The sequence below is a fragment of the Metopolophium dirhodum genome, chromosome 3 (assembly GCF_019925205.1).
Source record: "Metopolophium dirhodum isolate CAU chromosome 3, ASM1992520v1, whole genome shotgun sequence".
NCBI classification, from domain to species: Eukaryota; Metazoa; Arthropoda; class Insecta; order Hemiptera; family Aphididae; genus Metopolophium; species Metopolophium dirhodum.
In genome coordinates this window covers 28,716,730-28,850,149 of record NC_083562.1, presented here as the reverse complement: position 1 = coordinate 28,850,149, position 133,420 = coordinate 28,716,730, and the positions used below count along the sequence as shown (strand labels likewise).

Sequence of the window (133,420 nt, the reverse complement as noted above, 5' to 3'; positions counted from 1 at the left end):
CTCGATCTAGAAAAAATCAAATTTCAGACATGTAGTTAATATATTAGTACAGGTAGCATAGTAGTGGACCATTTACTGTGTAAAAAAAATATATAATTGAACCGTAAATAGTTTTTGAAATAATGAGTGTAGTCTTGCCCGAATTACCCGGAACAAGACTGGACAAGTTAATGATTTTTTTTAACTTTGTTATGTTAAGTTAAAATGCACCAATAACAAAAAGTTTAAAGTTAATTTAATTATAGGTTAACTCAGTTAAGTTAGAACTTAATACACACATCGTTCATTTTTGATTAAGTTAAAAAAAATGAATTCGTTAATACAACGCTAGAGTACTTAATTTTTGCCAACCCAAAACTAAATTATAGACTATAGTGTTTATACTTTATACCAGGGCTTAAAACCGTTATCAATAAAGTCGGTAATCGGCTTTAAATGAAAATTTTTAAAAACCGGTAACCGGTTATCGTTTAATTTTGATATTTTGGTAACCGGTAACCGTTTCTTTAAAGATATTTCAAACACTATGATAACTGTTAATCGTTTAAAAACCGTTGATAAGGTTTTTTTGGTAATCAATTACTGGTTAAAACCGGTTTTTAAAAATAATTTTTTTCAATCATATTTTTGAAACAGTTTATTCAGGCCATTTGTGGGTTGATAACATAACTATTATTATTACAAAATCAAAAACTTAATATGCCTTAATTTGGTCAATTTCCCTCAATTTAAATATTTATTATTTATTTTTTCAAACTGCTTCAAAGTTTAAAACAAATGATCAAAATAATGGCGATCTTCATAAATCAAAAAATGTTATTTTTATAATTTTAGATTTTGAGCGAAGCGATGAATGTATTGATTTTACAATAATGTGTGTGTTTTTTTTTTTTTTTGTGTCTGTCATCACCTTTTAGGACAGTAAAAGTGCTTGGATTTTCTACAACAGTAACTTTTCTGATAGGAAAGTGAATCTAGTTGGTACTTTGGGGGGTCAAAAGTAAAAATTTCCCAGTAGTTTTCACAAGCGACGTGAAAAACAAAAGAAAAATTAAGGAAAAACGGGAATTTTTACGCATAATCTGTTTTTGAGAAAATCGATTTTGGTTTTTGGTGTAACTCTAAAACAAATAACCGTAGGGACATAAAATTTTGACTGAATGTTTATATTAGCATTTTTTATACACAATAAAATTTTGAAAATATTTTGACTCTTTTTGAGCTGTTTACATAGTCAGTTTTCAATTTTTTTAGTTTATTTTTCTATAAATATCAATAAAATTTTATCTGTTGTGTAAAAAAGCTTGAAAATTTAATAAAAGGCTCCTAGGCTATTGTTTCAAAGGCAGATGAAAAAAATTAAAAATCCTTAGTCACAGTTTTTATTTATACGCATTTAAAGTTTAGCAAATTATTTTGAGTTGAGAATTCATAAAAATTTTTCTTTTTAAATCTAAGATTTGAAAATGTAATATAAGATTACTCATAAGTTTGTCTACCTTTATCAAAAAAAAAATGTCTACAAGAAACTTAAATTAAATTTTTATGAGCGTCTGAAATTTATATTTTTACAACATTTGATATTTACTTGATTTCTCATGTAACAATTTTCTTATTTTATTGTAATTAAAAAACGAATGACTGTAGATACTTGAAAATTTCACTGAATGTTTATATTAGCATTTTCTATACACCATAATAATTTCCAAATAATTTGACTCTTTTTGAGCTGTTTACGGACATTGTCAGTTTTCAATTTTTTTAGTTTTTTTTTCTACAAATATCAATAAAAAATTTTTTGTTGGGTAAAAAAACGTGAAAGTTTAATATTTGGCTCCTGATATATCGTTCTAATAGCAGTTGAAAAATATTAAAAATACATAGGCACAATTTTTTTTTATAAGCATTTAAAATTCAAATTTTGACAAAATTTATCAAATTTATAATTTAATAATTATTTTGTTGTTAAAAATTTATAAAATGTTCATCTTTTATAACTAAGGATTGAAAATTTAAAACAAGGCTCCACGTAAATAGGTTATATATAAATTACTTTATTCACAATAATATCATCAAATATACTTAGTAACATCATAGGCTGACTGACCGTTTTCGCTCAGAATCGTTTTTCTTTTACAATGATATTATATCATTGAATTCAAATTTAACACCATCCATTACAGTGACCCACTTGTAACCTACTGTACAGCAGAGCGACATCCACTTATCCACTTTTTTTAATTTGAATATTTAAATAGTGAAATGCAATAAAATTAAAAACAAAATAAATGAACTTAACTTACTTCTTAAAATGAAAAATTATATTCGTTGATTTCACGTTAATTAAAAAAGAAATTTAGTAAGTTAATAGTTAAGTTAAATTAATAGTATAATAAAAGTTGAAATTAAATTAACTTTTTAACTTAACTTAAACTTTTTAACTCGTTAATGGCCAACCTTGCTCGGTTGGTACATCCATAAATTGTTAGTAGCTATATATAGATAGACAACTCTTTTTTTTAAATGTTGAAGTGTTCAACGTATATTTATTCCGTGTTCGTCGCAAGTATTTATTCGCATTGCTCTACGTTCGTAACAAAATAAAATACTTTTTGGATTTTTTTTTAAAAGAATATGGTCTTTTAATAAACTATAATATTTATTTGAGAACTGATCAAGCCCAATATTATGGATCATCACTTTAAAACTAAATCACATAGGTAAGTATCGGTATAATATTAAAAGCAGTTTATAAATAAATAAATAAATAACACGTTAGGTATAACATAAGGATAATCCTACAGTCATTCTCATAATATTATTGCAGTGACTGTGTTAGTCGGGATGACGTCTGTACAACAAGAATAGGAGTAATGATGGATCTTCGTTGTCTGTAATCTCATCATTCGCGTGAAGTAGGACTGTCATATAAATAATTCTCTGAACAAAATGGAACTAGAATGGGGAAAACACTTCGGGAATTAAAAACCGAGAAAATCACGTTTACGTCGATACGATTAGTTTGGAAAAACTCTGATATGGCTTGAACTCGTCCATCGGTCACCGTGACCAAGTTCAGATGACGAAGGTACTGCAGGATTGCAGTCGTGGCGGACAATCGATCAATCGATGGCCTGAATGATGCACACTTAAGAGGAATACGTCACACCCGCGTGTGTTGTCTCCGTCTTAGACACGCGTATACGATATAGACAAAACGCGTTTACGCACAAATCGCTCAATTTTGGTTCTAGAGTAAAAATATACCTAAAATTGAATCGTGACAATATTTCTGAGGGCAAGTCGTTGTGATTTTTTCGTTACCAATATAACGTTCATTATATCGTTTAAAAATATCAAAAATGTCAACATTTAAAAATGCAATTAACTTTTTCAAAATTGAAATTTTTTTAAAAAAAACTCGACGGCTCGCCCTTCAAAAAAATATCGTCATCTTTTAATTTTGTCATAGATGTTTTCGTTCTAACACCAAAATTGAGCACGAGTTCTGCTCGGACTGCGCAAACGCGTTTTGTCCATGTCGTAAAGACGGAGACAACACAATATGTGGGTGTGACGTCCGAAACTTACGTTGGACACGTGTCAGTTGGTAAGTGTAGCTCACGGGCAGTGTTGGGCACAAAAAATACAGCTCCATATTCAAGCACGGGACGCGCACAAATGAACAACACTGTACTTTTAGGGAACCAAAACGAGTGTTTTAAAACCACTCGTATTTCGCTTTACGAAACATTATAATGATTACCTCGTTCATTATACCGTTTAGAAATAGCAAAAATTTCAACATTTTTAAAATGCCTTTATAACTTTTTCAAAATTTAAATATTTTTAAAAAAACCCGACGCCTTGCCCTCCAAAAAATATTGTCATCTTTTAATTTTGTAATAGGTGTTTTTGTTTTAACACCAAAATTGAGCCTGAATTCTACTCGGGCTGCGTAAACGCGCTTTGTCCACGTCGTACTTGTGTAAGACTGATACAACACAATGCATGTGGATGTGACGTCCGAAACTTACATTGAACACGTTCCGGTTGGTAAGTGTAGCTTATGAGACGTAGGGCTCAAAAAATACAGCTCGAGCACGAAACGCGCACAAATGGACAACGAAGAACTTTTAGGACAGCTCGTCGGTTTCGAATCCACTCGTCTTCCGTTTTACGAAACATTGTAATGATTACCTCGTTCACATTATACCGTTTAGAAATAGCAAAAATTTCAACATTTTTGAAATGCCTTTATAACTTTTTCAAAATTTAAATTTTTTTAAAAAAACTCGACGTCTTGCCCGCCAAAAAATATCGACATATTTTTGTTTTATAATAGCTGTTTTTGTTCTAACACCAAAATTGAGAGCGAGTTCTACTCAGACTGCGTAAACGCATATAATATGCGGGTGTGACTTCCGAAACTTACGTTGGACACGTTCCAGTTGGTAGGTGTCGGTCATGCGAGTCGTATGGCAGTGTTGGGCTTAAAAAATACAGCTCGAGCACGGAACGCACACAAATGGACAACGAAGAACTTTTAGGACAGCTCGTCGGTTTCAAATCCACTCGGCTTCCGTTTTGCGAATTATATTATACCGATTACCTATATCACCGCAGTTCCGGTGCACCGCAACGCTTCCGCACACACACTCAAACGAACTAATAACTAAAAGTGCATTATATATTTAATAATAATAATATATGCCCGCACGATGCATTATGCATTATTGTACGACGCGTATTATATTCATCCACATCGACTCACACAAGCGATAGTGTATTTTACACAGACACGATATTGTGTGTGCGGGGTAAGGAAGACGACGTGCTTGACGCGGTCGAGCGCTTTTTTTCCCCCCAAGTACTCTCTGCTCTTGACCCGAGGACTAACTTGTAGAAACTTAACGTTTTAAATGGGGAAACAATGGGATGCAAAACAATATTGGCGTTACTATATATACACTCACGCGCACACACACGCGCGCACGGTGTAGCTATATCCTATACACATACAGGAGCAGCTCCTCTCGACTTCCGACGAAAATGGGTCAGCGTATACGTTTGTCGATATAATAATAATAATAATAATACTATAATATTGTTGTATAAAATATATATCTGTATAAACAGACTCGGTGGCGTCGTTATTGCGGGACGCCGCCGTGAAAGTGCAGTGCATTCGCGCCCAGTTTTGCAGTTTTAGATACGAATTATATGCACATATTGCACATACATGGTGCGATCCATTATTATTTACGAAATACACTCATCGCTTCGGAATATACACTAACGTTTTTAAAAAAATATTTATTTTACATATAATGTTAATAGTCATGACAAAACAACGAGTTTGCAAAAAAAATTATATTTTTAACTGTTTTTTTTTTTTTATCGGTATCGTTAGTCGAGTTTTGTATGGAAAATACAGTTATAAAGTTTACTATATTTTCAATGACTACATATATTTTAACTTCATATTCCGAAGCCGAATAATATTCAGAGTATTCTGATTTATAAAAGCCCGTTTCGGTAAAGTATAGGTACAGGTATAGTTTATTAGTCATAACTTATAAGTGTTTAAAGTTAGAGTAGTAGACCAACGTTTTGCGGGGCAACTCATCTGTACCACTCCACTCCGCTCCGGTAAACTTTAAATACTGTTGTAACTCATTAACTAATTGTTGAAAATTTGATTTGATGTATTGAAGTATTCCAAAAAACATTCCGTCTTGAGTTTTGGGATAAGTAATTCATAATACAAGTGGTCATTAAAAAAAGTAAAATATTTAAAATGATAACGATAATGTATATAGGTATGAGTACTTAATATTATGTTTTACCGATATAGGGTACCTACTGCAATTTGCTTCCAAGCTATAAAATGAGTTTTAATACTTGTGTAAAAACAAACAATTATAGGTTATGGTTTCGATATTGGTGAATAAATTAATTTCCCCCCCCCCCCCCCCTTCAAACCAGTTTTTTACCCAGTTATGCAACTTATGCCACTACATTTGTATTTGAAAACATTGTATTGTTATCTGTGTTTGATGATTTAAGTGCAGTGTTTTATCTCGTAGGAATACACACTGGATTGTTTGGAATTTTTCATGTCGTAGATAAAAAAAAACAATTTTGTTAGTTCAAAATATGTATTGGGTAAATATTATATAACATAATAATCAATGTCTATTAAATACACATATAGTTACGGTATAATAATTCTGTATAAAAATTTAAAATACAAAAAATATATATTATACATTATATTATGTACATTCAAAAAAGTAAAAAATACGATTTCAACAAACAATTATGAAAAAAAAAAAAAAAAACGTTGTTTTTAAGCGAGTACCTACTTTTAAAAATATATCGTCTTGGCCTATGTTAGGATAATACATCGTAGGTACAACGGAAATCAATATCTGTTGTTCATCGATTATTTTGGAATAATAAAAAAGTTCTTTTAGAAAAGTAATCTTAATTAATTTAAGTACCTACCCATACTTATTCCGATATTCTTGAGTATTAAAAATATTAGTAGGTATATTGCGGACAGAATTTATGTTTATTTTTAAAACTTCTAAAGAAACCGACCGTTTCATGTCTTAACCATCGATTATATTTTATTAGACATTTTAATACTTCCTCGTTGGCTATAGCTCCATCCATCGTCCGCACATGGCACATTAATCCAAAATTAGTGGGGATTACATTTTGAATAAACCCATATCTCCGCCTGTTTTCTAACGCAAAATTTGGATGACCCTAAGGTAGATAATATATAAATATATAATAAACATTATATATAACATTACACGATTATAATATAGTAGACGGATGGTAGTACGATGGAATTTAGAAGGAATAAAGACATCTTGTGTTGTACGTATTGCTTATATGCAGTCCATGTCGTATGTGTGCTCATATTGTTGTGAATTAATAAAAATGTTTTTTATCGGCGGTACAATTAATAAAAATATAAATTTAAAGGATATCATCGAAAATACTAAATTCCTAACATCAACAACAACAACGATAGTATAATATTTTATAATATTTAATATATAACCACCACTAATCGTATCTACACAAAATATTATAATAATGTATAAAATAGTTTAAAAAAAAAAAACGAAATCCCGAATTAAAAAATTATGTGATAGTATTATTGAATGTATACCAGATAATACCTACAATATAAATAATATGCATATTATTATTCTAATATAGTTGTTGACATGCCGCCGACTAGAGGACTTGGAGATTTTCACAGTTTTTCGTTTTCGTGTCCTCCTTGCCAAACACCCACGTGAACATCTGTCTGGCTTTGAGGCTGGCTTTTATGAAGTTTCGGTTTTTGTACCAATGGTCGTGTCCCTCACCACTGTCAGCCCGTTTGAGTCTGATCTGCGTGAGGATGCCCACCAGCAGCTCGTCGACGTTGTGATTGATGCCCACCGACACTTCAATGTACTTGGCTCTGCACGTGCACGCCAAGTATCTACCCTCTGTACGAAAAACGAAAAACACATTTATCTATTGTTATTATTGCCATAGTAAATATTATCGTTTCAAAACAATAAAAAAAAATAACGAACAATCGATATCCTAATAAAACATCCCGAAAACATATTATTATTATTATCGTAATTTCGATTCATTATAATATTATAGAGTTCCGCATTGAGCGAACCATCTTTTTTTTGAAAAGCAATAGACTTTTTTTAAATATTTTTATTTTGTTTTGAACCTATATACCTACTTTTAATTTCGGAATGTGTGGATTTTTTCTCGAACATTTTTTTTGGATAGGTTTATGAAAATCGTTATTTTTTTTGAACGCTTAGGGCGGGTTGATTTTTGTGATTGCTGACGGTTGTGAATTTTAAACTTTAAAGTTAATATCATAGTATTATAAATTATTTACTATTTATGACTGTAAGATTGCAGCAGCAGATATTGTTGTTAATAATAATAATAATATATAACTTTTCAAAGGTAATGAATATTTTTTTTTTACATATGGGTAAGGTTAGTTCTTTAGTTTACATAATACCTCTTTTTGAAATTTTCAAAACATCAGAAGAAAAATAGTTAAGTTATAACTCTCAATTAAGACAATCCCAACACTTTATACCTATTTGTAATCTGGACCTGTCAAAACCACTATCTAAGATTTTGTTCACATTTTATAGGTATGTGACTTTTGTAACATTTAATTGATTCCATAAGCCATACCGGGCAGTAGGCGCCAGTCTTTTAATGGACTCGAAGAGACGATATTTTGGAATTTTTAAGAATAATGAAATATGATCGAATTGCTAGTATAGTCACTTATGCCCGTAATTACTATTGACGTGACACATACTAACATGATTGAAAGAAAATGTTTAGTGCCAACCAAAATCATCACTCGGCAGTTTACCAAATTGAAATCGTAAATATAACTTTATCGGCGATGTTGCGTGTTTAAATTATTTCAATAATAATATAAAAACTTGACAAATTTTTATTGGTAATAACACAAAAAAACATTAAAACCGAAAAACGTTTACAACTTGATTGTTTAAAACGTGAGAACAAGTTGTCTAATTTATTATTATTATTAACGTGTAATTACCATTTTGAATGTTTAATCAAAAATATCATTATTAACATCGTAGTACACACATCGCCTATAGATATATAACTAACGCGAATTCGTTCGTTTCACTTGACATCAATTTTTATCGAATCTGGTACGCATAAATTGCAATGAAATATTAAAATATCATTAGGAATATGAATAAAATACTATAAACGCACAGTTGCATAGTCTAAGAATAAAAAGGGGGTGAGCATCATATCAAAGAGACGTATACTGATCGAAAGTAGATAGGATCGATTAGGGTTGGAGAGGTTAGCTGTTTATGTACTGAATGAGTAGTAGAACGTGCGATTTTCACGCATTCGAGACGTCGCCGTTAATTGCGCTTGAGATTATAATATATAGGTACCCAATAATAGTAATAACCTATACAATATAATATTATTATAATAATATATTATTATTGTATTATACCGTTGGGTGCGTATCGATTTCTTTTGTTTCGGGTCGCCGCCGTGCGTATAGGTTTTAATTGTTCCACAAATCTCCTCGCGTTGGCTATTATAATAATTAACGGTGCGCGAGATCTCCGCGTATAATATAATATTCTCTAATTATTACTGTTGTTATCGTTATTATTAAACGATCTATACAATATTATAATATACGATAATATTATATATTGTTGTTACCACTCGGCCGTTACGGTATCGTTGACGTTCCTATAGTAAATAAGGTAGGTAATAACCTAATGCGAATTCAGCTATACTCGGCCGTTCCTGTTGGGAACAGTAGCAGGTAAGAAACCCGACACAACAACAGTTTTAACAATAACACTCTGTACCACATAAGTCAAGTGACGCAAGTCACAAATAGCAAATTCTACAGGAGAGACAAAACAAAATGTTTGTCGAAATGGACTTACGATTGTATACTTCAAAATTATTATTTTCTATTACTTTTCTTATGTATCACGCTGGACATTATATTATGTTTCAATACTCCCGTCGAAGTTTAGTACTTCAGTTATTATAGTGCTTACTATCAGCCATGAATTTATGTTGTATTGGACTTACGTTTCAATACCTTTAAAATGAACACAAAAAGGATATTCTGATTATAGAATTAACTCAATATTTTAAAAAATGGACTTACGTTACTTTACTTCTGTGGTATAATATAAGCACTTGTATAGCTTAGCTTTTTGTTTATCAAAACTAAAAACATAACAATATTATAATTGACAAAATAAGTGTGGCTTGTAGAATGGATTACCGCTCCGAACGTGACGCATTGATCTTGTCTGAAACTCCTCAACGTCGTTATAAGCTCTCGATTTAACGAGAGGCCTTTTATAGATTCTGAGTGGAGCGATGAATGTACTAGTTTTATAATGATGTGTATATTGTGTATGATAATTTTTGTTGCTGTATTATGCTGCATTTTTTACAGCGGGTAAATGCTTCGATCTTCAACTTCAAAGGTTGGTTACAGGTAGCAAATTGATCTAGTTGGTACCTATTTATTATTTTTTTTTGAGAGGGAAAAGAAAGTTCTTTTAAAAATAATTGAGATAAAAAAAATAATCGCAGAACTTGTTCTGCTGTATAGTAGTAGTCGTTAAACGAGAGTACCTACTTCTGAAATTGAGTAGGTTTCTGTAATCAGTAATGGATGTGTTAAATTTGAATTCAATGATAATATAATTAATAATCATTGCATATGAAAAATATTCTTAACGGAGAATGTCTGTCAGACTTTATCTTATTATATATATTTTATATTACCATTAGTAATTTATTTTACCATTACCTAGTTAAGCACTTATGTAGTAGGTTGAAATAATTTTTGCTGAAAACATCGCATATATTATTAATTAATTATTTATTATAATAGGTACCTAATACATTTTTAAATCAAGTAAATATAATATAGGTTATGTACTGTTATTATAGTGCGGTATAATTAGGTTATTAACAGACTAAAATTAATCGAAATATTTTCACTGTGTAAAGTAAATTTAATAATATACGTGAAAATGTCAAGTCCACATAAATACAATACAAAATAACTAAAATCGATTTTTTTTGTATCTAATTTCGTAAAAATTTGAATACTTCAAATGCTAATTCTAAACTAACCTACGCTCATTGTCAAGGTTCCCCGATACACTTGATATCTACTATAATACAGCGGAGCGTATTCAATGGTTATTTTCGTCTAAAACCAACGGTATTCGGAGGAGATGTAGGTAGTTATCTCTTCCAAAATTACTTCTGATGATGTTTTGAACGCATATAATATTATTTATGTGGGCTATGAACATTAAAACGTTGGTGGATGCGGGATGTACACAATTATATGTATAGGCATTGCCTATTATCAATTGGCTATTATATGGCACGTTGGCCATTTGTTAGAACAACTAGGTTTGCTGTAACGAGGGGGGAAATAGACAGCGAAATAGTATATTGTGTGGCAAGGGCGGGAAGTGAGCTATTTCAGACGCGGGCGACGTGTGCGTGGCACAAGCCACGGGTGAGAGCCGCATTTCACCCAAAACTGAAATTGGACTGCCACACATACTATTTTTTTTTATCGCGTTTCTGCTCTCATCGATCACGCTAACACGGCAAAGGTAATTAAGGCTGGGATCTATGCAACTACTATAATTCTACGAAAACAATATTTCACGAGAGAAACGAATTGGTTTTATTTATTTTAAGCGTCATGCACGGAGGTTATAATATGAATATAAGATGTAACCAAAAGTCTATGTTTTTTAAGCACCGTGGTATAGATTTTAGTGTCTGGTTGTGCAGAGGATACGCGTGATACGTGCGCTCAACTTTTGGGGATTTCCATTTTACCGCCCGGCACTTTTTGGGATTTCCACTTTACCATCCGGCACTACGGGCATTCCCACTTTACCGCCCGCTAGACGGAAAAAGGTCGCTTTCCAACGCTTCAACTGTCATCGAAAACTAGACTTTCGTTGCAGGCATGACAAACAAAGCGTTTTCGATTCGATATTGCTTTAAAAAAATCTGAGTAAATATGATATTTAATGATAATAATAAACAAAAACACAATTTCTCGTCCGGATGTTTTCGTAGCGCCCTTGTTATACGATCTTGTAAGATTTGATGTATCCATCTTATGCGTTTCAAAGGATAAAGAATAATACGCGATAAAAAAAAAAACAATTTTTTTAATCGTGAAACTTTTGCTCCTTGTAAAGAATAATGTAAACAATTAGTTTTAGACTGTTTGAAAGTAAATTTGCGAATCACGTTTCAGCATCTAGAAATAAAACAAACGGACTGTAAAAACGTAAATGGCTTCCAAAGTGCTGTTTATTTTTTGGAAGTGGAGAGTATCTATGATTTTTAACTTCTTGTTATAGTAGTCGTATAAGAGTAAATATTTAATTTTTTACATCTATGTTTTATATTCAACCATCCCCGGACAAGCATCTAAAGTCTAAACCTTACAAACGATTCCATACAAATATAATATATACTTTGTTAAAATTTTTTGATTTTCAATCCAACATCTTTTCATCTAATAAATACTATGTGTCACCTTATACATATATTATAATATTATAAGGAACTAAGCATGCACATATTTTCCCTGTAGAGTAATAATATGATTGGATATTTTCTCGATCCATAATAATGTGTCACTTCATGTTATTGTAATGATTATACTTACTTTCATCAATATTATACCTATTATTATTGCCTACCTATCTCTATACTTATAATGCTAATTATTGTGGTAAGTTAAATTCATTTTTGATAAAAATATTGCATTTATTGTATTGTTAATTATTATAATTTTATATCATAGAATATTCATATTTGTATCATAGTATAATATTATTGTCATTAACTTTTGAATCATATCGACTTAACGTAAAACGGTACCTATATGAATAGGTGCGTGATATAAATAGGTAATAGCTTAAAATGTTTAAAAATGTCATTGTGTTTAGTAAAATATAAAAATATACATATGAACGAAACTTGTGTTGTGGTATTGTGAAACATTTTTGATGTGTCCCACGAATAGGAGAAAATACATTGGCGTTAGACGGTCACAAATTGTGTAATGAAAGAATCTACAACATTTCCTCGCTTGTTCCCTGTCACCATAATCCCTTTTATCAACTTGACATTTATGAAGTTTTTTTTTATAAAACTCTTCCATTAGTTGTAAAGACGACGGAATTATCACTATACCATAAACAATGGTATTTCCTAATATTTAAAATAATTTTAGACTTAGAATTATAGTTGATAATCGATGATTTTTAGATGAAAAAAAATATACCTCCCTATATTGATTTATCACAGAACGAGGATTTTATATCTGAACACTTTCGGTAAGAAACTACATTAATATAACTTTACTGTAATCCCTCTCTTTCTCGATGACTCGACAAACCTATACAATACGTGATTACTGAAATGCGCACTTGAATATTGTGTGTGCGTACAATTACTAAACAATAGTAAGCACCATAGTATTATATAGTGTATTGTTATTATTATTAAGAGGCGAGTCTTGGACACTGTCTCGATTGTTGTCCATTGAAATAATGTATATTCGCGAATCGCAAGTATTATTTTCATTTTTAATAATGTTGGTTTCAATAATGGTCTTTTGTACACTATACATATACGACTCTAAACAACGGCTCTAAACGACGGTATGAAATATATGGGGTGATACGTTTTAAGAGACTACACTACATTTTTATGGCAATATTTTGTTGTTATAAAAAAACTGTTTTTACACAATATTGTTATGTTTAATAGTTTTAAATACTTAAAATAATTTTCGCGAGCGTCTGTAGTCGCACATACAGATGTATTTTATCATGCAACCTCCACACGAGTTTTTTTTTGTCTATAAAAGTAAGTATATAACTCAAGGTGTGCTATATAAAACGGATGGATTTTAAGCAAAAAAAAAAATTAAACAATTGATCGAATTACATTTGTATTGTACTTACAAGATTCTGTAACAAATGCAGTTTGTATTGGATAAAATACTATCCATATCAACTGGATATACTTGGTAAGTCATTTTCTCAAGTTAAGGAAAACTAGTGCCCAAGTTCAAATATTTCTTGGGGGTGTCGTGGGAGGAGGCTGAGTGAACAAAAAATATTTTATCTCTACCATAGATTCTAAATCCGTGAATTAAGCGTTCATAAAATGTACATCATGCAAAGCGGGGGGGAGGGGGCACGGCCTCATTGGCCCCTCCCGCTACAGGTGGACTTGATCGTGCAGTTATCTCACGTGAAATGACACGATGACTGATTGTTAGTTTGAAAAAAAATGTCTCTAATGCAAACGCACGGTGTGTCTTGAACCAAAACTTGATGACGATTGTAACTGCATTGGTCTACCAACACAACTATCGCACTGGGCTATCCATTTATCCCCACCCATCAACGAGTAACACCTGATCCAAATCCATCCGTATATTATGGCGCACTTTGTATAATATTTAATATTAGGTGTGTAATATAATACGCGTACCTTGAGCCGTCACTTCTCTGCTCCTGGCCATGTCGACTTTGTTGCCGACCAATATGGCTGGTCTCGATCGTAACATTTCGTGTTCACGGAGGTTCTTCAGAATCGTCTCAGCAGTTTCGAAACTGTTTTTGTCCACCACCGAGAAGATCACCAGGTACGCATCTGCGGGTTTGCTCCCGGCCACTCGGTCTTCCTTTGTCTATATACACATAAATAATTGCATAATTGTATAATAATACACGTTATCATAAGCTTTTTGATTTTTGACGAGTCATGATTAATGTCGTATATCAACAAAATGTCAGTAAATAAAGTATGTATTTACTAATTAAAGAGTTACACATGTTTTGGACTCTGCGAAAACAAATGTCAAACGACCAACAATTTCACAATCTAATAGGTACACACAAATCCTTTGCAAATAAAACCACGTGTAACTATATATATTAACGGGAAACCAATAGTATTGTCTCCGAAAGTTATTAGTAGCTACTGCTAATTATAGATATGCTTATGATTAAATAATATGATATATTATATGGCATATTGTGCATGACGATTGACGGCTACATCGACTACAGAAAAACGCATTAAGTAGATTTATTAGGATTGGCGCAAATTCAAATTTCGTTCTGGGCAACTTATAAGAAATTCTCCCGCCCCTAAATGTCGCTCGTGGATGCAGTGATGTTTACCCGCAGATAATACGTGCATAGAAGTAACTTTGGATGTCATTATTAATTATTATAAACATCATTGCAGGTCGATCGTGTATAGTACGTGGACAGCTCTGACACGCATATTTATTTTATTTATTTATTTAAGAAGATAATGTACAAGTTCATGTGTGACCCATGAATTTAAAAAGTACAATCAATTACGTAATTGTATGTCAAACCTTAAAATTACAAGGAAAGTACACAAACAATAAACTATAGAATTAAGTATATAAAATATAGTTGGGTATGGTTATTATACCTAACATAACAAAAATTATAACATTAGAAAAACAAGTAAAAATATATTCTGTATAAACAACGGGATATTATTTATTATATATCTATTAATATATTATTATTTTTTTCAGTAGTCAAATTTAAATTTTGTTTTTAAAAATCTTGGGAGAATTACAATTTTTAACGTCGAAGTTTAGAATATTATATAATATTTTTTGAACCTTTTTATAAGAAATCGAATTGAGTTAATCTTATTTAATCTACGCATTATAGATACATTGCTCATCAATACTGTTCATAAATGTATTCAAATAATAAATAAAAATCGTCTTACCGAAACTTCTCCGTCATTGATAAACCTCAGTTCAGATTCTTCACCGTTCAACATAATGCACACCGACTGCACTGACGACTCGTAGTTGTCTGAAATAAGTTATAACACATACGATTTAAGGTTATTAATTAATTATTATGTATATAACATATAGCTGTATTCTCCGGCGTTTCATACCCGGGATAAATGAAACCGAGATGGGAAATTCACCTGCGTCGAATAGTAATAAGTAACTTTTTATTCTTACGTGAACCAATTGCGAACAAAAATAAACAATATGTGGTTATGATTTGAATAAAAGTGGTTAAGCCACTCCCCAAAAAACATGTTAAATCTATTATCCAAAGTTTAGATTTAATCATTTCGATTGTAAATCTTCCACGAATCGTCAAGTCGAGTATTTTTTGATTTTATAAGTCTCAGAAATACCTTCACCTCTAATATAATATACTATACCTATATAACTATATTATGCTATACTGGTATAATAGCTGTTACCTACTCATTTCTACATTTATAAATTATAGAAACGCTTTAATAGCCTAAATTATAATATTATACAATACAATACAGATAATTATATCCAATAATAATTACAATTTTATCATGTGTAACCAACGTCCACGCTATATATTATTATAAATAAATAAAAACATATTTTTCGTTAACCGAAACAACATTTATGTGTGAGCCAATAGAAATAGTAATTACACGATCTAAACAGATGCACGAATGAATTATATATAAGTATAGGTAAAAAGATATTATAATATATTAATATAGCTTTGGTGTGATATAATATAACAATGCCTGTGGATGGAGTAAAATGCATTATTGTAATTATTCGGCCTGACCAGTCAGAATATTTGTCTCGAGCAGCTTTAAAAAATTGTCGGATTTTTCAAAAAGTCCCAAATCACGGGCGTGCTATATAGTATAATAAAATATGATATATAACACAGCAATAATAATATATGGTCATGAACGTTGCATGCAAATATTATGATACAGTCGCGTCATTGGTCTGGTCGGAAATACAATGTCGAAACTCAAAACGAGGGTTGTCGCCGAAGAGCCTGGCAACTTATCGTTGTCCATAATTTATGATAGTAGTAGACAGTATACTTATCGTATTCGTAGTATTTGAAGTAGTGGTAGTAATAGAAGTATTAGTTGTACACTGGTAGTAGTTATAGTGACAGTGCTCTATCGCCAATGGATTTGTCGTAGCGACGCGGAAGGGTCGGGAAAATGTTGAAAATGCCGTTTATCGGAGAATAGGTCGTCTCGGCTCCGGCGGCATCACCGCCACCAAGGCAAATGATAATACAATTATGACAACAATAAAAGGCTATAATAATATTGTTACCATAAATACCTATATTATATTATATAGCTACGACTGTTATGACTGTTATAGTGTTATATTGTTATTTAATAACACTATGTGAAGGGTCCAGGGTTGGGAAAATAAGGAAATTGTCCTCAAAGAATGAAAGAAATATCCCGGGAACGATGTATTTTAGGAAATCATTATTGCATAATATTGATTTTTAACCTACCGCAAGACCGACTGCATAATCGAAATAATTATTGCTATATGTTTCCGGTAAAAACCAAATTTATCTTTAATTTTCCAAAAATAAAATGTTGAAAAAATTTAATGCAATTGATACAATATAGAATAATAATCCTATATCTTGCATCTTTGCATCGAATGCAGTTGCAATGGCTGTGCATTCCGTTTACTCGGTAATTTTGAGTTATTTTGGAGAGAAACAATTATTTCTAGAAGCGTTATAGGTACTTGCATGCAAATAAAATACTGAATTGTTATTATTCTCATTCTTTTCAATATTGAAGCAATGATTTCATTTTACATTAAGTTTTATAAACGGATAGTGAAGTGCGGCATAGCGAAGGATACTCTTCAAAGTAATACGTTCTATAGTTCAAGACTTCTCATTGTAATTTAATACAAAACTATTCGTTCAATATGCGACGTTTATATATCAACCTTTTCCATTGAAAGTATAAAATATATTTTATATTCTGTTTTAGAATTTAAAATTATGGGTCTCTATTTACAAAATTAAAAACCTGAAAATTATTTCTCTGAATAATAATAATAATAAAAAAACTAGATTTTATTTTGAAAAGACAAAGTGTTTAAAGTACTTAAAATTATTAAAAATAATAAAAAAACGATAGTGTCACTCTTTTAATGAATCACTCCGTATAACTCGTAAATGTACTATACATAATAGAGAGGCGAGTGCGTGACATCGTAAGAAGCCGATACAAATATGTATAAACTATATTATATTATTATACTACAACTAATAAATATAAATTAATATATTATAAAGGAAAACCAACCTCTTTGCCTCTCATAGGCGTTTATGTATTCTGAAGTCATAAACTGACTTATGAGAGTGGTCTTGCCCACTCCTCTTGATCCCATCAGTGACACCGTGTGCGAAGTTATGTCGTCCCCGCATTCGTTTTGCCGGTGTTGTTGCTCCTGCTGATGCTGAAACTGCTGTTGTTGTTGCACCTGCTGGCTATTATTGTCGTACAGGATCGGGGGCGTGCATTCCTTGGGGTCGTCTTCTCGGGCCAGGCTGTTGCTCCTCGACCGGCGTTTCCGAAACGAATCTCCTCTGTTCACAATACCTGTCGTTTTATAGTATTTTTAGAAAAAAATATTTGTATTTACATAAAAAAAATACAGGCATGTTGCCTTAACATAAAACAGTGCATTTTAACGTTTGAGAATTGTTGTTTGTTTCAAAACGTATGTTTATTATATACAACATTTTAATTTACGAACATTTTATGCAATTTCAATACATTTTCTTTTAAACTTTTGTCCTTATTATTTGTTCCACCCTTATGGGTTGTGGGTAAAACTGTAATCGGATCTTGATTTATTTTTTTAAATTCATAATATAAAGCAAAATAAGTTTTAAAAATTTATTTCGATTTTTCTTAAAAATTCTTTTAAAATACTCATTTAAACCACCCACTAATAATAAAAATATGAATAATTTTTTACTAATAGTTTTTGTTTTAGAAACTTTTACTTTCATTTTTATATAACTGACTTAATTTTAGATATACCAACTACGGGATATTACATGGTATCTTAAAAAAAAATTAATTCGATACAGTTTTTCTTTTAGCCACAATTGGTTCATTAACACTATAATAATTTCCCATATAGTTTTCTTGTTAATATGTAAACAGTGCAGTACACTTTTTCATATACTGCGTGGTGTGTTCAACTCACCTTTTGACGTAAAACTAAACGACCTAAGCCTGTACGAGTTTTCGGGATCTTCGGGTTCCGTGAGCTTTTTGTTTTCGCCCGGCGGCACGTCTAAGAACGCTCCGGATTTCCTGTGGTTCGAGTTGACTTTCCTGGAAGAAGGTTTCCGTTTGAACGCCATTCCGTCTGCAAAAGGGGAACTTTATTTATAAAACGATTTATATACTCACTGAAGAGAAATATAACGCACTCACGCACGCGCACTCGCATGTGTGTATATAAAAATATGAATGATAAATAATAAAACCCTAGTCTGCAACGGATCAATGGCGAGGCGCTTTGCCAAAGGGCCACTCCAGACACGCTTCTATATATAAATCCATGAACCGACGATCCTTTGTCAATGGGCGATGGGCTGCGAGTCGTGTACGCATATACCACGGCTCGAATTATCGCATATTATATATATATGTACACGATTCGGTCTTTCCGCGAGAGACGGCAGACGGAGCGAGACGGACACATTTTACACACATGCTATACGCGTCTTCACATATTATTTATTATAACAAATGTAAAATGTAGATGTTTGTGTGTGTACAGAGATTGCTGCGATTGAAGGGACGTCCGGAAATCCGTTTCAAAAGCGTTGTAAAAACGTGTCGTTGCCAAACCATACAGCATCTATTTTCATGTCTACACGCTCTATTATTATTATTTTTATTTTTATTCATCAAAACATCGAATTCATATTGAAATATTTGATACGGATCGGTATTTTGTTCGTCTTTGAAATTAATGTAATAATGTAATGACGATGGTGAAAATATTAGTGTGAACACGTGTGGAAACGTTAGAACAAAGCTAGAGGTCGATTATTCTGATGAAACTTGAACAAAATTGTAATTTGTAGTCAATACAATTCCAAAGATTTCCATCCTCAGAAAACATAATGTTATTATAATACTCAGACTTTACTTTCCACAGTTATTTCAATTTTTATTTACATTGTTTTGTTCTGAGTTACAAGTATATGTGATGACGTTCTGACCAAACATCTCGGAAAATTGAAGAGGAAAAAGGAAATAGTCATAATATTGTTGACACTTTCATAGTTTTTGTGTGACAAGGGCGAGAAGTGAGCTATTTCAGTCGCCCAACATTGAAATTGCCTTTCCGCACGAGCCACACATACTATTTTTTTGTCACACCTTTGCGTGCATCGATCACGTCAAAAGTATTGTATATGATCTATGGAATAACCAGACTATTCTACGGAGACAGTATTTCATGAAAGAAACGATTTGGTTTTATTTATTTCATGCGTACCGTAAAATCAAGGTTAATGGATTATAGTCTATAATCTAAAAACCTTGCCTAACCAAAAGTTTATGTTTTGTAAGGGCCGTGGTATAGATTTTAGTGCATGGTTGTGCAGGGATACGCGTGATATGTGCGCTTAGTACATTTGGGGATTTCCATTTTACCGCCCGGCACTTTTGAGGATTTCCACTTTACCACCCGGCAATTTTTGGGATTTCCACTTAATCACCAGTTAGACGGAAGAAGGTCACTTTCCAGCGCTTCAACCGTCATCAAAAACTAAACTTTCGATGCAGACGTGACAAAATAGTATATTGTGTGGCAAGGGCGGGAGTGAGCTATTTCAGTTGCGGTGCGGGCGAGGGCCGCATTTCGCCCAAGACTGAAATTTCTTTCCCGCACGAGCTACACATACTATTTTTTGTCACGCCTCTACGTTCATCGATCACGACAAAGGTGTCGTAGGGATCTATGCAATAATCCGCGCAGGCGTGACAAAAAATAAGTTATAATTCATATTTTAATCATCGACATTCAAAAAAAGACTTGGCCATCAGGAAACTGCCTGAAATAAATCCGAAAGATAATATAGTCTTATTAAAACCCGACAAAATGTTTAAGGGGGTGAGTGGGGGGGGGGAGTTGCAAAGTGTAATATATTTGGCGGGGCCTAGTTTACCCCCGTCTCCGCCCATGGAACCACCGCTTTTGGCTTCCGTTTCCGCCCTCTGATAAGTGTACGATCTATAATATCGCGTAGGTTCTGATGATATACACAACACGCAGCTGTCGTATATAGAGGTACATCAGTAGCGCGGTCGTTCGTATTTGGCTCGGCAGCGACGAAAAAACAACAATCGTTGTCGACGATTTTGGCACGTTCCCATTGTAAATCACCACTCCTACTGCGGGCGGCCGTGTTTCTGTTAATTGCTGCGCGCGTTGTATAATAATATTATGTACAACGTATATACAGGACGGACCATTCATTTGACTTCATTAATTTTCTAAAATAAATAGAAATTTAGTAATTATTTAAACCTATTTTTTTTTCATCCGTAATCGGATGCAGCCGATGATGGATATTTTTTTATACACACGTTGATGTATAAATATCAAATATTATATTAGTTTAATGAACAGTTTTTATTTGTCATATGATTAGGGTTTTTAAGTTTAGACCGACAGAGTAATAGATCACGTTGTTTGTGGGGATACCCCTAAAATAACTACCTATTTCATTCAAAAAAGTATTTAGCAGTTTTTTGCCACCTATGTAAATTAAAAAATATTTTTAAAACTTGAACAACAACTTCGATAAAAATTAAGTAAAAAATAAGATTTAGGTATTAAACACGGGCAACAGTTAAAACAAATACTTCAAAACATATACTAGAATAAGTAAAAAATAGTAAAAACACAAAACCTGATAAAAAAATACATGTCGATGTAATATTATTGTATATGTGTTGTCCCTCCACATCGGAGCCGCTTACTGGACGTGGGTCGAAATAGTTTGAAACATATACCAAATTACAACTAAATTGAACTTATTTTGAATGATTTTGGGTGTTCGACCTCAGCGATGCGTAGGTAGGTATACGTGTATGTGTGTAATAATGTTGCGTCTTGAGAAACGACTGCGACGCGAATGTTATATAATTTATGTAAGACAGTGTTCTTTGTATTTATAGACTATATACGTAAAAGACAGGACTCAAGTTTTATGGAAGCACAATGGCAGTGTACTGTCATAAACATCAACTACTATGCGTGTATATCACGACCCCATGCGCGATTTTCGAGGAATAAAGCTTATTTTTTTTTTTTTAAAGACCTCGTTTTATTTAGAGATTTTATATAAGCTCTTTTTAGGAATGCGTTCTGCAAAGCACTCGAATGATGTCTGATTTTTTGTCCAGAAAATATTATTATTATGATATTGTATTTAACAGTCTTGTAAAAGATACTTTTTAAAAGAATTCAACTACCCTTATTTTTAAGAGTATTTATAAAACGTATTTGATACCTACTCGGAAATAAAAGTAAGCTTTTAAATGTATTTATAGATACTTTAAAATAGTTTTACGTTTTTTATAAACATTTTCTTTTATCCTAACCTAACCTTATATATCAACCGGATTGATTTTTTTTTAGCATTTCCATGCTTTACGTAATTTTATAGAGCATTCTACAACATAATTTATTTTGGTGTAACTATAAATTGCTAATTTGTTTTCTTAGTCTATTTATTTGAATTTCCGTTGAGTATAATATATATTATATACCATTATAATATAATATTATTAATTATTATCACAAATATTATATTCTACACTCTTTATTTTTTTTTTTATTATACTTGATTAAGATTAAAATATGAAAGAAAAAAAAAATTAAAAATTAGTATTTGATTTTAAATATTGATACTTTGAGAAAGTATTTAAAATCCATATTTGAGTAGGTACTTAAAAAGTATTTGAATACATTTACAATAAATTCTTCAGTTTTTTCTCAAGCACCTACTTTACAAGACTGGTATTTAACAACTTTTCAGAATATTGTAGTAGAAATAATTATGAAGCGTGTTACTTTGTATGAGCTTATAATACCTAAGATAAAGAGACATATTATTGAGATTTTATAAATAAAAAAAAAACATCACTATTACGTTGGGATCGTATTTTAAAACTGTAGTTTAAGGACGTCGAAGTCAGTGCGTTTTTAATAAAAAAAACATGTCTTAGAGAAAAACTCTTACGTCCTGTAAAACAGTCAGAGTTTAAAATTTTTTTTTTTATTTAAAAAGATAAAACATTTTTCAGGTCGGATCAAAGCCCGATTTTCCAAATTATAATTATAGAAGTTTAAAATATATATTTGAATAATGCACCGTTTTTGTTATTTTTCAAACGCATTTTTCTACCTCCATTTAAAGTAAAATACAAATTCGGGCCTGAAAAATATTTTTATCTTTTAAATAAAAAAAAAATTATCATAATTCGATATATCATTACATCAATTGGGCGAGACGTGAAAGTTTTTCCCATGAAGTCATTTTTGTTGAAATAATATTCCGCATTAATCCCCCCTCCCCCTCTAAATATGTATCGAGCAGTTGATTAGTGGAAAAGTATATATAATTAAGGTAGCAACTAAAATATAAAATATTTCATAGAACATTTTATAGAATTGCTGAAAATTGGAAAACCCGGCACCGACGGCACTGCAGTTAACTGATTTCGAAAGTCTCTTTTGGAAAATTTAAGATACTCGCATAATATAATTTTAACATTTTATTTTTTCTCATCTTGGGTATTGTTAGTATTAAGCCACTGTTATCGTTTGATTTTTAAATAGCAACGTCTACAGAAGCATCATGTGCTTCAATAAACTGTGTGCAGCTCAGTGCCAGAAATTGGGGGGGAGGGGGTGCGATGCACCGGGCCCTCAAGTTAGGGACCTGGTTTTTCTAACTTTGTAAAGTGATAAAATATTAGGAATATTGAATAATGGTCAAGAAGAAAAGTAACTCGAGAAATTACCCACACCCGTCAATTTTAAACTGCTATTGACACAGTTGTATCCCTACCTGACATGACCCAAAGGTATCTAACTATTTGAAATGTTTTATTTTTTAAATCCATTTTCACTTGTATGAAATACTAAAAAAAAATATAATTAATGTAGGTATCAGATGACTTATAAATATCAATTTTTTAAGGGGTTTCCAGTATTAGTTGTTACACCCCGATCTTTCGAGACTTAGATCCGGCACTGGTATGCAGATTACAATCATATAACATTGTCAGAAATCGTTCGGATGAATTAGAAGTTGTAGATAATTCATACATCGTAGACCGAATTGTACTTTGCAAGACGAACGATAATTTGTTTTGGGTCATACGTGGTAATAATATCATTCATATACTGTTGTCTCTGAAACTTTTCGCAAAATGCCAAAACGTTGTGTTTGCACGTTTATATGCAACAATTTAAAATCGTCAAATTATAAAAAAAAAACCAAAAGTTTAAAAATAAAATAATTATTATACTAACATATTATATTCGCTTACATCGTAACTATAACTCTTACACGCATTACATTATAATGTATTATGCGTATTATATAGCAGTCTTCGTATTGGCGTCGCTACAAAGATAATAACGATTTTTATGAACCCGATGTTTACGTCTCGCATATAATATACACGTAGCTGCAGCCTGCAGTGTTATATTTAATAAATATATTATACTAGTTGTACGACTGACGTGGGGCTATAAAACGTCTTACCTACTATAATATTGTCGCTCGAGAAAAAATTAAAAACTCAGTCATTGCGGAGAAATAAAAACCGGGTTTTTGCGTGCCAAAAACCCGTCGAGCGTAATCGTCCGAATCTATGAGAGAAAATGAAAAAAAAAAAATAACGCATATCCGAAAACCGGAATTCGCATGTGTGGAGTGACTTTCCTTAACGTCTTTTTACGTGTTTTTGGACGAATGCATACGAAATTAAAACAACGACGACTGCTAGCACGGCGAGTAAATTATATGCGAACGTTTTTATCGTCTGTTGGACTGCAAAACAATCTTAAACGTCAACGAGGATAGGGTGTGTTGGTGGAGAATGGAGTAAAAAACTCCACTGGCGCTTATCGGATGGTTTCGATAAAGAACTGACTTTCCACCGAAGTCCGTGTAAATTTGAGTACTTAAACGTGCCGGAGCAACAGGCGTTTTCACAAACAAAACGGGGATTTGACAAACGCGTATTTTCTTTGACATATTATCATACTTTTCCTGCTGACGGTTTTCATGCTACCGACGGGGATAATGCGCATCAAACCAATGAAATATGCACGACTTCTTCTACTCATGTGCTGCTGATAGTTTTTCGCTACTGGTCGTATAACATTATATATATTATATTACACTCTTCTATGTGTGTTTAATAGTAGCGAGTTCGGCGGATTATTCTCGTGAGCGGAAGTATAATATTTTACGACCCGCACGGGGCATTATCATAATATAAGTATGAATAAAATCGCTTTTCCACCTACCGATTTCGCAGACTCTGCCAAAGTCTCTCGGCCGATATTCTATTTCTACGACGCATATTATTGTACACACGTGTATTATATTATATTATATTTTATAAACACGCGATGACGGCCCAACAGTAGGTAGTTATAATATAACCTCGCAGAGTTTTTACGACTATTGTATCATGCAGGCGTGTGTTATGTTAAAATACAGGGTGATTCATCATGCTTGTAAGCATACTAACCCCTTTTCCCTTTAATAATGCAGTTATTCAAAATCTGATTTTTAACATTTTTAAATATTATACTTAAAGAACATAATATTTTAAAATTCTTGTGTATACTACTTAAGGACCTTACTGTGCATATACGAATTTTTGTTTTAAATTATAACTATCCTTCAACCTTCCTACTATAAATTATTTATCCGATAATTTTTTTGAAAATGTTAACGTATGTAAATCTAAGTAGATTTTGAGTTATTTAATTTTGTGTACTGTAAGAAGTGAGGATAGTAAGTCCGTGGTAATGGGTTTGGATAATATGGGTGCTGTGATTAAAACGTTTTGGTTACTAATATTAATGTATCAACGTTTATGATTTGTAAATATGGTCGAAATATAATAATATAATTTGTAAATAATCGTAATAACAATATATGTAAATACATACAGTTTACCTACCTAAATACTTACCTATATTTGTTGTGATTTTTAAAGCATATTTTGCTCACCTAGTATAATTATTTCAATAACTGAGAAACTACTTACTTGACTTTTGAACTATAGGTAAATCAACAATTTCAAAAGAAATATCCACTAAATCATTTACAGAAAAAAAGGGTTGGTTCTCGTTTGAAAATTGGAAGTGTTGAACGTTCATTTATACATGTTATGATGGAAACACCATAGTAAAATGCGGTTACGTTGAACCCTTGATATAATTTTTTAATATATTTTTTTAATTTCAGAATGTTCACTAGTACAGTAGTAGGTAACTATATTGGTTCGATAGCCAAATATTGTAAATTGGCATTTTGAAAAGAACACTGAATGTTAGTTGTGGCCCAGGAACTCGTAGGAAATTATAGGCAGAGTGTAGTGCACCGTGTACGTCAATAAAAAGGTCGTTAAGTCTTTATAATAATATTACATCTTATCATTACCTTGGGGCGAAGACTCATGGAGCCTTGGGTCGCTGTAACCACTACGGACGCTCGACCTGCTGTCGCTGAGATGTTGACCGTGCTGGGCTCCCACGGCCGCGGCCACCAGTGCCTTTTTCCGGATCGACCGGCCACCGCTGGTCCGGGCGCTCTGCGACCGAACGGCCGGTCGACGTCGCTTGTTGTCCTCGGCGGCCGCTATGGCGGCCGCGCCGCCTACGTGCCTGTGAGGCGGAGGCGTGGACGCGGCCGCCTTGGCACAGGCCAACAGGTATTCGGTGCTGCCAGGTGGGAAACCGAACGCGCATATGGACGCCGACCGGGCCTTGTTGTACAGCAGGCCGTTTTCCTCGGCCGCCATCTTTGTCGTCAGCTGCAGCCCTCTCGTCGCCGTCTCAGCAGCCCTTCTCGTCGTCAACAGCCTTCGTCGTCGTCAGCAGTCCTCCTCGTCGTCAGAAGTCCTCCTAGTCATCAGCAAGCCTCCTAGTCATCAGAAAGCCTCCTCGTTTTTGCGCGTAAGATGGCAGTTTTCTGCGAAAGACAATATAATATTCAGGTTGAACTACATCGACATACCTACTGAATAATAATAATAATAATAATAATAATAATATGTATGCCGCCGCGCGCTAACGTGTTTGAGGAGCATATTTGCAGCTGTTTGATTTACATAATGATTTTAGTTTTATTCAATGATTTTCCCGGAGATAACTGAATCAGAGATGGGAAATCCACCAGAAAAGGACGGTGATAAGTAACGTAGTTTACTTACCTACAACCAATCGCAAAAAGATTGGTAAATTTTAATATTATTAATAGCGATCAATAGCCACCCTAAAATAGTTGTAAAATCTATTATCTAAACATTCCTTTTCTTCCTTCTACAGTCAAAATCGGTCGGGTATTTGTTGGTTACTTTTTAAGACTCAGCCATACAATTTGCCTTTTATATTATAATAGCTGTTACCGATGGCTTATATTCTAATACTATAGTATACCTTACTAATTGTCCGGGATCCCAAATGATATGTGGTCAAAAACTGTGGATTTTAAATATTTACCACACTATAAGAATATCTGAATTAGCCGACTATCTATTGACATTATTTTTATTGAAAATGGTCCAGTTGATTTTGAGTCTATGGAGGACAAATAAGGAAACGTTAATTTGTATATTTATTTATTTATTATTTTTTTATTGATAATAACTGCCCCGGTGACTTAGGCCATTGGCTACAATATATTTAACATTATTGTTACATTAGGTAGAACCTTATAACTAAAATAATAGAGAGGGATAAAAAAAAGAGACATATAAAATTAATAGAAATACATTATAGGTGTATGCATTCTAAATTTGTAATATTATATGAATACATTACTAAATTGTATTAAGAAGTTCTGTATCCCTAAGGAATTTGAGAACATTAATATATTATTATATTAATAATTTATAGATATTATAGTGTATTTTTTTTTTTTTTTTTTTAATAGAATTGTTGTAAAATCCTAATTCAATCGTTTGTAACTATTTACTTACAGTAACTACGGACAATAAATAATTAATGCTCTAAAATAAATTATTCCAACATATTATAGTTATAGTTTGTTAGGGTGTACTCTTTATTTATATAATACTAGCCGTATTACCCGACCTTGCCCGTGTTAAAAATAATCTATATATTTCTATCGTTTTCTGTTTTGCTTCAGTTGAAATATATGATACAAACTCGCATGAATATAACAGCTAGAACAATAACTACAACGCAAATGCAACAGCAAGACTAGTCCACTTTTCTTGAAAATCATTTTTTTATTGTTTCGAATGCGCCATAATATCTTAATGGTTAATGCTGTTCAAAAACAAGGTATGTCCAATTGCTGTTTACGGAGATAACGTGCAAATGGACTTACCTATTTTTTTGTAGTTTAATATTTTATGGTCCAAACAAGGTAGTTCCTGGTTTTTGCAGCTAATATAATATTGGTATTATATATTTTCTATATATTTTCTGATCAAAAAGTCATGGAAGTCCATGCCAAAATAATAAACATGAACAGTATTATTATACTCCATGTTGTTAAAACCAGTTCAAAGCATTATTCAATAATTCAATATTATTCGTGTTGTACATCACTTATGCTGGTTACTGGTTTTAAGTCATTATTATTTTTTTTCTTAATATTAAGTAAATACTTAAATATACATTTACATTTTATGAGCAAGACTCGTGTCTAGTCCACATCTTTCAAACTTCAAGACATAAAATATATACTAGAAAAGACATATATTGAGATATGATTATAATATGACAAAAATATGTGTGTACTACTCAATATCATTGTTTGTTATTAAATTACATTATTTTTTTTAATTTTCTATTGGCTAAATCCATTCTTACTTCTCCTGAACAATTGTCAAAAGTAGAGTTGCCTGGTTGCTGCAGACTTGCAGTGAGCCCTTCAATTATAATTCTTTATTAATGATTACTCTTATATGATTTGCCAATTCTTAATAATTCTTGATATATTTTTGATATAAGCACAAAAAACTTGATACCGATTCTTGTTGAGGGTTAATATAATATTTTTTAGATTAGTAGTCTGTGTTTATGTATTTACATAACCAATATAGGTATTGTCCAGAATTAAGAAGTTGCAAATCATAAAAATAATCATATTAATATTTATTGTGTTCATAATAGTTTATGATTTTAAGAGTTGACAATACCACTGTTTACAATTACTGTGTTTTATTAAATTATAATAAAACTATCATAGTATCAGTAAGTGTATTAGTAGTATTTGAACCAACATTAATTTTTAAATTTTCTAATAAAGTTTGACCCACATTCATAAATTGCGGCAAGTGAATATTTTCATAAATTATTGATTTTATGTTTATTGAAACATAGTATTTGTAAACAGTAATACACATTTAGGTATAATCAATACTTTTTGAAAATATTTACTTTTCACAATTTATGAATACCTACGAGCAATTTTACTAAATACCCACTATTTGTTTATTGTTCTATTCAATTTTAATCCAATATTTTTTTAATTTTTACTTTTTATTTCGTTTACTTTAACCAATGGCAAACATATAATATTTATACAAAAGCATATTCGATTTCAGTTCACCAAAACGGAATCCCTGTGTTAGCCCATACTTTTGGTACGAAGATACCATGAAATTTCCAAGTCTCTAATTATCATAGTCTTGGCTCTACGTTGACTGACGTAGTCAGGACATTTTCATTTATGTATACAGAAGATATAATAGGTAGTTAGATATTATCGTTATCACTTATAATAATAAGGGAAACTTTAAAATGTACGATATGTCATTATATGTTATGCAAATTTATTGAGCGATATTAATTTTAAAATAATAGTTAACACTTCATCACCACCACCACCACCACCACTACCACACACACACACACACATTCACATAATACGTATTCGCTCAGTTGTCGTAACTCGTAGATTTACATTTTTGGATCTCGATTCGATGCTCGCCACTATAAAACAATATATCCAAATATCTCAACACTATTATGTTATAGTATAATATTTATATATTATTATGCAATTTGATCAATTCGACATAGTTATTGAGTTTTTATTCCATATGCATGTCAGGCGTAAATATTTTTATTACGTTTATTTTTTTCATTACCGGGGCTCAAGTTTATAAAATATAAAAAAATGGTATTATCATAGGTAGATAATATAATCGTTGTTTATGGGCTAAATATTATGTAAGTAGGTGGTTTTGCGGAGAGTGAAATAGCCAATATGTTTGAAAATAGAAACGGTATCGTTGCCGGGGATATAAATAATTGATGTTTCGAATTCGTCTAACAGCCGTTTAAAGACGTCGTAAAATATATATATGGACCACTGAAAAATATTGTTACGTGACGTATTGCGATCAATTATCGTGCATAGTGTATATACGATGTTCGCTTTGACGGATAATAAATTCCAAAAAAAAAGCAATAAAACGTCAAGACTTAAAAACTAGATTTATAGAGAGAGAAAATGAGAGTGCATATTAACAAATAAGTATTAATGATATTATAGAAAGAAAAAAACATATATTTTATTATTATTATGTTAGACTGCTGCAGTGTGTTTACAATATTAAATTAAATTAGCGATCGAAGCTCGTGAAATAGGATTGATTTGAATAAACGATAATTCAAAAGAGAATCATGAATCATAAATATTGATTTCGGTTAAGTGATGAAAAACGTTAACAGTCTACCTATTATTATGTTTGCAAACGTTTGATCCCATATTGTCGTTTACTCGTTTCTTTAGTTATAACATATTATATTTTTTTTATGTTCAGCTGCGTTTTGTTAATTTTTTGGACCGCCATATTGTGATTACACAGTCAGATTTATTATGCGATTGACGAAAACTCTATTAATTATGATATGGGTAATATAATAAAACACTAATATATTATAATGATATAGGACGATATTATGTCATATGTAAACAAGTTCACTGCGAGCGTTTCTAAGTGTATTTTATAATACAACGAAATAATAAACTACAATAAAATTCCATACTCCATATTTAACAACCTTTATCTTTTCGTGTCTAATTTTTAATATTGGCTAGTATGGGTCTATTTTAATTACCTAGTCATATTTTAATATTTTTTATACTGGCTATTTTACATTTATTTTGAATAGAACCGTTATTAAACTATTTATTCGTTCAACTGTAGACTATAGTATTAAAATATTTAAATGAATAAGACTCTAGTGAAGTGTATTTCTAGTTTTTTGTGAATACTTATATTAAAATGGAAAAATTAATATCAATAATCGTAACTATTATGTACTGATAATTAACGGACCAACGGTTGGACACACAGCTGGGGTATGCGATGTTCTAAACATAATTAATAATTATGCTCAAAAACCTAAAAACGAATACTTAGGGGTATGATGTATAAAATAGTAAAATATTTAATTTGCAATTATTTGTGTTAAAATATTCAATAAAATATATAAACTACCAATAAATTCCATACTAACAGAAAGATAAACATCTTATACCTAACGTTAAAACAAATTTAAAAAAAGATTAAATTTACCTAAATATTTTTTTTGCTACTATTACTTTTAATTTAAATTACATCTACAGCATTTTTAAATATTTTACGTTAAAGAAAAAATCACTGGTTACATGAAATTGTAACTATAAGAACGTAATTTGACGTAGAATCAAGCATTTAACACTACTTTCATTGATATATATATAATATATATATGTTATATAACACATGAAACGTTCGTGTTTATATATTTTTAAATATGAAAAAATATAGAAAATAAAAAATAGATTACCTATGTGTATCAATATGAGGTGATTTTTAGTGATGATACTGATCACATTTTTAAAAGGACTTTTATGAATAAACACATACCAATAAAATAATATAAATATCAGCCCACCTACTAATATTGTTTTGCAGTTAGGTATATTATACTAGTTTTTCAAGCCAACATTTTGACCGTGTACCGTTTAATATTATCATTTAAGATGACGGACGGTACATGTACGTTTGTTTGGCATCTGTCGACCGACTTATATAAATTATTATGCGAAACATCAGCTATATATCTACTGTATGTATGGTCCGCGTACGTCAAACCTAAGTTTTACCAATTTAATGTATTTTATTTATTTTTGTCGATTTTTGAATGTAGTTGCAGCAATAATCATCTCGTTAAATCTCCTATGTTGGCCGTTCGTCACGAATAATACGCAATATATTTTTTATGTTGTTGCGTTTTTTGTAAGTCGTCATAAAAATGTTAAGTTTACGTCATAGTTTTGCATTTGAATTACTCTAGTAATTTTTTTCTAATTTTTTTTTTAATTGTTCGAACGTTTTTCTGTAATATTAATAACTCTGTTTACGCGTATTATTGGCGATCGGAGCACGTTTACGATGGTTTTCTGTCACAACCGCGCCATGACCACACGAATAATATTTTGTTTTCGTGTTTTTTTATTTTAACCAATGCAAAATTTAGTACAGTTTGTTATTAAATATAACCAATAATATCGATATGGTTGAAATTCGCTTAGTCGAACATTTAGCATATTTTATACTCAATACTTAATATTATTATCGACAGTGACGGCTACAACTGCGTGTAAATATTGTACTTTGTTCGACAACACTTGGTTATTTTTTTTCAATACAGAAAACGAAAAGAATTTTGAAAACTATTTTTATGTGTGAAGAAACTGTGTGGGATTGAAAATATTTGGTGCTCACTATGTGCGTTGTCAACAAAATATTATTTAGAAATCCCGACATTGAAGCACCAGCAGTTGACTTTTCTTTGTCGTATAATATAGTTTCATCATAAAACCTTTTATTAAAAATAAAACGAATCTCTAAGCGCGTTGGTATTATTTCATCACCCTATCATTAAATTTAAAGACGCTAATATTTTATAAAAACAGATTATATATATTAGGTATATGTATACAAACGTATATTATTCGTCTGAATTTATCATCGAGAAGTTAAACATATAGGTAATTTTATTGGCTGAGAAATTGAAAGAATAATACGCGTGGACATATCACGTGTGATAAAAAAATAATAATGATAAATTGCTTTTAATTAGATTTGTTCGTGATATAATTAGTATTATAATGCGTATATTATTATTATTCGTTTGACGTGTTATACTTGTTATCACGGTAGTTAGATCATTTTTAGTACTAGATACTCGTTTAGGAATATTATATATTACGTATATATATATATTTTTTTTATTGAACATAAAAACATCAGCTACTAGGCCATTAATTATTAATATATATTTGATTTACATATGGTTTAAATTTGAATTGAGGGCACGGAGTGGCCGAGCGGATTTAGGCGTCGGTTGCGACGTGCACCGACGCCGGTTCAAAACCTCGGCCGTGGGTGGCATTTTTCTTCGGGCAAGTCACGATGTCCGGAGAGAAGTGTCACCATCTCTCACCCGGGTATGGCAGATACCTACGGGTGCCCACTAAAAAATCTGTCAAACTGTGTAAACGTGTTTAAAACCTACAGTACCCTCCCACATGGTAAAAACCACCCAATGGTCTAAGTTGTCGTGGGTTAATTAAAAACAAAAAAATTTTAATTCAAGCATTAACTATATATGTTATACAATTTTATTTCCATTAGGAAGTTAACAATGTTTTTATTTGATTGGGGGATCGGGTTGTAAGGTTTATTTTATATTATTATATAGGTATTGAGTTAAGAGTAGTTTGTAGTACCTATATGTAAGGAATTTTAATTTTAAAATTATTTTCTGAAAATACAATACTCAGTGATTCGTAAAATTAGATGAGTAGATCAAATTATATAAGTGTAGTACATAGTTATTTGAGTAAACGAAAAAGCTAATGGAAGAGGCTTTAAAAATAATATATATACAATCACTATTCACTATACGTTCTAAATGCATTTAGAATTTAAAACTCTAACTAGTGCCAACTGACAATTACCATTTCGCCTAAAAACATTCATATGACTGGTGAGATTGGTTATACATTTAAAAATAAGCAACGCCAAAAAAAAACAAAATAATTTTCGATGTTTTAGCAGCATTAAATCATAGACGTTTGCATTTTATAATCTATGTGTATTTTGTATTATATATTTATTTATTAAATTTTGGTGTAAACAACGATTCAGGGGTGGTAAATTTGTTTATAGTTTTTAGGATTTAATTATAATATATACAATATACATATGTTAGTATTTTAACCAGATCTGCGAATTGAATGAATTCACGTATTTTCCTCTATACTTTGTAAAACGAATTTTAGTTTGATCGAGTTTTCCATTTACTTTATACAATAGTGCATACATTAAATTATATTTGGCTTATTTTTAAATATTTACTGACTGTCTATTATTGTTTATACCAGCATGATTGAATATACAATACAGTATTATGGTTTTTTTTCTTATACCCCGAGTTGTTCAGGTATCGCTGGGCAAACACTTTTATAAAATACTCGTCTTATGACTTTACTTAATACGACGTCAAATTGTTTTAAAGAAAACCACGCTACACACCCTCGCCGTGTAGGCCGTTGCAAGAGCATACTGTTATATAGGTGCTTATACGTAAATACAGATGGAATAAGTATGGAGCACTTAAAAATGAGACCACCGTCAGCATGGGGCGGGGGCAAGGACGGTTTTTAGTTTTTTTTTTATTTTTTGGCAAAAACATCGCGCAATAATATAATTTTTCCGACGCATAGACGAAAATTATTTGGCAAAACCGTTTTCAGGTTGAGGTCAAGTGTTTTTCATCAGAGAAATCACACGTTGGCCTTGCCGGGTTCACAACGCCGTGTAGGAAAAGAATATAGTATAAAGACACCGGCAAATTATAACGTGATTGCTCTCCGCGCGTGTATTATTGAATGAACGTCTCGTCAGCAAATCATACGTGCTATAAACCGTCGCAACATAGGCGCAATTTTTGGGGGGGTCTAGGGGGGCTTTGCCCCTCCTAGTTTTATTTAAGCCACCCTACGTTTTTAAATATATTCATTCTTAAATCCACCTAATAAAAAAATTATGTGGGTCTGTATTGATTTTATAAATTTAGCCCCCCCCCCCCCCCCCCCCCCAAATCAATTGTCCGAATTGCGCCTATGCGTCACATAGATACATAGGTCTTGTGTTGTCAGTTGAACAGTACAATAATAATTGTATTATTAGTATTTATGTGTTATAAGTATTATTATTTATTGTTATTAAGGCGTTATGACAAAAGTACCCATCAAGTTTATTTAAAGATAGGTAGGTACAATGAACACGTCTTGGAATATGATTTGCGACGGCCGCGGTGAAATACTGTACTGAGTAGTCAGTGAACTATATTCTGCAGCAGTATTCACAGGTTTCTGTGTAGAAAGCAAAATATTTTTCTATAAACTTTGATGTACCTACCTACATTAATGTTAAATAATATGTAAATTGTTTCATTGTATTAATAAGCATTTAAAGTTAAGATTTGTGGAACATTTTTAGAAAAATATTTTGCTCCCAAACGAAATAAAATAGGTACAAATTTGATTTATTTTTGTAAAACTAAGTTTTCTAAGTATTATGAATATATTATTTTTATTCAAAACCACAAAATAATATCAACTTGCAGAACTAAGGTAGATGCAGTCAACCGGATTACCATATTGTGCACACAATAAGTACTAATTTTATTATAACCAATAACGTACCAATCTATAGTACGTACAAATATACATACGTACGTTATACATAATATTTTTATAATACATTCTGCTTAATAAGCTATTAAATACGTGTGTGATAATAGGTACATAAAAAATATTAACAACTATGGAAACTGATAAATTACCCTCAGATCATGTACACGGGTTGCGAACGCGTTGGACTCGATTTATATCGTTGTTAAAAATATTAAAAAAAACACATGGACGATCAATCAAGCAAAAATCGGAAGCGTGAACCGTTTATCGAGCCGTACTTGTACCAGCAGTATATCGTGTACACTTTGTGCAATATATATTATATTATTATATATACGTATAAAAGGCCAAATCATAATTAATTGGAAAATTGTTGGTTATTATTTTCTCTCTCAAAAAAATACAAAAACAAGCGCGCAACAATTGCCGGAGCGTCGCGCGCGATCGAAACGTACTCACGCCCCCGCAAAATAGACTGATGGAGGGTACCTAAATCTATACCTGACTTAAAATTTCACGGTCGTGCGTTTTCAAACAAATATTATTTATTACTTATATAATGTATAGTTATATACAACTCGCGGGACTTAATGTTCTTGAAACGTATTTTTTTTTAATTAGTGTTGTTTTGAACCCTGATGTTGAGGTTGATTTGAATCCAAAACGAACCAAACTTTTTTTTTATCTCCCATTAAAGTACATTAAACACTAATATTATTATGAGTACATTATCATCGAACATTGTGATGACGAGAATACAAAATAATATGATGTTTGACATAAAAACAATCCCGTTTCATTTCTTGTTTTAGTTTGAATACCTATCTCTCTTCGATAAATCGAGTAGTTCGTATCAAGAGACATTGCTGATAAACATGATTTTTCTCGTATATTTAAGTGGAGATAGTTTATTAATTAATAAACAATGGAAAACAGCAAACGACTATATATTATATAAATAAATGGTTTCATGAAATGTCGGGGGGCTTTTCACCTGTAAAACCCCATATTGTGGACCCTTCACTCCACCATAATATTATGATTTGGAAACCTTAATCTTATTACAGCGGTCATTAGTCGTTAACTGCAGCGAACAAGTGTGCGCGAGTCAGCTTCTCGTCTGCGTTACTGCATCGATAGTGACGCGCAGCGTGCGATAATCGATGTAATATTTTACAATCGAAACGATATGTCGATTTTAAATTTAAAACAGCAAACGTACTTCATTTCATAATATTATATCAAAATTGTTTTTACTTTTGGGTGGGAAGGTGATCAGAAAGTATAACGGAAAACAGCTGCAAACGGATGAATCTAAATATTATAAAGGATTTCATGAAATCCAGTGGGTATTTAAATCGGAAAACCCCGTATTACACTGGACCCAACCGTATAATATTATTAGGAGACTTTAATCGTAAATCATTAGATCGGTGGCCGTTACCTGCGGGAAGCAGCTCTTCGTCCTCGTCACAGCAACGACATCCGCGGTGTATGTGAAATAATCGACATTAAAATATTTAAAATCAAAAACGATAATATGACGACGTCGTATCGACGGCGGCGGCGGCGAGATGGAGGATTAAGTCTTCGCCGAAGCGCTGTAATCGAATGCAGTAACCGCGGTTTCGCCACCGGTGATACCGCGCGTATAGATACTATACCGTGGTTATGAGTTTACGCGCGCACGCGGCGAATGCTATTTCGTAATCCGTTTTATCCGCAATAGTGCTCCAAACACGAAAGACAAACTGATGCGGTGCTGCAGCGGCTGTACGGACGTCGGCGGTCCGCTGCAAGTCGCCGCCGTGAATCCGTCGTCGGGCCTGCGCGCGTCGCGTTTTGTCGTTCTCTCCCGTCCGGCAGACAGGCGTTTATAAATAAACCACGCGTACGTGGCCGTCCGTCTTCTCGCGGCGCGTTTAATTTTAAATTTTAATCCATTTCGAGTTCGCCAACCCGATCGCGGGCGCCGAGTCGTTGCCGTCATCGTTGCCGTGTATTATATAATGAAAATAATAATAATAATAATTATAGTTATTACGAAGTATTAGAGGTACTATTATGAAATGTACGTGCGAGCCACAACGTACTGTGCGTTTTTCCACCGAAAACGTCTTATACAGCTTTTTCGCTCATTGGACATCGTCTATAACATGTTTACCACAAGTTTATCACAATAATAGAAAAAAAAAACAAAAAACCATAGCACGATACTCTATATCTTTCCTCTACAAGTAAAAACTGCGAATCATAAAATATATTATGCTTTGGTTAATAAGTAATCATGACAACGAAAACATCACGAGAAATCAGTCGGAAACATTTTATTTTATCTAGCCCAAAAAGATATTCATGTCGAAAAAAACCTAGTTTCAAATGTGAACAGTCCAGTCATGCAATCGATTACGCAGCCGCAAGTACTGAAAATTATAGTTGTTTAAGTCGATTGACATAAAAAAAACGTGTTTTAGGAAATGAAGAATGTATTTTATATTTTCAATCCGCATTTTGCATTTCAAAAGAGAATTTTAAATTTTTTTCTTGTTCAAGTAATAATTAAAATTTTGATATAATATAAAATCTTAGTTTTTTCTTTAATCGTTAACATTTTGTGTTAAACGTCCTGTGTAATAATGTATATCCTAATCGACCATTCAAATTGCAAGGCATTGTACTATAATAAATTCTCAATTTTTCACTTCTACCTGACATTTATATATTTTTACCCACTCATGGAACATTTTAAGTAGTTATAAATCGAATGCACCACTAAAGTATAGCACTGTACATCACAAGAACTTCATAAAGGAGAAAAAAATTGTTTGCTTCAATTTCGATAAATATACCATGACAATACATTAGCAAACCACTAACGTTTCGTTGTGTAATTAACGACGGAATGAGAAAGAGAGAGAGAGAGAGAGAGAGAGCGAGAGATATTTAAATTATAGGCTGTTACTTGTTACAGAAAATAAGTCTACGCAATGTTATCGTCTCAATTTATCCTTGTAAATTCCCATGTATTACAAATATTAAAACTTAAGTCATTTTTCCGGTATGTTAAAATATGGTTACCACCAGAAGTTAACGAATCAATAGACTATTTTGATTATACAAATTGGTTGGTTCAGAAAAATTTATTAAACTACAACTAATTAAGTACTCTATCCACTAGAGGTAGGAAAATGCATGATGCATTGAAGCAACATTAAACGGGAAACGTTGAACGAAACCATTGCATTTTTACCTACAATTTATGTCATCAGATATTTATATTATCATTTCTAGACAGTAGACATCTGACTTGATATAATGTTCAAAGTATTTCAACTGTAAGCTAATATTTTAAATATTTAACTTGAATTGACGTATGATTACATTTTTATTTGATAGTAAAATCTCTTGAAAATGTAATACAATAAGATTCCTCGTATGTTGTTCTTACACCAAATAAGAAATTTGGAAATACCTTTATTGTTAAATTTGTTTTATAAGGATTCTAAGTTAGGTTATACTTTTGCTATTAAGTGTTTACGAAATTCGTAAGATTACTAAAATTTACGAATAATTTTCCAGTTTCAAATTCATACATTTTTTTAATTTTATCACCTAATATTCTAATAGGTTTAAAGTTTAAACATAATATTATGATAAAATTCCTCATGTGTTTATTTGTTAGAAATTAAAAACATAGATTAACACAAAACCACAATTATATTGTATATGAGCGATTGAAGTTCAAATGTTGGTGACAATATTGTGTATTCAAACGATAATAACGATTTATCATCAACCTATCATAAAATATGTTATAATTATTTAAAAAATATTGATCGTGGAAACATGAAACATTTCTTTATTCCTTATAATTTTCTATACAAGTATACAATTACCAATTTTTAAGATTTTGATGTCTTAATAACACATTTTAGGATTATTCGAAACTTTTGAATATATAACATAAGGTTTTATCCAAAAACCTTAAAAGCTAAAAATCAGTTTACCCAAAACGTTACTAATAGAAGGTAAACTACTAATAAGAATATAAATATAACAATAAGAAAATATTTTTAGATATTTAAACTGACCAATGCTGACCAGCTAAGCTCAGAATCGATTTTCATTGTGTACAATGATTGATCATTAAATTCAAATTTAACACATCTATAAAAGTGACTAACTCATTGATGAGGTACACTCAATACCTAGATTCTATATAGAAAATTCCCTCATTTTTTTTTCGCCATTTATTCGGACTATTTCTTTGGACTTTTCCCCCGGACTTTTTTACCGTTTACCACATAACATATATATACCGAGAACGAATCGAATTTCACATGTGAATGATTATTTTTATCCATTTAGAGTTGAGTTTGCCAACTCGACACCGCGACTGCACCGATTCATCGTCGTCACGTTGTATAACGATGTGTGCGACAACGACGACGGCGTAATAATAATATTTATATCGTCGATGACGCGACCGTAAGTCCACAGCTGTATGCCACGATTACGCATCCGTTTTCACGGAATAGAATTTTTTAAGCAATTCTGTTTCTGGTAAATGTTCTAAGTTTATAATTTATATTAATACTATTTAGATAATATATCTGTTGGATGTAGAAATGAAATATTTCTTTCGATTTTTTTTTTTGCCAAAAATTGTTATCAAGTTAAAGCAACTTAAAGTTTCGATCACATTGAGCAAATTGACTTACTACTTGTAAGTGAATTAAGTCATGCGTAGAAACTAGTCGGATTACACGTATTGAGATATTCAACTAGAAATAGTTCGCTCATTCAAGAATCGTGATTACTATACAGCTAGCCACTAATGCAGTCGGTAAGGAACTTCTAGTCTTTAGTACACCAGATTTTAGTAGCCATTTTTTCTTACATTCATAATGAATGTAGGAAAAAAGCCACGGGTAAAAAAATTCACGGTGTGCAGAATCGGTACGTTCTTATTTGGAAAGAAGTATTGGTCATCAAATTAATTTACGGTCGACCTGCACGTTTTCAAAACTCTATGAGTAGGTGACTAGGCCTAACCGAGCGAGTATATTTGGTGGCATTGAGTAAATCTGACCAATTTAATCAAGTTGATGTATAATATACGTAAAAAATGTATAATAATATATTAATGTACCTACGTCATTTGCTTATTTTTTTGAAAGTAGTCTAAAAAATTCATTAAAAATTATTATAATTCAACAAGTATAAAATACATTCACAAAGGGATTTACAAGACGTTTTCAGAACCAGGACTGTGTTAGTTAAACACGTAAATATGCGAAATAATATTTAAAAAAAACTATTTATGTGCACTATATTTAAGTATTTTATTAACAATTCACATAATGTTATAATATAATATAAATATATTAGAATACCCAAATTTTACCGTAAATAGTTCATGATGTAATAGACGTATTATTTTCGATAAATTAAAAAGCCATGTTTAATTTCTAATGGTAATATATTGTACATTTTTGGACCGTTTTATAAGTACGTGAATTGTGTTAATTTTTTGTTCATTTTTGGTACTTTGATATTAGATATTTGTCTAGTATTATGTTCGTGTTTACTGTTCAGTTTTAAAAGTAAGTTTTTTAATTATATAAAGTACCCAAACTTTTTACTGGAAGTACATTAATTTGTTATTATGTAAGTATTTTGTGTGGTATATTGAGTGTTTTTTTTTAAATAATTTTAAGTATTTTATATTTATATTTAGTATTTTTTTGATTGGATCTATAGTTGTTTCATACGTACCTCCCCGGTTATAGAAACTATACTGAAGGATTTAATTTAGATTATCATTTGATTTAGTTTAGATATAGATAGGTGCTATATTAATATACAGGTACAAGTGCAAATAAGAAATTATATTTAGCTTTTTTTAAGTAAATTTTAGTATAGTTTATACCAGCAACATTGATAAATTAGGTGTGTTTGTATTACTTATAAATAATAAAAATAAGCTTTTGTTATTATTATTCAGTAATAATTTTTTAAATTGCATTACAAAAATTCATAATTCCTTTTAATAAACTTTAAATTGTATGTCCACATATTTTTTTATATCTAGACCCAGAGCACAGATTAATGTATATTTTGGCCATTTTCAGCGGAAAATAGATGTTTATCAAACCGTTTCTTAGTGCATTCAATTCAAAGCCCTGATTATTATTAGGTACTTATCTGCTACATATTGCAGTTTTTAATTAAAAATATCATTAGTACTAATATGTAAGATACATATTAATAGTTTATGCAGTTAATCTGGTGCCTATACGTCATCGACGATGTTATATTTTTATATTATATAATACCTACCACGATGTCGTCGCAGGGAGTAAAAAAAGTTGTAGCACTCGCGTAGGTACCTATTTTAGAATATTATAATCAAGATCTCGCTACATATTATATAAGTAAGTTTTATTATGAATTAAATTTAAAAATATAGAATCAAAATAAAATCCACTTGTCCGTCTCATGAATCATGATGAATGTAAATTCATTGCCCTTAAGTTTCTATGGTGGTTGAGATTATATTGTGACGTTTAGGCCAGTGATTTTTAACAGTTGTTTAAGATTTAAACGTCAACGACAATATAATACGTCGTATGTATTATATATATTATATATTTTAGGGCTCGGTTAGATCAGGACTGTGATAATATTTGGTATGAAATCTAGAAGAATAAATAGGCCAGACTATTGTATATTGTTGTCCACGAAAAATTCTGTCTATTAAAAAGTTATAAAATCAGTTTAATATGCGTTCCGCATTTCTACTCAATAACATTTATTCGCTATTGACGTTAATAATAAAAAAAGTTCTTTTATAATAGTTTTCTCAGTACTTTCTAAATAATCAGATATTGATATAAATATATTATAATAATATACAGATATACGAATTGTACTTTTTGTTATATTTGTATAGTTTTTATTGTTAAAACGATAAAGTATATTTACAGTCAAGAAAAAAGTTAGTGTACCTTATACACTATAAAGAAAAGCCAACGATTTAACTAAGGATTACAATAGGAAGGATCAGTATTTCTCGGTGATTCGTAACAATGAGCAAGCGTGTCGAATCCACTCAAGTATAATACATGCAGGGTAATTCATCAAGCATGCTCATCTCTATTTTACCTTTAATAATGAAATTATTTAAATTATGATTTTTGAAATTGTCTAAATACTGTACCCAAAAAACTTTTTTTTTCATATTCTTGATTTTTTTGTACTACATAAGGAGTGTCCTGTGGCTAGAATTAGAACCAACCCCCCCATCCACCTTCCACACGCATTCACACATTTTTACTGTGAATTGCATACTAGATAATTTTTCGGAAACTATTGTGTATAGATGCTTAATTCAAAATGTAAACAAGTTGTATCTCAGTTATTAAAATATTTACAATAATGATATTAATCATTACAAATGGTTTGACAAAAATATAAAATAGACGTAACATTGAATCTAATATTTATAATACATGGCACATTTTCACAAATTGTTAATGCTGATAGATTAAAAATATTAATTAGTAATTATTAAAACAAAAGTTTACACCTCAGCAGGACATAGTATTACGTCTTCTTAAATAGAAGACAAAAAATCTCAAGGATTTGAAAATAATATAATATTTTTTAAGTATATTATTTAAAAATTCCAAAAAACCGATTAATAATAACTGTGGTATTGGAGGTAATGGGTGTGAGCGTGATTATTGAATCATTCTATAACTTGGCGCGATTGACACAAGGTAGGTAAACCCAATTATATAATGTATTATCTCGTTTAGTATTACAAAACGACGAGTAACGAAAAAATAACACTAAATATGAGACGAGACAAGATGACATTATGATATAATATATATATATATATATATATTATGGCTGTACATCATTGCGGTAAAGGAGTGATTAATCTAGACGGCTGAAGACGCGTGAGCAATACGACGCCGGGAAATGACGCGTCTTTACAGCAAACGCGGTTTCTGCAGCGCTACTCGCCGAGGACGCGGTCAGTCTGAAAGAAATTTATGTGTCGTCTCGTGATTAATTTCCTAGTCAGATGCGCCAAATGAAAATAATTACTTGCAATTTTTTTTTGTTTTTTGTATTTTTTTTTTTTTTTTGTACTCGGGCGAAACGTAAAGACTCCCCCTAATGAGCTTTCAAAGTTTCGTAATTACAATAATGGATTTGATTGCTTAATACTATATATTAATATAATGTATACGCGCGTAATATTATTATCGAACGCGGGTGTATATTATTATAAATTAAACTTTTTTTTTAACTTTTAATCTGCAAAGCCCACGTGGAGAAAACAAATAACGACAATTTGTTTTAGCACCAACGATTGATCATGGTTTTGCACTGAAAAGGAACGTTTTTAAGGGGTGTGAAATCACGTTCGATAAGTATGTGTTATTTTTTCCTCGAGGTAGCTACGCGCACAATTTAGAAACTACAATAATGTTTTTGTATTATATCATTATTGGTTTGGACGTTGTTAAAATATTACATTCTTTTGTTTTTGATGCGATCAAAATAATGTGTGTTAATATTCTACCATATTTATACACAACTGCAGCCGTACTGCTATGGGTTGTCGACGTTACAGCTGGTTTCCCGGGTCTTGTTCGATTTAACTGCACGGGCTTATTACCACAATCGGACTATAGTGGGTGTGCGTGTGTATCTATAGATATATACAATAACGACAAGTATATATACTATTAACTACGATCGACTATCACCACCTACACACTACGCTGTACTTACACTCGGAACCGATAGACCCATCAAGTCCTTCTCGTTACAAATCGACATTAATTCGTCTGATCTCTCCCGCTCGGCGCTCCGCCATATACCATGCCACCACCGTGACCCTAATAAAATACAAGTTGCAACGTGCGTTTTCTCTGATAGGTGTGTATGTGTGTGTGTGTGTGTGTGTGTGTGTGTGTGTGTGTGTGTGTGAATATTCATGGAACGATGGATGATCGAGATTATCTACGATGATAATGTAACATTCATTATAATATTATTATATATACTATATTTTGTTTTTTTTTTCAAATCTATTTTAAATAATATATTTGAATGGAGATTTGTACGGATCTTATATTTTCACAAAATCTGTACCAACTAAGAATAATTTTCTAAAAATAATAAATATAATTTATAGTATGATTATTTTAAAAAAATGTAACACTACGATCTCGAGATACCTATTACACATTTTTTTCTCCAACTGTATGATAATAACTAACTTTTTTAATTCTAACTACTTATGTGTAGTTTCTACACCTGCCTCTGTAAAATTGGTTTTTGAAAAAAAAATGGAAATTAAGGTTTTTCATAACGCAGTAGGTAATAACGAGAAACAATATCGAATTTTTTTTATAGAGTATAATCATGTAACTTATTAGTAATTAGTTATTAGTTATTGGAGTAAGTAAATTCCAATTAATTTTCAATTTGATAAAAATTTAACTATAAAATGTTATTTTTTCAAAAAATATTGAAGTATAATAATTAGGTATCTACCTAATAATAAATTTAACATTATGCTGTATATATTGTACTGATATGTTGATAATATTAAGTTAACGTTGTATAATAATCTTGTAGAAAAAATTCACAAATTTTTACAACATGTTATATTTTAAAAAATCACATTATCCGTTTTGTTGTCGAGACGAATTTTCTTTCAGTGTATTATACCATAAAAACAAATTTTTAGTGTGTCATTAAACTATATGAGTAATATTTCAAAGACGAATAAAACATTACAGCGACAACAAAATAAAACGACGAGACAATAAACATCTTCGTATTCATGAATATTTATAACATAATATATTGGAAGCAATCCAAATTTGATCGAACCAAAGGATTTCAACTTAAGATTATCATGTTTTCGTGTATTAATAAATTATCAATTAAAAAAATTTTCTTGTATAGGTATATAATTAATGTATAAAATAATTTTTCTTTTAGCACACAATTTCCCCCCCCCAAAAAAATATTATTACACCTGAAAATAATTATAATTATATAATATTTATTTTTACTATTCTTATTTTGGCCACTAAAATATAATTTACTTTATCATGACGTGCATTATTGGTTTAATAGTTAGGTAATTTTAAAATTAATAAGCGAAAATCTAAAATATTATATTACTACATTCATATTTAGATTCTTACACTGCTTGAATGAGAAAGAATGTGAATGTAAAAAATGCTTGATGATAACACTTTTCCCAGGAAAGTTGAAAACCTGTATAATGTACAATAATAGAACTGGATGAATAAGAAAATTATTATATTTATTTTTTCTTTGTATATTTTATAATATTATATTATAATATTGGAGATGATTGACAAAATAAAAATTAAACATTATAATATGTATGTCGCAATGATTGGGAATTGGAAAATGTTGCATGGCCAAGATTCGGTAAGTAAGATCAGCTAATTCAGTCAATAATTATTGTTAATATTATTATAAAGGTAATTTTTCAGGGATATAAACAATAGTTGTAATTACTTGCTTTTTTAAAAACAAAACTTTATAATAGATAGGTAACTTCAATTTATGGTGCAATACCTCAATTTAAAATATTACTTATTTACGAGGCTATGAATTTTATGCATTCATATAAATTAATGGAACGAATATAAATTTAGTATAGACATTTGTTTTACATTAACTCTTGACCTTATTGCATAAACACAAAATATAAATTTTGCACAATTGAAGTTTTTAGAATAATTGTTATTTCATGTTTTTACTTAAACATTTTTTTGTATTAAAATAAAAAATAAAAATGTCCATTCTGATAATGTAGGTACTGATATATCAATATTCAGTTGTATCTTACGTTTTCTTTCTGAAAACAAATTATTTTTAGTTTATCATCGATACAAATAGTAAGTACTGCTGCCTTCAATATTTAGTTACTAAATACCTACAGAATATCTTCACATATTACATTTATATGAACAGAAATAGCAACAAAAGTAATCTCAACCAAGGTTTATACAAATGTTTTTTTACTATTAGAAATACAGTTTTTTAATTATATGTATGTTTGTATTTTTAGAATATAAAAGTGTACGTTTTTGCATATTTTGGGGTTTCAAGAGTATACTTTGCAAATATTTTTTATGCGCTTGTGTATGCTTATATTGAACATTTGTTTTAATACATTCACACAGTCCTTGCTTTTATCTAATTATAACAAAACATGCTTTCATCTGTACATATTCAAGTTTAACAAACGTAAACGTTAGTAAAATGTTGCAAATTTATTTTAATACAAAATAGGTACAATACAATCAGTTATCGACTATATAACCATTTTATCATAACTTGCGAACGTTTTTGAAATAGAAATGTTTTTGCCAATACCTAACTTTTCTTTCATCCCTAATCAGGTCATAAAAAATCAGTTTAATTTTCAAGCGAAAAAAATGACATAATCAAGTTAAAAAACTAAAAAATAAATGTATATTCCAGTGTCACGGTGTTTTTTTAAATAATAATAATATTGCAGTTTGTTATTTATGTAATGCATTTTGGTTTAATATTCACTATGACCGTATAATAATAAAAAATAATATATATGAAAGCGTTCACCACATACTGTTTTTTTTTTTTTTTGAAGAATAATAATGTTATTAAATATATTGCTTAATGACTTTAAAATTTGTAAGTCACGAGATTTATGTACTCTGTCTTTTTTTAGTCTTACGTGCGCTTGGCATGGTTATACGAGACTGCGACATAATATACCATCCGAAATGTGTTCCAAATCAGAAGAAATATTACCGGAGCTTACGCGAAAATTTCGTACAACGGTGTGACGTACTAGCAGCTATTTTAGTGTTTTCACGATAGCTGACAATAGTACAATAATTGTCATACGATAATATGATACTATGGATATGAACAATGCAGCGGCTCCAATACAAATAACAATACTTTTATTTTGCTTATACTGCAACAAATCATAATAATAATATATATATTATGAACGTTTCTGGGCTTTTAACATCGAAAGTTGAACGCTAACGTTTTTGTTTCCGCAAACACCGTTTTTTTCCACATTACTAGAAATGTTTTCATTTTTCAAAATTACTTTCTTAAACGCACACGATATTTGAGAACTATGATTTGGTATATAAACGCATTCTAAAAATGCAATTTATAAAATTAAATTGACTATAATATACCTATTATACCGCGGGTACCGCATCAGTGTCTGTCCACAATTTGTTCCATTCTTTACCGTTGGGTTATGCTTTTTCTTTATTTATGATGATACTGATGTAAAGATTAAATTAAATACACCGTGACATGCGTATGACGCGTGTAATAGTTAATTGGTCGGACGATTTTATCATTTTTTGTCTTTAGCGCCGAGCTCAGCGCACATAAGCTTTTGCGTGATGGTCGTACATGGCTTAAATTAATTTTAAATTAAAACCACTGTTATACATTGTATATTATTATTAAATAAAAATACTGTTACGGCTATCCAAACTAATTGTCTATGTCAGTTTACCCTCCCCTCTCCTCCACTAAAAAAATCTTTAAATTAAACATTTAATATAAGGCCGCTGGATATAATAAAAATATAGAAAAATACGTAAAATAGCATATAGTGTAAAAATATAAAAAAAATCACATAATTTTCATATTTTTAAGGCCTTTCACAATAAATCTCCTACGCGTTGACATCCCCTCTTTTAATCTTTTTACAAATGGAAAAAACGTGAAGAGTTTATTTTTTCAAGATTTCCCATAATTTACATGTCGATTTAATGTTTGAGACCTCATTCATTTTTCGGCCCTTTAGGGGATATACTTCATACTTATTTCATTGAGCGTCTAATATGTATCGTGGGTACATATATTTGAGATTATGAATGACATTGGAAATTTCATAATATTTTTATAATAGTTATGTTTGAATAACGGCGACACCGTCGCTGTGTTAGCCAAGTCCACAACGACGAGAAACACATGTCGACAACGCCTTCGTAAAAATGTGATTCTAATAGGGTGTTAGATCTTTGGAATTTTTCTATTATCATTATGTTCGCATTCATATTATGATATAATATTCAAATATTAAACAATCGGTGGTGACTCAAGTTCCAAAAGATTTTCAATGATCTAAGTTTTCATTTCTAAATATCGAAACTAATTATAAACACTACTATTGCAGGTAATTCAATCGATTTTTCACGTGATACATTAACGTGTAGGTTAGGTTTATAATATTATTATAATAACGATTGTTTTTGTAACGGTTCCGTGTTGTTTGTTTAATTCAGTGCGTAAACAAAACAGAATTCTGCAAAAGACGTTATAACTATATATTCGTATATAGGTCACGCGCGGGTAATAGTTAAACTTATTTACGCAAGCCTGATAAATATATATACCTACGCGTATATTATGTAAAATTATTATCTTTCGTTAAAACACAAAATAATATCGTAGGTAGGTAGAGGTAGGTACATGATATTATCCAACCTGACCTCGTGAAATTATAATTTTTTTATGAACTTTTCTACGGTACTTCAATTTAATTTCTCTGAGTCTATTAAAAACTTTTTCACGGGGGGCAAAGTCATCATCAGTCATCACAGTCACCCATAATAGACGTGCATAAATTACATTAGAGTGGAAATTTCGAAAACTCTTCACTGAAGTAATATGCGAGTAAACATGCATAATGTAATCATTTTTCCCTTATATTTAAGCACGCTTTTTAATCATTTATTTTATAGTAAGCAGTAAATATCTTAATTAAAAATATATATTTTTAAATAACTCATCATTTGGAAATCAGGTACGAAACAACGATAATGATGCACATTTCGGACCAGACAAAATAGTAATGTCGGCAGTAATAATATTTGCAGTGCTACTGAACGTAGATCACACATCTTATAAGAATCGTATGTTATATGTTCTGTATTTCAGTCTTATTTGTAGTTTGAATTGAATTTTAATAATAAATCACAAAATCATAATATACTGAAAATGTTAACGTGTCTATATAACAACACAGTGGATAGGTAATCATAAATATATTATGTACGTACCTATCACGTATATTATATATAGCTTATATTTATATAAAATAAGTTGTAGCACGCGCAATCTCACAAAACCAATCTTTTTGATTGAGAAGAGCACTATAATATTATTATTGATACTTTACGATTTATATATATTTTTTATACAATATATCAAAACCGACATCAGCTGTAAATATTGCGAACCAACGTTTTTATCTAATGATCTCCGTATATTTTAATACGGTTTTAAATTTATTATTTCATGTATTAAAAATTATAAAATCATTAAAAAATTATAATAATAAAATTGTCAAAGGTACAAACTGCAAATCGATAATCCAATAATTATATTATTCGATAAGCCACATAATAATATAATGTGTATTACATTCCTCAAATCAAATATTAATCTTTATTGTTCTAATTTAAGTTATTATATTTTATAATACTTAATTTTTTTTAAACAGTGTAAAATGTACCTATTAAGAAATTGATTTGAACTTTTTGAATTCGTTCAAATGTTCAGTTTGGGTCGGATAATACAATTTCATGTCAGGATTCGTAAAACCACTATTATACATAACGATTTTGCCTAATCCAGCATTGTGAATATGAATACTTATAATTTATTAATATATTGAATACCACCTATGGTCATATTATAGTACCAACATTTCGATTTAAATATGTACCGGTATATAAAACGTCGAAAATATTGTCTGTAGATTCAAAAAAAAATTCGAAATTAGATACGGTTGTCGTATAATAAGTATAGGTACGTAGAAAATTGCGCGTTTAATAATTAGTACGATAATAGTGACTATAACAGTATATAAATTGTATATAAACACCTGCACGAGTGGTTGCAGTTTTCATGCATATAGAACTGTTGTTAATCAGTGCGTTGTGAAATTGAACGTTCGTCTCGTATAATAATATAATAATCTCGCGTGAGTTTAAATTATTATAACATAATACACACGTACTATCTATATATGAATTGCGTAGGACGACGAATTTGATCGTTTTGCGGTATTGATTGTCCGCAAATCGTCGTCGAGTAATTTTTTAACTATATAACGTGTATAGATGAGGTACGTCTAGAGCGGATTGAAAATCAAACACTGCATACACTATAACAGCTGTGTACAATAATATAATTATAAAGTGTATTGTATATTATTACTATTAATAATTGTAACGTTATCGAAACGCAATACATAATATAATGCGTATTTCGTCCATTCGCTATTATTAATGCAGACAATACAATAAATTGCAGTCTGCAATAGTGTACAGAATAACTCGCGCGAACAAAATATATTGCCTATACCACTCTAATAACATTGTTTTATATACAGGGTTGTGGTTCAGTACCACGAATAGGTTAGGATGTCACAATGACAAGTATAAAATTTATTAATATGTCTTAATGACAAAGTTGATAATTTATTTTTATATGTCTTAATGACAATTACATTGATATAACATATTAGGTTTAATAATAAACATGATTTTTAAATTACAATAAAATAAAAAATAAAATACGGACTAACGCACTATGCCTGAGTAAAAGGCCGCGACGACGAACGCACTGACGGGGAATCACGGGGGGTCAAGTCGGACTGGTAAACAGTCGGAACAATGCCGGAATTTCTCCAACTATTCGATCACTGGCCGCACCACAACCGTCCGACGAGGTTCCGTCAAAGCTGGGGGAGTCCGTTTCCCAGCAAAGCGTAAGTCTGCCCGGGTGGGTCTTACTACAATGCTGGTAAGGGAATGGTTGTTCGTTCGTCGTTCGCACAGCCTTTTATATGTGCGTTGTCGGCGATAACACTGCTCCGGTCCCGTGTTCTGTGACAGACTTGAACAGGTAGGTGCCGTGTTCTGTGACAGAATTGAACCGGAATAGTGTAATCGCCGAAAGTTGCGAATAATAATAATGGTAAAATATGGATATACGATAAGATACGATATTAACAATATTAATAACAATCGTAATAATTAAAATAATAATAATAATAGTATCAATTAAAAATAATAATAGTAATAATAATAATATAGATAAGGTGAGTACAATTTGGCGTAAACAAACATAGTACGCTAAATAGATTCCTTTATAGGGTGTCAGCATTTGCGAATCCACAGGGGCTAAGGGGCTTTAGCCTCCTCGCGCTTTGGAAATGTTTTATATTATATATATATTTATATATTAAATAGTTCATACATTTATAATATAAATAAAATTGTTAATATTATTACCAAATCGTATCTATAATGTTATCTATAATCTATTATGCACTGAGATTATAATTGTATTTTATCTGAAAAAAATGTAGCCTTTCAAGTTCAAGTTCAACACCTGGATGTCAGGGTGTTTCTCCACGATTCGTTCCAGTAGTTTTTGAGTTTATTCGTTACAAACAAACAAATCTTTCCTCTTTATAATATTTGTATATATATATATAAAGATGAGGTGACTGACTGACTCATCTATCAACCCACAGATGGGGCTGAAACTTGGCATACAGATAGCTATTATGACGTAGGCATCCACTAATATAAGATTTTTGTAAATTCAACCTCTAAAAAGGAAAATAAGGAGTCGTAAGAATACACTTGTGGCGCCATCTATCCAGCAAATTTAAATATATAACATTGGTGCCAAAGTACAAAACGTACGAACTTAACATTTGGAATAATGCTCCCATAATGATCTAGATGTGCAATAAGGAAGGATTTTCCGATATTCACATTTTAAAGAGCTAATCTTTCTTTTAATTTATTAACAGGGCCGACAAATCTAGAGTGAAACAAAATGTCAAAATGTTTAGATACGTGTTCGCGCGTGACCACGGACCAAGATACAATGGACTTGAAACGAAATGGTCGGCTGGGGTCGGAGGACGACCACCAAAAGGTTCCTAACACTGAGGACTCAAGGTTTTCTGCGCTACCGGTGGTTTTATTTGGCTTCACATTTTGTATCTTAGTCCTTGTTTTATACAGATGGAGTTGTAAACTCTGGGTTCTCATTGGTAAGTTTCAGGGTTGCCTCCTGTACATAAATTCGATAAGCTGCTCGTTTCCAGTCCATTATTATAATATAATTATTATATTATTATAATACAGCGCACGGCAGTTGGCAACATTAGTCCGTTTCGTGGCCCGACTGGAACTGTTGTTGTTGTCGTCGTCGTCGTCTCCATCCACGATTTAAGATATTGTACAGATTTATACTCAACGGCCCTGTGCACATATACACATCAAAAGTGGTTCACGAAAATGTTGGTTTCGAACAGCTGATCAACGATATGAGAAAAGCGTGGTTCACAGTATCAAACAACAACGTAATATTGTAAAACATCTATATTTATATATTTCGTAGTACCGAGAAAAATCACTATAATGCAAAAGCGCTACCTAACTGTAATTCTTGCTATGACAAGGTCGTTAACTTTTCGTGTACCAAAATATAAGTTCCGTTGAGTAACCTGTATATCTTTAATCGTCGCTACGTCGAACGCGTTGGTGTTATTGTCCTAGAAAATTCTAGCAAATAAACAGACAGGCTGTGCATGTGTTTTATTCCTGTTGCACGGTGTTGTTCGTGCAATGAAAAAACGTCCCATTTCTTGACGTACCGAGTGGTCGTCGTTTTTTAGAAAATTACCGAACGCGGTAACGGTTGCATTTGTTCGGCGGAAAGGAAGTTGCAGCTCATCGGCAAGGAAGGTATGTGCACGATACTGGCCAGAAAGTCGTCCACCATTTACACTGGTACTTTTACAAAAATAAAATATATTATAATATATCACGCACGTAATGCGTAATGACCGTACGCGGGCGTGCGTATCCGATCGTCGTCTACAACCCGTTTGTCGTCGAAACGATTAACGGGTAATTTTCACGGTCTTCGTCGTCTTAACGTGGTGTTTGTAAAATTAGATCGATAAGTTCTCCCTATGCTTTGTGTACATGGGATATATTATGATGGAAGTGGCGGCGCAACGAATTTCACGCCGGGAATGTTGGTGGTGGCGGTGGCATTCCCATGTATCGTTCCGATGAAAGAATCTCATCACCCTTTAATGTAATATCATCATCGTAGTCACCCTCGTCGAAATCTTCCTCGTCATCTCCCGCCTATTACGAGCCTACCATTTAAAGTTGTTAACTTTCTATAAACTGGAATTAACTAGGTAATGTATTATTTCAAAACTCGTGTATTCCAAGTCTGTGTTAATTCAGTTATTATACTTATTACCGAGATTATGTCGTATATTATTTTCATCAAACCGTACAGAGTATAATATTGAATTTGACCATATATACAACAGCTATGTGTAGGGGGTCGTGAGGGATAGGACGGTCACTCACGGTATGGAGTTGAGGGGGTATTGGTATGACCACTTACGGTATGGGAAAGTAGTTACTAGCTATGTATCCGATAATCAAATATCAGTATACATATTATCATTTATTATGTATGCACGGAAAAAACAAAACAGTTGTTTGTACTATAAAAATAGTAGGATTGACTGTACGTTTTAATTGCTATAGGGATAGCTATAAGATTAATCAGATTTACTAAAATATTATAGTTATTAGAACTGAAATATGCTATTTTAACTATTTTTTAGTTAATTAAAACATTAAAAACTGAATCAACTATAAAATATAGTAAACCTAACCATAACTAATAACTATATTTATATAGTAATAATAAGTAAATCATTTTAGTTATTTTACCTATTAAATAGTTATATTTACTATAATTTGTTTAACTATATAATATTATAGTAATTTTTTTTCCGTGTGATGTTTATATATGTTTACAATGTTTACATATATCTATAATATATGTATTAATACCTGTATGTAAATTGTAAGTATGTATATCTCTCATTTATATGTATATGTTTCTGATTATAAAATAGTTTATAGATTGATAAATTGATTAATATCCGATAAATTGAGAATGACTTATAAAAAATGAATTAAATAAACTGATTAATCGATGTAAAAATTGATTAATTTAAATAATCAAGCCGGCCTATATGTATGTATGTATGTATGTATGTATGCATGTATGTATATTTGGGTGGGTTGGTTAATGGATTAATAGGAAATAATTTAGTAAAACTGTGATACCTATTTGGTTGATAGTGAATACCTTTATCAGGTTATTTATGTTACATGGTTGGTGAAATAGTAGACTATTCTATGAACAATTGGGTGCGGAAGTGAAAGCATGAGTTAAGCTACAGGGGGGGGGCGGCGGGGTAATGCGATTTGCTGGATTCGCGGAGGAGACAGAACATACCAAAACATATTATTTATAATAGATTAAAAACAATTACATAATTATTAGAACTTGAAAACGTATTTTTTTAAGCAACTATAGGTCTTATAATAATTTTGTACAACCCGGGAAAGTACTATTATACAAAAACAACACTTTTATCGCCCTTAAAAAATTTCCGCCTGGGGTAATCATGCCACTTTCCCGCCTTTCCATTACCATAAAAGCGGCATTGAATTGTCGATTTATCACAGTCGTCGACCGCTGCTCGTGTATGAAATATTCTGATTGAAAAAAAACAATCGTACACGTTTTCGGGAGAGATGAAAATTAAAACGTGAATTAATAATATTTGAACTGGGCACCGGTAACGTGAAACGGTTATTGGATTGTATTGTTATTAATTTCGAAATGAAAATGTTTGATTTCGTTATAACGGGAGAGTATAATTAGTTTAAAAGTGTTTTTATCGATGCTAAATATAAATTATAATATATTAAATGACATGACGTCGCGTTGTATTTTTTTATTATGTGCGTTCCTTAATCCGAATTATTTTGAACATTGCAGATTTGCAGCCATGCGATATGTGCGTATACACAAAATGATTTCGTGTTCTCGTTGAACCATCGTTATTTATTTAAAAGTAATTCGTGTAGGTAAGTATAACGAAGATGAATAAACGAAATTAATAAATAAACAACATTCGACGTTTGCGAGAACGCTGCAGAGAGTGTATAACATAATAATATACAGTGTATATCCTGAGGATGGTTTAAATTGCCACGATGTTATAATATTATCTATTAACTTGCTATATTACCCGGCGTTTGTCCAAGGACAAATGGAACCGAGATGAGAAATCCACTTGCGGCGGACAGTAATAACTAATAAGCAGGTACCTAACTATTTTTTCTTTCGTGTAAGCAATAATAATTGCAAGCGAAAATAACCAGATATGACTTTAATATTATTTACAGCGGATAAGCAATTTTAAGATATGTGGTTCAATAATGAATTATCCAAACCTTCCTTTAATCGTAAAAAATAAAATTCGGTTGAATGTTGTTTGATTTTATAAGCCTCAGCCATCATACACTTTGCCATTTATATATAGATAACACCTAACTGTTACCCGTGACTTGTATTCTGATACACTTATGACTCGCCAGAGATCCGAAAAATGTGTGTAAAATATTTGGTGCCATTTACTCAAAACTGTGAATTTGTATATTATATGTCATTGAGATATAATCAGACTAATAGTTTATGTATTAGCCCACTACCTATTATAATATATCTATCCATAATATTCGTTTTGCTTCAGTTGAAATATTCTCAAGTGTTTTTTTATCAAAATTGGTTGAGTGTTTTTAGTATATAAATCTCAAACATACACTTTAACTCTTATATATCGGTGTTGCTGAATTTAAAATGTATATGAGTTAGTTATTTGTTGGACTCATATTAATCAAAAACTCTCAGAATATCTATGCATTTTTTCATTAAAAAAATATATGCCCTTAAAATATGCTCTAAAAAATGTGTTATATAAAATATTTAAATATGATACCTAATTATATGAGACACCTTATAGTAACCTATAGGGTTGAAATACGAAGCTAGGCCGCTGATCACAACTGTTGTGTAAGTATTGTAGGAAAAATTTTTTGTAAACTGTAATTGTAATTTTGAACATGTTGTTATTTTATAATACTCGAATTTATGTAAATAAACGATGGTGGACTGGCGCGAAAGCAAAGCATAGGTAGTCCTCCCCTGGTTCGAAGATTCAGCTGATATATAATAATAAAAAAGTAGTTGTAGAAGTAGGTATAGTAGTAGTAGCAGACAGTAGTAGTAGGTTAAGTAGTCGTTATTTTAGTACAAATACAACTAGCATGGTGGTTTTAGTGATGTAAGCAGGTTTTTAGTTCGAATAGTGTTTTATATATAATATATATGTATAAATACTTGTTTATTATGGGTGCATGGTAGATTTTACATCCAGCTTTATTCATTCTATCGATCAAAAAGTATAACTTTATTCCTTCTAATTTTTTCTTTATTAAAAACTAATTACGTAGCATAAATGTGAAAATGTGAAATAATATAGTCAGGTCATTATTTAAGACACTATATTATATTATATACATAACATAGTTGGGTAACTATATAAGAAACTATATTATGTATTAGATATAAACTTAGTTTTGTATATACTATATATATACTATAAGTATATTATGTCTCATCGGTGTTATTACACTTTGATTTTGACCGAAGATTAGTATCGTTGCCGTCTAAGACTCGTTCTGTATATGCGAAAGAGTGATGGCCAACGACATAATTTCAAATATAAGGTTCATAATATAATGTTTCTGATACTTTGTTATTTCATAGAATTAATAAAAGTTGAATCTTTTTCAATTTATCTTGGCCATACCTAGTGTTGAAACTGCGTTTAGTTCACTACACAGTACACATAAGGATACGATAGAGCATACCTACTACCTACTAATTACGATAGGCGCTCGACAAAGGTTTATTCGATAAAAACACTGTATAATGTATATTAGATATATACATTTTTACCGGGTGATTCATTTAACGTACGAGTATATCTATTTCGATACATAAAAATTTAATTTTGGATGAGTAGTTTATTACTAATTTAAGTTTAGATGAGCAGAGTGGAGTGGTAAGGCGGGTACCTACCTAATGAAATGTTGTTCCACTATTCTGTTCCTCAATACTTTAATACCTATACAGTATAGTATAGTTAAAAGTTATAAATTAATAATAATAAACCATTGGTCTGAAATTTGATTTTTATAGAATGGAATACTCCGAATAATATATTATATGCTTCAAAATATGAAAATATAAATGTATGTTGTCAATTTATTATTGTCATTCAAAATAATGAAAAACGTAAATATAATAACAATTATTATAATGCGTCTGGGCCGCGGTCGTAATAGATGTGTGCAATGTGTCCACGTGTTTGTTTTCGCGGTATGTTCGTCTCTTTCGGCAAAGGGTTGACGGCCGCCGAAGCCGACGGAGTATATAGCATTATATATTATATGGGTTTAAATAGCATGTGCACTGATTTATCGCGTTCCGGACAAGGGCAACCGCGCAATGTGCCACTGTATAATAATAATAATAATAATAATAATAATAATACGTAAACGTCGGCGCCGGGGATGTGTGTATAAAATAATGTATATAATATATTATAATATGTAATACTATATACGCATTCGAAAAGATCCGCAGCGCCAGTTTTTAGCGAGGTTATAATAATAATATGCCCCGCGGCGTTGAATATAAATATTATATAAAATGCGTGTGCACAAACCTCCCCGACGGTACCTTCGGGACGATACGTTTTTGGCCATGTATACGGCTGCGGGGCCGTGGCGAGTTACTGCACCCTGTCGTATAAAAAATATAAAAACATACAAATTTATAAAAACCGTGTTTTTTTGAAATTTTTTTTTTTATTATCGTTTGAGTTTATCAAAATCTATACGCGTACATAACATTATTATTATCATCATATTATTTTGTGAGCATGTTCATATTCTATCGCGTGAACGACAGTATAATATTATTACGTGCGCAGTGGCGTGCAGAGCGTCTATACACAATATAATAATAATATACGCGTCGTGTTTTTTATATAGATTTTATTATCGTCGCACGTCGGTGGCCGTTTTACGGGGCGAATTCTGCAGCATCGTCATTATTATTGGTTTTACAGCGACGATTCCGGTTTTCCGGGTACCAGCTACCATTGCAGATATATATTCCACAAAAGTTTCATGTGTAGCCATCGATATCGCACTATCGATTGAATATTAATTCATCTGGTTGGTATAGAACATAATAATAGTATAATATGAAAATAATTTTTTACGTAATATTATAAGTCGTTATAAAACAACATTTTTTTTAATAAGTTATACTTTTAAGTACTTTTCATCGTCATTAATATTTAAATTACACACTTTTTTAATTACGACATGCGTTGTTAATACTTTATTTCAAAGCATAATATTTTTTGAAATTCTTCGATCTAAAAAAAAAAACCAAATTTTGGACGAATAGTCTGTGTGTTATGAGTATTTAAAGAATGGATGAACTGAGAGAAGTGGTACAGCTGGCAAGTGGTACATGGGTATGCCACAAAATGTTGGTTTACTACTCCACTTAGATAAACTATAAATAGGTACCTACTTATAACTAACGAACTACTTGTCCGAAATTTGATTTTCACAGATCAAAATACTCTAAATAATATTATACTCTAGAATATGAAATGAATAATATATATTGTCATTCAAAAGAGTAAAAACATAAAAATGATAACGATAAAAAATAGTGGATAATATAACTTTTTATATTTTTACTTTTAAGTTTCCAATATAATGGACATCTATACTTTATGTTATACATTATACTTTTTTTTGGCATTTAACAATTTATAATATACAATTATTTACAACAATTAACAAAGGTCAATGATACAATATAATAGGTTATGCATAACAATTAACAATAGTAGTAATACAAATAATAAATTCGTTCAAATGACAATAAATACAATTAGAGGACATAATCGTATAAGATTTATATATGTAATTATTTATCTATTACATTATTATTGTTAAGTAAGAACGTCATTAGCTTCACGTTTGAGCCAACGAAGACTAGGTTTGTCAGATGGAAATATTGGACACTGTTTGCGTGTTTTTGTTTGTTAAAAACGTTGATCGATATAGATTTTTTTATTTAAGTTTTAATCGTGAAAAGTGTAAAGTCTGTGTGAAGGACTTCGTTTCTGACGAACCAGGGTGTATTTTAAATTGTTTATATTATTTTGGACTGGAAAACTTGAACTTAATTTATATATTATGTTTTGGCACAATTTTCCCAAATGGGGGTCGCATATAGAGTACTATTATAATGGGTTCTGTATAATTTGTTTATAAAAAAGCAGAGATCATTTTTACCTTAAGACAGTTTGTCAATTAATTAACGGGTAAAGTATTTTAAGTTGTTGATATCCTTGTTGTAGTTTTGAAGAAATGTGCGGGTTCCGATTTAATTTTTTATCTACTATATCTCCTAGATATTTGTATAGCTAGAGATCAAGAAATATTATCACCATCATATTCTAGAGTGGGCGGAGATTGGTATTGACGAAGTGTAAATACACTGTTGTTGTTTTTGATGGGTTTAAAATCATTTTCTATTTTTTCGCCCAGTGATTTAGTGATTTATCTATTATACATTTTTTTCTAAAAGTATTGGTGTGCAGCGACTTAAACTATTATGCAAAAGAAATATTTTCAAAATAATAGTGATTTTTTTTTAATAATAAATGTTTTACGTTAAATGAATCACTCCATACATACATCTATACTATTTAACTGTACAATTTACAAAATATAGGTACTTGTGAAGATATCACAATTACATACATTATATTATAATATTATAATATATTATTCAATATTCATTCGTCCAAGCAATATAATAAACAAGTGTGGTCAGCGTGGAGTTTTATACAGTTCTAATAGGTACTCGATAATGTGGGTCTCATTTCTCCCTGTTAAGATACCTACTATAGGTTTATAATATGTAGCTAGATATATAATTATAAAATATTTTGAGACTTCAAGAAAAATGTCAACATATTTTTATTAGTTTACCGGGAAAAGTATGGCGTATGATTAACAATATTATTTTAATGTCAATTTTAGTTTTACCTCTTTTTTTTTTAAAATTTCCTTATAATATTATAATAATAACAAGTTTATATTTTTTACTGTGAATTTATAAATAACTTATTTATAAATATACATATACTGATGTAGGAAATATATTGTTTTGTTTCGTTATTTCTTTCTGTTTCAATCTAAAATTGTTCTACATAATATACCGGAATAGATGGCAAAATAACACAGCTAGAATATAAGAAATGTTGTAACTATTGAAATGTCTATCAATTATTAGTCTACCTGTTATTATGTTTATTCTTAAAATAAATATTTCACGAATTTTTTGCGTGTTGAAATCGAAATATTTCAGACTTTGAACACTATATTTATATTATTTATTCACTGGGAAAATCGTTTTTCAAACCAATAATGATTACCTTAACCTACATTATACAATATAATAAATTATATATGTGCATTTATATCTATCTATGTGTATTATGATCAAACGACAAAAACTACACCCTACCTCGTGGCCCATCAAAATCCTGCAGCTGTATTTAATCTTGCAAATAGACAATTTTTTTTCTCTTTCAAATTTTTTTTTTTTTTATAATATATATAAATGTATCAAATCACTACGCGTATAAACTTTGCACTCGAGTTTCACGATTCGCCGCGTCGGCTTCCGCAGTCTGTTGAGCAAATATTATACGCTTGAGTTTAAACGGTTTTAATATGCTACTATACATGTAGAATTATACGTATATATATATATATATATATATATATATATATTATAATAGCTTAAACGTTTTTGAAATATTATCGTAATATTTCGTAAGCAACTCTTCTTCGCGTGGCTATATAATATTATATTTAATAGTCTAATTTTAACCGCGTATATACATATTTATAACATACCTGTACATTATAATAATATATACCTACAACCTATACATAATATAATATATATAGGTATCCAATAACATCAGTAGCTGATGTATATAATATATATTTTATTTACTGCCGTTTCGATCGCGGATTATCTAATGATTCATTAAATTAATAAATTACTATTTAATATTAAATTATCCATATTATATGTTGTGCAGTGGTGCTGTTATTGAGCTGTTTTTTTCACGGTGTCGGTATATTTAACCACGAAATAAAGTTGTTTTCAAAAATCAATACCATCGCGTAGTTCTTTCTCGTGAGTAGATCATTTTTAATAATTTACTTAGTATGGATAATGATTATATTTATAAATAATGAAATGTTTCTATATTATATAATTTAGTAGGTGCCTACTCATGTTCAATGTAGTTTATTGTAGGATATAATATACATAATATATAGGGGGACTTATACATTTTAAACCGCATAGTTGATTTTATTATATCTCAAAACGTCAAATATTTGTTTATTTATATAATGTAACTTATCATCCAGCCATCTATTATAGCTGTAGCGTTTTATGTCACAAATGTGCTTATGTATTAAATTAATATTACGCACGTACGTCCGCGTTTAAAAAGTGACGAACGTTGAACGCACGCAAACATAATAATATATACAATACATACCAATTATTATATAGGTACATGGGTACTTATGTACTCGTAGTTACCACGTGCCCTTACTGGGATTCAATCACCATTTTTTACGTAAACGTTTTACCACCAATTATATGTTTTAACGTTTACCTAACTACTAAAACCATAAAAACACGGTGCACACAATGGTTTATTATATTTCAAAACACCAAACGTTTTACTTCATCTAACTTTATCTAATTTTATATTATTCTTTTTTTTTTTTTGCTGAATTTGCAACAAATGGTGTTCACATTACACAGTGATAACTAATATAAGCAACAATTAAATATATTTAAAAAAATCAATTAAACTATTTAGATCATATTATTTTTATAGACATTAAATATGCCATCATTGCTAGTACCGGTCAAACCGTTTAACGTTTAGGAGACTCATTATTTCAAAAACCTGTAAATGTCATTGAAAATTTTTTTTTAATTATTTAACATTTTTAAAAAACAAAAAGTTATCCAAAAAGTTATATTTTTCCAACTTCTTATCATTATAACTATTTAAATATTAAGAGAAAACATGCATTTTTAACTATTTATTACGAAGCAAAAATTTTTTTGAGTACTTCATTACATAAAAATCGAATTATTGACGAGTAGTTTATAAGTTATAAGTATTTATAATTTAGATGAGTGGAGTGGTAATCAGAGGTACCCCGCAAAATGCTGTTTCACTACTTCACTAAATCAAAAACTTAAATACGTAGGTAGTATAGGTAACTATAAATATAATATTATTATAATAAACTACTTGTTCGAAATTTAATTTTTATGGATCGAAATACTCTTGCTTCGGAATGTGAAAAATGATGTTGTCATTCAAAAGAGTAAAAAATGTAACAAGTAAAGCGATAAAAATAGTAAAGTATAATTTTTTACCAACAATTTTATTTGGGAACGACTTAAAATTATATAAAAGAAATATTTTTAAAAACATTAGTGTTTTATGAAATGAAGAGTGTCTAATACGTTAACTGGATCATCCTATATATGGCGTATATCCTGGTTAAGAGTAAAATTGTAATTATTAATATTAATATACATTCATAAACCTCTGATATTATACATTTTACTTTTATACAATAATATGATTGTGAACTTGACAAAGGGATTTTTTTTCTCCAAGAAAGCTTTCACGATATTTCATTTACTCCGTTGTCAAAATTCTCATCGTCGGATACTGCAACCATTAAAAACATTGTATATTTTTTTCAATGGACCCACGCACTCGTTGGCCGAACAATTACGGAAACAGCTGGTCGAAGTCGTGTTTATAATAATGAGGCACATGACATAAAATATTTCGTCAACATCCGAAGTCTTATTATACTATTGTATAAAAGAATAGCATCGCGTCGTTTCCGCATGCCGTCTTATAATATTTAATATAAATAATAATAGACGCGTCGGCTTGGGTATTAAGCATTGTAATATAATAATAATAATACATAAACGCCTCGAATAGTCATCAATTCAACTGAATGAAAACGAATTCGATTATCGTCTTCGCCGTCGTCGTCGACGACATTGTATATATAAAGTCAAAACGGGCGTCAAAGACCCTATTCGTCGTTGATCGGATCGCCGACCCGAGTGTTTTAAGGGGGGGGGGGGGGGGGGTGAGAGACATTAATACGATATTATGATTAAAGCCGATCGACGACTATAGAGGCGGATAGTGAGATTTTAAAAAATATGTGTTTATACTCTGCACCGCTGTACCGAAGAAAGAGCAAACGTCAGTTATTGTAATAAATCATATTATATAATAATATATATTGTATATTATGTTCACCGCAGTATGACTTACGGGTATGAAAACTATGAATATGTCTATATTATAATATATATTATTAATATTAATTATATCGTATACTCTGCTGTTGGCTAATATCAACATTGAAAACGCGCTATTATCGTTTAGAAAATCGTTTCTCGTGTGTGATTGCGGCGAGGGTGGTGTACGAAAATTAAACAGCCCTACAAACAAATCGTTCAAATATAGACGCGTTTAGAATATAGGAAAAAAAAACTTTTAAAAAAAATTGCGCAGTATAGGCGGACTCGAGGCGGGCCGTGGGGAGCGTTGGCCCCGCCCCTCGATCAGCTATTAGCCGACCAATTTATTTTCAGTTAATTATTATCAGTGCAATTTTAGCATCTCCTTGAATACGACGAAATAATAACGTGTTCAAAATTAAAATCGGTAGAACTAAAAGGGGGCTCTAGAATTTTAAATGGACGAGTTTTTTTGACATTTATAGGTCTATAAAAAGGGGAGGGAATAATGAAAGTCAAATTAATTATTTCTTGTGTGTCTACAATATTTTGAACAATATACCTATGATATTCGTAAATAGAATTTATAATATTATTAATTTACTTTAAAAGACAAAGTTTAGGAGTTTTCACAGATTGATTGTGGGATGTGGGTGGTTTAAACCCCACAGACCACACTCCGCCCTGCAGATAACGCTCGCAGATACAACGCACGTCTTAACACGAAAATGACAATACCTATACCTAATAACAGTTATATTTTTAGTCCAAAGTCGTATCAAAAGTAAAGTATGACGATATATAGGATATATCGAGTGGCGAGTCTTTTAGATAATATTTTGTAAATCTCGAGGACGATGGTAGTAATAATTCAACAATATTATATTCCGAGGCACGACGGCGGGGCGAGCGCGTTTTCGTCCAAAGTTTTGGGCCGCGAGAGCGCCCGCGTGCACGTGTATCGAAAAAACCTATATAAGGTAATTGGGTGGTGTCGGTGGTGGTGGCGTATGTGAATGAGAGCGCGCGGCCAGAGGAGAGAGAGAGGGTCGGAGGGTTGGCGGTTTAAGGCGAGGCGAGGCGTCACAAGGTGGCGGCAGCGGCGGTGTCAGCGGTGGCGGAGGTCGCGAGCGAGTATTACGCGGGTGTAGGTGGGTGACGAAGACGGGGTCTCATAGACGGCGCGGACGGAGGACCGGGTGTCGGGCGGCCCGTGCCGAATCAATACGACGCGCGCGGCGTACAACTATGCGCGACCGCCGCCGACCCCGCCACCACGTGCCGGACCACCACCGCCGCAACGCTCACGAGAGTGTTGGTGCGCGCCAAGCGGAATACCCGGGCGGCGGCGGCATGGGGCGTCCCGTCGCCCAGCTGCCGGATCGCGCAAACAACCCTGGAGAAAGCTCTCCGGGACCACGGCGCGCACGGACAATCGCGCTCGCGGACGGACGGTCGCTCGCGCACATACACACCCGCACACAGACCCACACACACATACAGACACACACACACACACACACACACCTATACTCCCGCACATGTAATAATACGCACGCGCGTGCGAACACGCTTTTTCCTATTTTGCCGGTCCTTTTTATTCCACATCTACTGTCGCTGCTCCGCGGCGGCGTCTCTCTTTCAGCCGCTCGGGCGCGCGCGGTCTCTCTCGCGCTCTCTCGTGCCCTCGTCGTCTCCTTCTCTCGCTCACCATCGTCCGCAAAGCGCACGGCGCGCGCGTCGCACTCTGCACCACGTATAGGTACGTCGCGTACGTGTGTATACGCGAGCCCGGCTCCGTGGGCATATCCCGGCTAAAGTCGTCCGCCGCGCTTTTAAACAAGTATATTAATATTGTTGTTGTTGTTGTTATACGCATTTAACACGCCGACAGCTGCGCACATTTACCGCGTATCCCGTTTTAGTGATTTCGTGTACGTATTTCTCCGACCGACAAGCCCGGCCGTGTACGACCCCCGGGTACGTCGGGAGAGGAAAAGGCGGCGGTCGGCCAACCCCCCCCCACCCACACACCTCTTGAGCACGCACGCAGCTACGACAACCGCGACGACGACCGCGACGACGACGTTGCCGTATATGGTGCTCTGGCGACGGCCGTGCCAGATCGGTGGTTGGCCCGCGGGACAACCGCGACGACGCGCCGACAGCACCACAATCACCGCCCGTACCAGCCGCAGCGGCCACGGGCACGATGACGTGTGGCGGCCGGCGGTTATCGCCGTCGTATTACCGACATCACCGGCGCCGGTGCCGGCATACCGGCGACCCGCAGCACAGCCGCCGCGGTCTGAACCACCAACACGATCACCGCAATCATCACCACTACCACCACAACTACTACCGTCACCACCACCACCGTCATCATCACCACCACCATCATCATCACCGCCAACACAACCGACACGGGCGCGGCCAATCCCGGTTGCGGGCAGCCGTGGCCACCGATAGCCGCGCCCGACTGCCGTACCCGACCGCCGACGCCGTGGCCCCGTCGGACGCTACGCCGCTGCCGTTGCCGGCTATGAGGCACGCACCCGCTGCCGCCCGCCGGCACTCTTCTTCTTCTTCGTCGTCGTCGGCGGCGGCCGTCCGCCGCATGTCCGCGTGGCTGGTGGCCTGCGTCGCATTTTGGGCCCCATCGACACCTTGCACGCACGCAGCGTGAGTATACCGTTTTTTTTTTGTTCCGTTTTATCAACATCGTTTGTGCACTTATCAAAATATCGCAAAGAGTAAATTAGTGAGGTGACATTTCAACGGTAGTGGGGGGGAGGGGGGCACTTAGGAATTTTGTACTTTTGACGGCGCCGAATCGTTTGTGCGCCAAGTCCCATCGTTCGTGCACAAACGCTTTCCAAGATATCACAAAACAAAACGAGCTAGACCTATCATATTGTAGGTATAGGACCTTGTAAGCAACACCTTTTGCACTTAAAAACCGTACCGGTGAGGTGGCGGTGTATATATTTTATATTATATATATAGTTACACTCGCGCTGAGCAGAGTGCCTTTTCGGGGAGAGTCGTCTTATTCGAGTACCTCGCGCGGTTTTGAGGGACTCGGCGGGGTTGGTGTACACAGATAATAATATAATAACAATAATAATATAATAAACGCGATGAACAGCCACTATATAAACGACGCCACCGCTGTCGCGTCCTCGAGACGTAAAGAGCTCGTTCGAGCCGGGACTTCGGTGTATAGATATATAGATGTTAATAGCGAGGGTATGTCCTCGAAACGCGCCCCGCACACAATGCCCGGGACTCGAGTGTAACGCACCACTACACATAATAATATTATATTATAATATAGTATTGTTATCGCGTACAAAATATAATATTATTGTTGTCGTATATTCCAGAAGTCCCCCTCCCCTATATCACCACCTCCTCATTACGTCGGGATGAAAGGCCTAAGCCATGATCAGGAGACGTATATGTTTGGGCGGGACCTCGGTTTTTCACCACAGATGAGATAGGTCGGTGTACTTACTATTTTCCTCCAAATTAAAAAAAAAACGAAGGTACTAGGTTTTCATTTTTCTCCACACATATTTTTGTACTTCAATCAAGTTTATTTTCTTCTAAAATGTTTCATAATCATATTCAAATTTTAATTATTAAAACTATTTATTTCATATTATGTTGTATGTACGAAATGATAACACAAACCATTCGCGGATTGTATTTATAGGTAGGTTATACAATATATAGGCTGGTAAATAAAAAAATTACGATAATTTATAATTATATATTATATATTTTTAATTGGAAGTAATTGGAACACTTGAGGATCACATTTTCTCATTTTTGAAGCAAAGTGGCCACCACGGATCTTGTGTCTACAACACTTTTCTTAGCAAGGTTAGATAATAGGTTAAGGCGTCGTTGTGTCGATACTCGTGGAAATGTAAAAAGCGTTTGTCCTCAAAACGAGAACGCTGTCTGTATCGATATTCCAGTAAATATCTTGTGAGTTGTACATTTTTTGTTTTACGGTACAAATCGTTCCAGAACGATTCGTTTCGTGGGTACTTATATTATACAAGTGGAAGTTAAACGGATGCGCGCGCGTCCCTTTCGCTCCTGTAGGTAATAATTTCGTGTGTTATTGACACGCGCGTCGTCGCATATTTAGGCGATTACGGTTCTCGCGGCTGAGGTGTAGCTGAGGTGTCATGCGATAGGTAGGTGCCCGGATTCATTCTACTCCGGTTCGACCTTTGTTTAAAAAATATTTCGATTGTCGTCATCGTTTCGATTTCAGTTTTCAATTTGGGTCTCATATGTTGTGCGTGTTTCGTTATATGTTGTCTCGACGATTTGCAGCGGTGTAGTTACTCGAGATTTGGGTACATTTTAATTTAATTTTTAAGCGTATAGTCATCGATAGTAATAGCACATCTAGAGTCTAGACGAACCTAACGCATAATATTAAGAAATCGATCGATGAACGTTCCTTTCAATCTTCATTTAACGAATCTTTTTTTCAAACAAAAGACTTTTTGCATTCTTAGCAAAGCTTATTTTATACTTATTTTACTTATTTTAAATATATAATTGTATTTTGCGTGTGCGTATTGTGTGGTTAAATATTTTAAATTTTTCTATAAATGTGCGTATTATAGTGCACACTAGATTTTCAAAAAAACTTAGGATTCAATCCAACGTAATACGGCCAAGATATCTAGTGTTCCCTAAATCAATGAATAACTGGTATACCTGATACATGTACATTGCATCAACCTACCGTTTACAATATAACTTTTCCGTAACATCTATCGAACAACACTTTTTGCAATAAAAACAAGAACGACGTGAATATATAATTTTACCACGTTCGTGTAAATATAATATTATAATATGCACATCGAGCTAAACTCGGCAGGCACTCGTTCAACTCGACCTTGGGTGGTTTTTAAATTCATTATTCACATTTAACAAAATTACGAACCCATCTGATGAATTATATCAGTTAAAAAATAACAATAATCAATCAATGAACAAAAATAATAAAAAAGTAATCATCAAATTCTGTCAAAATTGGGGTTCAGTATCATTAATTTTAAATTTTTTGTTTTACATCTTTTAAGCTAATATTTGTATATAATCCTCAATAATTATTGTTATTTCATTATATTATACTAATCAGGTATTTTTTATTAAGTTTATAAACTAATAAAAACTATATTAAATTATTAGTGTTGTAAAATATGTGAAAGAAAACATAATCAATATAGTTTATTATAGATCTTGGCAAATGTCACTATTATCATTAAGTATTTTCATAAAGAATTAAATTAAATTAGTTCATAAAATTATAAATCAATTTGAAAACCACTTTACAAAAATAAACATAATAATTCAGCTTTGGACGTTGTGCTACGAAATTCTTGTTAATATTATTTCAAGGTAAGATTGAGACAAAAACCGATGGACTGGTACGCATGCGACTCGCGGTATTCACTGATCCAATAATTAGACTCTGGCCATTAGAGCACTTAATATGGATAGCCAAAAAAAAATTCACTTATGCCCAACTCTCCAGCTAGTCGCACCTACACTACAGATTTCAACGTATTCGTTTCTGTTTGATATTTTTGAAAGTTATTATTCTACTGTTCTAGAGATCCACAATTATTATAAAAAAATTTAATATTTTTTGGTTTACTCGAACTGAGGAAAAACTCTCTGTCTTATAATATTAAATCGATTAGAGATAGTCGCCAAAAAAATTACTGTACGCGGTGGTAGATGAGTATGAATAATAGGTACCTAATATTATTTCCAATGAAATAAATAATCATAATATCAGAAATAAAGTCTTGTTTTTTATTCTCCATTATACCCCTAACTCATGGCATGTTCACCTGTCAATATTTTAGTATCCGTCATAAATAAAATGAATAATGCAGAATAGTCGTTCAATGATACATGACGTATTCGATATAAGTATATTCTTATTATTATATTCATTTAATTTTTATCATAACATATATTAAAATTGTGTATACCTATAGAAAGATATGTTAGTAATTTAGTGTCTATCTCTGCTTTATCTATATTATCATATTATTGTATTCTGTTATCAATGATCGGAGTAACTGTTTATTATTTAATAATAATAATAATAATAATGCAGAAGCTTACCGAGTGAAACTCACGCATATTTTTGACAGTTTGAATCCGTCGCTCGTTCGATATAATAATATTATAATCGCTATAATATTATTCACGTACCTATATAATATAATAATAATAATAATATAATATTATTAAATAATATTATATATATGGTCGGAAAAGTCATCGAACACCACGCGCGCCGCACTCACACATATTATACACTCTCCCGTACGTTCGGAGTAGAATGTCAGCGCCAGCAACAATGTTTTAACACTATACTGTCAATCGATGCTCTTATTCCCGTCATTTCCATAACACTCTCATACGCACCCACACACCCATACCCACACAAACACACAAACACACTCTTTATTTGAAGTGCGGACTTTTCGAGTGTTTTCGCGCGTGCAGTAATGCTGTGTATTTATTTTTCGAACCGGAGAAATATCATCATGGTAATATTATACGGCGTTGTATATATTATTATTATTACGTACAATAATACGTGTGCGCGTGTGTGCGAATCGGTTTTTCGCCGTCGTATACAATATTATTATATGTTATTATTATTATTATTATTATTATACATTTCGTGTGTATATATATCGATGAGAAAACGACGAGTACGTACAAAGTTTTAACTTTCGAGCAACACGTGTGCTATAGCCGCGAAACTCTTCCGATACATAAAACTACGCAAAATGTGTTACAATATATAATAATATTATACGACATCGTACGCATAATATTATTATTATTATTATAAGTGCACGACGCGTGTTTGTTATAGATAGATCCATCCACGGTCTGCGAACACAATATTTCTTCCCTCCGGAAACTGCAGTGTAATGGTTATATTATTATATCGACGACTGTTGCAAGAGGCCAAAAGTTCTACATCAATTTTTCTCAAAATCGCCGTTTTATGATCGTGCGTTGGGTGAATATATGGGACGATTTTATTGTTGAGCAAAATATCACAACTTACAAGTTCAGCACAATATTCTCTTTTGATGTATCTTACTTCAATCTATATACACATTAATTCACAAAGTATAATGAGTCATCGATGTAAGATGATATACTTGAAATAAGCTATCTAACTGGAAGTAAGCAATTCTTAAATTTGTCCTCCATAGTAATACCTAAGTAACTGTTCTTATTCTTGCCTTATTAATGGTCATTGAAAAACAAAGCTTAATGAGAAATTGAAAGCTCTTGAATATATCACTATCGTTATCAAGAAATATATACAATATCCCTTTAGTTACTAACCTAATGGGTGGTTTATATTTCATAGATTTGTAATCAAGTGCCGTTACTATAGCATAATAATAATAATAATATACCATTATGGTTCATTCTCTATTACAACGTAGAGTGGCCAATACTTATTTGCCATAGCTCTACTCATTTTAATACGTAGTAATATAATCTATGACCAATGACAGCCATTTATATAAACAAAAAAAAATATTTAGTTTTCCTGAGTGAAAAAAAAAATGAATATGTGAGCAAACCAATAGCAACTTATAAGGGTTGAAAAAAGAGGCTAACATTACCCACCGGGTCTCAAGAAATCTATTGATATAACTTTTATTGAAATCAGTCCAGTATGGTTCCTATGATTAGTCATTAGCTACTTAACTCTATTTCACATTTATATATACCTTCTATATTATAATAGATAGATAATATTGTTGCTGACTTTTGAGTTAATACCAAATTACGCCCAACTTTTTTTTTCATTCCAGAAATAACGACTTTTGAGAAACCTTACATTAAATTTTTAAGTTATTTTAACTAGTAAATATTTTTTATTGACAATTATTTTAAAAAACAAAACATTAATGATTGGGATTTTAATTTGTTGATCACTCTCGACCGTTTCGTGTTAGACATCGTTGAATACCGATATTTATACAAATATCATTAGTCATTAGTTGTACATGTGTGTCATACAATTTTAATCAGAATATTCAAACACTAGTGCTGCGATGATTTATGCCACAGTACCTATATAACCATTGAGAAATAATACATCATAGTATCATGCAACTATTACCTTTGTAATATTGTTACATACAATGTCAAAACGTCAAAAATATGAAATCATAAAACAATATAGAGTACCTACCTCGCTATTATTTAACATTCGTATTTAAAGCCTAATCTGAGTGTGTCAGTTAATAAATATTTGAAGGCATGCACCTAAAAAAATCTCGAAATTCGTCTGAGGAGTGCTCAACCGGTGCACACTCGAAAAAACTTACAGTAGGTATAATGTGTATAGAAATATACCGCTGCTGCAGTGTACCGAGAGACAATTTTTTGCATTGATTAAACGCCGCTCTTCAAGTCGTCAGCTAATAATGTTTTATCGATTTTTCTCGTTCCCTGTTATGATGTTTTTTTTTTTTTTTGATAAAATATAGTTTTATTTTATCTCATTGTAATTTTATGCTTTTAGTCCCGTTCAGTGTATACAGTGTACTTTTTTTTTTATTCCATTACCTCGATCGTCAGACAACTGTTGTCGTGGGGGAATCTTTCAAGTTGCTACAATTTGTCGGTAATTTTATCGTCGTCTTGAAAAAAAATCATGCTGGTATAACTATAGACATAACAGAATAATATTATAAATATAGGAAGTGAATAGACTCTGCAGCAGATAAGTCAGCGTTTGTTAAAATTATAGAATAATATTATAGTTAACTTCGATTTGAGTATTCGATTAAATCGTAATATTATAGTATTGTGTAGGTTTTAATTTTGGACTCGGGTGTGCATAAATGCATTCGATTGTATAATATTTTTGAAAAATTGTATTTAAATAGTTAATTGTAGTATACATAATTAATAATTGATCATAATAAACATCTATCACCTTTAACCAACTTCGAATCTCCACCAGATCGATGATAATATTTAATATCAATATGACGGTACATACATCATACTGTGGTCGTAGCAGTTATATAATAATGATAACAATAATCTCGGGTATAATATATTATTGTTGTAACGACAGACGAGTGGTTTAAATTGTAGATAAAAATAATATCACGTCTTTCATAAATCTATCAAAGCGTGTTACGCGAACTTTTCCATTATCCGTTTCCCACGCCGCATTGAGTACATTTAATATGGATACAATATCATATGTATCGGCTGACTCCCCGCATAGTCTCTGCCAATCTTGGCAAAATCTCAAAAAATAATAATAAAAAAGAAAAGAAAAATCCGTACGCTGTAAACTCTGATTCGTATCTTGTATTTTCTTCCCTCGTCCCAACTACGGCGAGTGCGTACTGCTGCGCGGACTTTGGACGTCGATCGCCTGACCAATATAACAATAGCGGCTCCATCATATTATAAACAGAGAGATTATTTTAACGGTAAACAAGCATCATCTCGGAAATTATTAACTCGGTAACGTTTTTTTCAAAAAAAAATAGTGTGCTTTGGAATATCAAATTTTATATGTACGCCGATGAAACAACTAAGAAACTTAAAAATTATAAAGACAGCCAATAGTACAAATTTAAAAAAAAAAAATGAAAATTCAATAAATTTAAAAACAAATTAATGTAGTTGGAGTTAAAATGCCACCCGGTATAGTATAACATTATTCATTACACTAGTTTATAATCGTTATTTAAACCATAAACAATTTGATGGTATGTGGTTTACAAAATATAATAATATTTATCAAAAAAATTAAAATACGTGCACGAATGTATACTAAATATTATTATAAATTAACATGTCATATTTTTCAACGAAACCGTATCGAACGCGTGCCGACGAGTCTAGACGAAATTTATTTCCAACTCACTTTGTTTTGACAGTTCTCTATGCACAAACACGCGTGTCTTTTCCCGGGAAACACGCGTCGATACCCTTATAATATATATAGTTAAACACTGAGATGTAATAACTGCGTAGGAAAGTAAATATTTGTTCGGCATGTGATGACGTGCCCACCGGTGTCGGACCTCTCGTTTTTGAAAAAAAAAGTTTTCACGCACACGATGGCAGTATGAAACAACTGACGACGACACCGAACAGAAGAATCACTTACTTTTACGCTTGTTTTGTGGAATAAATTAGCCAGCACTTATCGAAACGTTGATTTGTATTTTTAAAATCTTAAAAAATTATTTCGTGTACACATCACATATATTTTATTCAATTGATCCCTATCATGCGGTCGTTTACCTTTTCCAAAATCGCTGCTGTTAATCAACACAATAATATTGTTTTTGTTTTTTATTTCTACCCTCGGCTAGTAGTTATTCTGTTATTAAACGATTCGTATCAGAATAACATATTATTATGATGTCACAACAAGCCACGAGTAATTTATTGTTAGAGTAATATAGGTTAGGTCAATTGTCACACTTTTATATTATTATTATTTTATCTGCAGATTTTCTGTCGGGTACCAGACGCACGTGTAGTTGGGACGTCGAAGAATATAATTTTCATTCCCATTATAAAAAAGACACTAACTTTTGGAATCATGTTTTAAATAATTTCTACAATAATTACAATTCTCAATGATAACTATAACACTCACTATCATAAGGGGAATTATGTGTTCTTTCGTGCCTTTGATCATATCATTTTTTTAACATCGGTATTGTATTCTATATGAAACATTTGTGTTTATATTTCTAATTACTCAGTAAACGTATAACAGTATAAATTCAGAATTCAATGACTGTTTATTATATACTCTAAAGATTCTACTAACTGCTGTCATCGAATTCTGTTTGACCATGTGGCCTGTGTTTAGAATAATCTTCTTATTCACCAAATTAAATAATACCTATTGTTTAGGTATTTGATTTCACTAGTCATTAATCACCACATTTAAATAATCATCTAACCCACGGTGGAATAATTGAGTATCTTCGACTATATTTGGTATATTGTGGGAACGGATCACGGGTAATACCACGTTTTAAATGGAATACGGAGACAATGTAATATATAAATATATAGATATCTTTTATTATGCAAAAACATTTTGATAAAATAGTTTTGTCAAATTATTACCATAAACAAATAATGACAGTTGTGAGTATTGAAAAAAAAATATACGTTCCTAAATATTATTTTTTTCTAACAACATTTTTATACTATTCATTTTAAGATGGATACAAAGAGGCTTCAGATAACAACCTAAGAGCGCGTTACAAAAAAAAAGAACAATATCAAAAAAAAAAAAAGAATAAACGGAAATGCGTAGAGTATCACGACAAGAAATCAAAGAACAAAAATTAGAGAAAGAACAAACAAGATGAGCCATCATATTTAGATTCCGGTGATATGATAGAGTTGGCAAACGAAGCTAGCAGGGGGAAAAGCCCCTAGTTATTGTTACAAAAAGAAAAATATTAGCATGGGAACAATTTGTTTTTTTTATAATATAACATTGCATTTTATTAGCATAACATTTTAAAGTAATCATTGGGGCTACAGTGTTATGACACAGAATGTTTGTTTGTCTAATAATATAATAAAGTTTTAACATTTAACTTGACACTAGGTGTAATAATAATATTATGTTAAATATTAATATTAATTGATTATATTTTTAGGAATAATTTTTAGAAAGTATTCTCATTAAATATTTTAAAATTATGAAAATAATTTTTATATCTTTCTTAGGGCAACATTAAAACATAGAAGCAAACATCTTTTTCTTTCGAAAAATTATGCCTTGGGCCAGAAAGGGGTTTAAATTTGTATTATAATACCGGGTCCAAAAGCCACACACACGGTAATGTATCGAAATTGCCTACACGCCCCGCCGTCTTACAGATATAAAATCATCACTTTATTGTTAACTACCTATATTATGTGATAAGTTACTGATAACTAATAAGCAATACCTAGTATCGAGAATTTATAATTACGGACTGTTTATTTTCTGCATGTTGCCGTATGTGTGTTTCAGTCTAAGAATTCGCTGCGCCATTTAAATGATTAAATGCGCATTATTTAAAATCACGTGATTCAAAATGTATTTATTCTATACATAAGCGATAATGTAAAATATAATATCGTGTACCTATAATATACAGTACGTTGTTTGAAAATTTCATGAATACATTTTAATCATTTCCGTTTTCTATATTTATACTGGAGATAACTAGTATGCCTACATTTAGTGTTTATCAATTTAAAAATTATAGCTATTAATATATTCATTTTTTCCTCGTTTATTTTTCAGTACAGCATTAAGATTTGTTTGTTTTTTTTTCTGTCATGTTCTTATGTAAATTATTAATACAATAGAACATTTAGAAATACAGTGAGTCTGTTTTATAATAAACACCAATTATAGATATCTCAGCCAAATTTCCTTGAATTTCAATTTGATATAATACAGCACACTACCTCCTAGGTTGCAAATTAGGCCAAAATACACATTTTAGAACTTTTTTTTTTTAATCTATTCAAATGAACCAAGTTGCACCAAATTCAATATTATAAACTTGACATTTTCCCAAACAACGAATTTCAATACTAAAGTACTATTTATAATTTATAGGTATAAACTGACAGTATTTCCTTTATATGTCTGAAGTATATAATGTCACATTTGGAATGGACACACTGTATATATTATTATATGAAATATTCACTTTATTTTTATTTGTACCACCTATATTATTATATAATATATTAATATGTATAGTATATTATATTATCTGCCAGTGGCCAACATTTTACTAAAAGACAAAAATAGAAATTAGTATTTATATGACATAATATTTCTTATACTATTATGCGTTTGATCTTATAATAACAATAATAATAATCATAATAAAAATGAAATAATAAAAAATATAATAATATAGGTTATTTTAGAACAATATTAAACATTACATGAATTCAAAACAATGTGTATACCTGCGCAACTTACTATTATTACAAGAAGTTATCATTATTCGTTTCGCGTAATTTTCAACAATATATAACGCGGTCGTCAATATATTATTTTTTATATGCTACAAAATTGTATAAATTTATTTTTATAATGCACTAGACCACATTGCACGAACAAACCCACTGTGACGATTGCATCGATTTGTTTCAGCAGTAGTATGTATGGAGACGTGAACATATCGGCTATACTCGATTCGTTCAGCGGCAGTTACGACAAAAGAGTAAGACCGAATTACGGAGGTGAGTCGATCATTTTTTTTTATATAATATATATATATATCAATTTATAGTATTACTATAATTTACTATATAATAATCTTCATAACAACATGTACTTCGTATATTATATTTTCTAATATTATTAGCAATCATCAATATTTTTATACGACAATATTATTATTGTTGCATAATATACGTAATAATTTATTGCACAACCATCGTTTACAATGCTCAATAATTCTGGGGTTGTACATTATATTACATCATATTATAATATAAGGCATTGTGATAATATGCAAGAGCATTATCATTATTACAACCTAGGTTTTGTATTTTATTTAATGTATAATACTAATAAAGATAATATACGTGAATATGATATTTTATCATCTCTATTGAACGACAGATCTATTATTCTACAAGAGATGCATTTTTTTTTAACGTAAGGTATTATAGCTATTGTTTTCTCAGTGAGCCAGTTCGTTATATTTTTTTTATATACATAATAACTAATGTTAATACTAATATTCTCATAACTAATTTTAAAACTACAGACGACCAATCATTCGGAACCTAAAAACTCATAATAAATTATAATACATTGCTAATATTGTTAATATATTCAGTAAATTGTATTCATGGAAATGTAATAGGAAAATATTATATTCAGGTTGAGCTGGTTACAATAATATACGGGTACCTATAAGCTTAAAAAAATGTCCATATGAATAGTAAAACGAAAAATTGTTTTCATAAATGTAGTTGTGTTACGATGATATTACTATTAAAATTATTATAAACATATTATTATGGTTATTATATTCATTATGTAAAATTTGTTTTTTCTAAAACTCGAATAGTAACACTGCTGAAAACACGTGTGTATTTTATGAATTTTATCTAAGTGACAATTTCGGGTTTTAAACCCCATATTCAAACTAGATTATTATTTTTTTTATCTTACCGCCATATACAATACAAAATATAATATAAAATTCTACAATATATAACAATATAATAATACACGGTCTTTATTTTTACGATAACTCACTCGAAACAGTTTTCCGATTATTACTGCCTTGTACATCACCAGCTTATGATATAATTGCGCTATCGTGATACTTCAATGTTATTGTCCAAATTTGTTTAACGTTTCAAATAATATAATAGTATTATTTATTATTATTACAAATACTTATTAGATGATAATATTAGACATATTATTATTACATATTAGATAGGTGTTAGAATTTTCAATATTATGTGGTATACTATAATATACTCGATTTAAATTCGGATTAAACACATATAGAGCACTTCATTATAATATTATACTTTTTCGTATGATATGTGCGACGTGTAGGTATCTAGTAAATCATATTATAATTTAAATTATGTATAAATCTCGAAAGAGTATGTTGAACAAAAACGATGGTGTTATAAGTACAAAGTACAAAGTATATAAAATGTTAAAACATATAATATTTATACCGTTATAAGGTTATATAATATTGTGTTTATAGTAAATATATTCGTTTAAAGTTCAAGTGATCCAAATGTGGAAATACACATATATAACACACATAGTGCAGACGGAGAAACTGTGCATATATTGTCCTCCACCGCCACTCTTGGAAAATACTGGTCTAAACTTTAAACGGATCTCACACTCTCTCTCACTCTCAGCTGTATACAAATTGTGTGTATATTATTATGCGCGTGCAACACGCACCGTTTGTTTTACAATAATATTATATCGGTACGTCCTATTAAATACTTTATGAAAATTAAATATATCACAGTACACGTCACGCTAGCCCGGCCCGACCTTGCTTTGCGTACAGCTCTTTAGGGGCAATATCTTAACAAAATATAAAGTACAAAAATATTGTCGGTCAAAATGGTTTTTCGAAAATTTGAAATCGGTGGGCTGGTGTGACTTGCGTCAATACATCTGATAATGCAGTGTACGAAGTACAGCGAAACGTGTAGTGATATGAATACAATATACATAATATTGTGCGTGCGTGCGTGTGTGCATATTGGGGTGGCATGTGGTTTGAACTTTCCCCATTCGATCTATACGCCATATATTATACGAAACCTCGGAAAGTTGATAAATAATTATGATTATAAACTGTGTGCAACTTGTTGAAAATACGGCGTATAATTATTTTGATTTTCGTTTTTGACCTTTCTTAAAGCATACGAGTAAATAATAATTCCTCCCTCCCTTCAACGGAAAAAATAAACCTCTCGTTGAAAATGCATATAAGCGAACGTCTATTCGTGTACATGAGTATTCCAGACGATTTTATATCTCGCGATAAAGGAACGCGTTTTTATCATTCAGTCGTTTTGATTTATTATTTATTAATGCCCTGTATAATATATACGGAATGACCGCTCTCCACCGTCGTCTATTTACTTTCAATATGCGCCGACTCTATATTATAACGATAGATCACAACCCGCCAAACGGGTAGGCGGGTACACTTCGTTTTAAGCTAAGGTATAAAAGCGGCTTACGTTTTGTTTATTTTATCATAAGATGTTTTTCTGTAATGCGATTTTGTTTTTTCCATAAGGGTCTATCCATAAAATTTTTTTTTCTATTCCTATATTGAATATGTAAATTATAGGGCGCAGGGGATCATAGAATTAGTCAAATATGCCAACACAGACACACACAGCAATATTTAAGAATTTGCCACTATTTGCAGTGGCAACAGAAACCACCCAATAAATTGTATAAATAAATGTATTACTTTCAAAAAAAATTTTTTCAATAAAATTAATTTTAAATTAAAATTTTATTCGTGTATATGACTCGAACAATCATTTAATTTAACTATCAGAATTATTTATGAGGGCAGATTAGATAACTTTCAATGATTTTTCATACGGCTAAGGCATTTATGTGCTGTTAATATGTTTTAAATTATGCCAACCATTTACAAATATTTATATATTAATATTACTGATGTAAACAAATCCATTGAGTTATTAGAGGTTTAATACAATGGACATAAAAATTAAATTACCCCTCCTCTAAATAGCCCATGCAAACAAAAACACACACATTATGTATATATTATGGTATATTGATTCACGCAAGCGTGGTGAGTGTGCAGTACAGGTCATGGTGCATGGTAAATTTCCCCACGCGACCGAAGCACGCGGTCACCGCTCTGTACACATTATAGATACACGTGACGTGTATAATCTCTTCGTTGATGATAACGATGACGATGATGGCGTATGTGGGACGAGTCATTACTCCCACATTATAGTCCCACGACGCATGTGTAGTGATATATGTATAATAATATATTATGATAATACATATAATATATGTATACATATATTATATATACGCCTACCTGCGACGCGACGATATATAGTTGCTACGCCGCTGCTATAGTGCTACTGGGATGTCGGCTATGTACTGCCAAAACTGTAGCAAGGCGGTGGTGTAGGTTAGGTCCGTTGGACACTGGCACAGTGGTACACGGGGTTGGGGGCTGTAGCTAGGGAGGCCGACATGCGGGTGTGCGGAGCGCACAACGTACAACCCCTCCGGTCATACATCTCCGGCACACTCGACCACCGTCACTCATCCACCACGGGGAAAACTATATATATTACCCATATAGGTCGCATTGGTATACTGTACCAGATCTAAATCATACATGAGATATATATATTTCATCATATATATGAGTGAAACTTGCGTGTGAAGTGTGTGTGTGTGCGAGAGAGAGAGAGAGAGAGAGAGAGAGAGAGAGAAAGAGAGAAATTGGTGGTGGTGGGAGAATGGGTCGAAGTAAATACGTACATATAATATAAAAGCGCACTGTCGCGGAGTCGGGAGCTTCTGGTGGTGGCAGTGTACACTGTACACAACGTGTACGGTGAAGCAGCAGCAGCAGCACTGGCGTGGACCGCTGTTACACTAACACCGGGTTTGGGTGGTGTATAGCGTATATTCTACGGTGCAGGACGCGGCGACCGAGCAGCGGTGGTGGCGGTGTAACGGTGTGTGGGCGTGTAAGCTCCGGCCATCATCTCTCCCGAAATCGATTTGACCTGTAGCGCCGTGACTCTATTTTCGATTTCACCGGCTCCCGGCTTTTTTAGGCTAAACACGCCCCGGAACACGATATATACAACTAGCCAGTATATACACACGCGCACTTTAGGTGTGTATAAGACCTAAACTACACACACACACACACACACACACACATACACACACACGCGCCCGCGCACTTATAAATATATATATATCAACGCGTTGTTCGACTTACGTCGCGGTCGGTGGCGACCCGAAAGAGGTGTACCGATCCATACATAGTAGGTATACATATAAAATTTAATATGATATCTTACGCGTACATAAGCATCGGTAGCAGTTTTTTGTCGGCGTAGGTACATATACGACACGCGTGCGTCATCGTTTTCTTTTCAAAATTTTTCCCCGCGGCGTTCCCGTATTCATGGTGCAGTTTTCGTTTGCCATCCCGACAGCTTCGGCTGGCGTTCAAAATAATAATAATACGCGTGTAATCAGTATTGCAAAAAAATAGAGACGGGTACTCGTTAAAAGTGATCAGATACAGATACTATTATTTTGTGATACGTAATCGGATACTGGGTAGGAAAGTTTCGAGGTACGAAGACGGATACATTAAAAAAGTATTCGTAAATACATACATTTAAATTTTGTACGTATCTCATGTTTTTGTTTAACCTTATAAATCAACAGAACCACATTTTTTTTAGAATTTTTAATTTTTAAACTATGTCCGAGTACTGTTTCAAAATACTCAAAACACGTATTTGAATGCTTAAAATCGATTACTTCAGTACTTGACAAAACTGAATATAATAATATCAAATATGTGTGGGCGCAAGTTTTTGGCAATGCGCATTTTACGTAGTTGAAACTTTGAACTTCACGATACTTAATACGATGGTTATATCAGCTTACGTCATTACCATTTCGTGGTATACAATATAAAATTTATAATATATTAATATATATCTTATATACACACACACACAAACACACTGACACACAGACACACTGAAACACAAGCAAGCACGCTAGAACGCACTCGCACACCACTGCAGCAGCCGCACGTATATAATTTAATATTATAATACAATTATATTCATACACGGAGTTTGTATCGTCTGGGCCGAACTTAATTGGAAAAAAATTTACTCATCGACGGGTCGTACTGCAGTAGATATTCGTTTTCTGTACATGATAATATCATCGTAAAATATCAGCAAAAATTGTCGATTTAAAAAAAAAAAAACGTTAATTTACGAGCATGAATATCGATTGTTATAGAAATCTAAATCGAAATGTATTTATCAACATCTAGTTGATATTATTTTGTTTCGTATCTATACCTGTAAATATGAGCATAATAAAGCCTTTCGAAGGAAACAGCCTGAAAACAATAACGACAACACAATAATTATAATATTATTATGTTGTAGCATTATAATATTCAGCTACGTCGTCTCTGCGGCAATCACGTTCAAATAAGCACCACCATGACCTCGGCATTTCAACCACGCGGTATAATTATAAATCGGCGTGGGAAATAATATATAATATATACCTAATATTATATTCACGCTGAGGTTGCCTTTGAATGAAAAAAAAAACCACAACAAAAAAGAAACCCTTATCCTACGTCATTAATTCTATATCCAGGCCACAACCTCCTCATCGTCATACGGGACTGGTCAACCGAAATAAATTAAAATCTCGCGGCTTTCGACTACTAAGCGTTGTGAGGCTTACATACAGAATCGTCAGGATTATACAGGGTGGATCATTAGCCACGCCCATTTTTCTTTTTATAGTTGATTTATTCAAATTGTACTTTTTGGAATTTTAAAATACCTACACGTTCCGCCTATATTTTCAAACTCTTTAGATACATTTTACCACCTAAGGAGAGTCCTGTAGTGATACAAACTTCTGTTTTGTTAAAGAAAATGTCCCTTTCTTACTTCAAATTATTTAGTGAGTACACTTTTGAAAATATCGATACTCGAAATTCAAAATTTTAACTATAAGTTTTTGTCAGTTATTAAAATATTAAGGTATACTTACTAAGAATAATAGTCCTTAAAAATAGTTTTACACAAATATAAAATATATTACGTAATATTAGATCTAGTATTTATTATGCTTGGACCATTTTTACAAATTACAGATGTTAATAAAATAATGTTAATTATTAAAAGTTCAAATTACCATGAGTCCCATATCTTTATGGACCTAAATTATCCTTAGTACACAATGTCATCACACAATGATAATAACTAAAAAAACTACTCACTACAATTTTGATTTTGATAAGTCAAAATGTTCACAAACATTATTCATTAAATAATTTATAGTAGAAAAAGACAGTTCTCATTTAAAAAACAGAAGTTTGGATCTTTACAAGACACTGTACATGGTAATAGAGTACGAAAAATATTCATTATTTGAAAATATTTTGCTTAATTTGGTAAATATACTATATATAAGATTTTTTTTTTAAATAACTAAATTAAAGAAAGAAGAAAGAAGGGGATGATGATGCGCGGTGATTCACTCTATTCCCATATGCATATAATATTATATATTTATAAACCTATTTCCTATACATTTGCCGTCTAAGTTTCTCATCCTAAAACACCAATTAAAAATGTTGTCCATTATAATAATTTAATATAACATAATAATAATATCTATTTGGTATTATAATATTATTCCGACAATCTTGGACGGCACTTATTCAAAAGCATCCTGTTTTGCGTTTTCTTCGAAAGGACTAGATAGTAAGTTATAATATTTTGTTTTCGACGTTTTACAATAATTCTTCCCAAGTTGACACGACGACTGCGACGGCCCGTTGATAATTTTTCTGACACGCCTACGGGAAATTATACTTTATCATATATATTTGCATTATGTATATGTGTGTGCTACTATAATATTATAATATATATTAATATATTATTACGAAAAGGATATCGTGTCTTTAAGCGATTTTTGAATCGTTCAGTCGAACGATTGACGTTTTTTTTAGCAGGCATTGAAATCAAGTTTAGGTACATCACACTATATGGGTATAGGTAGGAGGTGCCTATATTATGTCTATGTGTATCGTTTAAATTTTTACGTTTATTGAACTGAAACTTTGAATTCAAAGCGTAGAAACAACCCGGTTTGGTAAGAATAAGGGTAAACGAGTAATAATAATTGTTATATCGGTTCGTGGCGGGATAGAACTACTACTCATTCCGGTTATACATATATATATATAATACAGATACGTCTTCAAATGAATGTAGATATATGTACCATGGAAATTATACCATATAGGTATTTAGATTTATCATGTATGTATATGTTATAACTTATAGCTGAGGGCGTACATTTGGTGCGCATATTATTAATATGATGTATGAATATAGAATAATATATTGTACCGTATGTTATATTGTAGAGCTCAGCTATAATATTTTAGTATAACTATTGTTATACATTTACAGATCTCGTAAGCTTAGTCGTTATCTTTAAGGTCATCGATAACATACATTATGATAATAATAAATTATAATATTATTAAGTTGATATGTACCATGCGTAGTTTTCTACTTATCGATTTTGTGTTATTGATATAAATATAATAATGTGTTTTACAATATTTTACACTTGTATATTATCGTGATAATAATATAATACAATTTATATATTATCGCTGCTTCAGAGAATTTCCATCATTTCGTATCATTTTTAATTTTGATTTTGATTTTTTTTTTTTTAATCTGCCGGGTTTCAGGTACTCCAGTAGAAGTCGGTGTCACCATGTACGTGCTGAGCATCAGCTCATTGTCTGAAGTGCAAATGGTACAATAAAATATATACATTTTTAAGCAAACTATACATAATATTGATATGCATATCGGACCATATATTTTATATAATGTGTTTATTTATTACTATTATTAATTGTATTATTGTTTTATCATTTCAAAATTTTTACGTAACTCAAATACACACTATTATTATGTTATATTATATCATCCTAGCTGAACTAGTTGCATCCAAACGAATATATTCTTAAACCATTAACCTCATCTAGTCTCATTATTGTTATTATTACTTATTATTATTATGTTACAAACCATTTGGAACGCTTTGTTGTAATACATAAACGTTGGGTTTGAAGCACGTTGTAGACTATCGTTTTTTTCGTTGTTGTGCTATATATTATATATATATATATAGATATATACATATATTGTAATATAATAAATGTCCCGGAAATTTCTTAATATACATACACACATAAATATAATCTTTTCGAACCAACAACGACAAGAGTATATAATATAAAACAAACTGTATGATAATAATCCAAACACGCTGCATTTGATAACGCAACAGGTTATTTTGTAGTAAGCTTTACGCGTAGCGTGTATACTACTTAGACGTATACATACTAATAATAGACGGAATATAATAAAGAGTCAGTTAAAAGAGTGGTGACTGAGAAGTGTAATTTCGTCAGGATTTCGCCTTTGCGTTTAATATTGTTATAAATAGGTAGGTACTCAATATAGGGACTTTATTTTTGCGACGAGGGGTAAGATATGAGGATCAAGGATATTGGATTGGGGGTAACGAAACGGAAGACGGTCTCATTGTCGTCTGTTAAATTCAAAAACCGCTAAAAGGCTAAAAAAAAAAATTGTACAAAACGATGATCGCTGACACCCGCGGCAAACCTCTCTAAAACGTTGCGTGTTTAACTCAATGCTCATACGTTATGGACACACCCACGAACCCGCACGTCACCCACAATGCATTCGCGTCTCTCCGGAGTAAATTTGTACGCCGTTTTCCGGATCTCCACGGGAAATACATTTTTGATAAATCGCCGATCCGATCAGCCAAGCTTTGGACCGCACGTACCTGTTAATAGGTACCCTGCGTATACAATACTGCACCGAGTGGCAGCCGGCAGCCGACCGAGAATCGCGGCGGGAAGATATTTGCTGAAAATCATTTGCGTTTTAGTACGTTTTTATGTAAATTCAGCGATGTTCACGTACGTATATTATTATAATAATATATATAATATAATAACATGGTAGGTCGTTTCTCGCGGGAATACCAATGAAGTTTAATAGTGGCCGCCGACGCCACTTTTTACGGACATCGCGTCTTCTGCAGTGCGAGAAACCCCGACCGACTGCGTAATAATAATATTATTAATAGCTATGTGTACATATACACATCATATACAATATAATATATTACAACATTTGCAATATTATATTATAAGGATCGTCGCTGGTTGTTTTTTATATTATTATTTTGTATTTGCTATGCGCTCTGCACGTCATATATTATTATATATATAGAACATCAGCTATATGGGATCCGTTTAACTGGCTATACACTTATTTTCTATAACTAGCTAGACGTTTGTGCTTTTACACAGTTCGGATCACGCACTACGTATCTACCAAAAAAAAAAAAAAAAAACCACCCAAAATGTTTAGTATTTGTTATACATTGTGTACATTTATTTTAGGCTATAGCTTTTGACGTACAATTGAATGTGGTAACCGGTCGGGTGATTATTTAAAAAACAACTATTAACATTTTTGAAACTATAGATTTTACATAATTTTAAGTCCTAAGAAAAGAACATGTTTCTAAACATAATAAAATATTGTTTACAATTTTTTTTTATAACTATCATTTTTTCTAGAAGGATTTAAAAAAAATAATGAAACATATTTTCACCAAATATTTTGTTAGGTTATGACTTAAAATTATATAAAAGAAATATTTTTAAAAAAAAATAAGTATTTTCTAAGACAATTGGTGTTTTACATCAAATAAAGATCACTCCGCATAATAAAACGTTGGTTCGATAGTGTTTATTTTTGTTTTGCAGTAGGTAGTTGCTATATTATAATTGAAGCATTAAAAAATGGTATTACATTTTCGGGGTATCGGTTGCCATTTTGCTTAAAAATTTTACTTTGAAAATTGATGCGTATCCACTAACCAGTGAAACGGATCGCGTCTCGTTGCTCGTCTGCGCATCTATACGGTAAAATAAAAAAGTATATATAATGTCATCAAAATCATGGTACGCGCCTCTAAAATCCTCGAGGATTTCCGTACGAAAATCGGAAGTAACAGTGGTATCGTTCACAGCGCGCGAAACACGAAGTCGTGTATAATATAATTTATAAGCACGAGGAAAAGTTTCTTTCCAGAGAAAAAAAAAAAACCGTTAAAAGAATATTATCACCCCTTATAATAGCAAAGCGAAGATTTAGCGGTCGACATTTCCGGTAAAAACGAAAATCGATCAAAACATAACCCATACCCGGAAAATATCACCCGACCGGAAATGGGTGTTATTATTATTATATGTTATGTGAGAACGCGCTTTACACGGCAGAAATCGTTTATAAACGTTTTCAATTTTACGATCGTATATTATAATATATATAATATAAACGCGGCGGGCTCGGTGTATAATAGTATATAATATTATAGTTTTTTTGTCGACTGGAAATTCGCCGCAAAGAGTGGACGACTTTTCTTCTATTTTTTTTTTTTTTTCTGTCGGGCCACCGCGACTTTGCATCTGCCACCTATATTATAATACACGCCACCCTTTCGTATCGTCGTTCGTTGAAAAGACGGACGTAGGTACCTACGATATTATGTTCGGACGAGGATGGCTTTGCATTATTGAACGCGGCCGACTGTTTTGATATTCATGGGCTGTACGGCGGCTGCGTTGGTTCGTGCCATTATTACAACGGAAACCTGCGCGCAACGTATACATATATTATTATAATATAACAATATAAACATATTATTATATACATTTACGTGCATACAGGGTGACGTATTTCTGTCTCCTGCTTTCGGTCGATTCTTGCGTTTGGGCGTTTCACCGCGCGTCTTTGTCAACCGGGTCGATCGTGAACTTCTCCGAATTGATATTGTTGAAACGTGATTTAAAAAAATCGTCACTTTACCCAAAAATTATTGTAATATTTATTGTATTTTTTAGTGTTCATACAAATTGGTAACGGTTTACCGCCTACTGACTCGTTGTTTATGTCGCACTCGGTGGATTTTCTCGGGTTAACTACAGAACACAGGAACGTCGAGTATGACCGTACGATATATTATTTACATAGACAGTAGTATAGTCGGTTTGGGATCGCGAAGTAGAGACTAAAACAACAGTCAACTCTTTAATCGATTTGCCGTTCCATATTGGTATAATAACCAACGCTGTATAGTCAAATCATAATAATTAATAATATATATTTTATATACATTTAATATTGTTCAACTCGTATTTCACCACTCCTGTGTTCTTCAATATTGCACTTTTTATTTCAGATATTCAATAAATCTGTGTAGGTTTATAGTTTGAACGAAGGTCGTACGCTCCTAGTATGTATCTATAAAGTACAATTTAGAAACTGATGGGTCCGACAACCTGGATCGGAATACCGGATCATGCGTAGAGGGAATTCACAGCTATAACTACTCCTTAATTCGATAGAAAAGGTAGGATTAGATATAAATATCAAAACCCACTTGGTTTGAATGAATGAGAGAGGTGTGGTGAAAAATATAAAACAGTTATTTTAAAATGTTGGTTTTACCCCCGATTTTAAGCAGTATATCATAGACCAAGTCTATTGATAGGCTTTTAATATTATAATATTATTAGTACCCATGTGGTAAATATGTAAAACCTTCCACTATACTACTTATTCCATTAAAAGTTTTAGACATTTGACGAGAATTGGGAGGGGAATATGGGATCGTCTCTTGTGGCTAGGATGGCGAGGGAAGTGACGAGGCGACAAGCACAGTGAACACTCTGTATACATCTTGTAGGTACTCTGCCGACGTCTGGACCATTTAATAAATCGATAGGGGTTTTTTTTTTAATTTAGTTTTTATCTGCGGTGTAATATTTTTTTGCTGACTTTTTGGAACGGTTTTCTGAACATCGCTTCGGCCGACAACGACAATTGGTCTCCATGAACAAGTCCGATGACTTTACAATATCGTAACCATTTCGAGTTCCATTCCGGTTAATATTACGACGTAAAAATAACCAGCGAAAAAACTCTGTACCATAATTAGGTCATCCCACGGTTCAGGCACACATAATAGACGACGATGCGGTCAAAACGCCACGGGGAAATAAACAGAACACTATAGGTACGTTATTATTATTTTATATAATACACGTCCTAAGTACGGCGATGGCGGTTTTGTCGTTTCGCAATTAAAAAAATAAAACGAGGCGCCAAGTTCTGATCGTTTTTCTACTCTTTTGTTATGAACGCCACCGTATATGCCCGTGATGTTCTGTTATATTTTATATTGTGTCCTTGGTTGTATCCAAAGACGACAATTTGTTGAAACCGTTCTCTGTGTAGCGGGTGATGATCAAATGTTGATAGTTTATTATTAAAAAGAATACACGATTTGATTTAAATAAGAATACTTTACTTTATTAATTTTAACCATGTAATTTATATATATTAGAAGCACACTACTTAACTCGAATGAGTCGGGTTCTAGACTGACTTGCCGACAGGACCGATACAATAGTCTTGTCGTGCAAAAGCAAAATATCTCAGATAAAACGCCTACATACAGGCGTTATTATACTCTGATAAACAAGCGTCACTATAGTCTACATGATATATAGTGGTGGGCATATAACACCCCCCGGGTTAGACGGAAGATCATTATCCTACTTCTAAACAATTATTTTGGGTAATGATTTTCCTTTTCTTATTTTAAGTTCTACTTGATTTTGTTCATTTTTTTCCGTCGAACTCGGTTGATTTACATTGATATTTTTAATTTTCTTAAAATTAAATATTTTTCTTATTATGATAATTGACAGTATAATTATTAGTAAGCAACATAGTGTTATTAAACCAATTACATAATAATTTATATAAATTGAAGATTGCTTATAATCTAAATTATCTTTTGGGATAGTGACTTCATTATCATCTTTATACTTTGAAAATACCATTTCAGGTGATACAAATTCTTTTATTGTGTTAGCATCGTGTATATATTTAGTTAAATTTATAGTTGGTATGAAGTCTGATTTTAATTCTGAATAAATTGTTCTAAACGGAATCATGCGATAACCTCCTGAAATTGCGGAACATTGTTCGCTCAGTGATAATATTCCTGATCCAGTTAATACTTCTGTAATTGAATCTTTATTGGAACACGTTACAACTAAATTTTGCTTTGTTACCGTGAAAATCCACGAATTTGATGACATAAGCTTATGAAAAATCCCATGTTTAAATGAAGTGTATTTTATTTTACAAAAATCTGCTAATTCTGTTATATCTGAATAAGAAATTAAATTTATTTCACATTCGTTTGATGTCACTACCCTTTTGGCTAAAAGGTTTTTACAAATTTTAAAACGGTTTGTATCAGTACACAAACTAACATCGTTTTCGCTTAAGTTAATAAAATATTCCTGATCAATAGTTATGGCTATAAACTTAAACCTAGGTTGTATAAACATAAATCTCTTATCTTCTATATAATATACTGGGTTTGGTAGAACATTATATAGTTTATACATGTTACTTAATACTAAAGGAATCGTATTGATGAATATAATTAAATCATTACTTTTAACGATTGTAGTTTGTATTATTCTATACAGTTCAGACATACCAGATACATCTAATTTTACAGGAATGTTTAAGTCAGGTGGAAGATTTAATTTAATTAATTTCATTTCATCTAATAATTGATTTGATGATATTACTAAAGGGTGTAATTTCCCATACATAGCCGAATGTAAGATTTGAATAATTTTTCCTACTTCTAAAGCATATTGGTTATATATTAAATTTAAATTTATAATTTGATTTTCCAATATAATTTTGATATTTTCATCACTAAACTCTTCTCGTTCTGATAAAATAAAACGGCGAATTTGTCTTATGTTATTTTGTATTTCCGTCGTTGCGTCTATAGTTGGTTTATTGATCATTATTGCATTATTAGTATTCGCAGGAGTAATTATTAATTTACTTTCTGCCAAATTTTGAGATTTCTGTCCATTTTTTACCATTGTTCTGATATTTGAATATAATTTGTAAACATCTTCTATTTTTATAGACCCGAACAGAGTATATATAATTTCTTTTATACCGTTTGCTACATTGCGTTTATGTTTTGAATGATCCTGTTCTTCAATTATTTGGACTAGTTTGTTAGTCTCAAATTCAAATTCGTTCAAAACTTTTTCTGATGTAGTCTTAAACAATGAACAAATTTCAGATGTATAAAATTTCTTTTTTAAGCATAAGAAACTGCATTCATCTGAAAAACTTTCGGTCGCTTCATTGCAAAGTGCTAGAGTTTCTTTCTGAAAATTTTTGATTTCCAAATAATGTGCCTGATAAATGGACACATTTAAATATACTGCTATCTCCCAATTTGCAGCTGTTGTATGCATGTCGGAGATGTAGTCGAAGTAGATTCCTGGTGATTCTTTTGCATACGAGATGTTGTACAAGGGTTCTGTTTTAATAAGTGATTCCATCATACATATTATTCTGAAACACCATTGTGTATTATTTGACTACAAGTTCATATGTGAAATACATTATATTATTATTATTTTTATTTTTATTTTTTTTTTATTTTATGTTATCTATGTATCATTACCACTATTATAATAATCATTTATATATAAATATATTATCTTTTTTTTTTACGGAAAACACGGCTTAAGTTCGTTTATGTGTATTTTCACTTCTTTTCGTTCTTTTTGTATTATGACATTTTCATTGTCTTCTAATTGAGTAACCGAATACGGTCCAAGCCATTTAGGACTTAATTTGCCTTTCGGTTGGTGATTTTTTATCCAAACTCGATCTCCTACATTGAAGTTAATTTCATGTCGATTTTGATCATATGTTTCTTTGGATTTTTCCTTACTTAATAATATGTTTTCTCGCGCTTGTTTGTGTGACTCTTGAAGTTTTTGTTTCAACTCGAAGACATAATCTTCGTAGTTGTATCTAGGTTGAGGAGTTCTACTTAATGTATGTGGTATTGAACAAGGGAATCCATATATTAGTTCGTATGGTTGGTGTTTGGTTGTTGTATGTACTGTGGTGTTGTACACAAACATTGCATACGGAACATAGTCATCCCAGTCATCAAGATGTTTATCGACATAATGTCGAAGATAAGCAGCTAACGTCTGATGTGACCTTTCAAGTCCACCATTAGATTGAGGATGATATGATGTCGTGTGTAGTTTATCTATTTGCAATAGCTTACAACAGGCAGCAAATATTTTACCCATAAATTCTGTACCACAATCTGTTAAGATTGACTCCGGTATTCCATGTTGGCATACAAAACCTTCAACGAACGCCTTCGATACCGAATTTGCATCGTGAGATACTAACGGATATGCAGCCGAAAACTTCGTCAAATCGTCTTGTAGTGTCAATATATAATTATTTCTTTTTTTAGACATGGTAATTGGTCCAACAATATCTAGGAAAATACGTTCAAAGGGTTTGGAAGATGTAGTTGTTATAACCATAGGTTGTTTGACGGTTTTATTAAGAGTTTTATTTCGCTGGCATGATTGACATGACGATATAAAATTTTGTACATCTTTTTTCAATCCTTTCCATGTATGTTGTTGTTTTATTCTTTTGATTGTTCTGGAAATTCCTTGATGGCCTCCTAGTGGTGAATTGTGAAATTCTTCGATAATCTTATATTTATCTTCTTCTGTATATGTGTTATCAATGAACACTAGTACTTTGGTTTCAGAGCCTTTAAAATGGAATCGAATCATTGTGCGTATTTCAGACCAATCTAATTGATCTATTCCACAAGCTATTTTTGGTAATGCAAGTTTTTTTATTTTATTTGTATCGCAGAAAGTTCGCAAATTTTTTAAAGTTAAAAACATTGTTTTATTAGAAGGCTTCTGCCAATGTTTTTCTTTTGTAATTAGGTAAATAATAGTTCTCCCATTTACTTGTAAAGAAGCTATTTCTGTTACCTGTTTATTTTGATTTTTTAGCTGTTTAATTTGACCATATTTTCTTCTGAATTCGAGACCTATCCCTTTTTTCATACAAAAATCTTGAGAAACACAATGTCCTAATGCATATTCGTCTGCAGCATCGAATAAATTACCCGCTGTTTCAGTAACATTATTGTTTATAATGATACGTTGGGATATTTCTTCAATAAATTTCTGATATTCGTTAGTCGATTGAGGCGTAATTGCCGTAGTAGTAGAAACTGCTATTCTGCTAAGTGCGTCAGCATTTGTGTTCTGGACTCCTGGTTTATAAATGATTGAATAGTCGTATTCTTCTAGCAGAAGTCGCCACCTCGTAAGACGAGCTCCAGGATCTTTAACTCCAAACATCCATGATAGAGGTTTGTGGTCCGTTATAATGTTAAATTTTCGACCGTAGATGTAAGGACGAAATTGTTTAACCGACCAAATTATTGCCAACAGTTCCTTTTCAGTAGTATTGTAATTTATTTCAGCTTTATTTAATGTGCGTGATGCATAGGAAATTGGTAAGTCTGACCCAATGTTTCCTTGCGATAATATTCCTCCTATTGCACAATTACTGGCATCTGTTGTAATATTGAAAGATCGAGAAAAGTCAGGAAATTGAAGTATTGGTTCCTTGGTCAATATGGTTCTGAATGTTTGAAATGCGTCTTCACAAGCATCCGTCCATATAAATTGTTGATCCTTTTTTAGTAAAGATGTTAATGGTTTTGATATTTTACTGAAATCTTTGATGAATTTTCGATAATAACCTATTAATCCAAGAAATGATTTTAGCTCTTTAGCATTAGTTGGAGTGCAATAATTAGCTACACATGATATTTTTTTTGGATCTGGTTTTATGCCTTCATCAGTTATCAAGTGACCAAGATAACATACTTCTTTACTTAAGAATTGGCATTTCAGTGGTTGAAGTTGCAAATGATATTTACGAAATCTTTTAAATACATCTCGTAAGTTATTTTCGTGATCTTTAATAGATGTTCCAATGACGATTACATCATCCAGGTAAACAAAAGATTTCACACCGTTGAGACCAATAAGTACTTGATTCATAAGTCTTTGAAAAGTTGCCGGAGCTCCTTTTAGTCCAAAACACATCCTGTTGAACTCAAAATGGCCCTTTTCGGTGCTAAAACCGGTTTTTTGTCTGTCTTCCGATCGCATTGGAATTTGATGGTAACCACTCGCCATGTCCAAACATGAGAAATACTTTGCATTTCCCAATTGATCCAAGATTGTATTGACGTCTGGCATTGGAAAAGCATCTCCCACAGTAAGGTTGTTTAATTTACGGAAATCAACTACAACCCTGTATTTTTGTTCACCTGAGTCATCGATCTTCTTTGGCACTACTAACAATGGAGCATTCCATGGGCTATCACTGGGCCCAATTATTCCATCTTTTTCCAATTTTTCAATTTGGTTATCTATTTCCTCTTTCTGCGCATATGGAAGTCGATAAGGTCGTTGATAGATGGGTTGTGTTGTTCCTGGTGTTCTTATTTCATGATATACAGCGTCTGTACATGTAATTTTATCTCCTTCGAGAAAAAATATATCAGAAAATTCACTGCATAACTCTTCAATAGATACTTTTTCTTCAAGATTCATATGATCTGTTTTGAGAAAGTTCTTTAGAAGTTGAATCCTATTTTGTTCATTTTTTGTTACTTTATTAGTATTTACAAAATGTTTTATCGATTCTTCATTTATTATTTCGTGTGATAACTCTGTTAGTTTTGGTATAGGTACCACAATTTGAGTTTCTGTTGGGTTAATTATACTTATGAGAATCTGATGATTTTTTACTTGATTTAATATATTTCCACATATTATTTCACTATTTATATTTTGAGCGTAAACTAGTATGCTCTGATGTTCTTGAATTTGTAGATCTGACACATCTACTGGAATAATTGTTTCACATCTAGCTGGAATAGTTGTGACGTCATCTAATGTTGATGTAATTTCCCCTTTTCCTACGTCAATGACAATTTGATTCTCCGTTAAAAAAGGTTTCCCCAAAATACCATCGCCTATAATTGGAAAATTTGTCGGAACTACATGAAATTCACTTTCGGAAGATTGATTTCCATTTATGACTGTCAACATTGTAAATCCCATGGTCTTAACTGTTTGATCATTTATCCCCTGTAACATGAATATTTTTGTGTCTGATACTTGAACATCATCGTGAAGCGCATCTAGTTTTATTAAATTAAGATCAGCCCCTGTGTCTACAAGTAGCTTTACGATCTTTTTTGTACATTGTGGAATTTTATATAAAGCATGATTATCAATTAATTTGGTTCTGAATGACAAGGTTCTTGCAGGTTTAAGGCTATTGTTTTTAATGTTTTGACCGATTGGTTGCCCGAGCCACTCGGTCTTGGTCCATTTCCCGAAAACTGTCCATTGGATTTATTTGTTTTTTTCTTTTTGTAACATACATCTTCGGAGTGTCCCGGTTTATTACAATAAGTACATGTTATCTTTTTTACATCTTTATTATTTGGATTTGAATGTAATTTTGATTGAACATTTTGTTGGCCAGTATCTTGAACGCGATTTCCATATCTACATTGATTTGTAAAATGATTATTACGGTTGCAAACTTCGCAATATTTTTGATTGTTATTTCTGCCTTGGTTTCCTCCTTTAAGTATTCGTTGAGTCTCTTTTGATGATTGATAAATTTTTTGCTCTTCAAGACTTGCCTTCATCGCATCTTCTAGTGTTTCAAAGTTTCTTGATTTAATCACTGTTCTTAAATGAGGTAATAATCCTTCTACGTATGTCGTTAAAGTAATTTCTTTTATATATGTACGTATTGCTGTGGCATCTGTGGTTGATTTTCCCTTTGTGCTCACATTACATAATTCATTGAGTAGATTTTCAACCTTTGTAGAGTAGTCATGAACTGACTCTCCTTGAGACTGTCTTGTTGATGTAAGTTCAAGTTGTAGATACCCCGGTGTACGTTTAGCACAAAAATTTGATTCGAGTAAATGTTTAAGTCCTGCCCAATCTTCTACATCGCGATGTTGAGTTATCGCAAAAGCTTTTTTACTTAATTTTGTACGAATAGCTTGTAACAAAACTGGCTTTATGATGTTATCGACATTAGACATTACAAAATCACATGCGCTAAGATAAGGATAGATATCGGCTGAATCTTCACCATTGAAAAAAGGAACCAATTTAATGGCTGTTTCTAAAGAAAGAACTGTATTGTTCATTTTGGAAATGGTACACGAATTATCCACCCCCAAAAATTTTAAACCGAGTAGTTCGGTATTTTTATTTAATTGTTTTGGTGTGTTATATTCACCTATTTGATCCGAAGGTACTGAAGTTGAAATATTACCCTTAGTATTAGAGAATAATGATTCTACACTTCTAGATTTCCTATGGTATCTTTTATTTTGGTGTGTTCGTGACCTAGTATTTGGGCCAGTATATTTTAAATTATCGTCAAAATTATTTGGTATAGGAGTATTATAATCTTTATTTACTGTAGATGTATCTGGGCTCCTATCACTGCTACTACTATTACTACTTGATTGATTAGACATACATTAAAAGTGTTAGTTTGTTATTATAATGTATAATAACAACAAAACAAAACGACAATAATAATAATAAAAAAAATTACAATTATGTTAGTAGGTCAAAATAAAATACAGTAATTTTATTCTATTATTCAAGTTAGTGATAGTAATATTATTATTATATAAAAATATTTATGTTTTATATATTTTTTTTTTTTACTCACAGTATGACGGTCTTTGTTATTACTCCGAACTGCATAATGAATAATGATTGACTTCTTTGACAGACTATCTGGATCCCTTGTTGAACTCGTCGCGTCTCACGGTGTCGTTCCCACGTAGTTTTCAAGTTATTTCGTTTGAAGTTCTACGCTCCGAAACCGGTATGCGCGGAGACCACACTGGTGGGTTTTGTTTAATTTGAACGATTAATTAATATCTGTGTACTAATTAATCGATGTAGACGAGATGTAGTGTAGCTTATCGTATAAATATGCTTATTGGTATTGACAATATGCGTTGATTGTGTATTTATAATGACCGATAAAATATTATGGTGATCACGTTTTTTACGTAGGTGGTATAAAACAAGTAGCACCTCTTACCGTGTATTTGTAGATGCGTGTGACGTAAATATCGGGAACTATAGAATAGTTTCCTCACCAATATTTATGTAAAAGCGCCTCCGTGTGAATAATAATTCACTCGTGTTCACTTTTTTTTTACAATAGGTAATTATTTGAATATATCACTCACTAGACAGAATTTCTTTCAAAAGAAATGAAAAGAAAAACGGCTACCGCTGCCACCAATGTTATGAACGCCACCGTATATGCCCGTGATGTTCTGTTATATTTTATATTGTGTCCTTGGTTGTATCCAAAGACGACAATTTGTTGAAACCGTTCTCTGTGTAGCGGGTGATGATCAAATGTTGATAGTTTATTATTAAAAAGAATACACGATTTGATTTAAATAAGAATACTTTACTTTATTAATTTTAACCATGTAATTTATATATATTAGAAGCACACTACTTAACTCGAATGAGTCGGGTTCTAGACTGACTTGCCGACAGGACCGATACAATAGTCTTGTCGTGCAAAAGCAAAATATCTCAGATAAAACGCCTACATACAGGCGTTATTATACTCTGATAAACAAGCGTCACTATAGTCTACATGATATATAGTGGTGGGCATATAACAAGTATATAATAACGACACTCGCGGTCGAGTGCTGAATAACAGTCGTATATAATATAAGTATTATAATATACGGTATTTTTTTTTTTCTATATATATATTTTAATTTAAAACTTATCGTCGTAAGGTTTACAACAACGGGTCGCGACTCTCCGCAGTAACTACGTCACGTAACGAGTCAAAGACGTAATATGTATAAAGGTGCTGTATAGCAGCGACACATACACAGCAGCTGCAGACGCCTTTGTGAGACAGTCGTGTGATTTTGTTTATAGCCCCTTTTAATTGCGTCACCGACACAAAGCGATTGGTTTTATTCACGTTCGCGATTCATGAAATGCATCGGGTAAATTTTACGAGCAAGTTTTATATTTATTTATTTTTTACATCGTATATTATGCGTTTCTTTAAAGCACGAAGATATTATTCCATTTTAATGTTTATACCATAATATTATAGTTGTATGCCATATGCGATGATTCGTATGATAAAGTTGTTTCCATCGTTTCTGTCCTTCTGTCTTCTTAGCCATGTAGATATATTATATATACATACATAAACAGAATAATTATTCACCTATTATATGCTCACCCCAATTATCTCTTTTAATAATGCATTTATTCAAATTCAAATCATTGGAATTTTTAAATATGATTTCAAATTCTATTTTAATTTTTTTGTATTATGATTTAAAATGTGTCATGTACAAACTTCTGTTTATCAAATGAGAACCGTCTTTTTACTGTAAATTATTTAGGTAGTGAATAATCAAATGTTTTTCAGTTGGTAAATGTTTGTATTATGGGGCTAATATTCACTGATAAAACAATGTAACTATTTTGCCTACACGTTGCGTGAAGAAGCTTTTTTTGTTATTCGATAATCCTAAATAAAATATGGTGTACCTAATCGGATTTGGCACAATAGTTTTATTTTGATTAATGTATTATTAGTTTATTTTATACGCTTATTAAATGTATGGGTTTTCAATGTACTATGTACGATGGTGGCGGCCAAATGGTGGATAGTAGATGATTTCATAGTTGATCCTCACTCTGTTAGAGTTTATTATCATATGCGTAGTGCTCCTAAAAAATAAAACCTCAGGCTGTTGTTGACAGTTGTATGTATTTTTATGGTCTTTCGAAGGAAAAATAATAATATGATATCAGTATAATATCTTAATCAAAAATTCAGAACCGATGCCCAATTACACGAGATGTATAAAAGAGAAAATTTGGTACAGTTCATCGAAGGAACAAGATAAAATGGTGCTTCGATGATACCGATGGGCTGATGGACCATATATATTATGTATATAGCAATAGTAGGCGTGATACGCGAGGAAAACCACAACAAGGAATATCGTGATATAGGAAGATAGAAGGACATAGTCGAGGAGTCACTAGACGAACTTGGGGTGCAATGGAAAGCAGCATAATATTATAGAAACCTAGAAAGACCAGGGTATAGGAATTCGTTTTGGCGGAAAAGAGTCTAAAAAGAGCTGATCTTTAATAAAAATAAGTTTTGCCATGACCAGATAGGTATCCCGTCGTTGAAATGTTTAATCGACATTTACGACGGAAGTTATTCGTTCCGCGATGACGGTTATACCTACGTATATAAGTATAATATTATCGTGATAATAAAAATCGAAGTACCCTCTTACGACGACTTAATAATAACGTTATGTAATGCAATAATTACAATTTTCGTCCACAGACGCATCGGATCCCACAGAACAGCACAAACACGCCATCGTGTACCGGGTACGCGAGGCAGTAACGCGATGTCTTATTATATTATTTTTGTCGTATCGTATACTCTATGGTTCTAAATAATATATCAAAATATTATGTCGTGGCCGAGTTTTCATGTGATGACATGAACGAAATAATAATAATAATAATAAAAAAAACGTTACTCACGATTTCAACGGTGCAGGAAGCTTGCAGAGCAGCAATACGTGAAACTATATTATAATAATATAATAATAATAATAATATTGTACGGACGGCGTCGCATTATTATACATTACAGTGCCGAGCGGCGACGTCGTCGTAACGCGGCGTGACAATCCCGCCGGGGAGTGAAAATAATATAATATTTTATATATTATTATTATTTTAAAGTATAGTATACAATATGATATATTATTATTAAGTATAGTATACGATATGATATATTATTATATGTTTAAGCCCGGAGAACGGGTTCAACATTGATTTTCCCATCAACGTTCAGCCGAAAACACCATGTTCGTTTTCGCCAACGCTCATAAAAATAATAATATATTTTATACGTAACCAGCGTTAACTGCCCCGGTGCGGCATTTCGTATAACCAGTTATACTATCCATTCGACAAACCTAATGGAACTTGTACTATCAATTATTATAGTATTCACTGAGAGCGTCTTTATTTGAATATAATACGACAATATACTATAAGTCACCCATCGGTGGAAATTAGGGGAGTTTGGGTGAGCTTAGCCTCCTATTTTTCAATTCAACCCCCTCTATAAAATAATATAAAAAAAAAACAATATGTAAATATTTAATGTATTTATATTTCAAATTGTGAACTCGTGGGCCCCCACACGAACATGTTCAGTGGGGCCCATTATCTTCTTGAAGAATAAATGGCCATTGAAAAATACTATGTATAACAAAGAATATTTTCTTTGAAATATTGGTCAATAGTTTATCCTAAGAAAATCCTTCAATTTCCTTGAAGTGCTTTGTAAACTGCGATTGCCTGTTATTATTTTCAAAAAAAAATTATGAAATCCAGAGAGCAAACTTCTGCCACAATGTCACACACAATGTCGAATAAATTCGATAAACCATTGTTGGCATACGAAAATAATAATTCTGAGCGGAGAAGACGAAACTTTTGAGCTTAAAACGCTTAACAAAAAAAAAAACTATAGTTAAGAATGCATGTCTTTTCAATACCTATCTTCAAATAACTGTAAGAACATCTTCGGAGAGAAATTGTATCATATTATTAAAAACGTTAGGTATTTAAATCAAAAACAGAATGAATTTTTGCATATTATAACATAAGTGATATTTTTGGAATTGGAATTTCTGGAATTGAGTACGTCATATTATGAAAAACGAACAAAAACTTAATGTAGTTTTATATTTTAATAACGTGAAAATGTATCCGAAACCGAAATCAAAATCAGAAAAAAAAATGGGTACCGATAACCGAAACCGAAATCGAAAACGGAAAAAATATTCTCGGTTTCAACCCCTGCGCTCTTTTGGACAGCGACGGAAAATAATGTGCTTTTACCTCAGACAATCATCTAGCGCCGTTTGATCATTTTTCGAACCATTTCGCATAATATATTATAATAACGTATCATATTATGCAATGCACGCTGTATAAACACACAACGACCCGGGCGGGCCCCCGGTGCAACGTCTCGGGAAAATGGCGAAAAACATTAATCAACGTTTCATCATAATATTACACACGTCATATATTATAATGTTATATATTATGCTTTCCGTAACGAATATGAAGCCGTTCGTTATAACAATAATAGTAATAGTAATAATAATATAATATACTCGGGTGCTGTAAATAAAACCATAACGTTATCGGTTTCGTTGAATATTCTGTATAGGGATATAAAATTTGAATTTTATTATGAAGTCATTGAAAAAATATATGAAAAGCCGTCAAGTAGGTAATCGCTCTTCCGTTGTACAGCTGTAAGTGTCGATTGTACCTCGTCATTGAGTAGGCACTGAAATGGATAATATTGTGTTGGATTTTAATTCAATGGAAAATAAATTATCATCCCTACGCGATGAACAAGATCTGAGCAAAGACAGCTGGTGACTAACATATTTGTGTGTACACAATACATAACGTTATGTATTATTATCATCTTTTCAATGGAAATTATGTTTTTCAAAATAAATTCAAATGATGTTGAAAAAATATTTTCAAAAACCTTTTTTAGTTTTCGACACGATGAGTACCTCTATACCGTTAAACGGATCACTCGGCAGTACTACGCCGCACCGTCTCTGTGCTGGTGGCGAGCTTAACGATATACGCTCGTCAGTCATACATAATAATATTATGATAATATTATTATAAATAGCTAGTAGGCCAATTACGAATTCCCCGGGCTCGGTCGCGTAGCTGCCGGTCGGTCGGTCGATACGATTTCAGAATGCGAACCGCCGCGCCGCGCACCGCCGCCATTATAATATTATTATCGTCGGAGAATTGACGTCAACCGAACCCCTAAAAGTGATACCGAAATTACTATACCATCACGACTTATTTACTACTGATGCTGCGCGCGTCGACAAGATTAACGGGAGAGAGAAACGTCAGACTTACCGAGAAATCGAAGACTGCTTAGTAGGCACAACGATTGTACAGTGTGTGGTTCATCATCACCGAGAGCATGCTCGGTGCTCACCCCCAATTTTTGTTTCTATTATAACGAATGTATTCGAATTCTGTTCTTTAGAATTTTTAAGTATATCACATACTGTTAAGGACCTTATTTTCAATTATTTAACATTTTTTCATACCATTAGAGGAAACAGGAATGTCCTATGGCCAAACAAACTTGAGATCCGACCTTCTTCACTGTAAGTTACTGAGCAGGTGATCGTTTTGAAAATGTTGATGTATCGAAATTCGAATTTGAACCACTAATTGCTTAGTTATTTAAATGTAGGAATATATTTAGGATAATTGTCCTACAAAATGGTCTTACAAAAAATTATATTATATAATATGTGTTATTATTAGATCTGGTGTTTATTATATTCGGACAATTTTTACAGATTATACAATTTTGATAGATCGCAATAATAAATATTTATTACAAACATTTTCAAATCATCATACATCCATTTTATCTTACAAAATAATAATAACTCAAAAAATACTCGTTCGATTTTCCATTCAGATATACATAAAAATATTCACAATTTTGAACAAGCATGTATAAATACATACCCAAGTAAATGCCGAGGAATGGATTTCTATAATATAATATTAAAATAAATAATACCTAGCCATGTTTGCATCGAAACGCCGTTTTTCAGTGCACCCGGAGATTGTTGTCGTTAGGATACGTACGCGTTGAAGACTTTAATCATTTATTTGCGTCACTTTAATACAAACAGTTAAATAGTTGCTAAAAAAAAAATGTAACCCTTTCGGTAGGTACCTTTGTATCAATAGGTAGGTATATATTTATATCAATGTGATATTGTGATCAATAAGTCTATATCGCTCGTGAAATTAAATGTTGTTTTTGCTCTTCTGTAAAACGTACCTATACACAATACACATAATTATATGTTATTTATAGAAAGCCGCACCAAGTGACTTATGGTTCCTTTACAACATTCAATAGCAGTACGCCCATGATGATATCTCGCATACACACAAATATATCTACAACAATATTTTACGTCTTCGTTTTAATCGCGAGCGTATAATAATTATAGTATGGCGTTGTGGTTTTATTACTCACGTTATTAAAATGTCACACTTTTTGTGGACCATTCCGATCATGATAATATCATTACCGCAGAACTTGTTCGTTAATACGGTTATAACATATTGCCATTTTGTAATTATATCAGGACGTTCGGTTTGGGGTGAACCGTGATATAAATAATTGTATAATTATACTTAAATCGATTTCGTTCTAAAATCGATTAATATATTACTATTACACACGAAGTGATGGTTTTAACGGCTAACACTCGGATGACATGATATAATGATCGTTATTCGTTGGTGATAATATTAGCTTTTTAAACGGCACCCGATTGCGAATAATTACGGTTCGTGAAAATGCCGACAGTTTTTAATTTAATAATCGTTTAAAATTTACAAATCAATAGCTTGTCTATGATACGCCGGGTTACGTATAATTAACCGATACGAAATTAAAAACGTGGGTGGCTGTTTTTCAATCAAAAGTCGATATGGTGATTTTGTTAAAAAATAACCGTATAATAAACCAAAACGGTGACGAAAATATGACGTCGACGGACAATATTTGTGATGCGAATGAAAAGCACGCATTTTCAAAGTAGAAGATTTTGAAAAAAAACAAACTGTGTTTTCCTACTTATTTCGACATGTGAGTATGTTTGACGTTAAGACTGATATTGACAATGTATAATAACGTACGTGAATTTGCGTCCCCGGCCATATTGAAACCGTCTCGTGGTGGTGTAACTATAGGAAGTATGACTTATATCCTAACGAATGTAATGATATTATTAATAGGCGTGGAATATGTGTAAGTTTATGTGACGTGTTACCTATTCTTTAAATCATTCGCAGTGTTACGTTGCAACGGCGTTGGAGCAATAGTGGGCAAGGTCGCGATGAAGTGAGCTGAGGGAGAAAATATTACAAAAATCCTACAGTGAATTCGAGCGTTAATAACTGGTTGCCCTGATAGTGTGCGTGGTGGGTGGTGGAAAAAAATCGAAACAAAAAACTTGTTGTCCAAGTTCGTAAGCGTTTCCGCCAGACTTGTTCGCATACGCGCTCCATTGCGAGGCTGCCCAACAAGTTTTCCTACACCCGATAAGAATCACCACGCAATATCGTATAGGTACATGGGGTAATTTACACCAAACTTTATCACCCCCCCCCCCTTCCAATTTTCCACATTATTCATGAGTCTATTCAGATTCTGATATGTGGATTTTAAAATTTACTTATTTAAGACTATAATATTTACAAATAATTATTGAAATTTTTTTATACTACCACTTAATGAACGTAATGTGGTGATAAAAATAACCCTCTCACCCCCTCTTATAGCTGTAAATTATTTATTGCATAATTTTTTGTTAAATGTTGTACCTAATTAAAAATGTTAATTAGTAGTTTTTAATTTATTAAAAAGTTGAAACTAAGGAAAAAAGTCCTAAGGATTTTAGTTTTACAAAAATGTATAATTTATAATATTGGATCTAGTATTTATTATCCTTGGAATATTTTTACAAATTATAATTGCTAGTAAATTAATATGAATTACTAACATTTTCAAACCACCATAACGCCCTTATCTTTCAATTTATAAATATTTACTATTTAGCTTATTACTTTGATTTGGCTATACTTTCTCCAGCGTTAAACAAGATCAATAATATAGTTCCAGGGACCATAGGGCCACTATTGTATTCCCTGTGATTTCGCCAAATGTCCCTAAGTACTCGAGGGTGTATACTAAAATCATGAGTTAATTTTGTAACGTGGTCGGGGAACTATATTACTATATTAGTTATCCAGAGAAGGTTTTCTATCCTTCCGTATAGCTTGGGGTTAGAGCACTATGTGAATGAGTTCTTTTTCGATCATACGGCACGTTTGGTTTATAGATCCATAGTAATATTATTATATTATATAAAGTAGAACTTTACTGTATTGGAACATGGTTGTTAATAAGTGTATAGATGAGTTCTTGTTGATGGTTACTGTCGAACTAACTGCCGTGTGTAATTTTAATAATAAGTATAATAATTTGGACGGTCGAAAAGTGTTGAATGTGTATATTTTGTATTGGTCAATCCTATAATGTGTTTAGTGAATAATATTATATATATATTATAGGATGTAATAACGAATGTTAGAATTTTTTTTTCACACACGTTGCAAAAAATTATTTTATATAATATTGTATCATACATAATATAACATTTCCAACTCGGCTCTATATTATATGAATGATAGTTTTCTACTGTGTAAATATTTAAAACGGAGATTAGGTATCAGAATAATCAAATTTTTATTGTTTATCGATGATAAAAATATATTATTGTGATATGTATTCATTATTTATAAAAAAATTATGTAAACATTGTAATATGTTTTGGGTTTGATTGTTAGTGGATGATGAGAGGGAAATTACGAGGATGATTTGAAGGAGCAGAAGGTTTTCCGTTAAAAAACTATGAGTGTGTCTCAAGACCCTTCAAGATGATATTTTAATTCCCTATTTAAATAGCAAGGTACAGCTTATTCAGATGCTCGAAAAGAGTTAAGAGATTTACAGATACCTGTTTGTAGTTTGTCATAATATTTCATTATTTAGTCCCCCATAGGAACCAATAACAATACAATAACAGCAGAAATAGTTTATAATGAAGTTCAAGAGACCCTGACGACTGACGAGGACCGGGACATTATTAAAATGTAAAGTGTATTTCTATTTAACGCATCATGTTTTTTTTTCATATAAAACTCTTGCTGTATTTTCGTTTCTACTTTTCAAATTTTCTTTTTGAAGTTATATTAGCTACATCCTTTGACTCCGATCGTTATTATCTCGCATTATTTTAAAACGTATTCTTGTCATAAGTTGTCAATAATACAGTCCATATTATATTTCGTAGTCATTAAAGATAAAATATTCATCTGCATTCACCAAATATAAGTGACGTTACATCAATATAGTTATTATAAATCATAAAGATGCCAACAAATAAAAATTTAAATATTATATTATAATATAATAAACGGGACCTTAAATCTTAATTACTAAACCCAGTATGTCACTACGACCGGTGTCAATATAAACTATTTATACTGTAATTGTATGCTAAATTATTTGAGTGCACAGACTAAATAATATAAGTCATGAGCTATCCGTACAGTCCAGAACGAATTGATCTGTAAAAATGTTGATATTATGTGAAAAAATCTAAACATCGATACCTAATCTGCGCTCATCTGTAAATAAATCGTTTCTAAACCAAGTACACGGTATCAAGCTCAGAGTTCTCTCGTAATATTCCGATTTTTCAATGATAAGAGACGGGCAAACCTCTGTCGGAATTTTTTCGTGACAATGCGCCCTTATTTGACTGGCATTTGATAATAGCTACCTATATATTGTCATGTGCTCAAAAGTACTTACTCGTTCAATAATATTGTATTAGACTTCAGAATCATCTTTTTGATTTCTGCCGCTGACGACGATCACTATAATGATGTCCGATTCGTGGAATTTGAACAGACATAAAAAACTCATCTCCAGTTATATATTATATCATCCACGTTTTTAGTTAGAATATATATATATATATGAAAAATATAAATAGTTATGTTGTATATTATATGTATGTACGGATTGTATTAATATGTCACGTTCAGTAGTTGATCCGTTCGCGACTGAATCTGATGATTTTATTCAAAAATTTCAAAAAAAATTTAATTTAATGTATTGATATTTAAAATACGACATTTGACCTTTTAGGTTGATTTTGTTTGTCAACGGGATCAGAGGGGAATAAAGGTAAAAATATGAGATTTGTAATTCTAAACGATACAAATATTAAACGAAATTCTTTGTTGTTTTAATCTTTTTCTGTTTCGTTTTGTTTTTGTTTTGTTTTTTTTTTTAACCATACCATATTGAAATTGTAAATCCATTACTATTATAATACATAGAAAAATAAACCCTTTTATGTACACTTGTGGAATAGTCATACATAATTAGTATTGACGTTTTAACCTATCATTGCAGGTCCCCCAGTAGAGGTCGGAGTCACCATGTATGTTCTCAGTATAAGCTCCGTGTCCGAAGTACTCATGGTACAAAATATAACCTAATAATAATTTTTTGTTATTTTTACATTTTTGACATTAATCATATGATACGAAATAATATGATTTTTATTTTTTAAGAGTGTTTCTATATTCGTATAATATATTATGTTTTATTAATCGATATTATAATATGTCTGTCGTATAATATTAATATCTATGTGTTATGTATATGCAAAACGCATACATATTTAAAGATTTATATAATACTATGTGTGTATAGTGTTTACATGTACAGGTTGATTGGAATTTCATGTGGCAGCGATTTTCTAATGGAAATATGCAAAATTGAGAAAAACGTAGAAATACGAAACCGTGTAGAAACATATACATTTACGGAAATTCTAATTGTCTTAGGTACGTCAAAAAAATTGTATTATCGTTGTTTAGTTGGTTATACAGTTGGAATGATCTAACCTAACCAGGGGAGTTGAAAAAAGCCTTTTGAACAACTGTATTTATTATAAAGTTTTAATCATATTATTTTAATATAATATTATTCTCCATTTCGAATATTCATGTATGAGAACATTGCTGGAACACGAAATCCTGATCATTCTGTATACATAAATATATATATACATATATATGGGCGTATAATATTATCTTGATGCCTTTTTTTTTTTTTTTTTTTTTAATAATTGTTTTTTATTATTTTGTGTTCCAATAATACGTCCGTTTGAACAGACGCTTTCTATTGCTTATTGTTTTGTTTCAAAACATAATGTTTTAACGACTCGTGGAAACACGAAACAATATAATATAAATATATTATATACATAATATTATATTTTTTATATACAATGTCGATTTTGTTTAGCGAGCCAGTTTTACTGTTATTATTAACTATATACTTATATTGTTATGTTATGATTCGTCATAGCGACAACTCGCTACGAAAACTATGAAAGGAACCAAATGACGTTCCCTGCATGCAAGTCTGCTGCTTGACAATCGCGGTGTCCGCACAATCATCGGCGTCACGATGATAATGTTATGTACGGCGCTGTGTTATCACCTGATAAAAAGTGTAATGACATATTATACGCGTGTGACCACTGCTGAAATGATAAATGCCATAATGACGTCACACGCTGTGTAATATATAGTGATCGAAGCGGATAAAAATAAGTGGACGGATGGCTCCAGTGGTCCAGTTAGTTCCAAAATTTTGCATTTTCACTAGTTCCGTGATTGTTCTGCGATGTCAGTAATAAATTAGCGGTTTTAGTGATTACCTATTATAATACAATATGATTGTAGATGGGTATTGTAAAAACTAAAAACGCATATAATATCTTTAATGACCACGTGACGTTTTAGTCTAATGACTTTTAGTGTGTAATGTTAACGTCATTTATAAGACCTGAAAATCAATTTATCTCCCGAAATCCAGAAGGGCTGGATAATAAATTTCATACAATATAAGTGAGGGAATGGTAAATATTACTATTAAAAGAAGCATCGCCTCCAATTCGTCCGCTATACGAGTATGCCACATTACGGATAATATACGTTATAAGTATATACAGGGCAATTGGTGGGGTATGCTCAACCCCGTTTTCACTTAAATAATGTGTTTGTTAAAATTCGTATTTTTTGTGTTTTAAAGTGTATTTTAAGATACCATATTTTCAATTACTTGAATTTTGATACTAGTTAAGGAGTGTTCTGTGACAATACAAACGTATACTTACAATACACTCCCTTTTTTCAGAAAATTATGAATTTAACAAAATATTTTTTTTGAAATTTGTATTTATGTCTAATTGCGAATCCAAATGAGTTTCCGAGTTTTTATCTAATATTATTTTATTAAAATTGAAGTATTTGTAAGAATTGTCTGAGTATAAAATTAATTTTTTCATACTAACAATTTACTGTAAAAAATTGAGGTTGTTATTTGAAAAACAGAAATTTATAATATTATAGTCACAGAACACTCTTGATATGGTGAGAACAAATTTAAGTATTTAAAAATACGGCCTGATTATTACAAACAGGTAAATGAAAATTCTAAAAACCAAAAGTCAAATAAACGTATTTATTAAAGAGAAAAAAGGAGGTGAGCATACTATAAGTCTTGGCGAATCACTCCGTATAAAGCAGCTGACTAACAGGCGAGCATCCAAGAGAGTCCCATAGACACCGACAATTTGTCATTTTTGTTAATGATCTACGCTATACATAATATTAATATTATAGTCTATTATCTGTGCTTAACGGTTACTTTGAATCGGGACGGGTTTACCTGCCGTCGCAGCAATATATTTATGTTTCGTTTCGTATACAAAAAAAAAAAATACGATGATCGATGATAGTCTATATTATATTATTATTATTTGTGACGAACATTTTTTAACCGACGCGGAATATTTCCGTGTTAATACGGTGGTCGTTGTACAACGGTGTGACGTCGAATCGATAAATAGTAAAATTGACAACCAAGCAATAATGTTATTGATCTACCAGTGAGCACGAGCTGCAGATAAGACAAATGCGATTTGTATCGATTTAACACACATATTTTGTATTAATTAGTCGAAACGTTTCCGACCGCGCGAATTCGTCAACGTGGATGATTTTCTATTTTAGTTAAACCATTGGCGTTAACGTGATATCAACATCTCGGCGCATCTCCCTTTGAAAAAAACTGACCAGAAAAAGATTTGCGGGTTACCAATAATTATCGAACATTCAAATTGTGTATAATATTATCATTACAACACCTCTGAAGTCTCATACACTCTAAGCTCGTTAAATTAAATTTGAAATATCCGTCACGTTTCCGGGAGTGATCGAATTTGAATGACGCCACGACTAGAGTATTCATACATTTATAATATTATGAGGTAGAAGATCGGTCAAATCAATAATATAACATAATATTATATTATAATGTGACCCACGTGTATCGAAACGCGTGTTACCGGAAGGAAAAATAAAATGATCGCGAAGGTATTCCAAGGAAATGTCCGAATTATTTGTTCTTGTTCCGTCAAACACGATTCCATGACAAAAACCATGATTTGTAAAATATTATTGTCAAATAATTTTTTTATAAAATTATTTTATAATACTTTGTTATAAAATTACGCGGATGGTCGTCGTAGCGTACATTACTAAATCGTTTCCAATCACACCATCGACCAATCGCCGCCGCCGGACCTAATATTTTAATAACAATTTACGAAGCGAGTGTCGCAAATAAAAGAGCGAAGAATCGCCTAAAAATCGTATCCAAAAGAAGTGAACCATCCTATACGTCGTTACACGATGATAGTGGCCACATGTCGATCGCAACTTGATTTCTAATTTCAATCGCGATTCCCTTCGTTTTTCCTAGATTTTTTTTCAAAATACAATTTTAGGCGGTAGTGTTGTGTCAGTCAGTTTAAATTCCTTTTACGGTCTAGTAGATTATCACTCTGCAGGTGACCGCATCGTTTGGGTCGGTGAACAAGTCCGTCTATTCGCATCGAGTCCCTCATCATTCGCCATTCCAGTAAATGTTATTCGTCCTGGACGCTTTCATATTCACATACCTACGTCATTATCCTCTTTTCTCCATTTTACCAAGTCTTTCCATTTTTCTCTTTGTTCTAGCTATACCCCTGCTCGCGGTCGTTGAAGTGTTTTCCGCTCCTCGTATTTCTTATTTTGTCCTGATGGTAGGCTTTCTGTTGGCCGTGCCCATGACTAAATAAACAGGCGTGTCAGCAAACTCCCGTATTTTCTATGTATCACTTTAGATATATATGAAACTACTAGTTGTATCTTGTATATATATGTTCAATACTTGGAATAAACGATCATTTACATCTCAAATACATTGACGAAAAACTCGTTTATTCGATGTCTGGGGCACACTCTATGCGCAGAATGATTTTGTTGACATGCCTGTTTATTTAGTCATAATCGTGCCCATATTGGTTTATTTTCACATGTTACATTAGGTACTTTCGTTCCACATATTCTGTCATTTTTGTTTTTCTATCGGATGATGTCCTTTTGCACTGTGCATAAAACTTCTTCCCGGCTTGGGGCCGTTTAATGTACCCGTCAAGTGGATGTCTAGCATCCTGGTTGTACTTCGTATCTTTTATTTTCAACTGTCGTTAACCACGAGAAACTAAAATATAACCCCTCTAATACTATGTAAAGTCAAAGGATTGGATAGAAATTTGAAATTTGGAGAGGGTGTTGATTTTATATTTTAGGTATTGTTTTAGAAGGGGTTTTTAAAAATTTAACCCTTAGGGGGATAGAAGGTGGTGGCAAAGGTTTTAAGGAAAATAATACTTGTATACCGAACTTTACTTGAAACTCGGTATTGATGCTCTTCAACTCAATTAATGAAATACGTTTAGCTTAAAGCAGCTTATCCTTTCTCATCATATTACATAATTATCCAAACAAACCTACTGATATGTGAGCGAATTCGCAGAAAATATCTCGTAACATATCATTATTATATTTTTATATCGTTCCGTTCGATGTTCCCAAAAAAAAACAGCAACGGTAATAATATAATATAACGGTATATATATATATTATTGTTATTGTCATATTATGTATGTAATATATTGTAATATATATGTGGGGTGTTTTTATTATTAGTTTCTTTTGTCGCAATATTTTTCTCGAGTGTTATTATTACTGAGCAGTCGAAAAGTTTACCGCGCGGAAGTATCGTGCGAGACCGAACTCGCGGCGCCTAAGACACAATGCAACAACAATACACATATTATTATACGATAATAATAATAAAATTGCATTACGACGTGATTTATATAATATGATGTTATTATACACAGTCACCGACGGCGCGCTTCATAGTATTATTATCTGCGAGCACATCACACACGCCGTAGCAGCGCATATACACATTATGTATACACGTAACGTCTCTTTTATGGATCCAATAACGATATTATACGCATCGTAACAATATTATAATTTTTTATTTATAACAATATCGTGCACGTCGCAATGCCCAAACACAATTTGGCGGTACACGGAGACTCAGCCGATATACCGCGACCTCCGCTCGTCGAAGGCCTCTCAGGTGTACTTTATTCGCTCGCAACGCTTTGCTATTTATACATCGCCTACCTATTATACGGAGGCATGTCGCTGTAAATACTCGTCGTACGGTAAACGTGTCGATCAAATTTCGTCGTCGACTCGATGGGAACGAGAGAGGTATGTTACACGATATTATGACGTCTAGCGTGTGTATAATATAGAGTAAAGAGACGCTCGTGAGTGATGTTTCTTTCCGTTATTAATATTTTTACCCTCCGCTCTTAACACCCCCCCCCCCCCCCGGTTCAAGGTCGTGTTTGCACACCGAATAAACGCTCCACCGACGACCGAGTGTCGAAAAACACAAACACCCTTCACTCGAGTTGTTCTATATAATGCGTGCGTGTAATGTACACCGGCTTTTGCGTTTGTATAATATTATATATATTTACGTTTCGTGTTGGTTTCACGCCAAACTCCTTACTGCACGAGTTCATATAAAAAACGACGTCACCGTCAACAAACGAAAATCCCGAAAAGCATAATACTATAAGTCGTCCGCGTTAGACAGGTTTAACCTACCTATGTGTTAGCAAGGCTGGACAAATTAACCAATATTTGAATAACTACTCATCTGAGTTGAGTTAGGACAGGAAAATACACTTTAAGTTCAGTTTAAAGTAAAAGTTACTTTTCTTTGTTTTTTAAGTCGTAGAAATACCGGTTTGGTAGAAAAAAATTTAATTTTACTTGGTGAAAGATCCGTTACATTTTACGTACCTATCTTCTAATAGTATTACTGTTGAAAGATTTGATATAAATGGTGCTTGGATGAGATTGTATTTTTCTATGGAATACAATCACTATGAATAATAATTAATTTTTATTCTTATTAGAAAAACTATAATTTTTACTAAACATATCTAATATATTTTTTATTCATAATGTTTATATTTGAAGAAAAAAAGTAACTTAACATGACAATAATATTAATTAATTGATTAGTTACCGGATATCACGGGAAAAAAGTAATTCTAGGTTATAAATAACTTTTTAAAATGTAACTCATTATTTAAGTTAATTATTTAACTAAATTTTTACTTTTTAACTCGTTAATGCCGGATTATCTGGCGTATTATCTCGTTGCATTTGCGACATACACGAAAAGTAATCTTTTAATAATTATTCCGTTGTCACATACAATATTAACACGGCTATTTTTGGTTTTTTATTTTACTTTTGTTTTTACCACCGCAATACCGACTTCGATTCAAGTCTACAAAATGTTTACACTTTATGGTGGTGTTTGAAATACCCCATTTACTATACTTAAGGTCTATAAAAACATATATAAATACCTACCTATTTGGTCCAATTTATACCCGATGAAAAGGGAAACTAATTAACTGTAAACTACATTTAAGTTTAAAAAGTGAACACAAAAACATAAAACAATTTAAAATAAATCATAATAAGTATTTGTTTAAAATAATGTCAAACATTCAACTCCGACAAAGACCAAGTCACTCGTAATATTATAGTATAAAAAGTTAAGTTCATGTAGTTTTATTTTACGTCTGATAGAGGAGAATTGTTCAATTTAAAATGGATAAATGTTGGTAGTTATCGAAACTGATCTGAAAACTCATTTTTTTAGTCATGTCGTGGTCGTTGTTCAGTCTTCAGTCCGCCGTTGGTTGTTGTTGCAGTACTTATAAACAAATATTATATTATCCTCGTCGTATATATTTGATTTGCATGACTATAAAACCGGGCGCACAATCGAATGTAGGCACAATATGATTTTAAATCTTAGATCGGATAAACGTGGTAGATTAACGTAAACGATATCATTATTCGCAATCGATAGACTTGGAATTAAAATGCGCGACGACAATAATATATCGAATCGACCAATGACAGACGATGTATAATATTTCAACAAACGAAATCAGGTACATGCGCCTATATCACGTCGTTTTATTCCGGGTTCACTGCAGTTACATCGCATCTGCCGTGTCATATTATACCTTTTACCGCATTCTGATTGACCTTTATAATCACGGGGTCATTCAATAACTACCATGATCCACCGGAAAATTTCCACCGTTGGGCATGACTGATTTGTCCGTGACGACACGACACGACACGACACGACAGACGGCGTAGCTGTGAATCAGAATTTTATGTATTATTTATAATATTATATCATATCTGCGCGATCGTTTACACAGCGTGTTTCCAAGTTTGCAGAGTAAACTTTGAGGATCATTTCGCGTTTTTGAGCGGAACGAAAAGCGATATTTGAGTATTGTGAATAAAAGAATTTTAAAATTTTAATCGCGTGTCGGCCATTGGCCTTAATAACAACTTTAGATACTCAAATGCTGAACGTATTGCCGTACATCATCTGTGGAAGATGATTGTTGTAATGGACACACAGTGGTCCGCAAAGGTTTTCCAAACCCCGTCGACATCGACTCTCTCCAGGCAGGCAACTGCCCTGGTCGAAAAGAGGTCAAACCATCCCCCCGAACTAATCTATACTCGTGGTTATTTATGCGAGAATTCCCGGAAAAAAATAAAATAAAAAAATCGTACTATACCGAACGTTCGTATATCATGTAGGGGAAATTAATATTATAATATCCGATTTGTTTAATTTATGTGGAATAGCAGACAATATAACGATACACAGTAAAACTACCTATGTATATTATTATTCAATATGATGATATCGCATGTTTTGATGCATGACGTAGATTGCAATATTAATACACGCCACGGTTTTTCGCGTCAAAGCATGATGCCGAAAATAAATAATTACGAAAAACTCCAAAACTGTTTCAATCTGCAGGGAGGTGTATTATATAATATTATATTATCGTTGTAATTAAGGTGATTCTTTTGTGGTTTTTATTTCTTGGAATATAATACGAGGAATTTTCATACTTAAGAATTCAACGACAAAATAATAATATTGATAAACGAAGGAAAAAGACGAATTGTATAACTTTGTATCCTTAGACGTTTAATTGACAAACGATTTATTTGATAAAAAAAATTCTTCGTATGCTAAGATATACTCCTTCGAAGACGACGAGAGAATCACCACGCATAATATGTATATACATACACGAATAACGTAAGATGTACCTACGAAAGACCTTAGCGTGTGCGTTTAACCTTAGCCCTGTTGCATGTCCTACCCATCTAGTCAACCTGTATTTTACATTGTTATCATTGTTATCATTACTATAATTATTATTATTATTATTATACTTGAATCTCACAGTAATATATTTGTACACTTATATAGTATAACAATAATATAATATTATTACGAACGGAAATAATTAGTTACGTATCATTATCATTCATCGTATAACGACCCATAATATATAATATATACATAATATAGACATAGCTGATATTATGGTAAAAATAAATACTATACTTTCGCGATCGGATGCATTCAAACGTCCTGGTGAACTTTACGCTTACGATTTGACTTTGAAAAAATGATTTTACTTTTCCCTCGGAACGCCTGTTGAACGGACGCAAATCATTGAAAAAAACCAATGCGACAACACGTTGAAGAAAAATGTACGTATCTTCGAGTACACGCCGACTATATTGTTGTGTACAAATTCAACGACGATTAGTGAATTTCTTGTCGTTCTAAGAACTCGCCGACACTTAAAAGTTGACAACTACGACTGATGATCCCGCGGAAAACTTAATATTAAGCTCCGTCGTCAGTGACGTCGTTTCGACTGCGAGTCCGAGTCCCCGAAGTCCACCAGTAGTCGCGGTAATCCGTTTGCCGAACAGCTGTTCCAGAACCCTATACGCGATCGCCTGGGACGTTTGATCGCATCCGGTCCGTCCGCCAATGAGACTTGGACGATCGTAGATCGTAGTTTACCGTACATTTTCATAGACTCAGTCTTGTAAAGTAGGTGCTTGAGTAATAGTAGTCAAATACTTTTTTAATACTCAAATGGGTACGTATTTTAAATACTTTTGAAAAAAGTACTTCGATAAATACTTTCGAATATGCAAAAAATACTAATTTCAAAATACTTTTTATTTTCAGTTTATATTTTTTATTTTTAACTCATTCTATAGTAACATATTACTATACAAAAGTTGCGTAAAATGATCTACAAAATTAATGTAAAACATCAAAATATAAAAAAAAATTTGTTTCAGTTGATTTATAAAGTACAGCAAATTGTATGGAGACAGTTTTAAAGTATTTGAAAGTATCTATGAATACTTTTTTCAAATAATTAAAAAAAAAAAAGTATCCGTATTAATAATACCGTACTTGAATACTTTTAAAGCGCACCTCACTTACAAGACTGTAATCATAGTAATATATTATATTATCATTATAATATACCAATACGCGTATACAATAGATCTCTTGCATATTATACCTATACCAACCATGTACTCACCGCCACCGTCGTTGTACGCGCATTTTGCAGGACTTCACGCTGGACTTTTACTTCAGACAGTTTTGGACCGATCCCCGGTTGGCGTTCACCAAGCGGCCGGGCGTTGAGACACTATCCGTGGGATCGGAGTTCATCAAGAACATCTGGGTGCCCGACACGTTCTTCGTCAACGAGAAACAGTCTTACTTCCACATAGCGACCACCAGCAACGAGTTCATCCGGATACACCATTCAGGGAGCATAACGCGGAGCATTCGGTAAACGTTACGACCACTATGTCATGGTAGATTATCATTATAATTGCAACCCCTTGTCGACCAAAACTGATCCGAGGGGATGGTAAATTATAACTAAATGAAGCACCCCCCTCCCACCACTAATGTCTTGCCAATGTAAGCGTTCGTATCACCACATGCCACTCATTTATAACAGTACCTACCTATAACAAATCAAAGTATTTGATGTCAATATTTCCCATCGATACCTGGAATCAGAATTTGAAAAAAAATTATATTGTTAAAATATAAAATGGGCGAGTATCTTTGGTGAATCACTCTGCATATAAACAATTTTTTCCCAAAAAGCCACAGATACGTCGATCGATATAATAACATCGTCTTGCAGAAAATCACATCTATCAGCACATGCATATTATAGTTTTTATATTATTATTATATTTCTATAGTGCGTGCCGTTCATCACAGATTTTTTTTTCTTGTTTTTGTTTTCCACAGCTTGACCATCACCGCGTCGTGCCCCATGAACTTGCAGTACTTCCCGATGGACCGACAGTTGTGCCACATTGAGATCGAGAGCTGTAAGATAATTTTTTTTACAACCGTATTGATCGCCATGCGCATTATATTATATAAAAATTAATAGTTGTCGAAAACAATAAACTGCGTTGACCTAATACTTAATTAATCGACGTTATATTATAATAATATGTCTGCTACGACGGACGACAATGGTCTTAAAATCTATACAGAAAATAATTGTAAAAACGTGTTAAGTGTTATAACTTATACATTTATTTTTTTGGCTGACGAGTGTTTTTCTTTTTCCGTTCGTTTTCAGTCGGATACACGATGAGGGATATCAGGTATAAATGGAACAAGGGTCCAAATTCGGTGGGCGTGTCCAACGAAGTGTCATTGCCGCAATTCAAAGTGCTTGGGCACCGGCAGCGAGCAATGGAGATAAGCTTGACTACGGGTACGACGATCAATAACTATAAATAATTTATAAAAACAAATAGAAAGTATCTAGTTGGGGTGGGACCGTTTTCGGACATTCTATAGTAACAGTTTTCAGTCAGTTTACTATTATTGTAACCAATGTAAGATGTATGCTGTAAGATTTTACTATAAATTTACCATCAAAATGATATCATATTATGTCACTCGTTGTGGACAGAGACGTTTGCGATACACGTATCATCTTTATATTATATTTTGTCCTCTAGGTAAGTGTTTATTTGTTAGATATAGTTACTTTTCCAGAGTTTTGACTTGTAATCAGTGTGCGTACGTAGGTACTGCAACGTATGGATTAAGATTTTTCTTGACAAAATGTATAGAAAAAAATCGTGGTAATATATTATGTGGGTTAGTATTCGACAATTTAAAATTAAAATTAATTTTATTTTAAACTGTATATAAGCTTTATGATTCTATTAAATGTCTCCCCTTATTAATACTTATCTGTAATGAGGGGGGGGGGATATCCGTGTACCATACTTCATGAATATACAATCAAAAAATAAATATAATTAAACTGTATGGTTTTTATAATCGTTTAACATCTTACACTGATGATCAAAATAATTTACCGGCCGAAAAGGGTTAGGCCCATTATGGCCAAAATCGGTTGCACCCTGTACTTAACATCACCGCAGTGTACTCATGATGACACCCGCCATCCTTACAGGTAACTATTCGAGACTGGCTTGCGAGATCCAATTCGTACGGTCTATGGGCTACTACCTGATCCAGATCTACATACCCAGCGGGCTGATCGTCATCATATCGTGGGTGAGTTTTTGGCTGAACAGGTGCGCGACGCCCGCCCGAGTCTCGTTGGGTGTCACCACCGTGCTGACCATGACCACGCTCATGTCGTCCACCAACGCGGCGCTGCCGAAGATATCGTACGTCAAGTCCATCGACGTGTACCTGGGCACGTGTTTCGTCATGGTGTTCGCCTCGCTCCTGGGTGAGTAACAAAACTAATATCGTGTACAACAATTTATTGGGTATTTTGATGATATCCGAGAAATATTCTTCTTGCGATGGTACCTATATATTTACGTTATGTATGTATCTGATCACTCAGTTTTTCTTTGGTTCTAACATAACTAATAATAGCACCTGTTTTCACCCATATTAACCAGAGTTTTAGTGTTTGAACATCTGAATACATCCAGCACCCAAGACCCAAAACTCGATTAAATTATTTGGGTGAAAATCCTTGTTTATAATAATATTGCTATATTGTCCTTGTGTTGTTTTCTAAAGTTGTGATGTTTGGTCCTTACAAGTGAAATAATATAATTTGAATCATGAATTTTCCCCAGATAGTAATTTTTTGTTAAATAATATTATTATAACATTATAATCACGAATAATATTAGTTTAACGTTATTATATCATCATTACAAAATGCTGTCTGGGCGGTTCCTAGTTTATTATATTTCGATTGTGATATTTCAAATAATTGTTCATTTGGCGTTAATTTCATAAAATAATGTTTATCGACCGAAGAAAGTTGCAACAGCAATTGCGGATAAACTTTTCCGTCGGGTCATTACAATATTATAACTATTTCAAAACCACTTCTGTGTTAGACTTCCGTATTGTTATGTTTACCTTTGATGACTAAGTAAAAATGTTCGCCCAATTAACAGCCCCGAGTGAAATTAGTTTGGCACATCAAAGCCCGCATAATGTTGTAGACACCTGAAACCAACATAATATATCTTCTCCATCTACACACCAATGGTCACTACCGGTTATTTATCACCCGAAATTCTGTCCGGGTGAGATTTCACCAAAAATAATAATCGTTACTGGCATTTCATCGCAGTTAATAATTAATTATCAACTATATACAGGGGTTATTATACTGTGGCCGATTGACGCGTCACCGAAGAAAATTGTTTCGGTCGCGCCCGGTCCGCATACATTGACGGCATAGAGAATAAACAATGCGTGTGTCTTATCATTCATTGGGCAAATCAATTTTGAAATGTCTACAATAGTACAATAAATAATTAATTAATCAACGTTTGGTTAGGTTATTAATTTAGTACGTATTCATATATTTGCACTGAATTTATACATTTTCTGATCCATGACTGTATCGGTATAATACCTACCTAAATTATACTTTTTCAAATTATTTTTAACATTATTATAATAATAATAAAAAAAACAATTCACTCGTCACATGTCCTTTATGACTATAGGAAAAAATTACAAACAAAATTTAAAATCACTGAAGAACAAAATTCGGATAAGTAAAATTAAATCATATGATTAAAAAAAAAATGTATCAACAAGGTTTTTATGTTAACTTAATTATATTATGCATAGGTTTCTAGGGAAAACCTATGTACTGTAACGAATATGGGAGGGCCCCTTTTAAAATTTAAGACTGCTCTTACATAAGATTGTGTGTTTGTACTAAACGAATTCTGTCGTAGACAATTTTCATTGTTGTCTTTATTATTATATCCAAATTTAAATCGGAAATGGCTGCCATTTGTTTTCATAGAATACGCCACCGTGGGATACATGGCCAAAAGGATACAGATGCGGAAGAACCGTTTCTTGGCCATTCAAAAGATTGCCGAACAGAAGAAAGGCGGCGGCGGAGGAGGAGGCGCCGGTGGTCACTCCGCCCACGATGGCCACTCGCACGCGCACCCCCACCACACGTCTCGTCACGGTCATGGCCATGGATCTATATCTGGCCACAGCACCCTGTCAGGACACGGCACACTGTCCGGTGGCCATGGGCCCCAGTCCGGCCACGGCACGCTCCCCCACGGTATGTCCAGCCACGGACTGGCGTCACACGGCACCATGTCCAGTCATGGATACGACGGTGGTGGAGGCGGTCACCGGCACAGTCACATGGGTCACGGAGGCACGTTGTCTGGATCACTGATGGCCGGAGACTTGGACCACACGCCCCGACAAACCGTAAGCGTCGCAAATATTTACCCCCCGAATATTTCGTAAAATCTTGACAAAAACCAGACAAGACCCACTTTTTGAAATTTTTTAGTGACTTTTTACGCACAATTCAACGAATAAAAAATAGAACCTAACACATTGTTAAATTTGTGGTTTATATTGGCAATTAAATTTTTCCAAGACTTAAGAGCGAAACAAATTACTTCAGTACAAAACTCGATAGTCTACTTTGAAATAATATGAGTCCCCGATTGAGATATAGATTGCGGTGCCCCTTGTAAGTGATTCCCGTTTGTTCCAGGAGGTGCGATTCAAGGCCCACGATCCGAAAAACTACCTCAAGGGCGGTTCGCTGGAGAACACCATCAACGGCCGCGGGGATGACGACAACATCACGCCCATCCCCACGCAGCACGTCATGCACCCCAACAAGGACATCAACAAGCTGTACGGCATCACGCCCAGCGACATCGACAAGTACTCGAGGATCGTGTTCCCGGTGTGCTTCATATGCTTTAACCTCATGTACTGGATCATATACTTGCACATCAGCGACGTGGTGGCTGACGATCTGGTACTTCTGGGAGCGGACTGAACTCATCGGTTACAGTGTTACATACCTACACACCCATATATATATATATACTACTTACATGCGATTAAATAATCTATATTGTACACTTAGACTTAGTGGTGGTGATAAGAGCTCAAAGAAATACAAATTCCGTAAGATTTATATATATATATATATTATATTATACGATATTTAGTAGTGTTAACGCAATTATTATTATTATAAATTATTATTATTACTATTACGTTTTGTTGTACTACGTACGACATAATATTCTCTATAATATGTATATTATGATATAAGTCAATAGACAGGATCGATCTAACACCTGCAGGGTTTTTCACAGATTCTCATACGCGTAGGACTAGACTACGTTATAATAATAATATGATATTAATTATTATTATTATTATGAACTAAATCGGAATAACAATTATTAACATATTGTAATTACTGTGTTGAGCGATGTGTCGATCGCGTGATTGCACTAATGTATGCACTCGATGGACGTCGAGGGCGTAGCGTCTGTTCATCGCGTTTTCATAATTGTCGATCAAAGTATAATAGTATTATTATATAATGAGATTATCACGACGGTGCGCTGGGTGTATGTACCTCCAAGGCGATAACCAGCTCGTCGTTTTTGAGTGAAATAAATTAATCTCTCGCCAAACGCCCAGAAAAATGATAATATTATTTATGATAATTCACGCAGTACAAAATGAAAGTTGTCCTGTAGCAACGAAATCCGCAAAAAAACGATAGCAATAATTATTACGCCGATGAGCAATAAACAATAAAATTGTAACGCGAAAGCAATAATATTATAATAATATTACGTCGTGTTCGCCGACGCCGGAAATGCACAAAACAGAGACTGATATGAATAATATTATCATGATAATAATGTTATATTATACTGAAATCGATAACCAAAATGTCACGGGCAAATAATTCACCGATTAACGTTATTTTTCCAAAAGCTTGATGATAACAACATAAAATAATATTATGTGTAATTGAAATTTGTGTAAATTAAATATTAATATTTATAGATGACAATACCTTATAACGTTTTCAACAACTATTTAAACCAATATATTAGCTCACAGTACATAATACATAATAAATAACAGTTATATATAATATATACATATATGTATGTAATAATATGTACAATAACGTATATGTAAATTATATTGCTCGTACGAAAATATCATCGACAAAACGACATTTTCAAGCTCGAAATCGAACGTAAAGAACAGAAATATTCACACCTGCACTTCATTCCGATAAATTCGCTTTTGATTCGCAACTCGACGAAAACCTCTTACTCAATAAATAGTATAAAATAATGTAATGTAAGTTGTAACCATAGGTACATCGCCGTATAGGCCTCTGCTGTATATTATACGAGATGGTTTCACCAGCATGCTCAGAGCTACTCCTCATTTATTATGTCTTTGAATAATACATTTATTCAATAACTGATTTTTTTAATTTTTAAATTTACTTGGAGACGATATCTTCAAATTCTTATTTTTTTTTTAATACTTAAGGACTGTCTTGTAATCTTAACTGCATGAGATATAAATTTCTGTTTTTTTTTTTAAATGCAAACCAGTAAACATCAATTTTTCACTGTAAATTATAGTGGAAATTATGTTAAAAGTGGTTTGTCATTTGAATAAAATCGAAGCTTCACAGGGAACTTCTTGAGTAGTAGGTACAATACATCTAGAAATATAAAATGTATGTACATTAACGTAGGTAAACCTTGTTACCTTGTAAATTATGTTTTTTTTTTAAGATTTTGGTTAATATATCATAACATTTATTTAGATACGATAATATCTTAAAATTCATAAAATTGTCTTTAATACTCAAGAAGTGTCCTGTTATCTTACCTGCATGAGATATAAACTTCTGTTTTTATTTAAGTGAAAACCACTAGCCATCAATTTTTCACTGTAAATTACAGTGGAAATTATGTTAAAAGTGGTTTGTCGTTTGAATAAAATCGAAGTTTCACAGGAAACTCTTTAAGTAGTAGGTACAATGCATCTAGAATTATAAAATGTACGTACACTTACTGTAAACCATGTTACCCTTGTATATTTGTTAGTTTGTAAGTTTCATCTCTAAAAAAACCTCAAGAATTTTAAAATATACATTTATGTACCAAATATTATGGTCTTTAGGTATATTATTTAAAAACTAAAAAACCATTTTTTGAATAACTGCATTAATCAACAAAATCAATGGGGTGAGCATGCTAGGTGGTGAATTATCATCCTGCACAGTATAATAAAGTTGCGAAATACGACGAAGATTTACCGAACTGTAGACGACACTCGTATTCGAACGATTTCCTGTTTTTCGTTTGACATCCGTTTGAGTGCACTATTTTGACGACTCTGTATACTTACGCGAATGTACGTGCATATTATTATATATATTAATATATGTGATATGTGTTTTATCGTATTTCCATGGCCGCGAAACGCACCTGCGACTGTTTATAATTATTATTATTATTATTATAAAATAGGTACTAAAATAAAATTCTATTATATGATTATGATTAAGTTAAGTTAATGTTAGGACTGAAATTATGATGATTAAAGCAATTTATGTAATATTTATTATATTATAATATAATACAAAGTCGACTATTCGTAGTGTTTTATACTGAAAAAAATATATATAAATATTATATTTATTATTAATTATTATGTATATTATGCCATCTGTACATAAAAATACATACTTGACCGTAGTTGTTATACGATTAGGGTATTATATAATACATATTATCTTTCTATATATATATATATCTATATATATAGCGTTGCCCAGTGATTAGCTCATCGTTCCAGTGGCATATTTTAGGTTCTAAAACTATATATTATTATTTTAACATGTATAGGTATAATAATATGTAATATTAAGTGGAAACGAAAACGAGTATTGTAATAATTAGTGGTAAAGGTACATTTTTTTTTTTTTTTTCTATTGATCGATATTGAACATAATAATATTATTATTATTTGGTTAGGTGTCGCCGTTCTAATCTCTCAAAATTATTTTTATAAGTCGCAAATTATATATATATATATATATATTATATATGTATTATTACTAAATTTATGATATTATTATAATATCTGCGTGTACAAAACTACATACCTATAATACAACATGATGATATTATGTATTTATATATTATATATATTATATTGTACGCGCGTGCGTGTGGTATGTGCGCGTGGTGGTGTACGCGCATACACTATACCGACTTTACATAATTAATTAATAATATTATATAAAATGTGTTTATGTGACGTTTTATGCATATTAATAATATAATATATTGTATTGTATTAGGGTCGGACGAACACGTTATTGCATTAACAGTGTTCGTATTCGACGGTATTATATGATATTATATCGAGAGAAGACGGACAGTCGACGACACGAAACGCACAATTTTATACGGTTGGAAGTGCGTCATATTTTGATAGGTATAATCTATAGGTAAAATACGATTGCAGTGTTCAACTATTTTCTGTTTTGGGGGGTTTTACGACCGTTTTAGCGTAGGTATCGATAACTTACCACGGTATCTATATAATCGCGTAGTCGCCGATTTTCGTATTTCACTGGGCACCAGCGACTAACCCAAATCGAACGCGTGTGACGGCTGTTCCTAATAATAATAAGAAATTCGCCGTCGCGGTCGGTAGAAAAAAAATTCAATATCGTCTGCGCGGAAACAATAAATTCTAAAAAAATGTACCACCTCCTCCTCCCCCTACACCACCTCCGTCACGTCATCCCCCTTCTCGTCCGACCACAAATCAACATGCCGTGATAAAACCACCATCGATTTCCAAGATCCAGTCCGAATCCATTTTTGCTATAATATTATACAGACCTCGTGGGCACATAACGAACAACTAAAAACGAAATCAAAATTTAATAACAAAAAATTGGTCGGCATCGTATGTATGATACATATGGCCTGGATTTCAGCCTTTCTGGGTGACGACACGCGAACCCAAATCGTATTTTATGTATATTTTTTTGTTCATCTTTATATTGATATTATATAATAATAATATGTGTACCCGCGTAGTTGTATGTGTATTGTTAACAACGGTACATTGTTATTATTATGTATTATTATATACGATATAATATTATGTAATATACTATTTATGATATCGCGTATGTTTAGACATTAATATAATTATTTAACGAAAATATTTTTAAAAGCACTTTCAGATTGTGATTCGCACATTTTAAACGATAATACAATTTGACTTCCTTAGTGTTTAAATCAGCAAACGGTAGCGCGTTGTTATTTGAAAAGATAAAAAAAAAAAAACGAAAAAAACGAAAAAAATTTGTAAAAAATGTGAAACTACCGTCGTATATTCTAAATCTCGTTAGGTAATAATAATATTATTATATTATATTAAACTGTTATTATTTTAAGTTTTTGTAGTCTATTATTGTAAGACCGTTATTCGTTTGCGTTCATAAATAACATAATAATAATATATTATTATTATTGATATATTGAATATTACTATGATAATAATATATATATACTATTATATAATTATATATATTATATTGAATATGTATATATATTTATATGTTATATTATGTTTCCCCTTATTTACGTCAATAATAAGTATTATTAATTATATACAAATAGTTTATACATTATTATTATTATTATTGTGATTATTATTATTATTATATTGTTTGTTTTAATTGTATGCTTCCGTTATTTTTTTCTTTCTTTTTCTTTATCAAATTATTATTATTATTATTATTATTATTATATATTTATATATATATACATACATATATGTATATTATATATAATATTTTACACGTCGATTAAGTTACAATAAATATAATTAAATACTCAATTGAAGTGTATGAAAAAATTATATTAGTCAACTGAATCTCAATACGCTCAATAAATATGGTGAAGCAAATATATGTTTTGTTTTTTTCGTTTGGTTTTATCTAAACCTTTTATTCTTTCATCTATCTAAATAGTAAAATATTAAATTGTATTAAATCCGAATCGAATCTCTCCTTCTGATTCCTGTGTCTCAACATAGGTGATACTATGTGATCCATTTATTCCATTATTTCAAATTTAAACGTTTTTTTTTTTTACATGATTATAAGTCGTTAGAAAACATCATTTTTCTGAAAAAAATTATAATCTTCCACTATCTTTTATCGTAATCATTTTTCAATTTTTACTCTTTTTAGTGACAACGGGCATTTTTAATTTCTATTATTCCAAAGCAGAGTATTTTTATTTTTAGAAATACTTCGATATCCAAGTGAGATTTCACACTCTTTGTATATTCAGAGCTAAATACATTTAAAAACATTTTATAAGTAAACGTACAATTGTGTATCAAATTTAGTGGTACTCTCAAAATAGTGCGTTTTATAGTAATACAGTCTGAAAGACTATTAAAAATATTATAACAATTCATTCAAAATATATAATTTTACAGCAAAAATATATTATACAACAAGAGAAAAATACAAAAAAGTAAATATATTAAATACTCATAGAGGTTTCTGGATGTATGATAAATCGGAAGTGATATAATACCAAACACATTTATACCGAAGAAGACCATGTGTTATATTATAGGTATCACGCTGCTGTTAATCTAACAATTAACAAATACGATTGCATCATAATAAGCTTATTTAGTAGGATTCCAAAATCTAAGTAGCAGTTCTCCAACAAAAAAATTTATTAATTTCAGGTTGCATAATTGTTATGTTTGTCGACATTACTTTAGATGTAATTACCGCTTACGCTTTACATTAAACTAATAGTACGGTAAAATGAACAAATTCGTTTTTGTTTTCAACTGATTAAAATATTTGTAATCAATGCTAAACCACAATCAGTACATTTGATAAACGTTAGTAAGACTCACTTGTGCCGGACACCTTTAGAAAATGAATCTATCTAATTATTCTTAAAATGATGTGTCATGTAGGACACTCATGTTTACAGCGACTATGGTAACAGGTAAATAATAACTTAAGGACCGGATTTAAATCCATTGTGCATTGATTTTTTGTGCTCAATGACAACAGATAACAGACATTTTTATTTTGACTTTTTCGATGTTTTTCCATCTTTAGAGCATTTTCTTGGCATTTTCGAGTTAATTAATTAATTTTAAGCGAACAATTATTAATATATTGTACGAGATAATTATTGTGTAAATTGGAAAATTCAAAATATTATATTATGAGATATTGTCTCCATAATATTTGGGCTAATAGTTTTTAGATTTTTTTTTCATCCTGGTCAATCGTTCTAAATAATACGATTGCGGCAACGTCTTTGTCAGATATTCTATCTTCAGCGATTATTGGATGTGATATCTAGTCGAAAATAAATAACAACTTATTTGTCAGTTGAAGTTACAAACCGATCGCCATTATTACCAGTATACAGCGTATTTATTGCACGTGCCTAATGCGAAGTTTGTTATAATATTTTTGTAATAATATTGTTAGCTATGTTAAGATACAAAAACGTTAAAAATGCCAAAACTTAAACCATAGACCATATTTTTCCTATCACTTGCAAAGTTAAGTGCCTATAAACAAATTTCATTGTGATAATCTTTTATCGCCATTATTGCGATGAAAACGCATTTTTGGTTATTTTTTGACAGTTTTAGGGCAATTAAATCTGATTCATATATTCAAAACCGTATACCTCAACTTTGGTGTACAAACTTCTATAATATTGACAATTTGTTCAATTAAATAATTAATTCTTTTTTTTCATTATTATTTTATTTCAGTAATGTAGTAGTTCTCTTTCACTATTATGAATATTATTTCAGTTATTTCGAAAAAGCCGTTTAGTCATAATTTTTTTGTTGAATTCTCGTACGGACAGGTATACCTAGGTTCACAGTTAAATGTTAAATAATTTAACTCAAAACGCATTTTATTAAAAAAAAACAAAAAACAAAAAACGGTCACCCTACCGCTGAGTGATTATTTTTACCGGGTCATTTATGTAATGTTCGCGGACTGGGCCTTTTCCCTTAAATCCGCCACTGCCGCGCATAATGACATTACTATAATAATATAATGCATACAACAATATTATATAGAGAGATTCCCCGCCCTCTTGAGCCAATTATGTACGCCGCACCACGCACGCACCCACCCACCCACCCTTACATATTATATATTATTATATTATATTATAGAGCTCGGCGGGTAGTTTCTGGATTTTCGTCCCATTTCTCTCCATGGTAACATATATATATATATTCGGGGTAACCTAATTATTGCGTAGTGCGGCCGACCATTTTGTCATCCGCCAGAACCGCACCACAGCTATGTATATATATATATATATATTTAGTATATAATATACTTACATGTAATATTGTACGATGTAGCCGGTCGCCGCGCCAAAAGTCTGCACGATAGCTAAACCTGCGGCGAAATTATTTCGTAACTCAATTATTTCTCTTATCTACAATCCAGCAGACATTTATAATATACTATATATAATAATACGGTACGCACATAAGTACATAACTACATTAGGTATATTATATTATAAGTAACGCATGTGATAGGCACTTGTTTATAAAATCGTTATTATCATTGTTATTTATTTATTGCGTGCACTCTCCGACGTTTTCCACGGGGTCGTGGCGGGTGTGGATCCCGAGGGCAGGGCATGACATTTATTTCAAAAATAATTTCAAAACATTTTCTTAAAATCAAATAGTAATAAGAATATTGAAAATATTAAAATTGATAGTTTGCATATAAAAACCATAATAGTTTTAAAATTTGCATAATAATCACGAATCGATTTAAAATTTTAAACTCAACAATAGCCAACGGGCGTCTACAATATTTCTAATCTAATATTGTTCAGCGGTTGTCGAAGGTAGAAATCAAAATTAAAGTATTAAAATGTAAATGTGATATTTTAAATAGAAAAAAAATGAAATACCTGTTTAAAATGTAATTACAAATCATAAAATAATTAAATAAATAATGGAACAGTATAAAAACATAGAGTTATAAAATCAATATTTTATTTCAAACTAAAATTCATAAATAAGTAAAAACTAATTATGATATGCCAAATTTCAAATAATCCTGAATTCGAAGGTCTTATAAATAAAAGTATACAAAGAAGATCCTAAAAAAAAATGAAACACTTAAATTTAGAGCATTATTACAATAATTGTTGATTATGATTGAAATCAATAACATTATAGTCATCTTAAATATAGTAAGTAGAAACATTGTTATTTTTTATCCCCTCTCCCTCATTCTGACAATTGTAATAATTTAGAATCAGCGCTGTTGGTTAATTATTTATAAATTGTAGTATAATCATATAAATAATAAGAACAGTTGACATTATATTATATTTTATAATAGTAAAAGTGAAAATGAATATTTTTATGAAAAGAGGGAATAAAATGCTGAATTAAGTCTGAAGTAGAATCTGATATCGATTGCATTGCTCTGGAAATCATTAACTCAATCAATATAGGCGAATAATGTCCAAAAAAAAGTATTTTAAGTTTTTGATTTTAGTTATAGATATTTAGTTAATTTTGTTTGTAAATTGAATACTTTTTAATTTTGCAATTAACCAATTTCACCCTTCCTTTATAAGTATTGTAATACTTTATACTTACATAATTACATAATATCAAACTGTGGCATGTTTTTGTCCTGCTTAGCACAGATCGGACACTTAATGACGAATACCAAGGTGAATATGATGAACACGAAAGACGAAGTCATATAGGTAAACATTTTAATTAAATTCAAATAATCAGAGAATATAAATTTATCTTTTAAGTAAAATGTGTTTTGCAATATTTAGTTGAGAAAAGTTTTACAATTTTATAATATGTAAAGCTCTGATTGAAGAGTATTTATTTTAGAACCAGACTACTATTATAGTAGTACATTCCATCACGTAATCAAATATTTTTCCAATACGTCATGTGTTATACACATTGTACATACATTTATTAAATTATACATAGTATTTTATAAATTAATTTATAAGTATAACAACTGTTGTGAAATATCTATTATGTTTGGTCAAAATTGTCTAACGACAAAATATCCCGGTAAAAATATCCGCGACAAAATATCCCAAAACCAAAATATTTCCGCAAAAATATTCCATGACAAAATATACTGCGTGAATATTAATTCAAAATTTAATCTTCATTATAAAAGTTGCGATTAAATGAGAAGTACCTAATAATCGCACTGAACCTATCTAAATTCATTATCTGTTATTTGTTATTTTGTTAATGGTATAGTGTGTCGTTTGACGTTTTATATCATTACCTACAATACTACCTAAAAATAATTTTGAAAATATACACCTTTGTACTCACTTTTTGAGATACATTGCTTTGGTTTTACAGTAATGTATTTTTTCTTCCCAAAATTATTTTTTTAAAAAACTATATATATAAAAAATTGATGACATATTGTGTATTTATTAAGGTCTGTTTTTCCTCTATGTGTTTTTTTACTTTAAAAAAATATCAATAAGACTTTGGTATATAAATAACTACAATTATTATTCAATATTATTGTCATTAAATACTGTTTAAGACTTTACTTTGCACTTTGCTCCGAGGACCACACCGTCAACTTCAGGGGCTTCCTATTCTACAAGAGAGTTTGAAAAAAATAAATAAGACTTCAATAGCACATCCAGCCAAAGTTCCGGAGTCATACCCTCATTCCAGACCGACATTTTACGCAGAAGCCGCCCGGAGATTTTTCCATCACATTATCTAATTTGATCTCTAACCTCAACTCTCTAATCAGTCCACTAATTATTCTCCTCTCCTCAGTCCTCAATGCACTAATCTCTAACGTTACCTTAACTCCATAACTATTTTCGTAAAATTGTTCGTCATTATAAAATTATAACCTAAACCTAGGTTGTACTTTAAACCTCATTCGTGTTTAAAATATACCAATATTGTGTCAGTGCCACTGTATCTGCCTAATAGTAATTAGGTCGTAATATTTTCTTATCTCATGTTTACACATAATGAGCTATCCAATCCATCCTTCACAAATACAACGAAAAAATGGAATAGTGGTCAAAATTCTTAAAGTTTGGAAACACCCCATCGATTTCCAATCCTAAAACCCAGAAAGGACAAATTCTATTCAGAGGGAAATAAACTCTAAAGATGCTTTTGAATATAAAACGTTAAGTATGCAAAAATTAACTAAATTATTTTTATTTAACAACGTTCATTGGTATACAATTGATCATTTAGTGTATAAGAAACTATTTATTATAATTCATATTACAAATAGATTAACAAAAATAAACATTTTAACGTGTGAATTTATAAATAAAATTTTTTTTATTAAGTTATGACCATCTTTATTGTATTATGTTTTTACCATTTTAAAATTACATGTTGATAGTGGTTCAACCAATAACCTATCTGGTTTTTCTTTTCGAACGGAGGTTATACTTTCAAAAATGATGAGTGTAGATTGTAGAAGACATAGTAATGGACAACCCTTTATATAATATAATATATATATATATATATATACTTAGTATTATTTCCAAAAGATAAGTACTTACAGTCTGAACCTTAAGGCGAATAAGAATATTATAATATGACAAGTGAATGAATATGATGATAGTGCGTTGCTTGATGTAAGAAGCCATTTTTTATCATTATTATTACGACTTATTAGTTTAACAAGTCTCTACACCATTTTTGCTGCAGGCATCTTGGAATATTACCAAAAATTACGTTGATTGATTGTTTTTGATATGAAAAAAAATCATATTCAGTTGAGTTACACGTCAACTATAACCTAAAATAAAAAATTGTATTCAAATTGTAATATAACAAGTTAAATTACAAAGGAAAAAAACATCACCAGTTATAAGTACAAACATTACAAATAGGTCAGATCAAACTATAAGCAGTTTTTCAACTGTCCGGTCCATACAACTATAATTGATGAAACCAACAATTGATGGTTT

At 32.0% G+C, this 133,420-nt stretch overlaps 2 protein-coding genes across 8 annotated transcripts; one reads left to right on the top strand and one right to left on the bottom strand.

Moving 5' to 3' along the window:
• Window positions 1-6,151: 6,151 nt before the first annotated feature.
• LOC132941155 (uncharacterized) lies at window positions 6,152-37,903 on the bottom strand. 4 transcript variants are annotated; one of them, XR_009664136.1, is made up of 8 exons: window positions 36,994-37,895; window positions 26,253-26,783; window positions 18,740-18,904; window positions 17,827-18,123; window positions 15,448-15,536; window positions 14,158-14,356; window positions 7,207-7,520; window positions 6,152-6,777 (listed from the first exon to the last, which is right to left on the bottom strand). XR_009664136.1 is itself a non-coding variant. In XM_061009093.1 (7 exons), exons 2-7 carry the CDS (start codon window positions 26,611-26,613, stop codon window positions 7,261-7,263), a joined length of 1,371 nt encoding a protein of 456 aa, XP_060865076.1. In that variant the 5' UTR covers window positions 26,614-26,783; window positions 36,994-37,894; the 3' UTR covers window positions 6,152-7,260. The 4 variants fall into 4 exon arrangements, 2 of the variants coding, with proteins under 2 accessions (XP_060865076.1, XP_060865077.1); XR_009664137.1 differs by lacking the exons at window positions 6,152-6,777; window positions 7,207-7,520 and adding exons at window positions 7,527-9,816; window positions 9,875-14,080 and having other exon boundaries at window positions 36,994-37,903; XM_061009093.1 differs by having other exon boundaries at window positions 6,152-7,520; window positions 36,994-37,894.
• A 27,627-nt stretch (window positions 37,904-65,530) lies between these two features.
• Window positions 65,531-127,125, top strand: LOC132941053 (gamma-aminobutyric acid receptor subunit beta-like). 4 transcript variants are annotated; one of them, XM_061008905.1, is made up of 9 exons: window positions 65,531-66,797; window positions 77,383-77,468; window positions 107,958-108,025; window positions 117,562-117,788; window positions 118,266-118,348; window positions 118,609-118,746; window positions 119,461-119,745; window positions 121,306-121,736; window positions 122,035-127,125. In XM_061008905.1, exons 1-9 carry the CDS (start codon window positions 66,328-66,330, stop codon window positions 122,323-122,325), a joined length of 2,079 nt encoding a protein of 692 aa, XP_060864888.1. In that variant the 5' UTR covers window positions 65,531-66,327; the 3' UTR covers window positions 122,326-127,125. The 4 variants fall into 4 exon arrangements, with proteins under 4 accessions (XP_060864888.1, XP_060864886.1, XP_060864887.1 ...); XM_061008903.1 differs by having other exon boundaries at window positions 122,032-127,125; XM_061008904.1 differs by lacking the exon at window positions 107,958-108,025 and adding an exon at window positions 85,310-85,377.
• Window positions 127,126-133,420: the final 6,295 nt, after the last annotated feature.

Coding starts and splice junctions, on each gene's coding strand:
- LOC132941155 (XM_061009093.1), bottom strand. CDS start 26,613: ATGGCGGCCGAGGAAAACGGCCTGCTGTACAACAAGGCCCGGTCGGCG. Junction 18,905..26,252: donor CCATGAGTCTTCGCCCCAAG/GTAATGATAAGA, acceptor CCCCTTTTGCAG/ACGGAATGGCGTTCAAACGG. Junction 15,537..17,826: donor CGCCTATGAGAGGCAAAGAG/GTTGGTTTTCCT, acceptor AACTTATTTCAG/ACAACTACGAGTCGTCAGTG.
- LOC132941053 (XM_061008903.1), top strand. CDS start 66,328: ATGACGTGTGGCGGCCGGCGGTTATCGCCGTCGTATTACCGACATCAC. Junction 117,789..118,265: donor AGCATAACGCGGAGCATTCG/GTAAACGTTACG, acceptor TGTTTTCCACAG/CTTGACCATCACCGCGTCGT. Junction 118,349..118,608: donor CCACATTGAGATCGAGAGCT/GTAAGATAATTT, acceptor GTTCGTTTTCAG/TCGGATACACGATGAGGGAT.